At 34.9% G+C, this 128,000-nt stretch overlaps 1 protein-coding gene across 1 annotated transcript; it reads left to right on the forward strand.

Moving 5' to 3' along the window:
* The first annotated feature begins 30,805 nt into the window (after positions 1-30,805).
* On the forward strand, positions 30,806-114,360 carry RTTN (rotatin). The gene is made up of 49 exons (XM_084306721.1): positions 30,806-30,899; positions 31,069-31,256; positions 31,859-32,054; positions 33,352-33,429; positions 35,521-35,599; positions 36,883-36,997; positions 37,523-37,673; positions 38,832-38,997; positions 41,484-41,665; positions 46,606-46,721; positions 50,156-50,326; positions 52,216-52,428; positions 53,556-53,668; positions 54,836-54,962; positions 56,403-56,528; positions 59,052-59,168; positions 62,969-63,108; positions 63,752-63,923; positions 65,246-65,345; positions 67,115-67,203; positions 68,894-69,011; positions 69,288-69,399; positions 70,115-70,165; positions 70,485-70,673; positions 72,020-72,259; positions 74,593-74,737; positions 76,318-76,472; positions 77,594-77,813; positions 78,480-78,608; positions 80,104-80,211; positions 80,857-81,015; positions 81,181-81,252; positions 84,638-84,830; positions 87,381-87,463; positions 93,768-93,879; positions 94,543-94,738; positions 95,787-95,877; positions 96,807-96,960; positions 97,094-97,231; positions 98,082-98,293; positions 101,904-102,009; positions 103,082-103,176; positions 106,273-106,350; positions 107,248-107,374; positions 109,106-109,302; positions 110,840-111,107; positions 112,321-112,424; positions 112,774-112,840; positions 114,259-114,360. The coding sequence occupies exons 1-49, from the start codon at positions 30,869-30,871 to the stop codon at positions 114,339-114,341; spliced, it is 6,672 nt and encodes a 2,223-aa protein (XP_084162847.1). The 5' UTR covers positions 30,806-30,868; the 3' UTR covers positions 114,342-114,360.
* Positions 114,361-128,000: the final 13,640 nt, after the last annotated feature.

Here is a 128,000-nt window from a genome sequence, read left to right on the forward strand (position 1 = left end):
AAGGGAGGAGTCATTTTAATTGTCTATGGACCAAAAGCTGGATGAATTCAGGGTAAATTGGGCCTCACAAATGGATTTCTATTAAAACCAGGGAAATGATATATTGTTTTTCTCTTTCTGAAGACGCACAATAAATCATGAGAGTAGTTGTGCTCACCCACTGGAGAAGCAACATGGAAATTCTCTGTAAGTAGGTCTATATACTGTTAGATTAGCCTATGCATCTTATTCATTGATTGTCCATATTGCCTGTACACCTGCTTGTATACTAGTTCAGGTATGCCATGAATCATGTAGATCTGCAGATAGAGAGAGGAATGCAAACTGGAGAACTGGTCCTGACTCAGGTCTCATCTCATCAAGTACTGTTGACTGAATTTCTTGGCAAAGTGAATTTTAACCTGAATTAGGATGTAGCTAGCAACTACTGTCCTGTGGCCAAATTCATTCTATTTAACTTCTTTGTCATTCTTTACAACACAGATCATGGGCTTAGTTTTGTAGTCCTTACATAAGTATTCACAACCAGCCCAGGAATTACAGAATTCACCACAAGGCAATAATTTTTGAGACCAAGCACTGAAGACAAAAACAAAGCAACTCTAGATGTCACTTTATAATACTTAATCATTCTGAACTTCTGGCTATACGGTTGTCATAGGTCTGGAGGATCAAAATGAAATTTGTGAGATTTGACTGAAATTGCAGCAAGGGAATGTGTTGCTTAATTTTTCCATTTCCTATTTTCCCTATCTGGAGGGTGAAAGTGGTCAAGCAAATGTTGCACTTTGATTGTTTTTTCAGGGTAGAGATCATGACAAATGTGCATCCAAAACTTTTTCTGTCATTTCAGAATAAAGAATTCTACTTTTCAAAAGTCTATTGATCTTAAACAGAAGTGCTTAAAAGGAAAAGCAGCAGTAGTTTATTTTTGCAACCGTAAGGGGGAATAGAGAATGGAATAACAAGTGGAAAGGAGTTAGGAAAGGAGTTTCATTTTCCACATGAATAATTCTCTCTAGAAACTCAAGTGTTAATATTATTTCACACTTTTATTCAGCCAGCTCCTGTCAGAATTATATGAGGTCTAAGCATACCTAGCATGTTTAGAATTCTAGGTACCCAAAATTTTATTAAACTAACTCAAAATAAAAGTTGGTTACACATTAATAATCATACCTAGTTCATTAGACCACATGAAAGAGAGCAAAGTAAAGTATAGGTATCAAACTGGAACATTCACTACAAAGGATTACATTAAATTAAAAAATGTCTTAACAATGTAGCATGTCTTCTTAGAAATTAATGTTGTTCTGCTATCTGTATAATGATGAACTGTTCCTCTTGGCTTTATATGTTGCAGCCATTTCCCTGGTTACGAAAGAGAAAGCTGGATGAGTTCTCTTCAGCCATCTTCTTAAGAATGTAATTTTAAAAGCATTCCTCAAAGCATAAACAATACTTAGTTCATGGGCATAGGGATATTAAAACAAAAAGTCTTTGCCTTTTAAGATGCATGTATAGTTGCAGGAAGCTAGCAGATTTCACAATGTCATCTGAGCAGCTTTCTTATGGCTTTGATTGTCTTTCCCTTCCAGTTCACAGAAAAGACCCACATTTACTTTAATGCTACACCATAACACAGTGCCTCTGATGCCATGAGCAATTTCTCTTGATTTCAGAACTCCCACTGACTGCAACTGGACCCAGGCTTGATCCAGTATTCTCATTTCTCCAGGGCTTATCATTACATGCTGTACTTTCAGCTAGATCAAGAGTTGCTCCAATACTCTTGTTTGTCAAGAGCTCATCATTATAGAGTGTACCTGCAGCTGCTAGTTTCTATAGAACAATAATTTAAACTCCTATTTATTAGACTTATAACATTCAAATTAAAAAACAAAACAAAATAACAACAACAAAAAGTTATTTCAGTAACTTCAGATACCAGTCAAGCAAAATAGTTCACAGCTTTCTGGAATAAAATTCCCTATTGGTGAAGAAACAATATTTAAATCTAAATGGCTTGTGGAGGTACATATTGAAACCTTTCACATTTGGGTCACAAGTTCAAGCATGGTCTTCATTACCTGCAAATTAAAACTATCAATAACTGACATCTGTTACATAGCAAATATAAAAAGAGTTGGTGCTCTCTTTTTTCTGAAGTAGATAGCACAGAGGACATAATTGCTGAACTTTTTTTCTAAATGTGCTTTGAACTTACAGGTTTAAATATGGTTCTTTTCAAAAATAAAACCTCTCTCAAAAAAAAAAAAAAATCAACACTACTGACTTTTACAATTTTCCAGAACACTGTTTTATTAATGTTGTCCCAACAAGTAATAAAATATTGACATTAAAAGCTCTGTTGTACCTGAAACCTACTTTTTCATTGAAAGCAAAGCTTTCAGCTTCAGTTCCTCACATGTATGTTGGTCTCTCAGTGGAGGTACAGCTAGCTGGTAAGGCAGAGTGGAAAAGCCTCTGTTGCTCACACATATTCAATAGGCTTTGGTCTCTAATCACTGTAAGATCCTAAAATGGCTTTGCATTCATGAGAAAATAGTCCACTGTGCCTTTGCATATTATTATCAAAAACTTCCTGGTGACATTTATGAAGACTCCTCTGCAAGTACAGAGACACACTGAAATATAGTCTACATGTAAGTGTGAGGAGGATTTACAATCAATTCATGAAATTTGAGTTGTTTTTCAGAAATAATAGCTTGTCAAATATCTTGAACATTTAAATATATATTTATATCATATAAGGACAAGATTAATTTTCACAGTTTCAGTAGCATAAAAGTGAAAAATCCTCAGATTGTGATTGGTTTTGTAAGTTGCAAAACAGTATGTAAAACAGCCAGAAAATGTTCCATCCGCTTCTCTGGCTGCTTCTTGATGACTGAGGACAGAGTTCCAGCAGTAAGTGAATGATCTTTTGATCCTGCCTTCTTCTTTCACAGATGCTTTGCAGATTCTTTAAACATTTCTCTGCTTTATATTTATGAAAAAGTACATTTTTTCCACTGTGATTATAGAGTACCAAAGGTCTTATTAATCATCCTACCCTGCTCTGGATAGAAATGACTGACGGCATCTTTTGGAAGAAAAAAAAAAAGACTCAAAAGCTAAAGCATGGACAGCTGAAGATCATATCACAGCTCTCACTGATTGCATGCAGGAACTTTGTCAAAGGAAAGAGCAGCACTGAATATGTAATGTGTTCTTCCAAAGCTGGAAATTATTACTGATGCAAAATAACATTGCAGCATCTTCTTTCCACTGTGAATTTGAGCGCTTCTTGATATATCACTAAAATCTTCATCGGTAAAGGCAACACTAAGAATGATATAATGTTAAGCCCCAGGAGAGAGAGCTTTCATCTGAAACTGGCTATTCTTTTAGAAAAAGGAGGTTGATACTTTTGCAAAATGTGCTTACATAGTGAATGCACAACCACAGTCTTTTTTTTTTTTTTTTTTTTTTCCTTGTGGGTAAAAATATGTCTCTAGCTGGATTTCAAATGTTGCTCTAGAAAAGGAAGCACCTACTTTGATTGAAGCAATGTCAGCCATGTGAAAGTGGTATGAATTCAGGGCATTTCAAAGACATGAAGGGCACTTAGATACATCAGTTAGATGTCTCATGGATCTTCATGCCTTTGATGAAATATCCTTCTGTGCTCTGTTAGGATTTTTCTTTTCTTTTTTTTTTTTTTTTAATACAGAATTTCTTTTCCTTTTATGACTCATCTCTATAATTTCTTTGCTGTAAATAAAACATTCTCTTGGTTTTATAAATGTGTTGATAGGCAGCATGGAAAACATTAATCAGTGTAAAGCTGAAGGATACTTGGAAAAAAGTGTAGAGTGTGAATTGAGGAATATTGACTTAAATAGTATTCACAAGCTAGAAAAATGCTTTACAATCTCATTGTGATCGCACCAGAGAGGCTACTTGGTCATACATGAAAATAAATAAAAGCTTTTTTTGTCTGATCTGAAACAAAAATTGAAGCAACGTTATTCAAAAACATATACATATAACCATAATGATACATATAGCTATAACGATAGCCATGTTTGATAAAAAATAATAAAACACTTTAAAAGCTTGTAATATGTAAGTAGTTGCATTATGGGAAAAAAATAATAAAAAAAGAATAATTAAAGGTATGCTTTTTTAATATAATTTTCAATCAACATGTAGTTTTATCTAGCCAGCAGTTCAAAATGAAGTCTTAATCCCATTTAAATTCTTAGCAGAATTGCCATTCACTTCAGGAGGACTGTGGTTTCCTCACTCTTGAGAAAAGCCTGATTAGAATGGCGAATATTATATGTACTACCAAATATAAACCATTCCTGTATTAATCTAAGAAAACCGTCAAAACTAAAGGAATGTAATATTAAAATATTCCTGCTTCTGATTCAGAGGAAGACAAACTACTTTTTAAAAATTTAGTTAAAAACAACACACTTAGCTAAATGGAGCATAAAAACCAAATTAATGCAGACAGAAGTGGCTCTTTTTTGTCGTGTTAGAGGAAGCCATTGCTCTTATAAAAATGTGCTGGTTTACTAATGCTCTAAAATTTTATGAGATATATCTTACTATTATTGATCATTACACCAAATTAGTGCTGACTGTTGCCCATTCTTTGTTGAATTGGTATCAATAAATACCAATTGTTCTGCTATTCAGCTCCTTTGTCCATCTTCTTAAAAGATCTTGCATTTCCCTGTGTTCTGAAGATAAATAAATAAAAGCATTGAACGATAAATGAAAAACTGCACTTCAGTGTAGGATTTCCATGAGAGTTAATCTACACATTATCACGACATTTTCTTTTGATTGTATTAAATATATATATATATATATATTGTTTTCTATTGTTTTCATCTGGTTTATGTAGTGATTCAGATTGCCTCACATATATATTTTTCTCTTCTTTATTTACTACTCCCTTGTCTTTTTGTCATCTGCAGAATTTTCTGTTATTTTTCAGCTCACTGATAATGTGTTGCATTGGGTCAAAGAGGAATCCAGTGAAATTCCATGCGAAACAGACTGTCTGTGGCTGTTCTCTATTTGCTGTTACATCTTCAAATCTATCAATTAGTAGGCTTTTATTTCTTTCAATTAGCGGAGTTTCATTTCTTAATCAAACACTTAGTTGTATGCTCAGTAGGGTAAGACCCAGCCTATTTCTAGTGAGCAATTTGACGTGGAGTCATAGAATAGAACCCTCCAGGCTCTAAGGGCCTTCCAGATCACTAAGGCCAACTCGATGACACAAAAATGTTAGGTTAGTTTGATCAAACCTTTATTTTTATTTATTTATTTTTTTAAATATAAAACTACGATGTCTTGCAAATATTCAGACTTCTCTCCTTTGAGTCCTTCTTACTGAAACCCCTCTCATGCTTGTTATTTTATAGCCTTTTCCCAGTCTCCCTCATCCCTGAAAGAAGCATTGGGACTGAGCACTGTGCAGCGGCATGGCTGTGGGGCCAGTGGGAGGCTTTTCCACTCCCCATGGCAGTGCTTTCAGACTCACTGTCAAGCAGAGGTTTATGTTTTTGGCAGAACTGGCAGCAAGCCGGCATGGGCCCTGCCGCTGCTCTCCTCCAACTGGATCTTGCCTGGCAGTGCCATGAGCTGGGAAGCAGTTACATGCGTTTTGGCAGGTGCTGCCACACTCCAGGAGGTGTAGGCTGCAAACGCCTTCATTTTGTTCCCCACCCAGGGAGCAAAGGGCCCCAGGTTCTCCCCTCTGAACCTGGAACACTGCTGGGCCCATTGCTGCTGTTACTGGTGCTGCTGGGGAGAAGGGGATGAGGGGGCAGCATGTGGAACAATGAAATTCAAACCATGAGCCACAAACTGCAACCTGTCCCTTAAGAACACCACAGTGGGATTTTTCTGCTGTTGAAGTTACAGGTGCTGTGTCTTAAAACAGGTTTTCAATAGTAATGGTTTTCTTCAAAGACTTCTTTCATGTAGAATATATATATATATATATATATATATATATTTACAGAAGAATAAATTAGTGTTGATACTTTTTATCACTTTGTATATCATTTAATAACACACTTAATGAAGTGTAACTTTGTACAGAAGGGAAAAAAATCCCACTTGTTCTGCAAGTCTACAAAGCACGAGTTCCTCCATAAAAAGCACACACATAAAAATAAATGTGGAAATATACTTTAAATGAAACACATTGATGGCAGTTAAGCTACTACATACTCTTTGCATTTTCGGCAAAACAGAACAACATTTTTGACCAATCCAGAAATTTCTGTGAGAATTGCGTTATTACGGTAGGGACAGAACAAATGAGACATGCACTTCATGCCTGTGTAGGTGATGCAAAGAAGCAACTCCATCAGTTCTCAGCATTTCTGTCCTGGTACCTGGCTTCCAGAAGCTCCGAGGTTAAGATCTCACTCTCTTGGGCTTTGAGTGCATGAAATGACAGTCCCTGAAGTTCCTGATTTAAGGACACTGCAGTGTGAATAGGCAAGACAGCTAGAGGATGAGTGGAAGTTGCTGTGTTTTGACCAAGGTTAAACAGCACTTCAGCAGCAACGAGCACACAGCTTTCCAGAGATTTTATTTTTTATTTCAGCTGACTACTGCTGTTCTGGTTCCAGAATTTATCTTCTTTAACAGGTAAGAGCTGTAAAGCATTTAGTGGGAAAAATCCTGGTTTTGCTAAAAAGGCGCCAGAAGGGACACAATTCATAAACATCAGAATAATTTTAACTACTTACTTTATGCCATGGAAGGACTCTTCTGAGAATGAAATTTCAGTTTTTCCAGTCTGCATGTTGATATAAACTAAATGACTGATCTTTGATGAAAACCAATTCATTTCAGTGAAAATACAGTAACTGACATTAGCAGAGAGTCTGGTTTTTAGCCATTTACTAATCAGTCACTGGTGCAGTAGAAAGTAAATGGTAGCCTTGCAGTGAAAACTTTTAGGTTACTGGCACATAAGATAATCACTATGATGACTTTATTTCTCTATAGTAATTTATACTGCTTTTCCTGTCACTACCCTGTAAGTCATTAGATTCATCAGTACCATATTGTGATTATTTATATGCAGGTAGTTCTCACCAGCTCTCTAAGGACGCCCTTCATATCAAAGCTTAATTTGTGTATGATAATTTACTGTTACATTTCTTAGTAAGATTGCCCTAAGCAAATAGGCAATGCATCTGAAAGGGTCATTTTTCTCTAAGAATAAAATTTAATAGAGCATTACTTACACTTTAACATTCATCTACTAATCAAAACTTATTTCATTCATTTTTTTAAAAAGATATCATTAATTCACAGGGAAAACCTAAATGTTTCTCCAGTCTGTAACTCTCTTATACAGATTCAAAAGACAAAAGCTGCATTGTCTGCTTGTAACGAAAAACTGCTGGAGGCACTTCTTTTGTTTTTCTAATGGCCACCATATGAAAACAGGCATAGAACAACTATTTACTTACATGCAGTGGTCTACTATGTTTTCATGCATGGAGTACTCCCTTTGCCATGCCTCAGAACACATGCTAGTGAAATTACATTGGTCAGTCTATGTACAGGGCTTGTGCATATTTTTTTTTCTCCATACAATAATTTACATAGTACCCTGACTGTAATTTTTAATGGTGTTGCTCTGTTAATAGATACTGTAATACATAGTTTACCAGATTTAAACACATCAAAGAGCAATAACATTTAACAGTTTTAAATGTTTCTAAGTCAGCCTTGCTCATTTCCTTATTTCAAAGTTCAGATTTACCGTTCAGTAATACCACCATTTTTGTTACTCCCTGTACTGGAATTTTCTCATTTGCCTGGTTAGGGATGGTTTAGAGAACATGTTGGAAGAAGAATGGATATTCTTACAGACCTTGGATGTGATTTTGGTGATTTCCAGTCTAGCATCTGTACTGGATCCATACCAGTCAGTATATATGTTCCCAAGTCCGTTGGTCATGAAGCAGCACTAGCAATGATGCAGAATATATTAGACGTTGGTCTCTCTCATTCTGCTTTGAAATGGCACCTGGTAGGATGGTGGGATACTGTTAAATGTTTTGCATCACTTTTCATATCTGTGCAGGTATATGCAATGGGTTGTACATAACACTATACAAAACAGCATTTTTGTGCAAACAGAATACAGGTACAGACATATACACACATTTTCACACATTTATTTCTTTGTACAAGTTATTTTCTTCTTTCTGAATTGCTAATTTACTTATAGAAGAAAAAATTATATACTTGTTTTGGTAGTTGTACCATTTTTTCCTTTTCTTTTTTACAATGATGAGTAATTTCTATAAAATTTTCAGCAGGTAAAATAGTTCCCTGTATTAAATCTTATTTAAGAAGTAAGAATGCATTGTCCAGGAGAGACAGGCTGAACAAAAGCAAAAGTACAGAAAATGACTTGCAATTTTCCAGCTTCTGTCAGGAAGTTTCAGAACAACTAACCACCATCAGCTTGACATTACCAAGCTTGCTACTAAAGATATATAGCTTTCATTCAGTGAAGAATGGACTGCAGAAAACTAGCATCAAAAGCCAATGAAGTGAGGCAATGATTTATTTATGTGCACCCCAGTATGAGAAAGTGACTTTCAAAGCTAGGAGGGGTGTTTTGAAAAAATATTGCCTCTGCTTCAAAACAAAACAAGACAAAACTAAGCCCTATGTTTTCTATTGAACACAATATATTAAAGTGAAATAGATAACAAATATATCTGAAAGTGATTGTGGAAATGTTCGGTTCAAAGAGATCTTAGGTCACCAGTAGGATCTGATGTATTCAAGGGATTTTTTCCAATGAAAAGCTTGATAATTAAAAACACAGTACAGGAGAAGCTGCTACAGTTATTTCCACTTCATTATAATTTGAGCTCACTTCTGATAAGTAGAAATAGCGTCTGTTAAATAGAAATAGTAAGATCCACCTAATACTATAGAATAAGAAGCAGTGCTTACATTGTTAGAAGTGCATCAGCAGGAAAAACATTACATGAACGGTTATTTTAAGTCTTGCTTTTCCCTACTTACACCTATTCTGTCTAAAATTGTAACTAATGGTGTGACATCTGGCAACCATACTACCTCAGGCTGTGACCTTGTCAGTTCTTGTAAAACTGTGAGAAAGGTTTAACAGTGTAAGCATCAGGCTTGGATTTTTTTTAACTGTCTAGAAGCACAGAATCAAATATAGATACAAGCTAGTCAGCTCTTTAGTCTCTAAATAACTAAAGCTGCTTTCCTCACAACAGATTCTTTCAAGATCTGCAGTTAAGTCATATGTAGGCTGAGAAACCAAGTGTTTGGGGGCTTTCCGGGGGGGGGGGTTAGTATTCAGAGCTTACAGTAACTCTACTTTAAGTTCCCAATTAATTTATGTCATACATCTTGAATAAATGTACAGCATAAGAAAGCAGATAGTGCAAAACTGTGAAGTATATAATTGCAAAATTTCACAGCCAGAAAACTTTCTGCAAAATCATGCATTTTTGCCATCTATTTGGAAATGATGTTGATTTCATTGCTGAATTTCTGTAGTTAGAAAAGTTAATACTCTTTATTAAGAATTAAGTGCATTGTTATCTTGCTAGGCTCAAGATCACATTTGTAGTTCAACTATCTTGTTGTCAATATAGTAATAAATAGAAGAGAAAGCATCCTCAGCCTGCTTTCTGGCAAAGGTCATATTCTGTTAGATGACACTGTGTCATGGAATAAGTTGCCTTGTTCCTACTCTGGCAAGTTCATCTCGGTGTTTTCTCATTGCATGGCAGTGGTTTTTATTTCACATATTATTTCACATATTTATTCCACAGAGCAGAGGTTTTTATTTCAGAGATGATCATTTTGTATTGAGCATTGTGATGAGTGGCATCTGGAGAAAGTACATCAGAGTAAAATTGAAAGCCAGGAAGAACAATAGCAATACTTCCCACTAGGCATGGAAGTGAATTCAAGCAGTAACACAGAACAGGAAAGAAATCTTGGCTGAGTAGGCATTTCTAGTTACCTGGAGACCATCTCATCAGAAGGCCATTTCATAGCTTTTTTTTATTATTTTTTTTTTCCTTTTTTATCAAAACTTCTCATGGCTTCTTCAAATTGCCACAGAAAATTGTTCTCAACTGAAGTGACATCTTGTCTGACAGTCCAACATTAAAAAAAATGCTGAAGTTCTTTATATGTCTAAAAGCTTTTGCTGTCTTTAAAAAATGGCAGAAATGTTTGCTGTTCTTACATGTTTTCAGAAGTATGAATCATTCTATAGGTTGCTGTATCACCTACTGTAACTTAAGATAGGTGACACACAGCTTGTAAAACGAAACTGTGTCATCACATGGGCAAATCCCATCTTTCACATCTACTAACCTTATCTTCTAAAGGTATAGTGTTTGGTAGGGTAAAAACTATCTGTTACAGTCTGATGTTTGGACACCAGATCAAGATGTACTGATGGCTGAATGCTACCAGAAAGCAGAAGCTTTAGGCTCTTAGATATATATCTACTTTTCTCTGTTATTTGAAAATAATTGAAAGAACTATCTTGCAGCATAAGGATAATAGCTTTCAAAAACTTTCTTAATTTCTTGTTTGTCACACTGATGAAGTGCCTAAGATGTAAACTGACAACAGATCTTTGGAAGAATCCAAAAAGAGGAGCTATAAACTAGGTAGGACAATTCATCTATCTCTGAACAGTTTCAGTATTTGGAATACAGCCCCTTTCTGATGCTCCTCACACTGGTCTCCTGCTCCAGAGTGGGGTCCTTCACAAACTGCTCCAGCATGGTCCTTCATGAGCTGCAGCTTCCTTCAGGACACATCTATGCCACAGGACACCTGTGGCAGCTTGGGGTCCTCTACAGAGACATGGATATTTGCTCCAGCATAGTCCTTTGTGGACTGCAGGGGGAAAATGTGTTTCAACCTGGTACATCTACAAGTAAATGCTTTTAGTAAAACTGAAAACAGAACAACAAAAAAACTGTTCCTGGTGTCAGCTCTACAGATCTCAAAGAAGAAACTAAACTTCTAATTTTGGTCATTACCATTTTCAGATTTAAATGTTTGTGAATTATTCTTGAGAGATCCCCGAGCATCTCCAAACTTAGCCAAAGACAAGAGGTACTTAACACCTGAAAATCAGACCTAGGGAAAGCAAGGATAATCACTCAAACATGTGCTTCTCATCTGAAGGTACTCATAAAAATGCTGCTTTCGGTTATGTATGAAAAAGCAACACAAAGGAGGCTCTAGCCATACCTCCATCTGCCATGGTGCATGTCTGCCAACTTGATGTGACAGAGAAGAAGGCAGGAGGCTGTGCCATCCTCCCATCAAGACTAAGTCTGAGTCTGCTTTTGCCTTTAACCAGCTTGTTTTCCATTGCACGTATGTAAAATAATTCATTCATATCCCTTTCTGTCTCTCAGGACTGTTGTGCAACGTAGTTAGAAATGGCAGCAAATTTATCCCATTCATAATTCCATTCACTGTTATGCACCTGCTTGAGCATCTGTAAGAAACTTTCTCCCAAAGAACCATTATGTATGGTCCAGGTATTATTTTCATTACTAAACAATGATTTATTTAATGTCAATATCAAACTGGCTGCTAGTAGTCAATATCTGCCCAATCAAATTTAACACATTAGATTGAGTTAGGACTTCCATATTATTACCCTCCATACATTTAAATTAAATTTAGAAGCTTTTTGGAGTAATCAGTTTTCACATAAAGTGATCCAAATGCTGGACAGATATGACAGGTTTACTCTCTCTCTACTTGACCAGTCTGTATTCCCTGTAGAAAGTATACGAGGGAAAGGAGTGTCCACACACATTAACGTACATGTATATCATATGAAAAGCTAAGTCACATGTCATGTGACTATGTACTAGTAATGTACAAAATCAATTCTGTCCGTATGAAACAGAGTTCTGCATTTATTAAATTATATCCAAAACCTAATCTATATAAGAACTCAAACAATAGTTCAAATGGTATTTTTCACCAATTAAAAAAAAAAAAAAAAAAAAAAAAAAAGAAGAAAAAGAAAAAAGATGAAATTGACTCTGTTAAAATTTAATGATGTAATTTGACAAGTCTTGATATTCTAAATCAATTTTTTATATCTAGTTATTCCATACTAACAACCAAAATAATAGCCTGTATAATGTTTAGGAGTTGTCAATTGTGATCATTAACAAATATATATATATTAAAAAAAAAAAATCAATTTCAAGATACATCGAAAGAACTGTAACAAAATTAAGCAGCTTAGCTACTCCACAAAATCAAGACTTATGACTTTAAGTTACTGTACCAACAAGTTCACAAATATTTGGAAATCTACATCTTTATTAGTATTATCTTGAATTTTAAGTGACTCAGTAAAGTTTGGTGTTAACTAGCTTATAGTTAGCTTTGGAAAACATTTGAAAATAATTTGTCTTTTCTTCAGTACTAATACAGTTTGGTAATAACAGTTATTTTACTAGCCATAATATTTCTGATGTTCAAATCCACAAGCCTATAATCAACAACTGGTTGGCTCTGGTTTATTTTGAGCCTCAGGCTTGCAAATAATATAAATTCAAACAAACAAAAAAATATTTTCACAAAGCCTGTCTGTAGAAAACAAGACAATTTTATGCAGCTGTACTCTTACCGCTTTTATTAATAATTTAAATGGGCAATCTTTCTTTTGCTCTATTAATGAAACAGTACTAATGAAAGTATTCTCATCTAATGAAACAGTACTGGACTATATACTTTGAAGAAAATGGGTAAAATATAATGCCCTAATAATTTATAAGGGCATTTTATATTTATTTAATTATTCCCCTAATTTTATCTTGGATAAATTACATTTTATATTGTGGACTTCCACCTTCCCGAAAAATAAAAACATAAATAAATAAAAAATAACCAGCTGGAATTTCCTACAAAAACTTTGTCATTTTTTTGTCTCAGCTGATAATGAGCTCCCAAGTTAAAGTAGATCTTGCTTACAATTTGCACCAATGTAACCAAGTTTTGAGAAAATGTCTTACAGAATAAACAAAGAAATAAAGAATCAAGTGTTCTCCATGTAACAGCAGTTTAACAATAGTTTCACTTTATGTGTAGAGCTTTTGTTTCTGGATCTGGGAACAGCACATAGGCAATTCCTCTTACCCTCAAAGGTCAGATTCCATTATATCTGACCTCCACATTACAAATTAACAAACAAAGCCATTTGTGAGCCTTTACTGCTTCTCATTGTTATCTATGCAAATCTCCTGCAACGTGCTATTTAGGACAGTTATTGTTGTAACCCAAGATATATGACAACATATGCAAATAACAAATAGACAAAGATGCAAAGAAAGAAACGAGAAGTTAGCATTAATTTTCCCCAGTTATTCTATATCTGTTGGCATTAATATGAAGAATATCTAAAAATAAGTGAGCCAATCCATTTTGGAGGAATAAGGGTCTCAGAGCCATGGAAAAATGAAGTGGAAAAATGTAGTGAAGGGACAAAAGGTGTGAATCCATCAGAAGGCTCAGAACTGTTAAAATCCTGGGGGTGAGGGAGCAGGAATTTAAATTTTACATTGAAAAGGAAATGTATTTGAATCTGTAAATGTTCTTAGATTCATGTTTAATTTTAACGTAAGGCATATTTTAACAGCATTAAATATGGCTGAATTAACAGCATTGATTGATTTCAGTGTAGCATATCCTGTAGAGTATTTTGGTGCAGGCAATTGCTGTCAATCATAGGATCACAGAATATCCTGAGTTGGATGGGGAGACAAAAGGATCATCAAGTCCAACTCCTGGGTCTGCACAGGACCACCCAGAAAGTCAAGTGTCAGAATCCTCAAAAAGAGAATATGTTATCCCCTGAAGATGCCCCTTTAAGCTATATTATTAACTTGGGAAAAGCAGGGAGGAGGGCACTAGTCATTTCTGGGCTGACCTAAAATAGCAAAACATTTAGCCATGACAGATAATTCAAATGCAAAATGTGTAATACTGGGAACTCAGTATACGTTAATCTCTTTTTCTAATGATAACGAGGTGGACTGTAGTGGTGAGTGTAAAGAACAATCTTGTAACAGCAAAGAGATAGGATGTTTGATCTTATAAATTTGTTGCGTTTATAATTTACATAATTTGTGACTCAACAGTTGTTTACAAAGTACGTTTGCATTATACAGAACTTAATGAACTCTGAGCCAAAATTGTTTGTAGCATATGTCCTGTGGAATTTGACTTTTGATTACAGTCACTTCCATGTAAAAATTATCTATTTTCTGCTGTTAATAATATTGAAAAAAGTCCTAAATTTTATGATTATGATCCCACATACCAATACCATACACATACCAATATGTGTATGTGGGACATGCAAAATTTTGGCATAGCAAATGAGAAATGAAATACATAAAATAACAAAGATAACTTTTTCTGTTTTCCTAGTTCTTCTTGTCCTTATGTTCTATTGTTTTTTCACTGTATGTGCATGGGAAATATTGACATAATATTGTAATAGACAGTTGAGGACAGATAATGTCTCTGATGAAAAACAGATAATCAATGTCCTTCATTACAATACTTTTATCTCCCTTTTTCTTTGGCTTTAAAAGTTTGATTTGAAAATCCCAAGTAACATTTTCCTGTGTCAGTTATATAAATGTAGTTAAATATAGTCATTAGGACTTTCTATTTAAGACCTTCCCATATGTTTAGGATTTCCAACAGAGATTTCACAAGCCATGAAATAATGTGGGATACCACAAAATTGAGTATTCATTCCTTTCAAAAAGAAAGAAGGAAGGAAGGAAGGAAGGAAGGAAGGAAGGAAGGAAGGAAGGAAGGAAGGAAGGAAGGAAGGAAGGAAGGAAGGAAGGAAGGAAGGAAGGAAGGAAGGAAGGAAGGAAGGAAGGAAGGAAGGAAGGAAGGAAGGGAAAAAAAGAGAAAGAAAGAAAAAGAAGAAAATGGGAAGCACAGGTACTGGGATGTTCAGTCTTTCAATAACGTATTCCCAATAATGTAAGAAAGCGTGTAGAGAATGCTTATTTGTATATATACCTCTTCTTCCTGCTTTTTAGCTGTAGTGCCAGGCCAGCCCATCTAGCGTTATGAGATTTAGTCCCATTGATTTCAGAGATGCATGGGGTTAAAACTCTCCATACAATTATGAACCCACCTGAGTGTTTTGGTAAAATATAAATCTGTAAAAAAGATATTATTTTTTTTCCTTGAGTGAAGGTATCAAGGATCTTTACCCCAGCCAAGAATCAGACCTTCTTTTAAAGTTTGACCTACTCCTTTGTATGCAAGTATAGTAGAAATTTCAGTGTAGACATTTTCTATCTGTTGTAGTTATGATTAGATAGCTCATAATTCCTTAAGAAGGTATTTTATTTTTGCTTTCATTATCATATCATTCCAGACAAACAAAAAGTTAGCCCATAGCGATCACTTATCTGGCAATCCAGAGCACCTTATTGTATCTTTCCACATTTCACAAGAGTTGTTTCCATGCCATTTGCCAGGAATAAGCACTAAAGTGAAATGCTGTGAAGTGAAGTTCATTGCAAGTCTTCTGCTCTACTGCTGAGACAAATTATCTCTGATATCAATACCTTTTCTTTCCAAAACTAGTCATATCCGGGCACTTAGGAGTGTTTACTTTAACTGGGCCAGTATCTTCTTTTGAAGTTATGAACAATTTTCTCAAACAAGGAAGTTCTATTAATATAAGTTTACAGACAAGAAGCCCGTGTCTACGTTGTTCTCTGACTCATCTGTTACCAAAAGAATAAGTGTCTTCTTTAGAAACCTCTATTTTACAACTGAAGCCTGAAACTTCAAAAATATTTAGAATCTTTCAAAGTAAAACTTTTGCAATGTTAAGATTTCAGATTAAACAAAGAGTAGCATAGAGAGAAAAACATTAACTTTATTTGTGCCATAGAAAAATACAAATACAGGATTTATCATACCTGATCAACATCTGGATTAACATCCTATCTAGACCTGGTAATCTATCTAAAGCTTTGCGTGGGATGCTTCATCTAAAAAGGAAGTCTGGCTACTCTTTCAAATACCAAAATAATTGTATAATACTGTTGAGAGATTAGAAGATGCAACTGCTTCCTAAATTGTTCAAACAATAAGCTGAGCCCCTAGGCTTCCTTAATTCACAGGACTCTGTGCAAGACCATAATCAGCTTGTTTTGCCTGGATCCTTGGCATCTTTGTGCACTTCCTCCCCCTCAAATGCATGTCTCAGTCTACAGCTGTATTTGAGTCTTCTCAACAAATTTAAACCAATGGGAACTACGGAAACAGTTATTTAAAAAAAGTGAAAAATAGACAGAGACAGTTAAATAAAAAGCCAGACTTGAAACTGGAAGAGAAGGAGAGGGCTGATACTAAAAATGCCAGTGACTGTATGTGTGTGCATGCCCTCATGCCTGTGCATTTTACTGAAATATCCTTTACACACGAGGACAGAGTTTCTGCTAGAAAAGGACATTTTATGGCTGCTGTATGAGGTAGCTTGCTGTGCTAACTATGAAAACTGTCACATCAATAACAAATAAATTCTGATGAAATATTTAAGTAACAGGATCTTTGTGGATTTCTATTGGCATTCTTTTGCAGAGTATTCACACTTTCACAGCTTATGAAGTCAGTGGAATTTCTTCAGTAGTGAATTACTACTCATTTTCTCAGAAGGAATTTTTTAAGTATGTCTATATATTTTACTGTAATATATCATTTTGTCTTAAAAGCAGCCGAATTGTTGGGGTTATCGCAGGGTCACCACGTTAAGCTCTATTTTTTGAAGCTAGCAATTGTCACACAATTTCAGCATGAATGTTTATCATATACGGCCTAAGGTTTGGAAAACATTTAAAAAAATAGTTGTAAAACATTGCTTAAACCATCTCTCGCTTGCTCTGAATAAAATATGGAACAGAAATATTTTGGGACTGAGTAGTGTTGAGACTTGTAGAGACATTTTTCTCCTGCTGTCCTGAATCCTGGTAGTATTTTGATATCAGGATTTGACATTTCTTATTTTTCCAAATGGTCAGCAAAATAGTTAAGAGAGAATCTAAATTCTTAAGAGTAAGGAACTAGGTTGTTTTTGAACAATCCAATATATATGTCTTAGGTTGGTGATGTGACAACAATTTAAAATTACAGTTTGACTTGACTATGCCCTAAGTCAGAGAAAATAATATAGACCAAATTTTTCAAGCTCTGTGTGCAATCAGAAGTGCTGTTGGGGGCTTCCATTTTTATGTACTATAGTTTCTAAATCACATTGATAAAATCTGAAGACAAAATCCTTCATAGAAGGAAAAGCTTGTGGAAACTAATGAATTAAGAAAATTAATAACAATGAATACGCATTAAATTGCATCAAGAAACAAAATTTGAGACAAACAACATGCTACCCATTGATAAATGTACAAAGGGTGTTAGAATCAAAGATGGGAATAAAGAGTCTATTGTCTGTCAGGAATGAAAATGTAAGCATGCAAAACAATACAGAAAAACAAGATTAATATTTAGTCAAATATATATTAAGTAAAAAAAAAAAAAAAAAAAAAAAAGTTCAGAATAATTACATGGAGATAAAGTAAGAAATCATTAGAAACAGTCAATATAGACTAAATCCTTCATCAGTACTGCAGAGATCATTCTTCCATTTAATGCAAAAATGAACTGGAAGACTAAGACTTTCTACACTTTTTTTCTTTGTTCATTTGTAATTTCTAAATGTGGATGTTGCAAAACTGCCTAGCAACAATGAATGCCCAGTTTCCATTACTGTTAATAGGAATGGGGTATCTAGCTCTTTTAGCTGCTCATGAAAACTCTGAGCCCTAATCCATTATTGCATGGTTAAAAGGAGATTTTGTAAATAGTCTACAGTCTTTGAGGAGCTAAAGGATAGTTCTGTCCTCTCTTTTGATAGTGATGCAGGTCACACATTGTTTTCTTTAGTAATTTGTCTTAAGACAGTTACTATACCACCGAAGTCATTTACTTCATTAAATTTTCCCTTAATGTTCCTCAAAGGGACATGCAGGAAATCAGCTTTCCTTCTGACCTACTGACTGTAAGTAAAGTCTGTTGTGCTCTTTACCAGGTGTCCCAGACACTGCTGTCACTTGGGACAGCGATGCCTAGGTGTAGAAAGAGGAATCCAGCAAGCTCCAGAGTACTCATTAAGTATCTGGAAATGCAGTTTTGAAATGTTGCAGGATGAATTCACTATGATTGCTGGCTTAATATATGAGATCTGAAAAATGTCTTTCAGGGACACATACCTAGTGGCCAAATAGAAGTTGATGAATATTCCTCTGCTTCTGGATATCTCCTGGAGTCACTGCTCAATCATGCTTCTATCTGTCATACATATCTCAGAGTTTCCCATTTTCCCAGGTTGTGCTTCTGCTGCACTTCAGTCCTCAGGGTAAGCAAAAAAAAAAAATTGTCTGCATCACCAGTCTCTTGTAAGGTAGCTATACAAAACATATAGAGTGGCTCACGTGTCTTCCATTTTTAGAATGTTTCCTTTAAAATCAGACCACTGTCTGTCATCAAAAAAAATAATAATAAATAAATAAACATTGAATTAACCCCCCTCTTCATTAGTTGCATTAGTTGTTACACATCATAAACAGTATATCAAGCACTGGGTGTCTACAAACACAAAAGAGTGAGGCTGCAGCTGATCTTCATACAGCAACATGCTGCAGTTGAAGAGAGAAGGATCATGGCATTTTAGACCGTACAACCTATCGGGCAGTAATCTGGGGCTAGATTGTAGCTGTGTCCTCAGGCTAGTAGTGAGGAAGATGAACTGTACACTAATAACAGTTTCGAGTGAGGCTCCCTGTTGTGCTGGGAGGGCAGATGAAGCAGCTGCTGCTGCTCCCCTTATGGAGAGATGAGCATGCCTTCTTCTGTACCCATCCTGTTCTGCGGACATCTGTGCATCAACAGCATCATTGCTTGAACAGTGTCAAGGCTACTGCTGGCCACTAATGAGGTTTCTGTCATCACTTTTGACAGGTCCTGATGAAATACATCAACTTCTGAAAAGAGCAAAAAAAGGAAACAGAAGACTATGCTATTCTTTATCCTCATTCCTATGCACACACTTACAGAGAAATGCTATCTAACAGCTTGTCATTTTGCTGAAAGACGTCTATGCAGTGATACAGATTTTGGATGGTTAAATGGGTGGCCTGGAGCTAAAGGAGGCATCTGGGGAGGCACAATCTGGGACTAAATGTCTGATCTTGAAACATCACCAGCTAAATGTTGTTTAATCTGTACATAGTGAGGTGATATGAAACCTCAGTTATTTTTTTACTAAGCTGCGAGACAGCAACAGACCCCTGACTCGAGAGAATGAAAAGATTTAGACCTAACAAAGTGATTTGTGCTTCATATTGGACAAATGATTATCTAGCACTAGCAAGGGAGAATCCACATGCTGCTTTCTGAAAGGGTCACATAGCTCAAATGGATTCTTAATGAAATCAGTTATTTTCTAATTGCAAAGCTAATTAAATTGTAAAGAGAAATGTGCTGGCTCTGGAAACAGTCCTCACATTCTTCTGCTAGAGCCTTCTTATTAAAAGAGCTGTTGAACTGCTTTAGGTTGGCTGGACCTCTTTTATAGCTGTCTAACCCTGGTTTCTTCCCGTATCAGCTGAGAAAATTTGCTTAGTGCAGACCAAGAGACAATTTCAAGGAACATTTCTATAATAAATTGCTTTCTTAGAGACGAGTATATATCTGCTTCCTTTAGGCAGTGAACAGAGCCATAGATAGATACTGGGTTACTCCTTCCTCTGACATTAAGAATTGGAAGGCATATATGGCTAAGCTGGCCTATATTCAACATATAGGATTGAAATTGTAAACGATCTAACAATAACAATAATTTGAAAAATAAAACCTTAAAAAGTACCATTATATTAGGGAATACAGATTTCTGTCCTGTAAACTGAAGAATAGAAGCACTGTCCAACAAACAGCAGTAGCCACCATAATATCACTTATTTTAGAAAGTGTATTTTTCTTCACTAAATATAGATCTTTGGAATGTTTAGATACTAACTGTAAACTAATTGTCTTTCCATGAAAACATGCAAATTAAAACATTGTATAATTTTATCACTGTTAAATCCAAATATGCATATTTTGTATAAAATTTGCTAGTAGGTAGATTAAGACAAATGTGAGAACCAAGATGGTAAGGATTTCAGTACTGAATAAAAATATTTTTAGCCCAGCATGTGTCATATGTCTGGTATCTTTAGGTTGCTATTAATAAAGTTTTCCTATATGAAACTAGAAAAAGACATTGCTGGGCATAGCAAAAATACATATATTTTTGTCATTTATACTTTGAAAACCAGCCACAACTGACTCATTAATAATGGCAGAGTGCTTACCATATTTTAGTGCTTCTCAATACTTCAGATTATTGAGGCAACAGTAGGTGGAAATCAGAGAGAGGTGAAGAGAGACTGTGTGGAAATCTTCTCATGTTACTTACACACACACATATATATATAAACCCACAGTGCTAGAGAAACATAGGTGTTTGGTTTGTTTTACCTTTTTAAGTAGCACTAACATCGAAGCTTCAGTATTCTAACACATGACCAAGTGTGACTGAAGTGTCTGTGTTATATATTTAGTTTGTTAACCAAATGAAATTATGATCAGAAAAAAATTGTGAAATGACAAGTCGGCAGCCATGTGAGGTGGCTCTCCATCAGCATCTCATTTATTCTCCTAGGCGACATGTCAGTAGACGAACGCTATATATTCAGCTACCTGAAAATGGACCATGGCCTTTCTCTTCTGTATGTCATTCATTGCTAATAATGCCTTACAGCTAATTCTGGAGGCAGAATATAACCCATCCTGCTCACTGCTCAGCATCTATCCCAACTTAGCAGGGTGACATTAACAAAAACTTATTTTTGTCTGTTAACTAAGAAAATATGGCTACGTGAAGGCATACATATGGTTACATTTTCAAATTGACTTCTGAAAAATATTCTCAGGATATTTGGAAAAACGCCTGTTTTTAAGGACAGAACTAAAGTTTTGTATGCAAAATTGGTCTCATGCATACACTACAACTCTCACAAGTATTGCAGGTGAATTTGGGTAAGATGCTTTCAAAAAAGTGCTTATGGGATCAAAAAAAAAGTAAGAGTTGACATTCAAAACATGCCAGCTGACACTCCGCAGTTTTTAGCAGTTCAGAGGAAGATAAAAGGCTGAGTGGGAAAATAGGCAAACTATGAGAATCTGCCTTTGTACTGAGGCATATTTTTTTCCTCCTGCTTGGGGAAAGAGGGAATTCAAATGTCTCCAAGAAACCACTGTGGGCAGAGCTCCTTCTGCGCCAGGCCTCAGGCATTGCCAGCCTCTGGCTCATGCCCAGATCTTGGTAAGGGCCCATGAGGAGGTGACCCATCACAACACAGCTGTGAACCTCCTGATTCACAGCATTGACAGTTAGCTTTGTGGAGCCCAAAATACTTTAAGCAATGATGGATCTGAACCTTCTTTCAAAGCCATTTTGTTTTTCATTTTCATTTAATTTGTAATACCAGGGAAACGTTTTTCCAGGACCATTTAAGTGTTTTAACAAGCTCTGAAAGCTTGCCAAAAATTGAGTCTCACATTGTTCACATTACTGCCCAAAAGCATTCAGGCAATTACAGATCTTGCAGATGTCATGATGTCACATTTGTGGGCAATGATGAGCCATGTGGATTTCTGCTGCCTTCACAGACAGCAACTGAGAAATATGCAGTACTAGAATCACTGAGAGTTACTGTGCCTTTATAAAAATGTGCAGTAACAAATCCAATAACAATAGCAGCAGCAGTAGTTGGAGTACAACAAATGATAGCACAGGATACCTGGTTTCCAATATTCTGTTTGAAAGTCTAGGAAGTTTGGGGGAGAAATAAAAGAAATCAGATCTGTATTAAGGACAATCCATATAAAAATCAAGTCTAAACCTGGAATTCATACATATACAATTTTGAAGTTGTGTTCAAATTAGAAATGAAAATACATATATTTTGATAATTTTAAGGATCTTGGCAACAGAAAATGTTCATAATATATTTCTTCCACCTGAGATAAAGAGCATCTAATTCCAGAGTCAAATATTTCAGACATCACTATATTTTCAGCATTTGTTTAAAAGCTAAAAAGGTTAAGAATATAAAATATACAATTCCAACTGCTTCTCAAGTTAAATCACTACTGTGAGAGTATTTCTTTCTCTTTAGAAATAGTACCCTACTTAAGACAGGCTACAATTTGCACTAGAATACTTGCCTCAGTAATTTTCTCCATCATGTCCTTTCTGCCTCAGGTAATTGCGTGAATCTATGTTTGCAAGATGCAAGCCCTGTGTGTTAACAGCAGTCCACCTCCTACCTGTGTGATTAGAACCATAATTTTGAGAAACTTTGTATATTTTCAAATAGACAGAATGGAAACAGACTCACTTTTCCTTTATCTTTGGAATTGTTTTTAGTTATTTATTAATTCTAAGGAAAGGGTAACATTTGAGAAAGGAATTAAATGGGAAGCAGTCAGTCAACTATCTTGTCTTTCCTTCTGTAACCCAGAGACTCTGAAGTAAATGCAATGGTTAGTTAATGGTCAGACCTGTGAATATGACTATGTGGCCTACTTGTGTGTGGGTAATGATGTGAGTCTAGAAAAGTCACTTTCCTAGGCACATGAAGAGTGTAGTACCATTTGCAGATAACATTTTTATTAATTAACAGTAATAATATTCAAAAATTGTTCCAGTTCTATTAATGCAACCCAAAGTGTTTACTAGTGTATAAATTAATATGACATAACATGATTACTCTATGAGTATTTAAGAGGAATTATTTTCTGTTTTGACCTAGACTTGGCAATTTAATTACAGTTACATCATAACAAAAATAAAAATGTCATAATGTTGACTAAAATGGGAGTATCTGCCAAATTCAAGAACTGATTATTGTAATGTTTTTATCCTTTGCAATGACGTGCAGCATTAGTATTATAAAGAAAGGATAACCTACACGACAATTTAATGGTTATCAAAAATTAATGTTTTCAATAATTGTGGACCATCTTGATCAATAAACTGCAGAAAGAGCTCCCTTTAAAATAAACCATTTTTATTAAGCGCGCTAACCACTACGTCAGAATATTGGAAAACAGTAAAGAAGTTCAGTGATACAAATCAAAATGTTCAATGTTTTAATAACATTCAGAGGTTCATCAGAGAAGTTTATTGATTTTAAATGATGCAACTAGAATTTGTTTTTAAAAGGGAAGATATACATGGCAATTATACCTCCAGAGCCGGAAATCATATGTAAGGCACTGAGCCCTCAAATAAAGCAATCCAGTTACATATGTTAGGCAGCACCTTGCCAGCCCTATCAGTGAAGTGGATGAAGATACGACATACAGCAGTTTAATTCAGTATTTTTATTTCGGTAAAAGAAACATGCCAACATTCAATCTAAGTCGGCTTTATGTTTCATATCATAGAATAACATCACAGAATGGTTTGGGTTGGAAGGGACCTTAAAGATCATCCAGTTCCAACACCCCTGCCATGGGCAGGGTTGCCACCCACCACATCAGGTTGCCCAGGGCCTCATCCAACCTGGCCTTGAACACCTCCAGGGATGGGGCATCCACAGCTTCTCTGGACAACCTGTTCCAGTGCCTTACCATGAAGAATTTCCTCCTAACCTCTAATCTAAATCTCTCCTCTTTTAGTTTAAAGCCATTTCTGAGGGAATAAATACTTACTAAAGGTCACTAAAAATCTGCGTACTACATCTCCTATTTGAAGGGTTTGGAATCTGACAAAATGCTGAAAGCTGATGTGGTGTAAGAGGACCTTTTCAGAATTGTAAAGGCTAATCAGTTTATTCATCTGAATTCTCTGTGTTGTGCTCCCTTTCTCTCCTTGGTATGTTTCCTTTGATAGGATCTAAATTCACACATCAGAAGAAAATAAGAGTGCCTTACTGGGGGAGGCTACTCTAGTGCAGTATTCTGTATCTGAGCGACAACCTGAGGCACTGCTTAAGGAAAGCTATTTTCTCTGATCTGTTTATGCCTCATCCTGACCAGAAACCACAGCTATGGACAGGCATGTTCTCCACTGATTCATCTACTTTTTTTTTGAACTTACTTTTACTATTTGCATTGACAACCTTGTGTGCCATGAAATTGCAGAAGTTCATTACCTGCAATGGAAAAAACATACTTTTATATGTTTTTAGCAAACATCATGATAAAGATTTTCTCACTTATGTTTTTGTGTTGTTTTTTTTTTTTTTTTAATTCCTTTTGTTTTGCTCTTTCATGGTAGATATTTATATTTATATTGACTGACTCACCAAATACAATAATCTGTATGAAATTAAATTTTCTAGCTATTATATATACACAAGTAGTTTTTCTGCACCACTCTGTAAGTCAGTTGCATATGTGCATATGCGATTTAGCACAAAAGATCCAGTTAAGGGAAAAACAAAGGAAATTACAAAGTCTCAGTAGGGAAGAAAATATATAATAAACAATAAATTAATAATCTCATAAATGAGCTTCTTCCAAATCTGCACCTGAACTGCTGAAAACACAAACATTTGTAACATGCATTTAGGTTGGGTACTATGTACCTGATTCGGAAGCATAAAAATTCAAGAATCTACAATAAAGCACCTGTTGAGATCTTGTCACAAGCTTTAATATAATGCAGTAATGAAAACCTGGTCCTGGCTGTAAAAAGCACAAAGGAAAGGGTTTTTATATATGCAGCATCACTGATGTTAACAGGAAACCTTTAGAAGTCTGCTATCACCCTACTGATTTTGAATGCTGATTTCAGGAATCTGGTAGTCATTTAAAGTGATAAACACACAGTTCTGCATATGTTGTATTTACAGTATATGTGCAGTAGGTTCAGTATGGACTGCAGATAGGCAACCAATTATTATTATTATATATATATTTTTTTTAATTTTCTATACTGGCATACTCTTTTACCAATAGCAGCTAGCAAATAGAGAAGGATGAGAAATCTGTGGGTGGCAGCAGGCCTCCAGAATAGGAAAGGATTCTTTTAAATTGGCTCTGGAATTAATAGAATCATAGCATGGTTTGGGTTGGAAGGGACTTTAAAGATCACCTAGTTCCAATCCTCCTGCCATGGTGCTGGGACACCTCCCACCAGATCAGGCTGCTCCAAGCCCCAGCCAGCCTGGCCTTGAACACTTCCAGAGATGGGGCATTCACAGTTTCTCTGGGCAGCCTGTGCCAGTGCCTCACCACCCTCTGAGTGAAGAACTTCTTCCTAATATCTAACCTAAATCTACCCTTTTCCATTTTAAGTTAGCCATTACTCCTTGTCCTATCACTACACTCCCTGATAAAGAGTCCCTCCCCAGCTTTTCTGTAGGCTATCTTTAAGTACTGGAAGGCCACTATAAGGTTTCCCTGGAGCCTTCTCTTCTCCAGGTTGAACCCTAGTTCTCTCTGCCTGTCTTCATAGGAGAGATGCTCCAGCCCTTTGATCATCCTCCTCTGGACTCGGTCTAATACTTCCATGTCCTTCTTGTGCTGAAGGCCCCAGAGCTGAATGCAGTACTCCTGGTGGGGTCTCATGAGAGCAGAGTAGAGGGGGAGAATCACCTCCCTTGACCTGCTGGCCACACTTCTTTTGATGCAGCCCATGATATGGCTGGCTTTCTGAGCTGGAAGTGCATCCTGCTGGCTCATGTCAAACTTCCCATCTACCAACACTAACAGGTCCTTCTCATCAGGGCTTCTCTCAATCCATTCTCTGCCCAGCCCATAACCGTGTTTCGGATTGCCCTGATCCACACACAGCACCTTGCCCTTGGCCCTGTTGAACCTCATGAGGTTTGCACAGGCTCATGTCTCAAGCCTGTCAAGATCCCTCTGGATGGCATCCCTTTCTGTCCAGTGTGTCTACTGCACCACACAGCTTGGTGTTACTGGCAAACTTGCTGAGGGTGCAGTAGATATGCAGCAACAGAGGGTGCAATAGAGAGGATGGTTAATATAAAGAGAGAATTTTCTCAGCCGGGGAATTACTCATCTAAATTCTCTTGATCGTTTCTGACTCCTTCCATTCCTACTGTTTTCATTCTCTTTGTTTTCTGTCCTTCCTTTTTACTGTCTTCTTTCAGTCACAAGGTTCATTTTAAATATAGAGGTTAACAAAGCTTGGGCATCACGGTCCGCATCTGGTATTTCATTTGGAGAAGCACCTAGAATTCACGTTTGTTTTTTGTTTGTTTGTTTGTTTGTTTGTTTTTTCTCCCCACATGATCTTATGTTTCTTCACAAGACTGCTGCTCTTCAGTGTATGTGAAAAGTCAGACAGCAAGAAATTCATGGAGAATCATAAACTGCAACACTTATGCTCAGAAGTACAGTAAGAATATTATCAAAAGTGGAATTGAGACTGTCATATACAGTCTTTGATATGGTGATCTTCAGAGCAACTTGAAGAATATAAGAGGACAGAATTCAAAAGGAAATAAATTTTATTTTGAATACACAACTTTGAAAAAAGAATGCAAAGATAATATGACTTCATCCTGCATTGAATAAATCACAGTAATAATAAATAAAAATAAAAGGAGTCCTTCAAAAATACTCAGATTTTTTTTTTTCAAGCTCATCTCTCTCTAAGGCATTTAACTGAAGGGGAATTTCAAAGTTACAGAACATCCTGTAGTGAAATTGCTAAAAGATGGCTTTTGGAACAAAATTAGAGCTTAGGATAAAATGCAACTGATATAGAAGAGATTAGAAGAAAAAGTTATTGGAATTATAGAAACCATGCATGTGAGGATATAGGAGTAGGCAGTTCTTTAAAGTACATCTTATGTAGAGTACAGTAAGAAAGTATCAAGGGACAATGTAAATGAGATTCAGTGACTAATTTCCCCAGTGATGAAACTCCTACACATTTGGACTTCAGATCAATAAGAATATACATGGTAGAACAGATATTCGTGTTAAATAATGCTAGTGGAGATGAAAAAGTCAAACTGGTTTTGGAAGCAGTTATGGGAATCTGCAGGCTAATGGGAAATAGGAGGTAGGAGGAAGTGAAAGCATTAGTGGGAGTCCAAAACAGGAGATACAGACACACAGGGAATCAGTGCTCCTAATAATGATAGACCCTTCTTCTCCTATTTAGATTTTCTCAGAATCCCAGCAATACTTTTTAAATCCATTTACCATTTTCTTTCCTTTCATGTATTCAGTAAAAGTTTTTGTTTGTTTGTTTGTTTGTTTGTCCCCCCCCCTTTTTTTTTTTAGGAGAGAGACACTTTAAGATGTCATTCCTCTACATGTAGCAATGCACATCTGACTACTCTTGATCATCTTGAATACCAGTTTGAGCCATATAGCATAGAATACATTATATCAGCTGATAAAGCGTGCCTCTGGATCACTGTTTTGGGTACACACAACCTTTTTTCTGGTCTACAATAGGAGCAAGAATATTGAAGATGCTGTTCAAGGCTAGGAATATTTTTTCAGTTGAACTTAATTAGGCCTTCAGCTAATAAAATCTGAATGAAATGCCAGCACTTACAGTGCTGAGGAGTATCCTAGCAATGGAGAGTGTACATGTGGCACCTGTGCATTGATAGCAACTATGAATCTTTTCTTTAACTATGAATTCAGACACTGAAGACAGTGTAAGAAAACATTTGTTTTTCACATGCAATATTGATTGACCATATTCAAAGAGTCAAGAAAGGTATCTATTGAACATTCCTATAGATGTCAGTGATGCATGTTTCTTCCTAAAGTAACATTTTTACTTAGTTCTTTTTGGGAAATGACAGCTTCAGCAATTCCTTCTCCTTGCAGGACAAATGAGATACAAATCCACTCCATTATTATAGGTTCTGATACAGGGTCTCATTAAGTTCCCAGCAAACCTACTTGGGGAACTGTTAGCAGCCCTATATCCATCTGGTGAGAGCTCTTCATGCTCCTTCTAAAAGGAACTTTTACCAAGTCAGTGACGTCTCTTTTGTAATTGCTGTAGAAAAACACTGATAGATCCATGTAAATTCAGCCTCTTGTGGAAAAAAATATAGTCGTAGCAAGCATAATATGCTTATAATCAGATTAATCAAGCTCCTTTGTTTTATTGTTCCACAGATACAAATACTCTTGCAAAATGCTCTCTTGCTCAGAGTTGTAATTAAGAATTTACTACAGGCTTGATACTGTCGATGGAGTTAATATATTATATTAATATAAGTTTACTATGAAATAATAGCACAGTGATGGCAACCAGGTTGGAAAAAATATTAGATGGAAACTGAGAGGGCAGCATCATATATCCATTTGGAAATCATTTGCATATACTGTACTACACTTTCCAACGTTTTGTTGGCTGCGATAAAATGTATTTTCTTATGCAATAAACAAACAAACAAACAAACTATGAAGATAACAAGGCCATCTTCATTTTTGCATCTGCAGTTACATACAAAAACTTTTTATGAGCATACACGTGAAACAACATCCACCACTTGTACACCACCTATCATCAATTTATTTTTTCCAATTATGATGGCAAGCACCATCTTTCAAAAATAAGCATCACCCCCCTAATAGGCAATCTATAATGTACTATGCATCCTTACTATGTGTTCAAGACACTCTGCTTTGAGAAATTGCCTTGCATTATAAACAAGGTAGTGTATCCAGAGGGACATGGACAGGCTAGAGGAATGGGCTGACAAGAACCTCAGAAAGTTCAGTAAGGAGAAATTTAAAGTCCTGCACCTGAGAAGCAACAACATGGGCACCAGTACATGCTAAGAGTCACCCACCTGGAAAGCAGCTTGGCAGAAAAAGGACCTAGGAGGAGTCCTGGTGGACATCAAGTTGAAAATGAGGCTCCTGGGCTGCATTAGGCAATGTATTGCCAGCAGTTTGAGGGAGGCGATCTTTTCCTTCTACTCAGCACTGGTGAGATGACACATGGAATACTGTGGCAGGTTCTGGGATCCACAGTACAAGAGAGACATGGGCATGCTGGAGAGTCCAATGAAGGGACATAGAAATGATGAAGAGACTGAAGCTTCTCATATATGGGGAAGGGCTAAGAGAACTAGGACTCTACAGCCTAGAAAAGGCTCAGGGTGGATTTCATCAATGTCTATAAATATCTGAAAGGAGGTTGCAAAGAATATGGAACCAGGCTTTTTTCAGCAGTGCCCAGTGACAGGACAAGAGGCAATGGGCACATATTGAAACACAGGAGGTTTCCTTTGAACGTCAGGGAACACTTTTTTACAGTGAGGGTGATGGAGCACTTGCATAGGTTGCCCAGGAAGGTTGTGGAGTCTTCCTTCTTGAAGATACTCAAAAGCTGCCTGGATTTGCTCTTGGACAAACTGCTCTAGCTGTCCCTGCTTGAGCAGGGCATTGGACCAGACAATTTCCAGAGGTCCTTTCCAATCTCAGCAATTCAGTGATTCTAGAGTCTAGGCTATATTAAAAATAAAATAAAATAAAATAAAATAAAATAAAATAAAATAAAATAAAATAAAATAAAATAAAAATTTTAAAAAAGGCCCTCATGATCCACCTACTAATTCATCCTATTTGCTTTACATGAGTCACCAAGGGCTATTTCCAGAGCTTTGCCAGTTACATCAAAGAAACACTGGCAAGTACTCAGTTATTACTATAAACATAAATCATTCGCTGGCTTCCAACCCAGCTGGGGTCATGAGGGCACTACAGGATGAAAAACAGACCCTCAGACCCTTTCCTGATTAACTCCATATTTGGCTTTAGACCAAAAAAAAAAAAAAAAAAAAAGATGTTGCAAACATGCATCAAAGAATGATACCAGAGCTGAAGATATGAAGAACTGTCATCCTAGAGTTACAGACAAGGCCACAGGCTGTCTTTTTAGACTTATATTCAAGCTACAAGCAGAACAAACACCAATGCGGCAGCTCCTTTCCAGGCAGAGAATGGTGATTATTATTGAAATGCGTGCATTACAGTGCTGCTAGATGGGTAGCTGGTTGGGTTTGTTTTGCGTTTGGGTTGGGTTTGGGCGGGTTTGGGTGGGTTGTTTTGGTTTGGTTTGGTTTGGTTTGGTTTGGTTTGGGCAGACTGACCCGCAGCAGCACCACTGCGCAAACAGGGTGCTGCACGTTGAGCCAGGAGGTAAACACACACTTTTTAATTGCGTAGCTGGGCTTCTGCATTGCACGGGGTACTGACGGGACGGCCTTGCGCTGCCAAGGCACGGGTAACCAACAGCAAACTGGCTGCAGAAATTAAACGAAGAAAAGGATCGCGCCACAGGGCCCAGGCTGGGCGGGGCCATGTCAGAGCTCAGCCCCGGCCGCACCGCCCCTCCCCGCCGGTGAGACCGCCCACGCGCAGAGCCCCATGGGAGTTGTAGTTATTTCCACTCCCGCCGGAGCACTCGGGGCCTTCCCTGTACAAGCGTGCGCGGGGAGCGCCCTGCTCCCAAGGTGCTCCGCGACGGTGCCGGGGCAGTGAAGCGAAGGGGACTACGTTTCCCGAGGTGCCCCGCGGGCGGCGCTGGCCGGGCGCGGCGGGGCGGTTGGCGGAACCGGCGCGGCGGTTGAATTGCGGCGGCAGGAGCGCCATGGAGCTGGCGGCGCTCGTCAGGAAGCTGGGTAACGGCTGGCGGCAGCCTCCTTCCCCCTCCCCTTCCCCCTCCGTCCCGTCGCGTTACCGGGCCGCCGCGCTTCTCGCCCCTCTCCCGTGGCGTTGTTGTTGTCCGAGCGAGGAATTGTCCGGTAATCTTAACTCGGTTTTGTCCCGTTGGGGGCGGGGGGGGGTTAGGTCACGAGCTGGCGGAGATACGAGAACGCTCTCTGAGGAATATCCTGCTGAAACTGGATCACAACTTGATTTCCTACGCCGATCTAGTCCAGGAGAAAGTGCTTTTCCTTAACCTGCTGGAGTGGTTCAATTTTCCGGTAGTGCCAATGAAAGAGGAAGTGCTGAATTTTGTGAGCGGTTTGATCAAGGTACGACTAACTTGCCTTTATCCTTAAACCATCCTTAAACCATCTTTGGGGTGCTAAACAAAACTATACGCTATGTAGTTTTGTAGCTCCTGGTAATGAGATTCTACACTGTCTTTTACAAAGCGGGGAAAAAAGAAACATTCTATCATTCTATGTAAACATAAATGGAAACTGTTTGAGTGGCTTGCTATGCAATTGTTTGGAGGGGTGGCTGGAAAAATGATTATTTACTGTCTTTCTGCTTTAGTTTTTCTTCAGTTTCCCATTTAGTGTTTTAATTTCTTCTTGGACAAGCACTTGCACTGTTCCTGAGAAGTGAAGATTTGAGCAGTGTTACTATTCATTCTTAAAAGGTTGAGAGAATTTTGCTTAAGTTTTACAGATTTCAGCCGATGAGAATGTTTTAATCACTAAACAGCAACTATACAGAAGAAATGAAAAAGCATATCCTTGATACCAGTGAAAGGTCTACAAAACCCCAAAACAAATAAAGGGCAAGCCAAACTTAAGTGTTGTTTATAACTCCTTTTCTTTTTTCCCTTCCTTTCTCAGAAGTCCTTAAGATTCTTCCAAGTAACTGTCAATTATTTGTCCTAATGTAGCATCCAGCTGCTGCCCAGAAGATGATTGGAATTGGTGCTGTGGAGTTCTTCTCTCAGCTTCGTGCTGATGTTGAACCAAACTTGCAAGCTATAATTGATGGGATTGTGGATGGACTGTTCTTACTTCCTGCTGAAATTCCTAGTTATTTATCACGAGATTATCAGGCTCAGTCTCAGTCTTCAGTAGATCAACAAGGTAAACTATATATTTGGGAGCGTGACTTATTTAGAATGAAAAAAAAGTAAATGAACAGCTTCTAGGTTTTGAAAAGTGGGCGTTTTGAGGTGTAGTTGATGAATGTATTCTTGGGAATTGAGTGAAGTCAATGATTATGCCAGAAAAAGTGTGACCTTAGTTTAATCATGTAATGCCTTTAATGGAATTATCTGCACAAGAAAAGCCCTGTTTGTAATCAGACATTCTGTCCAGTTTCACAGTGTGTATTAACTTATAATTTGAAAGAGGCATGACACAGGAGTAACTTCCAAAGATTGCTTTATGGTAGCGAGTGTAGCAACTTTTTGAACAAAACTATAATTAAGCTGGCATGCTTTGCTACATTTTGCATAGCGGACTTTATCTCTGGGAGGAATAAAAAAAAATACAAGCAGTAAGTTACCCTAGTAGAAGTTTTTATTTTAAAACTGCTAAGGCCTTACATAATCCTCCAACATCTGTGGGAAAGCCACAGATGTTATACTGTACAGTAGTAATGGCCACAACTCTGTCACACTGTGCAATCTCAGAGATAAAAGTAGCTTTTCTGTTGTTTTTGCAACCTGTCCAGTGCTCAGAATTTCAATTTGCCAGAACAATCTCATGGCTGTTCATTGATTTATTTTTTTATTATTTTCTCCTCCCTGTGTCCCAATAAAAGTTCACCAAGATTTTCATCTAAAATCCCTGGTGTATGGGGAATAATGCATTCTTAAAATATATTTATTTGGAACTCCGTAATTGAAATATAACACACATTTCCTTCTTATACTGTAAATTACATATATTAGTGATCAAATAAGTTCCAGAGAGATTGCTTTTGGTGTTACATACCTTGTGTAGATTTTGTAACGTAGTTTGCATATTGATTGTATCTATTAAATATTAATATGCATATTATATACAGGGGACACAACATTTCAGCTGACTTGAAAAAGTAGCAGTATGGAGACATTTTTGATTATAAAAGTTGCTTTTATAAATAAATAACTACAAATAGTATCTTAGCTGCTATTTCTCCCTCAGTATGCAAGGTAGTGTAAAAAAAGAAAGGGGGGGAATTGCAAAATGCATTTATAAAATAAGACATGATTACAGTTTTGTTTTCTTTGCTTTCCCAAGTTCATTTTAAATCACTTTCATTAGTAGGACAAAAAGGAGGCAGTTCAGATAAAGCAATAAAGATAAATTAACTTTTGCTCTCTTTTTTTTCCAATTTACTTTTTTTTTTTTTTTTTTTTAATTCACCCTTTATTTGTTGTAGTTCCACCTCAAGAGGAAGTATTCACTGGATATTTTTGTCAAGATAGAAGCAATATGCCACGGTTAGAAATACCTCTCAAAAGAACGCATGGTATGTATATTAATCACAGAAAGTATGTATATAATTGCAGAAAGTCCATAGAGATGTTCTATAGATTGAAATTCAATTTCAAATATTAATATTGGTTATTCTTTTTCCTGTATTTTAGGTGCTTTAGAAATCTTTACCTTATACCTAAATAAAAAAGTGTTACAGTTCTATTTATTGTCAGTAAAATATGAAAATAATATTGACAAACACAGACAAGTATTACTTTGACAAGTCTTTGCCTGCACCAATATGCTAGTGGCAATTCCCATAATTAACATATAATACAGTGCTGAGAAGTAGATTTTAAAACCTGACTTTGTAGTTACTGTATATAAATCACTAGATTACTTTTTAGCAATGCATTATCTATCTTTAGAATTGTGGAATAACTTCTATGAACTTAAAGTACATTAAAAGTTACATAGTGTTATAATTTAGTAACAACTAGAATTTCTTCTGCCTTAAAAGTAAAAGCATGAGGTCAATTTCCCGCTTTTAGAGATTATGCAAGTATTCTTTAGCAGCAGAACAAAATTATAACTTGACTGGAAGCATGATGTGGTCAATCAAGTACTTTCACTAATAATGTGTTTTCCGTTTGCTAAAACCTATTTCAATAATCCTGTGCCATTCTAGTGCTCTAAGTTGTAAACGACCTTAAAGACGATCTAATTCCAAGCCCCCTGCCATGGGCAGGGACACCTCCCACTAGATCAGGTTGCTCCAACCCCCATCCAACTTGGCCTTGAACATGGATGGGGCATCCATGGCTTTTCTGGGTAACCTCTTCCAGTGTTTCACCGTGCTCTGCATGAAGAATTTCCTCCTAACATCTAATCAATCTAATCAAAGTCACACATCTTTTAGTTTAAAAACATTCCCCCTTGTCGTGTCATTGTCTGACTGAGTAAAAAGTCACTCTCCGTCTTTTTTATAAGCTCCCTTTAAGTACTGAAAAGCTGTAATGAGGTCTCCTTGGAGCCTTCTACAGCCTAAACATTCCCAGTCCTTTTCGTAGGAGAGGGGCTCCAGCCCGTCTTTGTGGCCCTCCTCTGGACCCACGCTAACATCCTCACATCCTTCTGGGTGCGGTATTCCAGGTGGGGCCTCTCAAGAGCAGAACAGAGGGGCACAACCTCTTCCCTTGACCTGCTGGCCATCCCTCTGTTGATGCAGCTCAGGATGCAGTTGGCCTTCTGGGCTGCAAGCACACACTGCTGGCTCATGTTGAGCTCTTTGTCCACCAGAACCCCCAAGTTCTTCTCTGCAGTGCTGCTCTAAATGAGTTCTTCTCCCAGGCTGTACTAATGTCTGGGATTGCCCTGAGCCAGATGCAGCACCTTGCACTTGGACTTATGGAACCTCATTAAGTTCTTGTGGGCCCACTTTGCAAGCTTGTCCGGGTCCCTTAGGATGGCATCCCTTCCTTCTGTTGAATCAACTGTACCACTCAGCTTGGTGTCATCTACAAACTTGCTGAGGGTGCACTTGATCCTAACTGTCTGTGTCATTGATGAAATTGTTAAATGGCACTGGTCCCAAGACAGACCACTGAGGGACACCACTTGTCACCAGCCTCCATCTGGACATAGAGCCATTGACCACACCTCTCTGGGTGTGACCTTCAAGCCAAATCCTTATCTACTTAATGGTCCACCCATCAAATCCATATCTCTTCAATTTTGGAGATTAGTGTGTTGTGCAGGACCGTGTCAGAAGCCTTGCAGAAGTCCAGGTAGATGACATTAGTCGGTCTCCCCTTGTCAACTTGATGCAGTCACTGCATCATAGAAGGCCATCAGATTGGTCAGGTACAACTTGCCCTTAATAATCACATTTCATTGTGATTTGGCCTTTATTCTTTGATATTGCTGAAAACTCATCAGTAGTGCTTCATTTTCTTTTTTAAATCTATATTTAGTAAAAGGAATTTTTTTTCAGGTCTCATATAGAATATCATATTTGATAGTTATACTCTAGTATACTCTACTCATATAGAGTATCATATCATATTTGACTGCTATAGAAATATACAGTTTAATATTTCTATAGAATATGCTCTAAAATACCTGCTTTTTTCCTTTTCTTCAGCAAAATGCTTGAAATTTTCCACTTTTCCTTGGCTAACTCTTACTTCAACTGATAGACACATTCTTTCATCAAATGAAAGGTAAAGTAATAGAAGCATTGTTTTTTTGTTTTTGTTTTTAATTGTTTTTGGGGGGTTCTAAACTTCTTTCCTTCTGTCATTAGGCTGTTCCTGTAAATAACCAATGAGTTAATCTTTGATAAATGTTTGTAAATACTACACTGAAGTTTAGCAGAGCAGATAAACAAGGAGTTGTAACAGGGCAGGATTCTTCCTAATGCCTGTATCAATTCTTAGTGTTTAATTCGGAGTACGTTTTTTGTTCATGTTGGTTCAGTTTTCTAAATTTGTCAAGTGAGTCAAATACGTCATTCAGTTAATTTTAGAACATGCTGGAACAAAATCTTTATTTTATCACTGGTTTCCGCGCCCTCTCCCCCCCCCCCCCCCCGCCACTTGATAGAGAAAAACTTTTGTTGCAGTGCCTTATTCAAGCAATAAGGCATTCAGATCTTCTTTCTGCACTGGTATTTTTTTCTTCATATAGAAAACTAATGTCTGAAGTGGCCCAAAGAAGCTTTTTGCAAGGAAAGGTGGGATTCCTTGTGGGATAGATTTGCTGGCATAGCCAGCAATGCATTGTGGTGAACTAGATTATTTAGCAAGTCTGGTTAATTGTAAGATTTCTTGTAACAGATTTTTACTTTTTTTCCTTTCAAAAGATCTCTGAAGTTGGAAAATCTTTTTAACTTTTCATCTGCTTTATGTAGAAAGTGCAGTGTAGGAAAAAAATTAGATCCTTGGAATAGGACATTTGAAATTTTAATGGTGGTTAAAACACTAAAAGTAGAAAAAAGGAAAACCGAAGTAGAACATCCAAAAGGCTCTTTTATTTACTTTTATTTAATACATTTTAGCTAATAGCTACTAAATTTGTTACTTTATATAACTTCCCACATATATAATTTGAGTGTTTCATAGTTCTACATGAACCTTACTAACCGAAGAAGCTTTGTAAGTGTTAGACTGCGTGCTATATACCGCTGAGATAATCACTAGCTTCACAGGGAATTACCAGTCTTTCTTATTTTAATTTCAAATTCAGAATCAATACGGTTATTTCTCTTCTGGGAACTTAGTTTTACATGACAGCTGGAATTGAGTTTTTCCTTTATTGTATACACAATTAGCGTAGCTAAGGAATAACTCAAGTTTAAAAAAAAAAATTGCTAGACAGTAGAATTACAACTATTTTTTTGGTTCTTCAGTGTTGTGATTATAACTTTCTTGTAGAGAGTTGTTCAAGCTAATGATTACTGTTTTCTTGTTTTTAATGTACATTTAAACACAAACTGCATTTTTAGCTCTTTGAGAAGTAGCAACCAAAGTTTAATTTGGAGTACTTGTGAGCTTCTTCAGGATGTGATTATGCAAGATTTTCCTGCTGAGATCTTCCTTCAAAGACCAAAGATTGTTCAGGCAAGAACTAACATCAAGTTTACTGATTTTTGTTTTGTTATGGAATCAGTTTTGTCAAGTAAGAAATGATGTAAATGCTACAATTTGTTTCTTAGCAGAAGTCCCTTTAAGTCAAACTCTCGATGCACTGAAACATTAGCTCTAAATCATATATGTATTAGATCTAATTATTTTGTTGTAATCATGTATATTATTAATCAGTAATGAAGTGTGTGGTGAAGTAATACTTCATTTCATCTGGGTAAGGCAAAATTGCGTTCCTGGAATACACACACCATCCAAGGGCATCCCATCATAAAAGCAGTAGTTTAATTGGAAATAAAATAATGAGAAACTCAGTTTTTCTTTGAGACTGATAGCCTTGTATTCAGTGAGAAAACAGTACTTAAGTCTATTTATTCGTTGTTATGATTTTTACTTAGAGACATTTTTGAACTGTATTTAGTGCAAGGTTCTTTCTATCCTGACTGCTCATGAAAGTGCAGTAATATTGAGCTACTAGTGTTAATGGTTTTATATTTGCAGAGCCTTTTATCTCTGCTAAACCTGGCTTTTGGAGGAGATGGAAGGCATCGGTTAGCTTTGCAGGCCGTGTCTTGCCTGCAACAGTTGTGCATCTTCTTAAGAAGCAGACTTAACTTTCACAGAGATCCAAGTTTTTTTTCCACTGAGCAAGGTAGGTATTTTTAAATAGTTTAATATTGTGTTTTTCTTAAAGGTAAGAATGTCTAATATTATTAAAAAAAAAAAAAAAAGCACTACTTCATAGTGAACGGAATCTTGTGAAACTGTTTTGCTAAGTGATGATGTTCAGTACTATTTATGTTAGTAAATGTTTCTTGAGTACTTGCATTATTAAAGAATACTTATTTTTCAATATTAAACATTTTCAAATTAAATGTATTATTTGAATAATTTCCTATGATATTCCATGTATCAACTTTTTTTCAGTAGACAACTATTTTTAGGTTAGCAGGAGAGGGGTTTACAAATAAACCTAAACGAAATTTGTAAAATAAAAGTGAGCAGTCTTTGAGTCTCAGAAAAGTTTTTGAGTTATTAGTGCTTAACAGTTTACTTACAAATTACTTGAAACTTGGTAACTTCTTTGTATTCTGATGTCTGAGAATAATTCAATCATTGTTTCAAATTTTACAGTTGTTAGGGCTATTTTTTGTTAGGGCAATGTTTTCAGGGCTTAAATTTTGTAGATTTAATGATGTAGACTAGTTGTAATGATTTTCTTATTTCCATTTTGTCAGCTGGATTTAATCAACAAATGTCAGTCTGGTTCTCTTCATAAAATTGCCAATATACTTCGTCTCTTAATCTTTTAATCTATCAGCTGTTTCTTTACTAATTACATTATAACATCAGTAAATCCAATAGCCTTAGTCAGAGACTGTGTTTGTATTTTGGTCGGTTATGACGTAAATCTTGTTGGCTCTTTTTTTATATGTTTTAGTATCTGTAACTCAGCGTCTTTATGCTTGACTTGAAATACTTGACCACAGCCAGTGCAACATTAATCTGAAGCTTATGTAGCTTAAAAAACATAATTCTCCATTGTGCAGTTCTAAGACTAAAACAATTACCAAAATATGGTATGAAATTATTCCCATGTTTTGATTTTTTTTTAATATTCAAAATTTATTATTAATAAATTAACACTGTAGTTTTCATTGTTTTGATGCTTGCCAGTGTTAGGCCATCCTAGCTTGCCAAACTTGTAGTTTTTCATATGCTACCTTAGTCAAGTAATGGTAAAAGTAATTATATAGTATTGTTAAGAATAATAGATTTCATTAATGGATAATATACAACTTTTATAAAGGCACAGCTTCACAGAATTCATCTATATCTTATTGTCAAGAAGCAAGAGGTCCTCCTCGTTCTCAGAATCCATCACCTGGAAGTAGTAGTCCTCGGCCATCTGTGATTGGAAGAACAGTTCAGCGTCCTAGAGGAGATGGTCAAGATTGGGATGCAGCATCTTCTAGGTGAATAAAATAGGAAATAAGTTATACTTCAATTAGTATTATTAATAGAGGATTATGGCATCAACTCCTTTGCAGTGTGTGGTATTATGTGAGTTTTGTTAACCAGCTAAAATTCAAACCATGTTTATGGAAAGTAATCAAATGGCACAAAAAATCAAACAGTTCTTTAAATAGTGTTGAGAATACTTGAGATCAGTCTTACCTGCCATATTCTGTACCCAACCAACACTTTTAACAAATCTAAATATTATTATTATGCTGTTTGCGTGTGTATTCTTGAAAGACAAATAAATGTTTATTCAGGGTTAAGTCAGGGTTTTTTATTTTTAGTTGGCAGATGACCCCATAGGTTCTTAAAAACTGAATGGCCATCACATAGGTAACAGTGTAAAGTATTGCCAAAAATACTGTGCTGTATAAAGATTTCCAATAAACTCTTTAAATCTTGGTGCTAAAGCTGACAACAAATTTCAGGTGTACATCTTCTAAAAATGCGGCTTCGATTTGAAATTCCAAATTCACTGCATGTCCTCAACATGTTGAGATTGTTGTTTGTGTGTGGATGTTACTTATCTTGATATAATGTACTTAAAGCTACCAGTCCAGAATCACCATCGTATTTACTGCGTAACATTTGGGAACTTAAAAGGTCTTACAAATCCTTACCATGTGCTCATTTGTAGTTCTTCTGAGTCTTTATGGCGTATTGTCTTAATGATTGAGTAACTCCTAAGAATTCAAATAGTGATTTTACAGATGAGAATAGCTCACAGAGTTATGTGTATATGCATTTTGAGAGTGAGTTGTTATGGTAAAAGGTTGTTTTTACTCACATTACGTCTAGTATATTCAGGTTTTGTTATGTATGTGTCACTATAAATGACTTCCAGGTTTTAGGCATTCTAGGAGCTGGCTATTTTTCTGAGATGAACAGTTAACAGTTCAGTATGTTGGAGCATATTGTGCAAGAGACGGTGATGGCTCTGGCTATGACTGTAGTAAGGAAATTTGCATAAAAGATAATGCCAATGATGAGGCATCTATGAAATAGAGGGTGAGATAGTGATAATTCGTTAAAAGTATAAGGCCATACTGAGAGCTGTTCATGAAGGTACACTTCTCTTCATGCATCCTTTCTGCCCCTGAATCATATTTGTTATGATTTGTTTGGTTGGTTGATTATAATGTAACTCAGAAGTAAGGTAAAGAAAAATGTAGCATTGAATAGAAAATATATTTAAGGAGCCAATGAAACAAATTACTATAATGTTGCTTTGACATTCTTGATTCTAATATGGAAGAGCAATTGTTAATGAATCTTATCCTTTTGAGCAAAATATGTAATATATAAACTATTTGTTTTTTGCAGTTCTATAAATAACTCTTTTTTTCCTTATTCTTGAATCTTGAGACTCTTCAATCTGTCTGTTTGTCTATTTCACATTCTGCCTGGAAACTTAACCTTTCCTCTTCTGAATTGTTTTTGATTGATACCTCTTCTTCCTTACCCTCTGGTAAGTGCAGTCAGAACCACTATGTATTGTTGAACTCTCCTATTTCACTTGCAGTCTTCTATCATCCTCTTAATCTTAGCTTTTAAACTCTTAGTTACTGTTCTTGAGATTTTTTTTTTTTTGTTATGTAGACAAAATAACACAGTAATACCACAATTCAGTTTCTTCAGCTTGTTTAACAACAACAGGGAAAAAAAACAAAACAAAACAAAAAAAACTATAAAAGTCATGCAGGTTGTTAAAGCAATTCAAATGTTGTTTACTATGCTAGTTAGATTAATTCAGAATTACGTTAACGATAATGCAGCCAACAGAATTAAATTTCTTCTGAAAGCACCTGGAAAGTGAAGCTACGAACTATATATTTTTATGTAGTTAAAAGCTTTATATACATACATGTCTTATTTTAATATATACTTGGTTGCACTTTTTGGGGAAGGTAATATTTTCTGTTTAACGGTGGACAGAGAAAGCCCTACAGTCTGTAATAAAGTCTGTAACATTTTCTTCCTAAGGGTTCTGTGGCTAGCTGCATAGAATGGTTTTAATTTAGTTGGTATAATTTGAGTTGAAATTTGATTTAATGTGGCCTTGCTTCAAGCATCTGTTAGACTTTCTTCATAAAAAAAAAATTCAAATCAACTGATTTTTCTCTTGCAATATTGTATCTCTTCATTGCATGTGATTTTTTTTGAGTATACACTTTTAAGTGTGAAAATGCCTGCTAAAACAATAGGCATTCACTTGTGATCCTACTAGTTATGTTTTAAAAAATTATATAAATCATACAACAAAATCCTCAGCTTCCTGCAGCACTAGTGAGTATCAGAAAAGATTGGGAAGGAGGGGGATGTATTATAGAAAGAAGACGTCAAAATACTTCTTGTCATCTTTTACATATACGGATTTTCTTTGCAAGACTTAACATATCTCTGTTTATCTTTTGTTTGTTTTTTTCTTTATTGTTTTAAGTGGAAACAGTACTCAAGCAAATGCAAACTCAAGAATCTCTCTGCATTCTCCACTTGACATACAACATATTGGCCTGCCAAATACTGAGAATGAAGACACTTTAGAATTGCAGATGAAGCAGCTTAGCCTTCCTCAGTTCTGTGTTTCAGTCTTGGAAAACGCTATACCTCTTTTAAGAACAGGTGAGAAAATTCTGAATGAAATACTTCACTGGAGATTTTTGTTTAGATCATAAAGCTTCAATCTTCTGTTTGATTTACGGACTTGTGGAAGTTTTAGGTGCTTTAGGGACAGTGAGGAGTGGTAGGATTAAGTGTGTGTGAGGGGAAAAATGGCATGGTGAAATAGAACATCACTCAGGAAGAAGGAAAAAAAAAATGCTTACCAAAATATGTGTCCCAATCTCTTTGAGCATGTATTTTTTCTCATGTTCAAGAATTAATAAACAGATTCGGAAAAAATGTTTGTTTTAATTATGTATGAAGTAAGAAACACAAGTAAAGATGGTCTAATTGCAACTAATGATTTTTATTTCACCTTAATTCTAAATTGCAAAATCTTTTGTTAGTGTTTTTGTTCTTAGGCTGTCTAAAATGGTATTTATTTGTAAAACAATTCAAAATAGATATTGGTAGAAGAGGTAAGGTTTTCAAATATAGGAGCTGGAAATGTTTCCAGCTATTTCCATATTGATTTGTGATTGATTAGAATACTAAGTGTTTTTTGTTTTTTTTTTTTTTTTGGTAGTACGTCTGTCACAGCTGGAATATGAGGATTTAATTAAAAAAATAAAAAATAAAATATGTATGAATCTTATACTTTTATTCAGTGTTCTTTTTTTATTCATTATAACTTTTTATGACTTCCTCTTTTATCACAAAATACTCTTTTACTTAGTGTATTTGATAGTAACATCAGCATTCATCTATGTCACTAAGAAAGTTTATTCAATCCATTTTTTTGGTAATAAAGCAAACTCACATTAATAAGAGCTTTGCTTTTTCCTTTTAGGATAGTGATATTACATAAAAATACGCTTCAGAAGCACATTCTTGACTTCTGGCATCATCATTTATTATGTAGAAAATTTTATTTCCCATCTTTTCCATTTCTGACATGTCACTTCAAATCTATGGAGTTAAAATATAGTGAGTTTTTTCCATCGTTGAGGAGTGTCTGTTTAAAGTTTCTTTGCAGCTTATCATAGAACTAAAATTCATTTTCAGATGAATTTGGCCATTTCTCTTGCTCTTTTTTCTAAACTTCTACTTAGTCTAATAGATCATATTTCTTCCTTCTTCCACTGTGCTATAATGAGACAGAGATAAGAAAACCAATATTTTTATCTAGTTCCCATTGATCTGAAACCCTGTGATGTGAGTGCACACTGTGACATTGTAAGACAGTCACTGTCTTACAGCGCTGTAACGCACTGTTCCTTATATAATGGTGTTTTCTGAATTGCTTTTTCAGTAAAATGAACAGGAACCTTTACTAGCATTATTATCACTTTAAAATAAATATCCTTTTTCTTCCAACTAGTTAAGTTACTAGGTACGGGAAAATCAATAACTCTACTGTAAAATTCACTTATTTGTATTTTACAATGTAACATATCTTTTGGTTAAGCTCAAATTCTGTTCCTTGTAGAGATGCTCTCTGGAACTTCTACTTTGTGCTGACCTGGTTTGTTATGTAAAGTTGTTTCAGAAATCAATAGTTGTGTTTTTTCTTTTTGGTTGTTTTTGTGGTTTTTTGTTTTTTTTTTTTGGTTTGGGTTTTGTTTGTGTTTTTTTTGTTACCATTTTGTCTGAAGTTCAGTGGCTTAAAGTCAGTGCTAATACAGAATGTCTTAATGACAATTATTTAAATCTGAACATATCCGTCTTACTCTGTGTTTTATAATAACGAACTCTTATGATTCCCCCAGGTGTTGAGAAATGAGTATCTTGCAAATGTACTCATGTAAGAGTATGGTGCAATGGTCTTAGAATCATAGAATATCCCGAATTGGAAGGGACCCATAGGGATCATCAAGTCCAACTCCTGGCACCGCACAGGTCTACCCAAAAGTTTTTAGACCATGTGACTAAGTGGACAGATATGTTTAAAAAGTAAAACAAACAGATATTCGAACACCTTATTGCTTCCTTATTCAGCTAGTTTGGCTTGTAAGATCAAACTCTTTAAAGTGATTTTGGTCCAGCTCTGTAGGTGCAAATGTGCTCTTACAAGCCAAGTTTAGACACAAAACTATGTGTTTCAGAGTTGGGTTTGGAGAATACCTGTTACTTAATTTCAAATTCCTGTCCTTTGCCAATATTGTAGCAATTTAAAGGTTCTCATATTGCTTCCCAGTTTCACTGATATATAACATAAGGTGATGGAGATAATTCTATTTTAGATGGAGGTAATTTAGATGGAGATAGTTCTATTTTAGAACTACATTCCTCTCCTTGACTGAAGTCGCATCCTGTGGATCTGCTACTATCACGTCAGCTGTCTTGTCATACTAACCTCATACATAGGCAAAGATTGAGAGAGTTTAGTCTCTTCGCATAGACTTGTGTTTGTCATTTGTCTGCCTGTAATTAAAATGAGTAACAGCAATAGTGATGATCTGTATGAAGAATTGTAATGTAGACCGTTCAAAACAACTGGATGTGATAGTTGTGCATGTATGTCAATTCATGCTGCTGGCCCACTTTGACATCTGAGTACCTGTGCTATCTGCAGTTCCTGTGGGCTTGCCTCCATGTAATACATCTTTCCTTGTGATAGTTTCTAAACAGCGTTGCAGAGAGAGTTAATAGTACTTTAGTTTACATTTCATTTAATATTTGTGAATTTTGTAGATCTGAAGGTAACAATTTGCTAAACTAGTCAGCTTGTGTAGCGGTAAAAAGTTATTTTAACTTTTTTTTTTGCTGTCAGGTTAATTATATATTCTTTAGTGTAGTCTTCAGCAGAAATACTAATATTTCTGTATTAAAATACTAATAATACAAGGAGAATGGAAGCTACGTTTGATGTGATTAGCTATTGTATTATTTGCTTTTGAAATCAGATTCATAACTGTGTTGTATATGGATAAGGAGATTATACCAATATAGTCAGGTTATCTCAGCAATCTGCCTAGCGGGAAGGCCATAGTCAGCTGAATTAACAATTCAGGATCTTTGTATGTGTATGAATATATTTGTCATATTCTTCTGGAGGTAGAGTTTCTTATATTAAAGTGTTCCAAAAATATTAATCATGCTAAATGATTCTGAAAAAACAGAATACTGACTTTGTCCTATTCATTGGTTCTGCCAACTCATTCTTATGGCAGTCCTGAGTTTGTACTAGCCTATGAAGTAGGAACAGTAGAACAGCATTTTTGTTAATTAAGATATTTCTGTTACTGCTTATGAAGTATTTTCCTTATCAGGTGTCACTGCAATCTGGTGTGAACCAGTCAGTACTTGATTGGGAAAACTGCTTTAACTTTATTTGCTATCAAGATAATTATATATTCTTCAATGTAGTCTTCGAGGGTGGTATCCAGCTACAGAATAGATTTTTTGCGTGGAAGTTATTTCCTGCACTATTGCAAGTGTAATGTTTAGCTTTTAACTTCAAAATTTTCTGAAACTACAGCTCAAATTAAAAGCACCCTTATTTAATACTTGCATTAGAATAGTATTCTTTTATTTTTCCTAGTGATTTATGAAGTCACCTTTCAACTGCTTTTGACACAAGAAATTTGATTAAGAATTTGCAAAATAATGAAGAGAGGACGAAAGTTATCAGGCATATACTTCTCAAATTGGTAATATTTGCTTAAAATGAATGGAATACAGTACTTCTGTTAGATTGGAAAAAGCAAGCCTTCAAAAAAGGCCCTGTGCCCTTCCTGCCATATGCTCGCTCAAAGCAGAACACTTCAGCTGCAAATTGCATGAGCTTTCATCATTTTCCCTACATTACTGACGCACACATTTCCCCCCCACCCCCCTTCAAGTATACCAACAAGGCTTCTGCAGTGTGTAAAATCTACAAAAGGTAGATATACTATTTTGTTCTCTCTTTTATACACACTGTATCAAGCTATGGAGCTTGCTTTTTAATTTTTAAAACAGATCTTGAGGGATGCTAAGTCTTTATCGTAGTTCAAAAATGAATTGGAAAATTCAGCGGTGTGTAGAATTCATCCATGCTTTTAAATAGAAACACACCATCAAGAAGTAACTAAGCCAACAGTTGAGGTAAATCAAGTATTTGGGGGAAACTGTCACAGTATGGTTCTCTAGGATGCCAAACATCCTTGGCATCCTCTGTTATCTGAGGTTGAAAATACTTGGTTGAACTCCAGATATTCTGCCTTGTTCTTTGTGAAACATCCTAGTCTTTCACTGCTTCTCCTCTAACATCTCATTATTTGTGGATCTTAGGGAGGGGTTGTATTTGTAGTTGTAAATATTTAAGCTTAGGTCAGGTTTCTTTGTAGTCTGATGTCCAAGCATAAAGCTGTACAAAGTATCAAAGTCACTAATAGACAGCTCAGAGTAACCTTGTTATTAAGAGATTCTGAGTCAGAAGGAGCAACAAAATATTAGGGAAAGGGGAGAAAATGTTACGGAGAAAAGTACAAGCAGATAAAGTGGTTATTCATCTGCCTTTCAAAAGAAGACCTCAAACAAAATAGTCTAGGAGGAAAGCCATTCTGCTATACTGAAAATGCAGATTATCAGGCAACATATATTGAATATCTGTAACCCAGTTCTCGATGGATGTGGTGGTGGAAGTGACTATTCTGAACTTCATCAAAATCCAGTAACTGGATTTACAGCTGTAATAAAACATAAATTGTATTGCAGGATATAAGCAAATGCAGTGTGTTTTTTCATGGATATGATTGCTTTAATGTCTTCTATTGTGGTTTTGCCTAGTTGTTGTCTTCCATGTTCTTAGAGCTGTTGCTGGTTGAGGGTAGTCAGCATTAGCGTAACGGAAGTGTACAGGAAAACTAACATTTCGAAATTTCAGGTTAAGAATAATCTCTTGTTCAGCTTGCTGTTGTCTCAATGTCATGTTATTTTGCTTATATTTTAATTTATCCTCTCATTTGTATTCCTAGGCAGTAGGAGAGTGACAATGGAAGTTCTTGAGTTGCTTGTTGAAAACATGTACCTTATTGGTGATGCTATTTCTGAGAATGTTTGGGAAGATGAAAGCCTTTTTGGATTGGAACTGGTAAGACTTTTTTAGGCTTCAGTCAAACATATTTAATAGTCTGCTTTTGTAAGCTTTTGACGTTTTCTGACATGATTAATATACATATCTAATGTTCTGCTGAGCTATCGTTTTGAAAAATCTTAAATAGTTTATTACTGGTTTTATCACTGGCACATTTTTTTATTTTAAATGTAAGTTCTTTTACCAGAAGATACTGAAGTTTCACCTCAAGAAAATAAATCACGAGTTTTGTCTTGTAGTGAAAAGCTGTTAAGTAGCCTTTGAAACACGTGTAAGAAATGATCTAAGGGAAAAGTACTGACTGAAAATGTTGAAGAGCATTTTGATTTAAATGACAGGTTTCGCTTTATTTACACCTTATAAACTATGTGTTTAAAAGTAGGGAGATAACTGTTTAGGTCCAAAACTGGAATTGTAAAGTACATGGTGTCCACTTCTCACACAGGACTTACAGATCTCTGCACAGATTTCAGCTATTCTAACTCTGTTGCTTTGCTGGAAAGAAAGGAGAAAGCTGTTTGGCCCAAGGGAGATTCTAAGCATTATGGTGCTGATGGCTGAGCAATTTAAATTGCTGGAAAGACATACCTGAGCATAGTTGAGAATCATTATAGAGATGAAATATTAATGGTATTCCAATAATTATTAAAATATTACTGGAGACTTACCTACTTGCTACTGTACAAATGATTATATATTAGCTATAGAACCTATCCAAGAATGAGAACTTTTTTCTTTGAATTAGTATATTGGTCTGTCAAAAATCTATTGTCATTGATTAACACCATGTCAATATTGAAGATTTCTTGCACTAATCTAAGAAGTTTTGCTTGGGAAAGTCTGTAAAAGAACTGTGGTGGTTTCACACTGATGGCTAGCTAAATTCCACCTCACCAGTCTCTCCTTCCCCTTCCTCAGAACAGAGAGAAAATATGAGGAAAAAAGGCTCATGGGTTGAGATGAGGAGTGGTTTAATTAAAGGAAGCAAAAGGAGAAAATTATTCTCTACTTCCTGTCAGCAAGTGATATTCAGCAAGATGTCTGTCACATCTAGGGAAGTAAGGCCTTAATATGCATAGGGATTGCTCAGGAAGACAGATGCTTTCATAATGAGCATCCCCAGCACAGTGTGACAAGCTGTAACTCTGGCATTGCCAGGATCAGGGTGTGCTTCTTTCAGACATTCTATCGTTTTTTTGGGGGTTCCACAGTTGTTTAGTAGTAAGGTTTAAAACCACTGGAGGAGGCAGGTGACAGGTACTTGCCCATATCTTCACACGCCACTACCACACTGCCCGTGCGGCATTGTTAATTGTTTAACTTTAGAAAAAAGCATCCTGAAGACTACTGTTGGTTACCCAAGGACATTCAAAATACTCAAAAGCTATTGTAGCTATCCCACAAGGAGAGGAGGAGGAGGTACCATTCCTTATATCCTCCACCAAATGGGTCCCAGAGGAGAAAAGGGAGAAAGTGTAGTTGTTAATATTCTCCAGGAGATAGCTCCCGAAGTACACAGGTGATAGCAGAGATAATCTAAAAGCTTAATATAATCTTTGTCTAGTTGTTACATGACACGAATTAGTATATTCAGTTGCATACAAATCTGTCAAAGTATAGTAGAAATGATGAGCGTCATCTCACATATGCTATATTGATTGCTGTTAGATGCCTGGAAACAAAAGTTGTTCTACTAACAAGCAAAAATCTGCAAATAAGCTTGGTAATTGTATGCAGTTATACCTATTTAAAACAAAACAAAAATATTTGGTGTTATATGGTGGTATAAGTTGATACCAAAGTTCTTCCACAGGTAGAGCTTTGAGGTTTATTAGTAAAGTATTAGTTTGTTTAAACTTAACCTCAAAGAGGTGTAGTATCTACATTTATGATGCAGAACTGAATTGTGCAGTGCCATTCAAAAAAGCTAAATTTGATAGAACAATTTGATTAAAAAAAAAAACAAAAAAAAAAAAACAAAAAAAAAAGCTCTTTATCTTTCGTAGTGTTTAAGTAGAAGATGAGCAACTGTGTGAAACAACTGTTAAGTTTACCTATGTGTTACTTAATAATATATCGAATAAGATATCTTTTACCAGAAATAGTGTTTATAGAATTGTTAGTTTTCAGTGCTTAGAAAACATTCTTTCTCTTTGTTTTGTATTAGCTCTAAGGGGAGGAGGTCATGTGTCTCACTTCCAGGAAGCTTGAAAGCATTTCTTGCTGATTCTTGATGTTCCTTTGTTTATCCGGTTTTAAAACTCTGCAATTGATTATATTTGTGAAAATTATTTATTTTGGAAATCCCAATCAAAAATACTTACATTTGAATATCTATGCATTTCATGCATGTTTTTCTGCTTCCATCCTCCCAAATGAAGTTTGTTTTTTTTTTTTTTTTTATGGTTTTGTCATGTGTTCTTAAGTATGGTTTGATTCTGCCATGTCAAAAAGTTTTGTTATTGTAGCCTCCAGTTTTTTGGATCACAAGCTTTGAAAACAGTCCTTGCTGTCTCAAGGAGGAATAAAGTCTTTGATTCTACTGCTGACTTGAGATTCCATGGTCTTGCAGCAGAGGCTCTACTTCTTGTGAACTGTAGCAGCACAGAGAGAAACTTATTTTTTTTGTACTCTATAAGAAGAGTACAAATCCTTTTCTTCTCACTGTGCAATAAGTTTTGATGATAATTTATTTAAAGACTTGATTTAGTCAATTGCTTTTTGTCATTTTCTTCAATTTTATCTAGAGTTGGATGTATTAACTGTTTAACAGTGATGAATAGAATTAATAAGTCAAATCTCACATTTGGTATTGCCTTCTTAATTGTTACTCTGAAAACTGGCATTCTAAATCTGGCATTCCAACTACAAAACCTGTTTTTTTCAAGTTCTAGAGAAAAAAAAATTCCCCTTCTTGTGTCAGTGAGTTGGATCCCTCCAAATGGTAGTGATTTTATATAATTTGAGAAATGTGCTGATGTTTCCTTTGAGGATGAATGGGCATATAAAACATTTGATCTCAAATATTTTCTTTAATTTCTTTTACATTTTTGAATTAGTTTCATTAGTGAGTTCAAACTAGATCCTAATATTTCTATACTGAAAAAGATGTTCAAAATATACTCTAATGCTAGAAGTTCCAAAATGGAGTATGAGCAAGAATTAAGAAATGAAAGAGCGAGTTATTAATGGGTAACAAAGTATTCAGAACTGCAAATGAAGGTGTAAAGTGAAGTCTAGTACTTAGACAAAGTTCTATTTGGAAGCCGAATGAAATACTAATTTACAAATGGAAAAATGGTACAACACATACAGTATCTAGCATCTTCAAAATAACTATACATCTTTACAGCATTTATACAGTAATTATAACGTGTCAGTTACTTCTAATGATTGTGTGCTTTATTTATTTTTTAATTTTATCTTTTCAGAGAGACAAATTGCTTCTGGTCTTGGGTTTGCTTGGAGAAACTATATTATATCACAAAACCAATATAAGTGCAGAGCAGCCTGAGGTGATGATGGTGCATCACAGAATGGCATTTACTAGCATTTCTCTTTTCACTATTAGATTGCTGCAAACACTTCTCCCCATAGAAAAGGTAGGCCATCACTAATTTGAAAAGTGATTGTGTTTGGGTTTTGCATTTTAAGAGAGAATAAAGGGATGTTTTACTTAATGCTGGGAGAACAGCAACTAGACAGAGAAATTCATCTGACTTATATCGGCTGTTATATGGTTGAAGAAGGGAACTTTGTTCTTCAGGTATTGGTGCATTCTGCAGAATCTGCTGCAGAATACAAGTCTAAAAAAAACCTTTTAATACAGTGTTTTTCATGAGGCTTTCAAAATGTAATGTTTTTTTCTTCCTGTAACTTTTTTTTTCCTGGTATTATTCATGATTTGCAAAGCTATGCTGCCCCCTGCTTGTTTATTGTTAACATGGTATGACTAGTACTGTGTAAAATCATCACTCTTAATTTGATGGAATGTAGTGAGCAAATATGCTTTACACTTTCTACTGATTTAAAATGTTTGTTTTTAATGCTCTTTAAACAAGTTCTTGGGTTGTTTCTTCTGAATTTATTTCTAATAGGGTTCTTGTAGTTGGAAGTTGTTGTAGGATGCAAAGTAGTAAAAAAAAAAAAAAAAAAATCCTCTTTAAAAGTCTGTTTACATTTTTTGTCAGTTTAAATTGCATTATAGTTCTTTCTAGACATTGCTTAATTTGAATAGCAGATTGTGGTGGTTTTACTCGGGTGGGCAGCTGAGCTCCACCACAACTGCTCTGTCACTCCTGCTCTCCTCAAAGAGGAAGGGGGAGAAAATATAACACAGAGAACTCGAGGTTTGAGATTTAATTAAAGGGAAAGGGAATGGGGAGAAAAAGAAACAATAAGTCCACACGGAAGCACGGGGGGGGGGGTGGAGGGGAAATTATTCTCTGCTTCCCATCAACGAGCGATGTTCGGCCACGTCCTGGGAAGCAGGGCCTCAAAAATGCGTAGTGGTTGTTCAGGAGGAACAGCCCCCTCCCCCATGAGAGCCCCCCCTTTTATTGCTGAGTGTGACATCAGGTGTCATGGAATATCCCTTTGTTTGGTTTAGGTCAGCTGCCCTGGCAATGTCCCCTCCCCATCACTTGCTCACCCCCAGCCTGCTGGCTCTTGGGGGCTTGGAAGGAGTCCTGATGCTGTGCCAGGACTATGCAGCAATAGACACAACATTGGAGTGATATCAGTGCTGTTCCAGCTACGAGTGCAGAGCACAGCACTCTGGGCTGCTGCAGGGAAAAGGTGACTCCATCCCAGACAGACCCAACACACAGATTCACTTCTCAGTTACGTTTTTTTTTGCCATGAACATTAAATCTTTTACTAATGAAGTTGTTTCTTGTCCCTGAAAATAAGTGCAGACATATTAATCTAATGATTTTTTAATTTTTATGCTTTCATGTATTTAATATAAAATTTTAAATTTGCATATAGCAGGAGTTGAAAATAGTTACTGCATTTGAGGTCAAAATTTAAGTTGAATGAAGACTTGCAGTAAGGAAGACAAACAAAACCAAACAAAATGTAACCAACAGAAATCACAGTTCTTAGTATGTGATATTACTATATACAATTGTACACCTTTTCTTATTAGTAGGAGAGAAATAATTGTGGTCTGTATATTCTCTGCCATCTAGTGGTTGGACAGTAGACTGACCTGGCAAATCCATGAAGTTTTTAGTGCTGTGGCTGGATTGTATGCATCTCATATTTTGTGACTAGTTGCAGGTTTAATGTTAGAACTGGAATTTACTGGACTCCTACAATTTAATCAAAAAATAAATTCTTCATATAGAACTCATTTGATTTTTTGTTTCTTCTAAATTTTAAGCAGTAGCAATAATGATGATAGTTATTAGAAGACTGCAAATGCTGTTGTTGGTTTTACTGTATTTTCAGGCTGTGTTATTCTGACGCTTGTTTTTTTTTTCTGAAGGCGAGTAAAGTTTCACAAAAGAGTTTGCTGAATGCTTTATTTCTTCTCTCTATGGATGTACCCTTTTCCTTGGAATATCCAAGCATTCATGAAGCTGTTGCAGCCTACCTGGAGCAGATGAGTTCCGAGAACTACAGTATTTATAAAAAAGCTTCAAAAGCTGCTTATTCCATTGAATGCACTTGTAGCTTTATGACTGAAGTTCATAAGAAGGTGTGGAATTACATTATACAAAGCATTTTCTGTAGGCAAACTTATTTCCTGTGCTTGTTTTTTCCCCTTGTAAAAACTGTTCTGGCAGTGTGAAAGAAAACTAACAGATGTATTTTATACTCATGAGGGGGAAAAAACAAAGAAAAAAGATTGTAAGTGGGTTTATAATCTAATTATAGGCGAAGTAGTAGGAAAAAAACAAGTACTATATTTAAATATATAATGTGTATATGTATGCATGTGTGTATATGTTGTTGCCTAGTATTTAAATATTTTAGATAATTTAATTCCAAACTATCTGGTAATAGTATTTCTAATACACTACTACTTCTAGACTGTGTGAAATTTGGGTGGTTCACTTACGAGGACAACTGTTACATTATGTTTTATTAGTTTAGAGAGATTCCAGCATGGTGCTCAAATATTCTCCATTATTTGAATGGACTAGTAATTATTGCTGGTGCAAAATGCTTATTCTGTTGTCACCAAAATAAATATAAATGAATGAAATACAGCAATTGATATGTCCTGCTATCTTAAATTGGAGTTGATTCATCCTTTACATAAGCATGTCCTGAACTTAATCAGCAATTTACTCAAAATATTATTCATAATGAAGTTGTAATCTTCTTCAATTTTAAGTGGCTCATGCTTAATGTATTTGTCAAACAGGAGTATGAACACATAGGAAGATTAAAAAGATAAATAAATAAAAATTAAGTGTTAAAATAGTGTTAATAGTGTTAAAAGTTAATAGCTTAACAGCTAAATCTTTTATCATACTATATTCTTGGATACTTCAGAAAGTTTTTTGAGTAGTGTTAGTAGCATGCTAGTTCATATTGTGAAAAGTTAGATACTCTTTATTCCCAGTGAGTTTAATTGATCTTTATCTGGATTCAGCAGACGAAGAGTTGTCAGCTCACAGGAGTAGGTACTAAAATGTATTTGTCTGAAATCCAATGAGTTTGTTCGTTGGGTTAACTATAAGCTTCTCTGTGAAGGGCTGAATGAAACCATGTGTAGTAAAAACAGTGATGAATTATACAGTGAAGATTATACAGTAACATTTTATATTTTTATATTACAAAATTTGTTAGTTTCTTTCTCTTTATTTTACTTTCCAGGGGGAGAAGAACTTTCCTGAATTATTAGAATTGGCAGATCAAGCCTTAAGTAGCCTACCCTACCATCAACATTTGCCCTTGCTTCAGGAATGCATTCACATGTGCTCAAATCTGTAAGTACCTATAAAACTTAAGAAAATATCAATTAAAAAAAATAAATTATAATGCTTTCTCAGGTAGAATCTCAACTTGTTTGAAATATTTTTGCCCTTGTATTTAAACTTTTTTTTTTTTTTTAGCCATTGGAAGATCTCTGGTAAATAATTTGTACCATCCTGTGGTAAATTTATTTTTTTTTAAATGAGTGTCAGGTGCTAAAACCCCATGCTTTATTCTTTTCTCAATGTAAGCTTTTATGATTTTGCCTTCAAAGAAGCAGTCTCAAAACATTTTGACCTGTCTTTTGAACCTTTTTTAAAGTTCTTTTGTTCCTGGTGTATTTGTGTTCCTTTCCTTCAGAACTCATGAAGGACCTATTTTATTGCATATTGCAATAAATAAGATGCATATTGCATATTGAATCTTGTTTATTAAACAGCCTGTTTTAATTTTTAATGTTAAAGAACTTAAGGTACTCTATGGTGCCTGGAAACATTTTGTATCAAACTCTTAAGTAGAAATACCAAATCTGAATTTTATGCCCTTTCAGAACTTGAGTGCAGGTATTTTTTCAAAGGAAACTACTTTTAAGAGCTTTCTAATACTAGTAGCTTTTAATCCTGAAGTGTTCTAATCCTTGTAGAATTATTGTTTGCTTACAATTTCAGAAAACAGGAGTTCACTTAAACTGATTATTGTCTTTTGACTAATGTCAATTTTCTTTGTGACAATAAGATGGACTGCTATGTCTACATGTAAAAACAAAGATAACAAAACAAATCTGAAAGCACTTTTTTTTTTTAATAATTATATGCCATGTTTTAAAGACTATTGAAAGTCAGTAGAATTTGATATTTTCAGATAAATGTAAATGTTTATCAGGTTCCTAATTTTCACGAGAGTTTTGAAAAATGATGGTCTTTATTTTACATATAAGTATGGAAAGAAGGTATTTTTACAAATGTGATTGTTACGATTTTGCTAAAACATAATAATGATATTGAACTTCTGTCAATCAAGTGATTTTTCTTTTCAGGAAGTATTTTTGAGGGGTTATCTTGAAGCTTAACAAGAAAATGTTTTTTAGGCATCTTTAATTCCTGTAAAATAAACATAGTCACTACATGGAAGTTACTCATAGTCAATTTTATAATGTAAATTTAACTATTTTTCATTTTAAGTTGGAAGTCTGGCCAGGCAAACCCATTGCTTCAGACTGAGGGTCAGAATGTGCTTCTCCATCTATTGGCTCATCCTTTGCTGAATATAAAAACTGAAGCTTATCGCTGCTGTCTTGAAGTGGTTAAGGTTAGAACTAAAGCTTTCTTAACACTGTTGGTGTTGTGCTAAATAACGTATATTGTGTGATTCCCTCATCAAGAGCATTGTTACTGCCAAATTCTGCTTACCACATTATATGCTTTAAGATCTGTATAGACACAGACTTGCAGTATGCTATTCTATATCTGGGATTTAAAACTAGTTCGTTAGATTTTACTTCAGGTACTTCCTTTCAGAATGTCTCTAAAGTGAGGGGAAAACCAGTGATTGACAATTTTGCTTTTTTAAAATGATTCTTAGTAATACTGGTCACTGTTTGTTGTTTTTTTTGGTTGGTTGGTTTGTTTTTGCTGCTGCTCTGCAGAAATGTTTCAATTTCAATTTTTTTTTTTAAATTGAAGTGTTCATTTTTACTTGTCTGCTGAAATGAGATTGCCCAGTTTGTATTTTCCTTGTGGAGGTTTTTCACTTTTCTTTTGTTGTGCTTTTTTTTTTTTTTCCTTTCTGAGCAAAAATCATTTTTAGTTGGCTGCTTTTCAGGTTTTTGCAAGAATGTTTACTTAAGGGAAATAGAATAATGTAATACTGACACTTCCACAATATATATATATATATATATATATATATATATACACACACACACACACCCCTACAGTCTGCTCAGTTGCTTAGACTTTGAAAAAAAAATTAAAACAATAAATTAAAAAAAATTCCATGCATAAAAACATGGGGAGCATTTAAAAATATTTAAGTAGCATTATGTACAGATCTTTAACAAATTTAATTTGTGGTTTTTTTTTTGTTTGGCTGTTTTGATTTTGATTATTTTTTATTTTTTAATAAAGATCATTCAAGGCATAAAGAGTGCAAGCTTCCCAAAAATGTATGGTTGTATTCTGTATTAATAATGGTAGTGTCTTATTCATCAGATCATTTCAGGTATTTATAATTGGCTTATATCAGTGAAAATAAAAACCACCATTCTATTTTGATATCATAATACTTGGGCATAATTATATTTTCTATTATGGGTGTTAACGGGCTAAACGTCATACTGATATAGCACCATTCAATTAAATACAAAGATATGGGAGCAAGTTTTTCACAAGGCGAACAAAAAAACCACTGCCTCCACTGTAATAACATTTGTAGCTTTTTGTGAGATTTTTACCTGACTGTTAAAGGTTTTGCTTATTTTAATATCATGCTGAACAATGTAAAAAATTTGATCTAAAATAATAGTTTAAAAAAAAGTAATGCAAAATCATTATGTTATGTAGGAGTTTTTAGTCAGTGATCAACAAAGAAGGTGTTTCTACCAGGACCATAAAGTTAAACTTTTAGTGTTCCTAGCTGCAAAAAGAAAGCCTTTTACTGGAGCACAACTTAAGGCAGTCTATAAAACAAGATTCAGTAATGGGAGACTGTCTTCAATTTTAAAACTAACCATCTTTATTTTTACTGAAGGACTGTCTAGGTGTTCATAATATTGCTAAACCTGTTTCTTCAGTCTGCCATGGAGTACACTTTCTTCTTCATCCAAAAGTTTTATATGAAATCTCTACGTTTGGCCTTCAGGAAGATAAAAATGAGGTACTGTGTTTAGGAACTGTTTATAAGCTGATGTGTGGTGTTTTGAGGCTTACGTGAAGTTTTGATTTCATATGGTTTCTTGTATAGAGAAAAACTATGCAAAGAGTGAAGTTATATTAAATTGAAGGTTTTCTTCATCACAAATTCAGAGACAAAATAATGTTCTATATAGAAGATGTTATTCCATATGATACAGACCAATGAAAAAATTAAATAAGCTATGTTTTTTAGTCATCTTCTGTGCAGTATTCAACACTATAAAATGTGCATATGACAAAATAGCATGTATGACACTTTACATTTATAGTAGACATGAAGTCTCAAGTCTTTGTAAAGGTGGGATGACTTCTGAAATGCATGTATCAGCTGAGGAGCAAAAATACATCTTAAGTCTGCAGGGTTTGTTATAAAAATATATTTCATTGCTTCAGATGCATCTGTGTATAAATACATGAGCATTGTATTACAGAAGAGAATGAAATTGCTGTTGAGTTCAATTGTATGCACAAATTGCTTAATGCCAAATACTTAATGCACAAATGCATTAATATGCTTCAACTTTTGGTTAGCTCTGAAGTGGTCAGGCAGTTGCACTAGATGATCTTTGAAGGTGCCTTCCAACTGAACTACTCTATTCTTTTAATTTCTTAGCTTACATATGAAGCTAAGAAAGGAGTTCTGAGAGGGAAGAAAAATGACTCAGGTTCTTTCTAACCACTTTGTAGCTGATCTGTAAGGTTGCTACAGTCGGAGGGGAAAGAAGAGTAATTAACCAAGGATTCTTGGTTATATTTGTTGGTTTTTTTTTTGCTGGTGATGTGAAGAATTGTTTTGATTGAATTTTGCTTCTGAGGATAATTGAAGTGTTTGATTTTTGCCAGTCTGCTGAAATAAGGTAGTGATTTTTTTTAACACAACACTACATATTTCCATTTAAAAATGTTTTTTAGAGGTTACCATTTTAAAATGAGAAGTGTGTTTGATAATGTACTTTGTATTTATAGTTTGTATATATTTTCCTTTTTTCCAAGGAAAGCATTTATTTTGTTTGTCTAGTCACTTGGATGCCTTATATTAAAAAGTCTGACTGGTCAAGCATATCAAATGAATTGATATTCAATTGATACTGAATTTAAGGAGATTGCTAAGAGAACAATAAGAATGCATTATTAGGAAAGAACAAAATTAAATGATTTTGTAAGCATGCATTCTGTGTCTCAACAAAGTATGTTATTCAGATCATACCAAGGCCTATTCTTTTTCCTTCTTGGATGTTTAAATTCTGTTTAAATTCTGTTTAAATTCTCATAAAGCATCGGTTTAACCTTTCAGACATGTGATGATATGAAGACACAGAAGAACCTTGTATCCCAAGGTTGGGCTTAAGATTTGATATGGATTTCTACAAATCCAGTTGCTTAAAGATAGGACAGGATTTATAAAAGATAAAAGATTTTAAAAAGACAGAGATTGTTCTTGTTACCTGGAGGGAGAGTATTTTTATTACTGGTGTGAAATGCAATTTTTTAGCTGCTAAAGGTAGGCATTTATTTAAAGAAGAATGAATTCTGAGCTGTTTTTTTTCTCCTCTATTCCCATTATAGCAATAATAATAGGTTGTATATGGTGTACATCAATACAGTATTTATATTGCATCATATACCTTTTTTCTTTTAATGATTAAAAAAACAAAAAACAAATTTATTCATGTACAATTGGAAAGTTTTGATGATCTTAGTTTGATTGTTTTCTTCAATAAAGTGAAATGGCCGTATAAGAGGTTTTAAGTCCTTCTAAATCCTCTACAGAAGCATATCATAAAGACTGGAAATTCTGGGAATTACCTCAGAAATGTAGAGTGTGGTGGTTAACATTCCAGCCAGACCCAGTACAAGAGTCAAAAAAATAAACTTCTTTTTACCAGGAGGATAGAGGGGCCGATAGATGTATAAGTTGAACTAATGGTTTATTTTATTTCAGAAAGATTCATTAATACTTATAGAAAAGCCAAAACAAAGTTCTGAGGGGAAAATGATTGGATAAAAAGTCATGAAGTCATTTTAGACATGTTAGATCTAAAACAAACAAAAATAAAATTCAGGCTTATTCTTACATGAGAGACTCCAACAGTGGTCATGGTGTATTACAATTTTAACTTGGAAGATAACATTTTGGCATTGGCACATCGTATGCTTAGACTCTAGTACGTAGGCAATCCAGAGAGGAATTATGTTCTCTATAGTTGTCTCTCTGCCTGAATAATATTTTTAATTTCAAGACTTCTTGTTTGTACTATTTAGGTAGAACTGTTTGATTTCTGTGTTCTGAGAGGCTTTTTTAACAGTCTGATGTTTAGTGTGACAGACAACTTAGAAGTTGTCATTCAGTGATAGTATTTCTTCTGTAGATCCTTTCTCTTTGAGTTTTTTTTTTTTTTTTATATTACGTTTTTTCTTACAACATTGACAAACTGATCTAGACACATCAGCTCTGGTATTAGTTTCTTTTTTTGTTGTTTAACAGGTACATTCCGCAGCCAAGGCCATTCTGATGCATCTGTTGCAGGGCCAATTAGTAATGGCAGTATTGACTTGGAACAAGTTTATTGAAGCTCTCTATCCCATCATTCCTGTTTTACAGGTACTTCTATGTGCTATTATCTGAATTTGATGTATTAAATCATGTAAACAGCAGCACTGTCCTCTTAAACCACAGCAAGAAGTTGTAAGTACCACCTGGAGAGTAGGTCAACAGTAATATACCCACAGACTTATCAAAAGTCAAATAACGAATGTTATATGGGTTTAGATGCCAGCCAGCCAGAGTTACTACTTTTAATTTTGTAGACAGATTTTAGCCTGTTATTGCTAGAATGTGAAACTCTGAAATGTAGTAGAAATTAACAGTTACTGACTATGACTTAATTACAGCTTAAAACATTGAATGCTTTTTCATGCTTATTTAAGTCCATCCCACATCTTCAAGGTTGAATGTTCAGAGATCTTCTGTGATTGTACAGTTTTCTGATCAAGTACATTTAAGCTGTGTTTTCTTTGTTTCCTTTTTTGTTATTATTTGATTATAATTATCAACAGTCAGTATTATCCTTAACATCGGTCTTCATATCTGTAATACTGCACCCATTTTATATTCCGTACCTTCACTCTTGGTTCAATCTAATAGTTACTTTTGCAGCCTTCAGTCTGATTTTCAGCCTAGTTTCTCCATCAAAGTTTTTTAGCACTAAAGAAAAAAAGATAGAGATTTCCTTTCTATGATCTACCTATAGATCATAGATTCCAAATTAAGGCTAAACATGTATTGAGAGATTCTTGTTCAAATTCATTTTTGAGTAGAATTTTTCTCTGTGCTACACCTTGTCATGGCTACATAAAACAAATATTTGACCAGAGACTACTGAAGGCCTATATTTACCCAATGTATATAAAATGCCTTATATTTTCATAGAATCACAGAATGACTTGAGTTAGAAGGGCCCTTAAAGATCATCCAGTTCCAATACCACCGCCATGGGCAGGGATGCCACCCACTAGGTCAGGTTGTCCAGGGCCTTGTTAAGCTTGGTCTTCAGGGATAAGGCATCCACAGCTTCACTGGGCAACCTGTTCCAGTGCCTCACCGCCCTCTGAGTGAAGAATTTCCTCCTGTCCTCTAATCCAACCCATCCACATCCTTCTTGTTCTGGGGGCCCCAGGCCTGGATGCAGGACTCCAAGTGGGGCTTCACAAAGGCGAAGTAAAGGGGCATGTCATGGTTCCGCTCGAGTGGGCAGCTGAGCTCCACCACAGCCGCTCTCTTGCTCCCCCTCCTCAAAGAGAGAATGGAGAGAAAATACAATGAAAAGGGCTTCAAGATTGAGATAAGGACAAGATCGTGCAGTAATTATTGTAACGGGCAAAACAGACTCGGCATAGGGGGATAGTAAGATTTATTGGTTGTTACTAACAAGCTAGAGAAGTGAGAAACAAAGGAAAGAAACCAAAAGCACCTTTCCCCCCCCCCCATCCACCCTCTTCCACCTCCTCCCCCCGAGCGGTGCAGGGGAGCAGGGGAATGGGGGTTATGGTCAGTCTACAGCACTTCTCTGCTGCTCCTTCTCGGTCACTCTCATCCCTGTGCTTTGGGGTCCCACCCACAGGATGCAGTCCTTGATGAACTGATCCGGTGTGGGCTTCCCACAGGCAGCAGCTCTTCCAGAACTGCTCCAGATATGGGTCCGTACCATGGGGTCCATCCCTCAGGAGAAAACTGCTCCAACCTGGCTCCCCTACGGGCAGCAGCTCCTGCCAGGTCACCTGCTCCTGCATGGTCTCCTCTCCACGGGCTACAGGTCCAGCCCGGAATCTGCTCTGGCAGGGGTCTTCCACAGGCGGCAGCCTCCATCGGTGCAGGGCCACCTGCTCCACCATGGTCTCCTCCACGGGCTGCAGCGTGGAACCCTGCTCCACCGTGGTACTCCATGGGCTGCAGGGGGACATCCTGCTTCACCATGGTCCTTACCACAGACCACAGGGGACTTCTGCTCTGGCACCTGGAGCACCTCTCCCCCTCCTTCTTCACTGACCTTGGCACCTGCAAGGCTGTTCCTCACTCCTCTCACTCTCCCAGCCGCTGTATGGCGCAGCGTTTTTTTCCCTGTCTTAAATATGCTCTCACAGAGGTGCAAAACAACATCGCTTATTGGCTCAGCTCTGGGCAGCAGTGGGGCCCTTACCAAACATGGGGCAGCTTCTAGATCCTTCTCACAGAAACCACCCCTATGGCCCTCTGCTACCAAAACCTTGCCACATAAACCCACTACAGGGCATGATCCCTTCCCTCAACCTGCTGGCCACTCCTCTGTTGATGCAGCCCAGAAGGTCAACTACATCCTGGGCTGCAAAGTGTGTACTGCTGGTTCATGTTGAGCTTTTTGTCCACCAGAACCCTCAAGTTCTGCAGAGCTGCTCTAAATGAGTTCTTCTCCCAGGCTGTACTTGTGTCTGGGATTGCCCTCCCCAAGGCACATCACTTTGCTCTTGGCCTTGTTGAACCTCATTAGGTTCCTATGGACCTACTTCTCAAGCTGCTCCACGTCCCTTTTGATGGCATCCGTTCCTTCTGTTGTATCAACTGCACCACTCAGCTTGGTATCATCTACAAACTTGCTGAGGGTGCACCCAATCCCACTGCCTATGTCATTGATAAAGATCACAGAATCACAGAACTGTAGTGGTTGGAAGGGACCTTGAAACCATTGGGTCCAACTGCCCTGCCAAAGCAGGTTCCTCAGAGCAGGCTGCCCAGGTAGGCATCCAGACAGGCCTTGAATATCTCCAGAGAAGGAGACTCTACAACCTCCCTAGGCAGCCTGTTCCAATGCTCCGTCACCCTCACTGTGAAGTTCTTTCGCATGTTAGTGAGGAACTTCCTGTGTTCCTCAAAAAAAAAATATATTAAACAGTACTGGCCTCAGGACAGACCACTGAGGGATACCACTTGTCATTGGCCTCCACCTGGACATAGAGCCATTGACCACACTTCTCTGGGTGTGACCTTCAAGCCAACTCCTTATCCACTGAATGGTCCACCCTTCAAATCCATCTCTCTTCAATTTTGAAGATCAGTATGTCATGTGGGACCATGTCAGAAGCCTTGCAGAAGTCCAGGTAGATGACATTAGTCGGTCTTCCCTTGTCAACTTGATGCAGTCATTCCATCATAGAAGGCCACCAGATTGGTCAGGCACAACTTGCCCTTAGTGAAGCTGTGCTGGCTGTCTTGGATCACTTTGTCTTGCATGTGCCTTGATGTTGCTTCCAGGAGCATCTTTTCCATGATCTTTCTGGGCACAGAGGTGAGGCGCACTGGCCTGTAGTTTACCAGTTCCTCCTTTCTACCCTTTTTTTAATAGAAGTGATGTAACCCTTTTTCCAGTCAGAGGGGACTTTACCTGACTGCCAGGAGTTTTCAAATACCGTGGAGAGGCTTGTCAACTACATAAGCCTGTTCCCTCAGAACCCAATTTTTCTCTGCTGTTTAAACAGTTGCAGTATGCAATTGATTCTGGTTTGTTTTGGTTGAGTGTGAAAGAGGTAAATACCTGAAAATAGGTAGGACTTAATGTTTTGAAGTTGTTTTCATATAGTGACTGAGTACTACTTATTAAAAAGGAAATTGACCTTACAGAACAGCATCATGTTAACATATTAAAGGTCAAAGGTTCCAGGTCAAAGTACCTCTGGGCCATATAAAAATCTCTATTTAGTTTTGTATACGGGATCACTTTATTTTATTTTTATTTTTTCAGCAGAGAAATTATATTCTCCATAAATTATTATTTTTTTTTGAGTTGTGGGTTTTATGCTTTTGTTCCTTCTTCCACCTCCTGTTTAGCTTACTAAATTTATAAGCTGTTTTTTTTTTTTTGTATGTTTTAGGGTTACGCTGACACAAAAGATAAGCTAGGTAACTGCATCCTCACTTTGAGTGAAACGTCTTCTGACAAAGGAGAGGGTATTCTCCCTAGAACTACTAGACTACGAGCTGCTCTGCGTCTTCTTTTCTCAAAAAAGCAGTTGTGAGTAATGCCTTGTAGGATTTCAGCATGTCTTTAATGTTTGACAAAAATGTCTACTCAAAAAAGGAAACAAAACAATAGACTTATCTACAGTGAAAAGTAGATTGAGTAAATTGTTCCCACCCACCCTCCACATTATTAATTTTATAAACTAATGTTTAACTGTAGAGCTAAAGTTTTCTAATGAGGACTTTATATAGAATCATAGAATATCCTGAGTTGGAAGGGACCCATAAGGATCATCAAGTCTAACTCATGGCACCGCACAGGTCTGCCCAAAAGTTTAGACCATGTGACTAAGTGCACAGTCCAATCGCTTCTTAAATTCAGACAGGCTTGGTGCAGTGACTGCGTCCCAGGGGAGCCTGTTCCAGTGCGCAACTACCCTCTCAGTGAAGAACCTCTTCCTGATGTCCAGCCTAAATTTCCCCTGCCTCGGCTTAACACCATTCCCACGTGTCCTATCATTGGTGTTTACAGAGAATAGGTCATCTGCCTCTCCACTCCCTCTTGTGAGGAAGTTGTAGACCGTGATGAGGTCCCCCCTCAGCCTCCTCCAGGATGAACAGGCCCAGTAACCTCAGCCACTCCTCGTACGTCTTCCCCTCCATATTGTTTCCCTTCTAATTGTTTGTTTCTTTAGGGTTCGATCTATAGCACTTAAACATCTAGTATTCCATCTTTTGAATGAAGAAGGAGCAAGCCTGAAACGCCCAAACCTGCATGGCGGTGTGTTTTCCGGCATTTCAAACTTATTTATTATAGAAAAAGTTATTGAGCTGAAATTGGATGATAAAATGGAATCAATATTTAAGGTGAGTAAGCTCTGTCTAAATACTAATTGCTCCTCTCTTCTTCTTTCCTGGTCACTGAAGTTAACATTTTTTTGAAGTTTGTAGTATTTCATACAAATAGGTTTACTTCAGGTTTACACTATCAGTTGCAACTGCAAATAAGAGAAGTAATCATTCATTTTTTTCATTGCAGATAAATTAACAGCACGACTTAAGTACAAAGGTTGAAGCTGTGCCCTGCTTACAGTAATTTAATTGTGCATGAGTAGAGTCTGATTTTTGTCAGATTTTTTTTCCACAAAATCCATTTTTTTTTTTGTGGTTGGAAAAAGCAAATATTTTTTCCAGTATGAGATATTTAAAAACATTGTGAAATGCTGTCTGTTCTTTTAGCATTGCTACTTTTTCAAAATGAAAAACAAATCACAAGTACTTGACCTGTGTGGAAAATTTTTCTCCCTGCATTCAATCAGTTAAGCTTTTTTTTAACCACTTCCTTTCCATATTCTCTTCCTTCTTTACCCTCAGCATTTTCAGATTAACAATAATATGTCAAACAAGATCCTTCCCCTCTGATTAGAAATTATTCTAATTCTAATCACTCATTGTATACTTGATTTATACTCTTTCCCTAACCCCCCCCAAAAAATGTAATCTGAAATCTGCATATCTGGGTTTCTGGGATGATTTTAATTCCTCTACCCTTATTGAAGGGGACTGATGGCAGAGACTTAAAAACATATTCTAGCATTTCTGTGTAGTTTTGAGCTTTCTGTAGCCCTGCATAAACTGAATGTTATTTATTAGACATCCACTTCTATTGTTCATTAGGAACTACTGTATATATTTTAGGAATTAAAGTTTTGTTGCAAAAAGATTAAAGCCTATTCCTTTACATGCGTGCAGAATCTCATCAAATGCTTTCTAACAAAAAATATAAATCTTTATTTTGGTGGAGCCAGCCTCTTTGCAGTGGTGCCCAGTGAGATGGCAAGAGGCACTGGGCACAAATGAAAATATGAAACACAGGAGGTTCTGTTTGAACATCAGGAAACATTTTTTCACTGTGTGGTTGATGAAGCACTGGCACAGGCTTCCTAGAGAGGTTGTGGAGACTCCTTCCTTGGCTGTCTTCAGAAGCCTTCTGGACACAGTCCTGAGAAACCTGCTGTAGGTTTTGAAACAGCTCAGTTGTTTCAGCAGGGGAGTTGGACCAGATGACCTTCAGAGGACCCTTCCAACCTCAACCATTCTGTGATTTTCTACTTTGTTAGGAAAAGTGTCTAGTTGCCTTGTTTTACGATAGCATACTGCATATGAATCTAATACAGTTTTACTTTTAGGTAGAAACTGTTGAAAAGCTTCATGACATCTTGACTTCTGATGCTGTTGACCTAGTTTTACGAAAGTCTGCAGCTGAGCAGCTAGCCATCATTTTACAAGGTAAGTTTTCAAAAAAAATGTATTTATGTGTTGACCATCATGTAAACTTGTTTTTCTAAATTTTGTGTACATTTCTGCTGAGGACGCTTCTTGTAGGTTTTATATGTGTGTATATATATATATGTGTGTGTGTGTGTATATACACACATGTATTTTTTATATATATATATAATCTTAGATACTGTCTTTTGTACTCTGTCTTTTGTTTGGGGTGATGATCGCTATAAAATACAAACATATCTTTAGTGTTGTTGCATTTTAATTGGGAAGGTCAATCCTTAGATTACATAGGCTAATCAAAGGTATTTTACATGTAATGAAGATTTTTTTCAGCATCTTAAATGTCTTCCTCTATTTTGAGGTGATCTAAGTAACTAAAATGGATTGAAATGTCATTTGTGTAAATGTTGTTCAGTAAACTCTAAGCTTCCATGTTTTTACCCTCAATCAATATCATGATGCAGACTCCCTGTGGCATTTAATCTAGTATGTTTGCAGGAGAAGCAATCCTATTATACTTTCTCTCTATGACTTCATTTAAGTGACTGATCATAAATTTGCATTGCGTTTTTGTTTTTCTTTTATAATCGTGTTGCTCACATGGGGGAAAAATGATGAAATCTGGTAAAGAAGATCTGATTAAATTTAAAAAAAAAAAAAAAAAAAAGTAAACCATCTTGAGTAGAGCATTATTTGGCTCAATGCAAGATCATAACCTGGGAGTTTGCTCTCTATGTGTTTTGTTTTTTTCTCAGTCTGGTGCAACCATAGGTTTTGTTCAAGGAACAAAAATCCTAATGATAGAAAATAGTTCTTTTCACCACGGAGACATGAGGTCTTAGACAATATTAAAATTGATTTTTTTTTTTTTCTTGTCAGAAAAAATTATTACACAACTGAGGAAATGTCTCCTTTGAATAGTAAAAATATATCCAGTACAGCTGGCAAAGTTTTCAGATATTGAGAGAGTATGAAAAGGAGCATAAGATAAAATTATAAAGGAGAAAATGTATCTGTCTTACAACAAACTTTATATGAAAGATCACTTTATTTAAAAGAAAAAAAAAAAAAACAATCAACCCAAGTAACATGGCTTTCTTGTTGCTGTTGAATGTTCTTAAAACAAATATTCTGAACACTGAGGTAGGTGGAAAATACTTTTAGGATGAATGAGATTTTGTAAATACCCTTTTTAGTTCGATATTAAATTGTTGAAAACTATCCAAATACTACAAATGAAATCCTTATAGGAAATTGAGTTGCACTTGGGATCATTTTAATTGTGGGGCATAAATATCCTAAGTATTTTCCCATAAAAACTTTGAGACAACCATCCAAGAAGCTACTATAGTCAAATCATTGCAAATGAAGTGCAGGTTTTATTTTATTTATTTTTGCCTTGGAGAGTATTATCTAAAATTTGTGCTGTGATGACTGTTTAGTAATGTGCTCTTTTTCACTTGTTATGTAGACACCTGTATCTAAAAATAACTGCACAGTTTTGCACAGTTATTGTCAAGTTTTTTAGAAGGACTGGTTAATATTTATGCATTTTAGCGTTCTTTGGGATGACTAAGCCAAAGAAAGATTGGTGACAAGACAACAGTTTGGGCAGGCTTGCCTTATTAGCTGGATTTGTACTTACTAATTAACAGAAGAATTTTAGAAACTTGTTTTCAACAGCAACAACTTATAATGATGCAGAAAGCAGTTCAGGGTTAAATTGATGTAGAAGCAGTGGTTCTTAATTATATTTTGTTTTTCTACAGATACCAAAATGCATGGCATTGTGAAAAAGCTGGGTGTGGTAGAAAAGATTCTGGCTTACCTTAACGAATGTGTACATGTGGATGGCAAGGTAAAACTACTGGTTCTTCTGCAAACGTTGCACAATGTGACAGTAGTAATACTTGCTTTTTTGTGCTTAAAACTCTTAACTTTCTTTGTACTTGTATTCTACACAGAAGACAAATATTTAGTAACATTTGGAATTGCAATACATATTTAATTTATTAAATTTTTGATAGAGGCAAGATTCTCTGAATGAGAGAAGTATTGTTTTGTCAACCAATGATAATAGTTGGCCAGACTGTGTTGGGTGATGTAATTCTGAAATGCATAAAAACTTCTGTGAGGTTTCTAAGTAGCGACCAAAAAATATTTTTTAATGAACTTAAGTCTTGTCCATAATAATAATAGTCTCTGAATTTAAGATCTGAAGTACATTATAATTAAAAATTAGAATCATAGAATGGTTTGGATTGGAATGGTTGGGAGCTTAAAGATCATCTAGTTCCAACCCCCTGCCATGGGTACCACTAGACCAGGTTGCTCAAAGCCCCATCCATCCTGACTTCGAACACTTCCATGGATGGGGCATCCACAGCTTCTCCAGGCAAGCTGTTTCACTGCCTTACCACACTCTGACTAAAGAATTTCTTCCTAATATCTAATTAAAATCTACTCTTTCTAGTTTAAAAAGTTATGTTCATAGCAAGTGAAAATATATGTCAGGCTACATTTGGGGAGTAAGTAACTTTCTGACCAATAGATCATGTAACCAGTATAGTTCTGGTAGATAAGATCGTATTTATAGTTGAGTGTATATTTGTTGTAGATGAGCGAGCTTTCCAATGTTGTAATGCATAACATCGTAATACATAATCTGGTGCCTGAATTTTCCTGAAATTCATTATTTTTGATCACTTCATGTAAGTTTATTTAAGCTATAAGCTGCCTAGCTTATTATAATTATTATGGAATTCCTCTTACAAACAAAACAAAATCAAAAAAACTTGTGTTATCTTAGAGAAGTGGCTACAAGAAAGGGATGCAGTATTTAGTAGAGGGAAAAAGCTCAATTTAAATAAAGCTTTGTGTACAGCTGTGCAATTTTTTTTCTTATATTTAACAAGCAGGGCTTTTAACTGTTGCATGTTAAACAAAACTACATTTGGTGATGGAGTTTACGAAACAAAATTTAAAGGTAGAGTCTCAGACAAGCAAAGTAATGTCCTGTGAAGGACATGCTGTCTTCTCATTCTTTACCAGAAATTACTTTGGTCTATTTTTGGCTATTCACCAATAATTTGACTTCTAGAAAGTTGTATTCTCTTCTTGGATTCCCTGATATGAAATATCAGGGAATCAATCTGATGCAGTAAACTATTTGCATTAAAAAACAAAACAACAAAAAAATAAGCTTATGAGTAAGTAGTTTTTTGAAATCCTTTAGCTCATATATGTACTTCTTAAAAATACATACTTTGGAAGCAAATGTTACAGCTGTGTTACAAGACCAGAAACCAGAAAAATTACCCTCTTACCAAACAAACCAAGAAAATAAAACTAGAAATTAAGTATTTTCTAATGATTTTCTAATGAATACGCAGTTACCACCCAGATAAAATTTCCTTGTCTAAGCACATTCTTTGTTTCTCTGGTACAAATAGTAGAATGTATTGGTTCATAGCATGACAATTTGTATAGAGCATTCTGTAACAGATCATCCTAATCGATATTTAATTTTTTTGTTGTTGTTTTTGCAGGTAATGGAATCCATAGTGTTACCCTGTCTGACACTCTTACGGAAACTTGTGTATGCTGATCCAGTTGTTCGTTTGTCTCTAGCACAGCAATCATCTTTGTTGCTTTTGCTCTTCAGAGGTAAGGATTCTATTTTAAGTTTAATACATAGGTTGATAGAAAATATGTGATATACGATTAGATGTTTAACCAAAAGCCTTCTTAAGAACTGTGGCTAGTTTCCAAGTCCCTAATATTTTAAAGGAATCACTGTTTGCTAGTGTTAGTCATGTTGTGGCATCTGTTGAAGATGTTAGCAAAACGGTTGTGGAAAAAAGTTGGTTTTAGCTGCTGTCCTTTGATGTATTATTAAATGTCAGTATTTTCCTAACAAATTTTTTTCTTTGTTTCATTCAGTTTCCCTGATATTCCAAAATGATCAAGCTGTTTTAATGGAAACTACAGTATTGCTTTGTCTTCTGTTGTTTGACGAAGTAGCAAGAACAGACACGTGGTATGAAACAACAATTATTTATTTGCATCATCTCTAAACAAGTTTTTCCTGAAAATCAGTTATATATGTATATATTCAAATTAATTATCCCCCGAACTTTAATACATCCCAAATTGATGTGTTGCCTATTTGTAGGTCAAGAAAATTGTTTGTATTTGTAGTTCAAACAAATAGTTTGGGTTGCCTGTTATGTAGATCTACCTGGCATGTTTTTGTTGCTTAAGTACATTGTACTTCTGTACTTACATTTATTTTCTTTTTCAGAAACACCTTATAGTTCTCTAATCCATGTTTTCCAAAAATGAAAGCTATACTAATCAAATAGTTAGCTATAGTTGTGGTGTTTTTGTTAACTTAATTAGATTTGTATTTATTTTTGCTTGGTAGTGGTTGTCCTTAAACCAGAAGACTTCAGCTTACAATGTTTTATTATTTGAAATGTGTGTGTACTTCAGGAATAAAAATGTTCTTAGAATTCACACGTGAAATATACTGAAAAGAACTCTCATGCAGATTTTTGTGTGTGAACTAAGAACTGTCTTAATACTGCATAATCATGAAGAAACAATGTTTGTTAATACAAATGTATTCCGTGATGAGTTCTTTGCTACTTGTAGGAAAAAGCAGCTATATCTGAATAATAAATAAGTGCAGCATTAGTAGTAAATCAAAGTTAAAAATCAAGAGGAATAGCTTAATCTCTTTCTTGCAGGGCTAATGGCATAACCAGTAATGGTACTGGTCTACCTGCCTTCAGTTTGCCTGTTGCTGTTGTTAGACGGTATGTGTTGGCTGTTTCTTTTGCATTGTTTTACTTTTTTTGTGTGTGGATTTTTTGTTTTGTTTCTTTACAGCCAACTTCAGTCCTTTCTGTTTTGCTGTCCTCCCTAAAGGATAGAGATGGGAGAGCAAAGGGAAACATTAAATGTTAAATCCAAAGTTGTCTGCACTTTTGTGTTAAATGTGGAGTTTTTCTCCCAGCCTTTTATTCTCTAACAAAGTTTTAAGAACTTTTATTTATAAAATTTAAAAGCTTGCTTAAATAGAGCATTTAGTAGTTGTTTGTATGTTTAATTGTTTATTTACTCATTTATTTTAAGATATCATCTCCCAGTCAAAATCACTGCTCATCATGCAGTTAGCCCTAATTCTGTTGTGGTGCCGTTGTCTTCTGAGTGCTTGGCTATGAAACCTGTGTCAGATATGCTAAAGATGGCTTGGAATCTGTCGTGGTACCATGGGGTTGAGAACCTATTGCAACTGACAAACTATGAGAAGCAAGCAGAAACGTGAGCTATTCTATCTTGATTCTAAATCCTAATATATTTCAATTATCTTACTGTTCCTTCAAGTTTAAATGAATTTCCAAATTGAAACAGCAGTTCAAGCTGCTTATGCTTTGAGAATGTTATCTTCTAAATGTAAATGATCACATCCCAGGAGGTTGTAGATGTTGTCATAGCTAATGTTTTACCTAATTTGTATTTAAGCAAGAAATCTAGAGCTTTATCCAACTTTTACTGGGGGTTGGACTCCTTTCACACAATTTTAAACAATAAGACACTTAAATTTTGCACCAACATGTGAAAGAACTTACTCACAGTGACGGTAACAGAGCACTGGAACAGGCTGCCCAGGGAGGATGTGGAGTCTCCTTCTCTGGAGATATTCAAGGCCCATCTGAATGCCTACCTGGGCATCCCTGCTTTAAGGAACCTGCTTTGGCAGGGGTTAGGACCTGTTGATCTCTCAAGGTCCCTTCCAACCCCTACAATTCCATGATTCTGTGAAATTCTTCTGTTTTTTCATTATGCTTTTTTTGTTTGTTTTTAAGGAGCTGTCTTTTATCCCCCTCTCCCCCTTCCTCACCGCATGACCTGTATTTTCTTCTCTCTTTCTTGACAAATTTAAATTTTAAATAATTATTCCTTTTAATGGTAATAATACCTGAGAATCATCATAGATAGTCAAGAAAACTCTTTACATCCTTTAGTTAGCTCTTGGTTAGCATGGTTTCTCTTTGAGAGTGTTTCATACACAGTCTTAAAATGTGATTAATTTAATAGGACTGAAATGCATGTTTCTATGTTTCTGTGCATCTTGACAATATTTCATTTTTTGCTTCTGTCCTTTAAGGGGTCCTACAATTTTTATGAGTAAATAGAATGGTTCTGAGCCAGAGGTAACTTTGCAGTCATTGGTTTGATAAACTATTTTTATTTTAAATTGCCTTAGTCAAAACCATAGCAATTTCTTAAAAAGAAGATGGTATAGTCCAAAAAGCCAATATCTACAATACCGTGGAGGAAGAGTTCATTACAAACCTTGTGAATAGCACTTTTCAAATAACTTTTTGAGAGGTGCCCTCTTACCAAAGAACCTAAAGAACTGAGGAATCGAATGTAGTGGGGTGGTTTGTTGTTGATAATTTGTGGTTGTGGGTTAACTTCCTTTTTTTTTTTTTCTTTTTTAGGGCAAAAAAGAAAGGGGAAGGGATTGGTTAACAAAAATACATTTTTAAGGCATTTGAGAGTTTTGTCTTCTCATCGGAACTGGAAAGTGAAGGAGTCAGCACTCACTGAAATAATTTATAAAGATACTAGCTGTTAATTATTTTTCTCTTATGCCTTTTCAGATTTTTAGACATGCTAAAACTCTCCTCAGAAGACCTTCTTTTACTGAAAATAACTCACACAACCTATGGACTGCAGGACTGTCTTAATTCAATCATTCAGGCAGTATCCCACAGAGATGTTAGGGCTGCACTCACTAGGCTGAGTTTTTATGTTCTGAATGACAGACTTGCTTTAAAATGCATCTCTGGGTCTTGTCGAAACACTTTGAAGCGCTTTGTTTGGCAAAAAGCAATAAATAGGTAAGCATACTGACTACAAAAATGAATTAAGGGTATGATTTTTAAACTGTAAATTTCATAGTTTTCATATCTTCAACTTAATGGAATTTATTTTTTTTATTCTGATTGTGCATGTAGTCAATCAGAATGGTCTCATGGAAAAATATTGTGTGATCCTATAATTGAATTCAGTTTCTTTGTACTTCCAAAAGCTGATAGAAGGGACTAAGCACAGATTAAACAGGTAATAATGTTGACTTAGGTTGTATGTTATTTTAATTATTTTTTTTAATTTCTGATTTTCTGAGTGTTTGGTTTGTGCATGGCTTTTCTTTGTTTTAGGAGTAAAGTAAAACTACTCGTAAAATGCATTATCTATGTGTTTGCAAATAGATCTTTAACAGCACAGAAAGAGAGATTTGAAAGCAAGCATGACTTTGTTCTGGCTGCACCAAACATATCTGGAAGGCATGTGAGTGTCATGCTGAATCTGAACATAATCTGCATCTCGGCAAGGGTTATTCATTGCACTGCATTTTCCACTAGTTCTCACTCTGCAACTCAGGTTAGAGCTCTTGTGATTCAAAGCATAGGTCCACTTAGTTCTAATTGGCATTAGGAAGAGTTGCCTGGACTACAGCACAAATTCTGTTTACTGTTCTGTGGGGCTTTTTGAAAATGACTGGATTGGTATATGAGAGGAAAGCAGTGGAGATGTTCTGCCTTGATTTCAGTAGACTTTCTGACACCATTTCCAATAAGATTCTCATAGACAAGCTGATGAGGTATTGGTTGGATGGATAAAACTGATTGAAAACTGGCTGAACAGTTTTCTGGGATCACCACCCTCCATGAAGTGTAGTTGGAGGCCTGTAATTGGTAGTGAATTTCAGTAGTCAATAATGGGTCCAGTCCTGTTCAATATATTCATTAATCATCTGAAGGATGGGGCAGAGCGTATCTTCAGCTTTTTTTTAATGTTGTAAAACTGGGAGGAGTGGCTGGTATGCCAGAGGGGTCATGCTGCCATCTAGGAGGACCTCGACAGGCTGGAGAAATAAGCTGACAGGAACCTTGTGAAGGAGATTTGCAAAGTCTTCCACCCAGGGAGGAACAAACCCATGCACTTGTACGTGCTGGGTGCTTACAAGCTGGGAAGCAGCTCTGCAGAAAACGCTCTTGGGAGTCCTGGTGGACACTAAGTTGAACATGAGCCAAGAGCGCTCCCTAGTGGCAAAGAAAGCTAGTTGTATCCTGGACTGCATTAGAGTGAGTGTTGCCGGTCAAGGTAGGTGATTCTTCCCTACCTTACTTGTAGGGAACTTGATGAAACCTTATTTGTAGTACTGTGTCTGCTTCTGGGCTCCCCAGGACAAGAGAGACATAGGTATACTAGAAGGAGCCCAATGAAGGGGCAATAAGGTGAAAAAGGGAATGGAGAATCTCTTGTGAAGAAATGCTCAGAGAGCTGGGACTGTTTAGCCTAGAGAAGAGGGGAGTATGGGAAGGATCTCATCGATGTATATAAATACTTAAAGGAGGTTGCAAAAAAGATGCAGCCAGCCTCTTTTCAGTGTTGCCCAGTGAGAGGACAAGAGGAAATGCTCATAAATTGAAACACAGGAGGTTCTGTTTAAACATAAGGAAACACTTTTTCACTGTGTGGGTGATGGAGCACTTGCACAGGTTGTTCAGGGAGGTTGTGGAATCTCCTTTCTTGGCTGTCTTCAAAAGCTGCCTTAACAGGTCGCCCAGGACCATGTACTTGCTGTCTACACTTGAGCCAGATGTCTTGGTGTCTACACTTGAGTCACTTGGACCAGATGACCTCCAGAGGCCCCTTCCAATCCTTAGCAGTTCTGTGATTTTTGTAATTTATGTATGCAAAAATAGCAAAACATAAGAACAGTATTTATAATAAGGATACTTTTTTTCTCCTTCCTTTGACTCTGTTCAGATTTTTCTTTGTTTTCCTATATGTAATTCTATGTCTACATACGTTCGTGTTGACATTTAGCAGTAGTAATTGTCTATAATAATACCTAATATATGTATATATACTATATGATGTACTGCATATTATATGTAGCATATAATCATATGTGAGTATGATTTGTTAAATATATTTGACGTTTTTTGTGAGACGTATATATAGTACAGGCGCTTTAAAATAACTGATAGAAATCCATATTTACTATATGTAAATATGTCATATTTATATTTACTGTAGGTAGTTCCACATTTGTTATAGCCAACTGCATATTTCCAAGTTAACCCAGCCCTGTTAGGCTGAGATATTAAACTGTCTTAATTCCCTACAAGTACAAAGGTATATATTTTGGTTTTCATTGCAGGTTTCTGCAAGTGCTTCCAGCTTCTGCTGAGGATGAGAAGCTTTTGGTAGATGTCCTAAGATTTTTAAACAAATTGTGTAGAGAGCAGAGAGCAAGCTTGGAAGTAGACCATCTAAAGTGGATCATGAAGTCATTGCTTAAAAATGTAAGAAGATACCTAGAGTAAATTCAGCTGTAGACTGTACAAGATGATATAACTCTGGACTGGTTGGTTGGTGTGCTTGTGGTGAGCTGCTCAAGGAAAAAAACTTTTCTCAACAAAGCCAAGAAATAGCCAGATCTTGTAGTATTACTGTGCTACTTTATCTGTCCTACATTTTTAAGTGTTTGGAAAAGTTGACTTTGAGCAATAGTAAATTCCTTCTCTCCTTTACTTGTTATATGATTTTCTTTCTTTAAATTCTAATATTATATTTGCCAGATGTAAACAACATTTATGTTTGTGTTTGTCTTGCTCTGGTGTAGGTAACTGTAGTAAAATATTTAGAGCCTTATAAATGTTAATATATATGTGAAATGTTAATAACAGTTATCTATCGATAGCTTTATGCATAGCTCTTTATGTACATATGTGTACTTATATACATTTATATCGTTAGTTAAGTATTTGTACGTATATACATGTACATACCCATATGGTTGAACGTGTATAACTGTGGTATAGTTAACTACATTAACTGTGTGTATGTATTATCTATATAACTTAAAGGATGAGGTTCCATATTAGAACCTTCTGCATGACAAAGATATAAATAAACATTATCTGTCATGAATTAAGAACAAGAATTGAAATTTAAGACAGGAGTTTTTGTTTTCAGAGTCTGTCAATTTAGTTTTGATTTTAAATGGTTGTGATATGTTTAAGTAAAATATTTTTATAATCCTGAGGAAGTTCAAGTTATTTTTATATTTATATTATATAGGGTAGTGTATATATATAAAGGCAAGTATAATATTGAAATAATGTAATTTTTTTTCCTTTCAGGTTTTTGACTTGTGTGCTTTAGATTTGAGATCTGTCTAATGTTGTTCTTTTAAGATATATAAAACTGAAAAGTATAAAATAGGACATTAAGATTACAAAAGCAATATAAAACAATTTTTATTATATTTGTCAAAACATAATTCAATCTTGCTGTATAAAAACAATAGGTAGATGCCAAGGATAAAAGTAATGACTGCAGTTGTTTAAGTTTTTGTTGTGAAGAACAGTATTTCACAAAGCAAGGGCATAGTGTCCTCAAAGTGAGATCACTCAAAGTGAGATCACATGGTCTTACATATCACATGTTAAGAAAAGTACTGTCTCTGTACTTCTGCCTTTTCTCCTTTTAAAATACTGTCTAAACATTAAGAACAAAATACTAGTAATCCTCTTTTCATTATGTATAGAATTGATGTACTTTAATGTATATGATTAACTGGGAAACCTATAAAATTTACCAAATCTGGCTAATTAATACCAGGAGATTTTAAAGGCTTTAACCGTGGATTATTTTATGATATTTAGTAGATTCAAATAACTGGTTATTATAGGAAAACTTTACTTTTTTCTTTCTTTTTTTTTTTTTTAAACAGAAATAATTCTTATTAAAATGATTGTGAAATTTGTGATTTATAATATGTGTGATTTAAAAGCACTGAATAAAAAATGGCTTGTGTGTGTGTGTTAAAATAGAATTTAAACAACGCATTATGTGACTGTATTTTATTATTTTCTTTTAGAAGCCAAATTCCCTTTTGGGCCTTCTTGTGCGACCAGAATCCCAAGTGCAGGATGAAATAGATGAAATACAGACTGCTGTCAGGCAGCAACTTGATAAAGAACTCATTCGTCTTTTTAACTCATTGTTATTTTGTTCAATGTCGGTGACTGACAGGTAGAATTTAATTCTGTTTAATTCTGGCTGGGAATCATAATGCGTAGTGCTACTGTATCTCAGTGAGAGTTGGAATGTAATTATACCATGGTACAGTCATGGTAAATCTGAAAAAATGGAGTAGTATACTCCTCTTGAAGTAAAGATCAGCATTAGCTAGGCGCTTTCACATTAAAATTAGGTAATTAAGAAACTTGGTAGGCTATGCACTAGTGTACTAGGGTATGCAGTTTTTCAACAAATAATAAATTGATGGTATTGAGAAGATGAGCTGTTTCTCTTTCACTACTAGAAATTTGCACAAGCTAATGATAATTTGGTTGATTTTGTAGTAGTTATTAATAGGAAAGTAAAACACTGGAATATTAACAAATATTTATTTTCACCCAACTCATTTTTGCCCTAGAGTATATCACAGAGTATATCAGATCACATTAGTCAGCTTCTCCCAGCATGAAGTTCCAACCTTTTTCTGTTAGTCAAACAAAGACAGAAATTAATTTATATTACTTTATCTCTGAGTTTATAAAGTATTTCCCACAGTAAACCTCTCTATCCAAGTGCATGCGAGGAGATGCTAAAATTGCAACATAATATTTGTTTAGCTAAGTACCACAAAATAGCTGTTTGTAAAGATACTTTTAGGATGTTATCTTTTTCATTCTTCCCAGTTACTCTTAAAAGAAAAAATAATATATATACATAAAATAATTGGCAGCTGGAAAAATGATTATAGAAATCCCTTCCAGTTTTGTCTCATACTTGCAGGAAATATTTCAAGATTTGTCTCTTGAACCAGAATGAGCATAGCTATTAAGCTTTGTGACTTTGCTGAGAGACTCTTTTGAAAAACTCTTGCTCTTTTGTACGTTCATTAGTAATTAGAGTTCTATTTCACTTGTCCTTTTTTTTGTTAAGCTGTCCTGTTATAAGCAGTTACAATATTAATTTAAGTCCATGTTATTTTCCTCATTAGCCAGTAGTAACTAACTGAGATGCTGAGACTCACAGACTAACAGCAATTAGAATGATGCATCAGCCTCGTGTAAAAACAATTCATTATAATAGCTTCATGCTGACAGTTGATACTTTTTTTTTTTTTCTTTTTACAATTAATCCAGAGAGGGCTTGGAACTTGCTGGCTCTTTCAGAACTGAGCTGGCTCTGAAGCTGCTACAATGCTTACGGCTAACAGATGCACCACATTTTTATGGACTTCCCTTACTGGAGAGAACATTACAAGGAATGGTTCATGTTACTGCACTGCCAGACTGGAGCACATATTCTGCTACAGTTGAACCTGTCACAATTTGTAAGAAATATTTAACAGGTCTTCTTGAGGTAAGTAGGTTATGTTATAATCTAACTTTTTATCTGAGTGCTTGTAAAACATTGTGTAACTAATTACATTATAATTTTTATACGGTACTTCTAGTGAATATCATTGTTCTGAAAGGTACTTTTCTTTCTCATAAGTAAATAGCTAAAAAATGTAGATCATGTTGAGCAATGCGTACTTTAAAAATAAATAAATAGAAATTGTTATCTTACAATGGTTAGTTATATTCCTTGTGCCTTCATCTCCTGTTTAAGAATTAGTGACAAGAAAGCTCAAATGGGTGTTGTTTTTTTTTTTTTTTTTTAACTAAAACACTAAGAGTGAAATCCAAGATAATGTTCCCACAAGCAAAATCCATGCGTGAAAGGGCATGAAGGGTAACAGTAGTAGTTCTTTAGCTACTTTGTTTTATGTTTTTATTTATATATTTTTTTGCTATATAGCTTGGTTTTTAGTTGCCGCTTCAATAAGCTTCAGATGTTTAACCATATAAGAAATCAATGTATGACTAAATGATTTAAATACATTTTTAAAATCTAGCTGAAAGCATATATTTGATAATGTTTGCCATCTTTCCATAAGTTTCTGTTTTAGTTTTGTATGAGTTTGTACTCTACCTGTATGCTGTTTACAGTAAAGCTACCATGAACTTTATCTCATACTACCAGGTCATCTCATCGTTTTATGTTGAATGGGGAGGAAATGCTATGTCCTTTATGGGAAAAGGTGTTACAAAAAGCACAGTTCTTTGCTTGCTTCACTTATCTCATGAAATGATGGCTCAAGCCAAGGATATGGTGAGTAGTGGTGCACAGATATGGTGCAAGGATATGGTGTGGCTATGCACAGATATATTGTAAGAAAGTACTAAGTACATTGCAGAAAGACTGCTACCTCTGACGAATTAAATCATAAGTGCATGGATGAAAGACTGGATGTGATCCTTTATTTATTCATTTATTTCTGTCATACATAAAATAATATGTATAGTAACATAATGAACAGTGACATTTTTGTGGCTATAAGTCATAATCTGTGTCTACAACAGTGTTAATGTCTATACTGCTGATAATTTCTGTTCTTAAAAAAGTTTTAAATCCTATCCATGGGTTGCAATCATGTGATTTAGTGTCAGATCTTATGGAGAAAGGTATACAAAGTTAGCTGCCTTCCTTTATGCAATCAGTGTTATACAAGAAACATCCTGGATAACTGTGATTTTTTTTAAGTTTTTAATACCAACTTAAAACGTACAGTGTAGTGACTTGAAATAAAAAGTAGTCAAAATCCAGTTGTTTTTCAAATTTTATTTTGCTCACTAATGGCATTATGAACCATTGTGGTCCTTCGTTATTTACAGAACTACCTTGTAAAGTTGGGCGTAAGATCCTTTAGTTCATACTGATGGACAGAAATGACTACCAGGTGTTTGTAGAAGTACTGAGAAATAGACCATGTACTTAGTATGCAATATTTTGTTTCCTTATTTGCTTTGTTACTGCTTTATGATCATACTTTGCTGACCTGACCTCTGTTTTGTATTTCATTTTGTATTTTAATGCCCCACCCCTTCCAAATTCAGATATTGTAAGAGACTATGCTTACTGTTATTAATACTGTATGTATTGAAGATCCTTGTAAAATACACTGCTCCAAGAGAAGTATACAATGCTGTCATCTACTGTATAAAAATATACAGGTCTGAGATGGCAAGATACATCTATAAAATTTTAGGTATCGTGGTTCATTATGAACTTAATTGTGCAGTTTTATGGCTAAACAAAGCACTTTGCTGGTATGGATTTTCTGACCTGAAGTAAGAACTGAGTTTGCAAAGTCAAGTATGATTTCATGGAATCTGCAGCTAGGTAATACATGTACATGGTAGTCTGCGTAACTTTACTTAACTATATGGCAAGTGCTCAAAGGAAAAGAATAAATTATGATCAAAGAAATAATTGCATGTTCTTATTTGGCAATTTCCTGGACACCTATGATAACAAAAATAAAAAATGTAAGGAGTAACACATGTAAAATTCAAGTGAAATATTTATTCTGTCTTTAACACTGCTATCTTAATCCTATGAAGAAGTAGGATTTAATTTTATTCAGTAGGTGAAGTCAACAAGTTAAATGCATGTTTATAGAGGCAGAATCAAAATCTTTTTCCTGGAATATCAGTGTTGTGTGCATTTAAAGTGGTTTAGTATGCAGTTGATAACTTAGGCTCAGACTGGCATAGCATTGAAAGATCTATAAAATAATTCCATACTTTCTCTGTTTTCTGATCAGGACTGGGTATCCCTTTGGTCTTTGCCTTATGATAACAGTGAAGACCAACTTCCTTCTCACCTAGGTCTGGCATGGCTGGTTCCTTTATGGGTAGATAGAGACCCTGAGGTTAGTTAATGTAATGTTGATATCTTATTTTGACACCTAAGTATTTACAACTTTTTTGGTTGATTAATTTATTCAATATTGAAAGTACTGTTTTGTATGATTTTAAATGTTACTAGCTATATTCTAAATAACAATAGCAATAGAGGCAATATTTTCATATGAACATTTTCTGTGAAATCCTTTGCTTTATCTTCAGTCTTCTGTCCTCTCATTAAGTCACTCGTGATAGTGATTCATAAGCAGTTTTCGTCAATGTTGCTTATGTTTAGCTCCAAAGCAGAAGCAGGTATCTGTACTACAAGTTTAGAGCAATTGTATTTGATGCAAATCTGCTAATTATGATTTTTTTAATCAGAACTACTATTAAATGGTTTAATGTTAAGATTATTGAATATTTATTTTTGGATACGTTTGACTATTCAGAAATAAATTCTATTAGTTTTATCATTTGTATGTACATGTAGTTGTGATTATGAGTATAGGGCAAGATCAATACAGGACAATAATTCATTACTTTTTAGACAATTGCTTCTAAGCTACAGATTCAGTTGATACAATAATAATTTAAAAGACGTGTTTAAGTGTTTTAAGAATACGTGTTTACTGTAAGAAATGTCACTTTTATATTTTACTTATATGTACTAGGTCAGATTCACAGCACTTGGAATAGGATCAGCTGTTACATCTCTTGAAGCAGGATGTATTGCTTTAGCAGAAAGTTGCCAGAACATTTCAGGAGGTCTATGGGGAACAGTGATAAACATCCTTCTGGACCAATCTGAATGTAGCATGGTACGCAGGGAGGTATGTTTCTTCTGTCTTAATTTTTTCCAACATGAACATGGAAAATTTTTGTTCTCATATATGTTTAAAATGATGGAATAATATAGAGACTGTGCTGTTCAATCTGACGTGTTTTATTGAACTCTGATGACTAGACTGCAGTATTGATGATTTAATTTCTTTTAGGCTGCTTTTATTCTACAAAATCTTCTTGTGATTCCAATTCCTACCGAAGAAGTGAAAGATTGTGTTTGGCAAGTGAGTAACTACTGATGAGAAAGTTCATACTTTCACAGAGATGAATTATTTGTCATAAAAAGTTAATGCACTATATCTGTGTTTAATGTCTGAGGTGACATTTTGGAAAGAAATACATGAGTAGACAAACTTCTTCAACTTCCAGCAAGTTCAAGAAAGTTAGATTGTTTAGTATCTTAGATCATGTATGTACCATATCTTATATAATGTCTTTAATCTCCTAGGAAACTTACTTGCTTACATAATGTCATTAATGTTTTAAAATAGAAATTGGTCTTTTTTTTCTGCCCACACTCAGAATGCAACATGATTTGAGGTGTGTGAAGAAGAAATTCTGAAAATGTAGTGTTTATAAAATATTTTGAAAGAAATATGAGTGGCAAGAAACAATGTCCTAAAGAAAGATGAAGTAGCGAGCAGCTTGCTGTAATTTAATCTAAGAACATACTCCCTTGCTGAAAGTAGGATGAGCTACAGCAGATTGCTCAGGGCTGTGTCCAGTAGGGTTGCAAATATTTTTGAACACTCGATGATCCTTGTGGGTCCCTTCCAGCTCGGTATACTCTGATAGAATTCATATGGAAAGAAATCATAGAATTCATAATCAATTCATAGTTGGAAGGGACCCACAAGGATCATCAAGGCCAAGGTCCTGCCTTCACACAGGACCACCCAAAGGTCAAACCAGATGTCTGAGAGTGTTGTCCAAATGCTTCTTGAACTCCAGCAATCATGTTGCTATGACCACTTCACTGGGGATCCTGTTCCAATGCCCAACCACCCTTTGAGCAAACAGTCTTTTCCTAATATCTGACATGGACCTCTGCTTCATGACCTATTCAGGTCCTATTGCTGACCACCAATAGAAGAGATCAGAAAGCTGTAGGTTGCCATTTAAGCCCCCCCTCAGTCTCCTCTTTCCCAGGCTGAACAGTGATCCTCCTCATCTTCCCCTCTATTCCCCTCATCTTCACCATCTTTGTAGCCTTCCTCCGGACACCTCTGTAATAGGTCCTAATAGTTCTTATAGTCTAACAGCCCTTGTTGTATTGTGCTGTCCAAAACTACGCAGTACTCGAGGTGAGGCTGCACCAGCACAGATCAGAGTAGTGATGATCACTTCCCTGAACTGGCTAGCAATGCTGTGCTTGATGCACCCCCAGGATATGGTTGGCCTTTTGGCTGCCAGGGCACACGTGACTTACATTCAACTTGCTGTCAGCCAGAACTCCCAGATTAATTTTCGTGGGGCTGCTCTCCAGCTTCTTGTTCCCCAGCCATCTTTTCTTTACATCTGATTATAAAGTAATAATGTTCAAGTAGCCTGTAATCTCTGGCTTGTTTCAGTCTTTGGTAACTTAAAAATTAATATTGTACCAATATAAATAATAATTTTTTAGTAGCAGGGGATTTGCAAGGTGCAGCTATTATAACTGGTCAATATAAACTGAATTAAGAGATGCTTTTTATTCTTTTTTAATATTTCAATGACTATGGTGAGGTGACAGAAATTGAATCCAGTTGCAGAACTCTGGATGAATGCCAGTGCAATTAATGTGAGTGAGTCAATTCTTGTTAAGTGCAGTTTAATGGAAATTGCTCATCTCTTAATAAGTGTTCATGCTGAAAGATATTATCAAACAACACTTTATGGTAACTGGTAAATTAAAAGTGTTGAAAATATAAACAGCGATTAAAGTGGTAAGATGCCACCAAGATCAAATTCCGTAGTTCAGTTGCTTTTTTTTTTTTGTCACACTGGATAAGATAATTTGCCTGTAGACCTTAATGCCTGTAGACCTTAAAGTTCAAAGGAGACCAATTAAGTGGATCTGGGTCAATAGTAGCTATAACGTACCATAGCCCAAGTAGAACATTATTATTAAGGGATTTTCATCCCTTAGTCAAATAGTGTTGGAAAAGGAAAGGCTGCTGCTGGAGCTTGTAGGCCAGTATCTTCACATGAATGTCTATAGTGTTGCTGTTACTTGGTTGTTTTGTTTTGTAATAGTTTATTTTGCTATGTTACTATAAAGAGTGGCCACAGGAGACAATTTGTAATGAGTGAAGTCAACCTGTATAAAGTATTCTAAGACTGCAATGTACTACATTTTCTGAAGATTGTTTAAGTCAGACCACATTGTGAAAGTAACTGATGACACTTTCAGTATACCCATAGTGCAATAAAGTGAACGGTATAGGTTTTTAAACTGGTAAAAACAGTTATGGCTAGTAAGATTTTGACTAAATTTAACAGAATTTCCAAAGAATGCATTTGTCATTTTTGATACAGTCCAACAGTCCAAGTATATTGCTGATAGTGAATGACTACAGTTTTATAATTCGTTTCGAGCAATTTGCATGGAATAACACATTCTTCTTCAAACTATTTGTCATATATAATTCTTCTATAATTAGCATAAAAGGCAAATAGTGAAATAGTCTGTTTATATAGAATCAGAGAAAAGAATTAGTAGTAACCATTCAGAGCTCTGGCTATAACTTACCCTGTTCAGTGGAAATGGAGGGATTGAGGGTAAATAGTCTCTTTCAAATGACTTATTTGTTGTTTATGTACCTCTGCTATCTGCTGACTACAAAGGAAAGTTTCTAACTAGCATTGGCCACTTATTTTTCTGATAATTTTAACAAGCTTCTTAATTGAAGTTCCACAAGATCCCTTCTAAAACTTGCAGACTGTACTTTTTTTTTCTCACTTTGAGTTGTTTTGCCAATTAACATTTCTAATTTTATGGTCATTCTAAAACAGGTGATAGCTTAATAGGGATTTTTTGTTTTCTTCTATTACCGTAGAAAACACTGGAAAAATACTGTAATATACACAGGCAAATGAAACTGTTGATGTGGAAAACAAACAGCTAAGGTATTTATTTCTAGGTATAAACTCAGTTCTCTACAATGTTTTCCCTTGAGTCAATATTTAAAAATGTCTGAAAAACATTCTTCAAAGAGAATTTCTTTCTTTTTTAAAAAATGTTCTAAATAAATCTTTTATCATAGTAGATTGACATGGGTAGATATTAAAAGGCAATATACCTATAAGTAGAATTAAATGAGAAATTAGAGTCATAAAGTCTTAAATCCCACGTGTTACAGCTTTCCATGGCTTTCTACTTAGATGTTACAAATTTTTCAGGAGTTAAATAACTTCCATTTTACTAAATCATTACTGTTTTTGTAAAACTTTGATTTAGTCTTAATAAAATCTAAATCTGACTTCTAGAATCTTAGTCTGTAAAACAGCTATGTATATACACACATAAACAGTATTAGCCTTAGAGTTGTGTTTTGTTCGTTTTTGACAGTTTTCTTTAAAGGAATCTTTTACATAAAATAATTATCTTTTTGAATTTCATGTCTTCAGGGCCCCTGTGTACATGATGAAGAATCTGGCCTCTCCCAGACAGGAAAACCTGCACTTAATGCTCTTTTGTATCACTGTCAATTTTACGAACATCTGAATCAGATGGTGAAACACTGTTACCTAGGTTGTTATATGTTTGATTTAAATTCTTCCAGGGAGGACAACCACATTATTGAAAAAAGTGGTGTAACTGGTAAGTTATGCTAATATAATTTTGTATTTTTAACCTACTGAAGTAACGTGTAGTTTAGAGTAACTTACCTCAAGTAAATCTTATTAAAAATGAAGCTCAAATTGAATATGTAAGCCATGAATTTAAATGTTTTCAAGTTCAGTGTGGCTCTAAATATCTAAGAGTAAATAAGTCGGCATATCTCAGAAAAAGCTCTGAACTGTTACATCTTCAAAAAATTATAAATGGAAAAGGTGTAATTGTTTCTACAGCAGCTTCTCTTGTGAAATGTTGGGGTTAATATACTTTTTACACTTGTGACTTTAACAGACGAGTATGATGAAAATTTAGGAAAAATAAATGCATACAGTTTTAGAAACAGTCATCTCCTACTTCTGTGTCTTAATGTGTGTATTTTTTAAAGCTTCAAAGATGCATGACTAGGAGTGGCTTCCAAAATGCTGAAGTTATCAGTGTTCTAAGACATTCAGATATAATTTAGTTCAGAGATTGATAAAATATTCAGATTGGTTGGTTAGATTTTTTTTTTAACCTGCATACCTTTGAAATACCAGAGATCTGGTCTTATATTGACTAATCATTTTCTAAGTCTCTTTCTATGATGCGTGGTGGAACCCACACTCTTGTCCAGATATGTATTATTATCTTAAGTTTAGAAAGTTAGGAAATTATTCAGAAAGCTCAGCTAGTGAAAACTGTTTGAAGGGTGGAAAATTAATAGGATCATTATTTTGTTTTTTCTTTTTTGTGTATCCAAGATTCTGTTTGCATCTTTTAAGGCTACAATTTGAGCAATTCTTGTAGGTTTTGCATCTTTGCAGCTTACGTTACATAAGCACGAACAGAAGAGGAATGCTGTTTTCCCTACCTACTAAGTTACAACTTCATGACAGACACACAGAAAGGAAATAGAATTTCTATGCTTGTGGTTAACCTACTCAGTTACCAGAGACGTACCTCAGCAATATACAGAATTCTAGGCATAAAAGCACTTCATTTTTTAATTTCCTCTGTGGCTTTCTTTGTCTCTGTGCTTCACCCCCCTCCCTGTGGCTCTCTCTCACTCTTTGTCTCTTCCCCTGTTTTTCTTTTTCTCTTCCCTTGTGCTGCGCTCTCCCTTCTTTCTTTCTTTCCCTGTGGCATTTTCTTCCCCACTCCATGTCTCCCCCACCTCATGTCTCTCTCTCTCTCCTTCCTTCCTGTCCCTCTTTTTCTTTTTTTCCTGTGTTGTTTTTCTCCTTTTTCTCTTGTTTGAGGGGGAAGGCCTCTTATGCCCCAGGAGGACATCCCTCTTGGAGGGAAGGGGACAGTCATAAATGTCCTTTGCTTTTTTTCTTCTGTCCAATACATTGTAGTCCTCCATTGTTCCAATCGTTTGGGCCAATTGCTTTTTCCATCAATTAACTGATGCAATATCATATCTAAGATCAACTCATTCTCCAGGACTGTAGACCATTTCAGTGAGCATTTGAGATTTTTTGTGGTTTTTGAAGAGTAAAGCCAACAGAATGCTGTTCTGGTAGCTTTGAAGTAGGGAGGAATAATCTCCTATCTTTTATCTATGAGATTTCAGGAACAGGGAACATAAGCTTTATTTGAAAAGAAAGGGAGGACAGGACAATGTTTGCTCTGTCTCTAAAATAATAGAGCTTGAAAGGGTTGTAAGTCCTCCATTCATACCTGCACAATTATGTTCATCTACAATGACCTGCTGCTGCTTTATATTAGGTCCCCTGTCATTTTTAATAGAAGATCTCCCTTTGGTTTATCTTGCTGAAACTGTTTTTGTAGGTCATCTTCCTGATGTATTTCCTTCACATTATTCAGCAACTTAAAAAAAAAAAAAAAAAACAACTCATCAATAAAGTTAAAATAATTATCTCAGCTTAGTAATTGGATAAGATATTTATAGGACTTCCACTTTTATGATTTGGGGATTGGGAATCTGTGTAGTCTAGTGCCATACTTTTTGACTTATTTTTTCTACATATGAAAAACTGAAAGCCTATTATTAACAGATTTGAGCTCTAAAGGTTTCATCACTTTTTGTTCTGAAACACATTTACAGGTTAACTCTGCCTTCGCTATATTTATGGATATAGGTTCTCCTGAAACTGCTTTTCAAGTTATAAACTTGAAGCTAAACTTGAAGAGGAAGGCATCAGTTCATTTTATTTGTATCGTGAGACCACAATACTAGTACTTTTATCCTATTATGTTTTAAATAAAACTAAATCTGAACTATTTCCAATTATTAAAGGTTATGTAGCTGCAATTTGAGCTAAGTATAGTTTTTTCCATGCTATTTTGTGTCATAGCTGAATATTCTATTTAATTGCCGTTTATTCAAGTGTAATAGTTGAGTGGTACAATGTATGCTAACCTATTAAATATTTTGAGACTTTCAAAAGTATAACTGTCTACTTCTTTGTTTCATGACACGTAGCTTTGAAAAGCTTGTTTTGCTCTCCTGGTAATAGAGTCAAACAGTTTTTTTTTTTTTTTTTTTGATAATTGTCTTTTTTCCCCCCCCCTGTTTTTCCCATACAGATTTGGATGATTCTCTTAATCTTTGGAAGGTTCCAGCCAGTCAAAGCCATTCTTCACATTCTCAGTCAACATCAGAAACCATGGTAACGTCCAGAGTAATCACTTTATTTTTAACGAGTTGTTAATGAGATGCTGTGGAGAAAATAAGCACTAAGTGCTCAAAAAAAAAAAAAAAAAGCTTAAAGTAAACTGAAAAAAAAAAATATTCAAATTTACTGTGAATTAGCTGAGTATGCTGAGTAAAACTTTAAAATGGCTTGTCTAGCTAAATGCATAGGACAGTGCTAAAATTCTATAGCTTCTCCCACTAAGATATACTCTGTAGAGATTACTTACTCTGTAATTGGCTTTATTGACAAAATGCAATCATTGCTGTCTGTTGCCACTTCTGCTTATATCCAAACTGTTCTTTCAGAACGAACCTATATTTACATCATACAAATATAGGACTGGATCAATCAAAACAACAGAGGTGTATTGTGCTAAAATTATATTCAATATTATAATGAACACTGGATTCTGAAAATGTGTTTATAAAACTTGAAAGTGCCACAAGTGTTCAGAAGACTCAAGATAGAAAAGAACAATATTAGAAAACAGGTTTCTGTTTGAAAAGTTTGTTTCTGGCTAGGATGACTTCTGCAGTGAAATACTGTAAACATATATGTATGCTATTTTCAAAATGGCAAATGCAAAAGGAGAAAATTAAATAGATTCTTTCAGTTCCAGAATCAATTAACAATACTAGGTGAGGCTGTGGGGGAAGTTTCTATAACATTCATTAATTACCTAATAAAAATAATATATTTTCAAAGACTGTAGCATAACTCCAAGAAATTTTTGACATATTTATATATTTATGTTTGTTTATATTTCTATATTTTTGTTGAAATTTTCTGATACATGAACAACCATTATTTCATAATGTAATATGAAAGCCATAATGTTACATCTATCAAAGCTGTCACAGCTAAGTGTAGGTTTCTTTTAAAGTCATTTGGAAAAAAAAAAAAAAAAAACAACAAACCATAAAACACAATGTAGGACAATTACTAATGCAATAACAATAGCATTATCTCTAGTTTTGTTTTCCACTAATTCCTTGTATGAAAGAAAATGTTTACATCAAGAGCATTATAGGTCATATTCATGTTCACTGCTTCATATTTCAGTTAACATGGTCCTGATTTATTAAATGGTACTGCTGAAACTCAGCAGTTAAGGCACCTATATTGTTTCTGTTTTGCTATATTCATAGCTGCTTATTTTGGATATAACCAGTTTCATATACATAGTTTTAGCATAGTTTTCATTTGATTGTGCTTTTTTTTTTTTTTTCTTTTCTTAACAGTGTATTACTAGGCTAGGGCACTTGCAAGTTTCCCACTTAAAGAATGTTATGGCTGTGTCTTTACTTTGACAATAGTTACTTTTGAACTAGTAGCCCAGAAGTTTATTTTCTGTTAAGCAAATGTACAGATATAACAAATACTTATAAAACACACCAGGATACTGTATTATTGACTCAAATTACTATGCCTAATTTTACTGTGGAAGGGGATCAAAACAAAACAAAACAAAAAAAAAAGAACAGGAAAGCCAGTACTGGAACTTTTTGTCTCAAAATGTTTCATAATTAACATTTTTCCGTCTTGTTTGACTCTTATAATTGATTTATGAAGAGCACTTCTACTATATTTTTAATACTTAGGAAAAATATACCCGTGTGTTAAGCTAAATCATCTCTTTTGGATTTAGAAACTTTATTAGTGAACCTGCTTTTCATTTGTCTTATAAAAAAAAAAAAAACACAATAACAATAATAATAAAACAACAACAACTAAAACACAAATACCTTTGTATCATTCTAAACACAAATATTCAAAGTTGAGTGTTTGAAACTAAAATAAATGAAGTTCCATGTAAATCAGGACATATATGCTTCTTCATCTTAGATGAATGCTACTTAAAGGAAAAAAACATTTTAATAGGAATCTTATGCTATTTACAAACACTTACTTCCCTTTTTAACGAATAGGGTGTTACTTTCTTATTAAAGCTGAACAAATTTAAGTTTTTGTTCATTTGTTTGTACTTGAGGTGAAAGTTAAATTTCAGAAGTTCTTCCTAATATTTGATCTACTTGAAGTTGTGCTTGAGTGCTCATGAAGAGTTAATCCATTGCAACAAACTAGTGCAGCTTCTGTGGCTTTAAAAAAAAAAAAAAAAGAAAATACATTGGAATCTACTAGGTCAAATTAATGTAGTTTAATTTATATGTGTAAGGTAGTATCATAGGTTAAGGTAAAGGCTTTGCTCTGTAGTTCCAATTAATTATATAAATCTGAAGGCATATTGAGGTATAGTAATTTGTATCAGTCTCCAGGTGTTGTAGGATTACTTATCAGTCCTCCATTCAGTAGGATTACTTGACTGTCAAGATGGAAAGTGATTTTATTTCCATTTGTCCTACACATTAATACTGTCAGTTTTTTAAGAGCTGTAAACTCGTTTGTATAGACTGTTTCTTTCTTGCCTAAAAAAAAAAAAAAAGAAAAGTGTTTATGTGCTGGATAGATAAAAGTTGCAGAGGTCTCGTATTTCAATGCCAGCTGAAGAGACGGGTAAGACAGAGGAAGGGAACTGAGGCTAAATATAAACTGTATTTCAGAGCGCAGTTAATGACTATGAAGTGTCTGTCTAGTAAAGTTTGGAAATAGTTTTTAAAATAACATGATTTGAAATAAGGCACTTGCAGTTTATTTCTTACACTTCTGATTTTACCTTCCTACAGATTAGCCTAAAGCTTCCCATTTTGATAAGTGAAGAAAAAAAAACATATTTACGAAGTCATTACCAAAAGTTTAAAGAAGTTTCTTCTATTGATGTTACCAGGAGCACATAATCATTCCAAGCCCACTAGATGGCAAGCTTTCCCTATCGTAGTTGAAAGGGAGTCTTCAGGTTCTATTGCAGGGAAAAGTGTTTGTGTATTATACAGATTTGGTGACAACAGCCACAAGTAATTGAGAGTTACCAGCTATCAAAACAAGTAAAAATATTTATTTTGGAAGATCTTTTCTGATATTTAATAAGTTTTAAAGAAAAAATATTTTAATTATGTATATACCTATTCATTGCATAAATGCTAGTCTAGGAAGATAAAACTGTTTTTTTGCTTCAATAAGCCACATACAGGAGATTTTTATGGAAGCCAGTGTGCTTGAATTCTATGAACACAAAAGGGCTATTATTATTCTATAAATTCTATGAAAAGAAAAGGATTATTATTGTTTTTTAATATATTTTAAAACGGTTCTGACATAAACAAAAAGACAGTATTAGTTTTCTGTTCTCAGATTTAATGTAATCTAAGCTATCCACTACCAAAGCCTGACTTGACACAGTGTTCACATGACCCTAAGTCAAAATAGTATCTGAATCTTTTTTTTGGACTCATTGTTTTTCCTTATCCCTGATGCTTTTCCCAAAATCTGCAAAAATTAAAAATGTGAAAATTAAAAATCAAATACACTAAATAACAGAAATTATTATTATTATTTTACTTTAGTCTATAAAATAGTCTGTCAAAGGTCTTGCAGAGGCTATAAGTACAATTTTGCACATTTTATAGAGTGAAGAATGGCAGTGTGGGAATGAAATCAATGATTCAAGGTCACATGAAAGACAGCAAGAGTTGCTTGTACTTTGATACATGCTGTATTTAGTGTCTTTAAGGTCTTGGTGAATTACAGTGAATTTTGTCGAATTTATTTTTCTGTAAACTGTACTGTGGATGTTGTAAGCAGTCTGATTCTGATAAAATAATACATCTTTGACTTCTATAAAATTTATAATCTAAACATTAATTTAAGTTGTTATTACAGAAAATTTGCTTTAATTATTTAAATTATTGTTTTATATTTAGTATGTATGATTGGTTGAGAACACCAGTCAGCATGGATATACCAACGTATTTCACACTAGGAATGTCTTTTGGCCAGAGCTGCTTTGCAGAATGAACAGTTACTGAAAAACTTGAACAGTGGTGCAGGTACAAACATTTCCCAGATAGCCAAGTTACGGCCAATCTTTTTTTATTAAATTTTCCTATTTTATAAAAAATGTGTACTTTATTGTCTGAATTTGTGGTTACCAGAGAGCTGTATAGTTAAGTGATTTAAAGCTTTGAAAAGATAATTAGTCACTACATGCTTTCAAAAGCAGAGCCAGAAGGATTTGTATTCTAGAAGTTAAAAAAGTTTGCTGAAAGTGTTCAGACAATTTTGCAAGATGCAAAAAGAATTTATTGTGCAATGTAGGTGATGTTATTTATTAACATGTGAAGGCCTTTATGAATTCATAACAATATCTTTAAGATGACTCAATATAGTAGTAACTTCTTCCAGGGTTTTACATGTTGCAGAAATGGACTAGTAGAGATTGCATTTGTACTTTTCAAGAAAGATTTGTCATTTATTAGAATACTTGCAATTGCAGTGCTAAATGCATGCAGAATTTGTCACAAGTCAAGTGGATTGATTTAATAATCATTTTCAAGAATGATTTAAATCTGAAGTTATGAAGCTTTAATTCATTTCAAATGGCAAATAGTGTTCTTCAGTTGTATATCTAAACAAAGTTTGAATTTGAATTGTTTGGTGCAATTTGGTACTGCTTTTTGCTAACAAGAAAAATACTATCCCAGGCAAGTCCTAGTCCCCCGAAAATATGTAAATCATGGTTTTCAGACATGCATCACAAATCTTACTGTAGTTTATCTTCAGCGTTACAGTATTACATTGGGAAATACTTGAGACTGTAGGATGGACTATATTAGGACAGGTTAAAATGGGGGAGAGAACAGAGCTATAACATGGAGGTAGCTACCTTTCGCTCAGACAGGGACTTGGGGTCTCAAGTAAAAAAAATGTGCTGATAGAATTACAGAATGTTTTGGATTGGAAGGGACCTTAAGAGTCATCTAGTTACACCCCTCTCTGCCAAGAGCAGTTTGCTCAAAGTCCTGACAACATTTGGCAGTGGTGGTGCATGGGGCGGTGGGGTTAAACCTTCCAAAGGATGAGAAAATACTATAGAGAGAGTACCTGTAGCTCAACGTGCTTCTAGAAAATCAAAGCCAAACCTGGAAAGAAGTAACCTAGCTGCAAGAATACAATGGGTAGGAAGAATAATTTCTGATTTCCTTTTCCCCACGCTTTTCTTTGTGTTTTCTTCATTAAGTTGCTTCTGACTTTTCCATAGGTAAAAAAAAAAAAAAAAATATCCCAACTGATACTTTAATAAAACTTTGAAGTACCTCAAAAGTTTTATTTGTAGTCTTCCTTAGAAAGCTCACAGTGAAGAAAAGTCTTAATAAGATATTTCAAGATGCTGTGACTGTCCAGGTATTTCATCGCAGTCCCCAAAGCCCTGTGTTTTTTACAATGCACATTGATATTTTTTTTTGGGGGGGGGGAATAGATATAGATGACTTCTTCAGATAAGAATCAAAATTAACAAGTGGAAAAATTACCCAATGTGGGCGATACTTATGTACTTTAAGACAGGTCAGAGGTTTTGTCATGTCACAAAACTGCTAAGCTGTGAGTTCTAGTTCTTCTGATTTCAGGCTTATGGTTTTAAACAATAACAAAAGTATCAAGAATCCCTTTTGAAATCATGCAGAACTAATAATATGATGACTCCTGTAGTTGCTCAGTGGGTAGAAGAAACATGGTAGTATGGTGAAAGTTATACAATGTCATGTAAGTATCTAGTATTTTCAATCTGTAATAAACCTAAGATTCACAGGAGGAAGATTAAGGCAAGTACTCTGCATCAGAAAGGCTCCGGAACTTCCACTTACCCATTTTATCTGTGTGTGTCTTGGTACAAATGGATAAGTGCTGATGCGTTCTGTAGAGAAAATAGTCTATGAGAAATTTGAGTTTAAATGCTTCAGTAGCACCTCTCCTCCTCCTCCTCTCAATTTATTTTTTTTAATTTGAAAATAGATTGAATCAATTATATGGATGGGGAAAAAAGAAAAAGATGAAGAAATTTCCACTACCATGGACATTGATCAGCTTTTAGCTGTAGTGTTTCAGGCTGTTTGTATTGCTTATCTTATCAATAGTTTATCTTATTGCTTATCAATAAGTTTCAATCAATAGTTTCAATCATTGGATGCATATAAATATATATATATATTGTTGTATATTAATACATTTATTTATATATACATATATACGAAAAACTGTAATCAAATAAATTTTGACTGTGATCAATTTTTACAACTTTTGTTTGTTTGTATAAGCAAAATGTAAATGGAAGTCTGCTCTATCAAAGCTGGAATCAACTACTTTTCTTTTTATGGCTTTCTAGATTCTATCTGCATCACAATCACTGGAAAGTGTTACTGAGCTTCGGTCAACGGTCCCAACAAATTCAAACAATTTCATTCCAGAAACTGCAGTTAGTCGGCTTACAGCACAAGGTAAGTCAAACTTCGAGTTTTAATACATAATGATTGCTGCTTAGCCTACCGATATTCTAGTATTTGTACATAAGTATAATGCTTGTGTATTACTGGAACACACACCATTGATGTTTCTAATGGTTATATTAGAAGACAAGCATGAAATACCATCTTTAAAAGAAAATAGGGTGACTTAGATTTGACAGAAGTGAAGTAGACTGTCTTACAGTCACCCTTTTAAAACATTTGATTTTGATAAAGCTGCCATATACATAACATGCACGTGTGTACACACAGAAAAAGCTTTGGGTGTGTTTAAATATAGTTGTAAAGTGATAAAATGTATATAACGTAAATAAGCTTATATATATAATGAGATATATATACAGATAGAATTTTTAAAACATTGTTAAGGAAAGAATTGAAAACAAAATTTGTATAATTCCAAATTTAGCATTTATCTTTTACAATTATTGCTGTTCTGTAGAAAGAACGTTTTGTTTCAGAGCTATTTTAAATAACACTTTCCTGTATTTGATGGTTTTTCTGCTCCAGAATATACTGTTTTAAGTATAAAACAAACCTGGATATTTTCTGAAAAATAGAAATCAAGTTATTTTCTGTAACTACTCTACATCTTTTTGTATTTTTTTTTGTTGTTGTTGTTTAAACACTTTTTAGGTCAAAGTGATACTACCACAGCAGCATCTCCAAGTCAACATGATTCTGCCACATCTGCTATGTCTAAACAATGTGCTGTAGTCACACCTGCACTTCTGTCAGCTGTTTGCAGCCTTCTGCACAATCTGATGATTGTTACACCAAAAGATACTGGAATTGCTCTTCAACAAGTACATTTGCTAACAGCTCTCAGCAGGTATGAGATCAATAACTGCTGAACTACAGACAAAGTGTAGTAATGTAATAGCAGTAAAAAGTTTGAAATGAGATCTATGGGTATGGCAAAATTGTTAAAGTTATTGATCAATTCTTGCTTCTGGAGTGTTTTTTAATTTTTTTGACATACAACCAATAAAAGAATTAGATTTTTTTTTTTTCATAGGAGAGGTAGTCACATTGGTGATACCATTTGTGGTGTGCAGTTTCTACAGGACTACTGTGTGCTGGTCATGTGATGTTTGGTCTAGATGACCATTTAGTCACCCTTTTTTCTTTTTAATGCAGTGGTATTTGATGTAGTCAGTGGGTATTGAACATTAATCTGACAGAATTGCAGATCATTTTGATTAATTTTATGATTTTCTAGTTTTAACTAAATTAAACTGTATTTTAAGAGTGAGCCAAGGCCTGTTGCACTAAATGAGAGTAAGCAATGCTTGACAGCTTTGGGAAAGATCAGAGACTGTAGTGTTTTTTTGTTGTTGTTCGCTTGTTCTATTTTTATTTTTGTTTCTACTTTTTTAAATAAGGAACATCTGCAAAAATAGTCTTCAGATTGTATTCCATGTTTTTACTTGCATCATAATAAATTCTTTCACCTGCAGACAGTGCTTGGAAATCCTGAAGTGAAGCATATTTTTTTTTTTAATTCTTTAAAGAGCTTTTGTAGTTAATCTTCATATAGCAATTAAGGAAAAATCTTGTTTGAATACAGTTTATACTACTACAGAACTGTTTATTGTTGCACAAGAAAGAAAATAAGTAATCCAATGTGAAGAATTTTAACCAGTGAAATAATAGCCATAGGAATTTATTCTAGCTGTTCTGGACCAGTTTAATGCCACAATGGTTGCTATTGCACTAGATATATTCGAAAAAAATAAAAAGAAAAATACTATTGTAAGGAAATACATCATAATTTACTTTTGCTCTGTTTAAAATGTTCTCAGATGTAGAGTGTTAAGTTAGTAGGATGTTTAATTATTTAAATATATTTCTAACCAATTTACTTGATTTTATTTTAGTCTTGTAAGTGCTAATCTGGTTGAGAGATATATCTTGGAATTGAAAGCTCCACTGGGTCATCCATGTCATACAGAACATGTAAAAGCTCAGGTTAGAAATGTACTTGTTACTATTCTTTTAATTATGAAATTAGTTATGTTTGTTATCTGTATTTCTTAACTTATGCCAGACATATTGCCATTGGCTATATTCATTTGCATCTGTGTTTTTGAAAGGTTTACAAGAAAATAAACAGTATTATGTTCAACATAGAAAAAATAATTTCTGGATTACAACAATACCTAGAACCATCAAACAACTGAAAACCAATTTTGTATTTTTAAAACACATTGAATTGAGCACTTATAATAAACGTGTAATAGAATTTCTTCATACAGAATTGAAGCGTGAGACAGATGCAGTTACTGACAGTTATTTTCCATGACAAATCTGGCAGCTTTGCTTTGTCTCCAGTGCTGCAGACACTTGCATAGTTCTCAACTAATTCTGATGTATGCAAAATGTATAAGGGCTGTTGCTAACAGAATCACTTTTGTCTCAAATTTAACTTCGCAAAATATTTAATTCAAAGGCAGACACCCATGTCATTAAGAAAAAGTGTTCCTGCAGATATAGTGAAAAGTGTTCCTGCAAAAAATACTACTTTAAGTTTCAAACTGTGTTTGTTTTCAGGAAATATACATATATTTGTCAATATTATTGACCAGTCTAATGTTTTTGTTTATGAGCTTCAAGAGAATATCATGCTGTACGCATAATGAAAGTCATGACTTTCTCACAGCGAAGTTTATTCTTTGTCCCTAGAAAGTTGATTACACACGTGTTTCAAGAATAAGAATGTTGTTTCATCTACTACAGTACATATTAGGAGAACAATTTTTAGTTTGCATCCTTTTTTTTCTTTCAAGTGGTATATATTCATTCAAAATGTTATAAATCAGTTGAGTTAATGCGTTAAAAAATATGGAAGGTGCAAATGTATGGCTTTTATTTCATATATTTTAAAAAATATTTAACAGGTACTATTGCTACTCCAATACCTATCATCTGTGTCCAGGCTTCTGAAATCATGTTTACTAGTGGACTCTCAGCTTGTAATCCAGGATGAACTGTTGAAACCTCTCTTGGGAAATACCTTCACTATTCTCTCCATTCGCTGTAAAGATGGGCTAGGTAAATAACTTTGTTTCCAGTATAGCCAAACAGCAGCAGGTCTTTATTCAAGTATCATTTAAAGTTCTGACTTTAGCTATCCAGACTTGTATGCATGTGTAAATAATTTGATTTTTCTATATTATCTTTACAGATACTGAGTTAACATCTGTACTTCGTGAAACCTGGGTAGACCTCTTCAACCTTCTAACTACATTATTGTGGAAGAATAGCCAAATATCTTTTCCATTTGTGACAGCAGCTCTTGCAAATCACTATACAGCCGTAATCGGTAATAACCATTTCTGTACGAGTTTTAACCTGATAACTAATAAATTAAATAAATAGAAGAGGTATACCTCTTTAGATGCTACTAAATGATTGTCAATGGTATATCCAAAATTATAAACATAAATGTACCCAGAAAATTTGAGTGACTTGTTTCAAACGAACTTTTTTTTTTATTTCTTCCTTATACCATCAGGTTAATTTTTGAACTGCAATATAAATTCACAAATCATGTTTTCATATGTGAGGTAGTGATTCTAGCTGTAAATCTTAACCAAATACAGCAAATAGAGCCTGAAATGATCCATTAGCACTTTTTTACCCTGTGTGTATATTTTTGTTTTATCTTACTTTTTGCTTGCCTTTTGTGTTTTGCAATAATATAAGGGATACAGCAATTCAAGATTATTATACAGGTAGTTTGTGGGTGGGTATTTTTCTTTTTTAAAATTATTCCTCTGTTAATTACTTGCCTAGTGAGGGTTCCAAGGTCACCAAGGTTCTCTAATATTTTTAGAGAAACCAAAGTATGAGCATCGTTCAAGCTTGTGATTTCTGACAGGTATATGTTAAATGGTGGGGGTAAATTCAAATCCAATTGCACGTAAAGCATCTGATGAGTACTGTCAGTACTATAACATAAGCTTTTGAATAAAATGAGGAGAGTTCAGAAAATTGTAAAACAAATGACTTAGCAAATGGCAATCTTAGTGTCAAAGTACGTAGAATTCCTTATGTAGTACACTAATGTAGCAGTTTTTTGACTAGTACTTTCTTTGATAAGTTTCTGAGTTCTGAAGCATTTAAGTGTTACTTAGAATGAAATATAAAAATCTTTTTATTTAACCTTTCAGATACCATTTGTGATTGTGTTCATCTGTCAACCACATATCCTACTTTATTTATGGCTAGTTTACAGTTCCTCTCTGTCCTTTTGAGTGAGGAAGGAAGACGACAGCTCCAAGATAAACAGAGTATATGTCAGAACTCAACTGTTAGCTTTCTTTTAGATCACGTTGAAGGAAGTCAAACATCAGTAATTCAACTTACTGAATTAATTATTCAGGTATTTATAGTTTAATAATGTGATTGTGGGATATATTTTTGCTTTTTTGTATTTTGTTAAAGGAATGTTGTTGTCTAATGAAAAATCAGTTGATTCCAGTTACGAACGGAGACATCTTTCATCTGAGACATCTATTACGTTCATTTTTGAAATTCATGTAATAAGTTAGAGAAATTGCGAAGAAGACACTCCTAGGAAGTTCTTTGGCCATTACTTTTGTGCAACAGCAGTGTGGCATGAAGTCTTATGTAGGGAAGATATTTCTTATATAGAATATATCTGTTCAAATACTGATATGGCGTTCTATCTTCCTGTTCTTCCAAACGCTAAATGAAATTTTAAGGTTCAAGCTGTAATTATCCCCATTGTAAATCACAGCATCATTGTATTGTTCTTTACAAACTCTTAGTAAAAAAAAAAAAAAAAAAAAAAAAAAAAAAAAAAAGTAAATGAAAATGAACCAGTAAGACCTTCAGTTCATTCCCACATAATGGAAGGGCAGTATTGCTTAAATGCACTTAATATTACTATATTTTTCCAAACTAGTTTTAAATCATCTGTGTAGCGTATTTTCATCAAGTCTCTCAGAAACTTGTTGCCTAGCATAATATATATTGGTGACAAGATGTTTTCTAAGATAATTATTCTGAATATTCTCTTTCCTACAGTAATCTCATTATTTTTATTTATACTTTTTTGTACTGCCCAACAGTCTGTAAATAAATGGAGGTAAAAATTAAAATCTTCCATTACTTAGCAATAACACAAGTTGTATATGAAATTTGTCTATCTTCCCTTACATACATTATCCATTCTGTCTCTGTACTCATTGTCCTTTAAAATATGTGCAGTTTGTCACTGTAACAATAATATTGATCCATGAGTAAAGATACTAAAACGTTTGGTAAATGGAAGTGTTTCAGTTTCAACAATGCTTTTTATTTTATTTTTTTTTATTTAGTTCAGTAGTGTTTGACTACAAGACACAAGTTTCATAAAACCTAAAGTAACTCTCAATTTCTAGTGTTCTGGAGTCACTTAACTTTTTTTTATATTATCACATTTAGACCTATTTTGCTATGTTAAATATTGTGTGTTGAATATATATCAGTTGATACATATTTATATGTAGTGTGACTACAATAATGCTGTCTTAGTATCATCTCATCTGCTCTCTTCCTATGGTTGCTGAATCCTTGTAGAATAACCTAAAAGAAGAACTGAAAAGATAACCTGTTCTTATATTACATGAAAGGGTATATATCTGCTATGATTCTCAAAAATAATAGCACTAGAAAAGAAGCAGTTTCAGTTTTCTGAAAGCAGAGAATATACATTTAGTTACATCTACTCATTAATTTATTTTTTACATGGTGCCCATTGAGAAACAGTTGGAATATATGGCTATATATGGCTATAGTATGTAAAGTAAGCTATTAATATAATCGATGATGGTAAATATGGTCAAAGAGAAGCACTCAAGCAAATAATTGACTAACTTAAAGAACGATGGGAATTTTTAAGCAATCAGTTATCTCCATTAAACATCCTAACTACCTAAAATCTACAAAATGGATTATACACAATGGCAAATGGTCACTTACGTCTGCAAGTGTGACCAGGTACTAAATATGCTTTACTAAATTGGTTGTATGCAATAAACATACCTACTGACTTTGAAAGGCCTAGGTACTTCTGTGTATATAAACTTTAACCTTTATATATGCGTTTTCAAGATAAGAAATAAAAGTAATAAAAACATAATGTATATGCAAAATCTCAAGTTTAGATCCTACTCTTTTTCTGGATATAAAACTTGTAATATTTTGTAAAGTATGTAATCTCCCCTTTAACTAACTTAGTGGGTGCAGACTAACATAGCTAGATCTGCTGAAGATTTAAAGGACATCTTAAACTTATTAATCATAATCTACAAAAAGAATTGAAGGTGTCCATTCTCTTTTTAATGCCATAATATTAATAAGCTAAAACCACAGGATCTGCTATTTGAAGGTGTTATGAGTTTACATATAGCTATTTTTTCCACTCATCTAGTAGGCAGTCATCAATTAATTATTATGTGTTCCCTATGATTGACATAAATTATCCTTTTTATTATAATCTGCAAATCTTTATTGCAGAATAAGGAAAAATACAAAGAAAAGAATATGCTTCAAAAAAGGATGGACTTTTTGGTAGATTTTAGGGTGAAATTTAGAAAATAGACAAAATGAAAGCTTAAAAAAATATATAAACGTATGTGTATATATATGTATATATATACAAATGTAGTACAACCAAGCGTAGTTATTTAATCAGTTCTAACTGACCATGTAGTATTTTAATCAAAGGAAAACACCCAAGAGACTGATGGGGAAATACATTTTGTTGTTTGATTTTTTTGTTTCATTTTTACTTAATGATTATAATATTTAAAAATATATATAAACAAGTAGCAATTTAACAGGCTGAAAGGTTCTGAATGACTAAATCACAGAAGTCCCAGGTTCATGCTTTCTTGATTTATTTTCTGTCAGTTGTCTATATTGAATTGTCTTCTTTTTAAGTCATTAACATACTAGTCCTTATCTCTTGATGTTTTTAGTTCTGGTAGCACTGAACAAATCAGTGATAACCCTAGGACAAACACAGGTATTTTATTGCATATTAAAATTTGAAAGATATGTTAGACAATTACTAGTTAGAGGACAGAGGGAAATAAGAGGCTGAATATGTGATGTATGTGTAGCAGTGAAAAAGTTAGGTAGTCCTTGTCTAGGTACTTACAAGATTTTTGGCTGAAGTAAGCTTTTATTTAAATGCTGCATTTTAGGCTAACTTCAAAATATATTTTTCCTTTGCCATAATCCAGCATCAGTTCCAACTTTACTATATTCTTCTGATTACATTATATACAATTTTCATTTTACATGGGAAACGTACTTTGGGGGAAAATTGCTAGACAGACAAAATTCCCCAGTAGATAATATATAAAGCATAGACAATTCTCAGTCGTTTAAGTCTCTTGTTAAATGACTCCAAATACATTCCTTTGAAAGTATAGAGTTTATATTTACATTATTAGAAATGCGAGGTAATAACAAGGACAAAGATAAGGGGTACAGAAATACGCTGCCATTTTTATCCTGTTGGAAGAGTATTTTAAAATTGTCTGGGTCAATGATATTTTTACTCTAAATAATTTCACTGATATGTAATGTTCCTTCTCATTCTGTTGAAGGGAAGTCAAATTGCACTGAAGTATGTCAGTAAGTTGTCTGTAATAGTATTCCTGAATATTAGAAATGGTCTGTGGAATCCCAGTATTGAGGCTTTAGGAAAGTAGCATGTTAAGAAAAGAATAAAAGGAGTGGGCTCAGAAATATTTTCCCTTTCCATCACTCTCATATCTCTTTTACTTAGAGAAAATAATAAAACACTTCAGTGTAAATAAACTATAAACATGAATTTAAAGAGGGAGAATTCCAGATAGGAAAATAGTGATGAATCATCAGAATGAGCATATAGACTCTGGTAACATTTACAATATGAATGCTACTTTTAATATGATCACTTTTTCATTATGGTGATGAAATTGCTTTATTTGTAGGTCTGTGAAAGGAAATCTTCAAAAGATGTGCTGAAGGAAGTTGCTGTAAGTGCATTGCTGTCTCTGTTGGCTGTCAGTAAAAGCGCCCAGAAATGTGCTTTAGAAGGTGAGCATTTAAAAATGTACGTTAAATGCTTTATAAATCAAATTTCACAGTTTTTAAATTATGTCCTATGTCAAAATAAAAGACCTAGTTTTCAGAGGCATTTTTTGCAGATTTTAATGGAGAAATTTAAAATAATAATAAATATTATAATAATAAATAATAAAATAATAATTTGAAAATAATTAAAACTTTTTCAGCTACAGATACTTTGTTTTGTCCAGTCCAAAACTTCATGGTTAAATTGTTATATGTTAAAATGAGAAGTGCTGTGAGCTTTTACAGCTAGCAGCATATTCATTCATTCAAAACTGGAGGTCTCTTCACACTAGGAGTGTCTTAGGGAACTGAACATCTGCTTTTCTTTGTCTCACCTTCTCACCTTGCATGTAGCAAATCTACTGTGGTGGGGAAGTACTTAAGTGAGATAAATGCATGCCCTAACCTTTTGAAGTTTTAGTCTTCTCTGCAGCATTGTTGAAGATAAGCTGAAGAATTATCATTTGTTTTCCTCTTCTTCCCAATTCATTTTCATATGCTAGCCTAACAGTCATCTTTGACAACTGTCTGTCTTGTTTCAGCGACTTGTAACTAATACAGAGCTAGGAGTATTTTGAAAAAGATCATAAAAAGAATTAATCAAAAATTATTTTCCACCTTCCATCTTATAAGTCCCTCCTTTGGACATTATATTTTTGGTTCTTAAGATTGTTCTACTAGACACAATCCATCTCAGGAACTGTAGTAGTAATTTTCTGATATAAAGAAATATTATAAGTTACAGAATTTGTAGAATTGAATCTTTAAATTTCAGTTCAGGAGGGTAACAGCAATCAAGATCATTGCAAGCAAGATATTTTATGTTCCATAATGGCCATTGTTGTATTGCCAGAAGATGTTAGTAACCCATCTTCTTATTTTTTTTTTGTTTTCTTTTCAGTAGTTTTGAAATTTCATAAAAGGGTATTTTGAAGGGTATTTTGAATTCCTTTTTTAGGAATTAAAATTAATTATGAATTATCTTCTATCTTAATTTTGAATTATCTTCTAAATATTAATGATTTTTGTCTTCCAGTTGACCTGATAGACAATTGTGTAGAACAGATGAAACATATTCATGCACAGCTGAATTTGGATTCTCTAAAGCCTGGGAAAGCACAGAGAAAAAAGGTAACACAAAAACAAACAAACAAAAACAACTAGCCAAACAAACAAAAACAACTAGCCAAACAAACAAAACCCACCTTGATATAATATGGCACTTCTCAGCCCTCTTTTTCATTGACATGGATACTGTTGGTAGCTGTCACAGGTGAGTCAGAGTAAATGACAGCTTGTGGTGCTTCTGGATAATAGGGCTTCTTTAAGAGTCCCTGATTACGGAGCTTTTGCGAACTTGATTATTTCATCAACTTGCTCTCACACCCAGAGTTATGTTCATTAGTTCTCAATTTCCCATTAGGGCAATGCTGCTGAACACTGCTGGTTCAGGAAGGTCTGGCAGAAAGTTCATTGGTTCATGCTGTGCAGCTGTTCAGGTACCAGTCCTGGGTGTTCACAGCCAAAGCCTTCCTCCCTCTCCCCCCACTTTGTTTTCCCCAGAGACGGACAGCTTTTTTTTTGCAGAACTTTAAGCCCCCATTTTCTTTAATCTAAGTAATTTGTGTGTGAAGTACAATGCATGATCAGCCTCTGAATTGGTGTTTCTGTCTCATGTCCCTTTATTAACTGTGGGATTCAGGACTTCCCACTTCTATCTGAACTAGCAGCCAGTCCATTCTGGTTGAAGCCAGGAACAAACGAGCTTTTATTTGAGACTTCAGGAGTTCAGTTCCAAATATTCACACACGTTTATCTGTTTTCCACCTGTCAGTGTTTGCAATTTATGATTTTTTTTAGCTTACAACAATGTCTAATAGTCCTGTATTATCTGTATTATTTTTCAATCATAGCTGGACTTTCATCCTTTACAGTCATGGTCCTGCCCAATCCAACTAATTTTTCTGACATTTTTCTATTTCTCAGGTTTTCTTTCTGTGTCTTTCAGTTGGTGCTAACCATTTTCTGTCTTTTCCTGTTTCAGTCAATCTCCTTGCCACTCCACAGGTAGTTGCATTCTACTTGTGCATCCAAGTTATGTTTCTATATTCTTTAAGTTCTCATACTATCTGGCTTCCAGTTCTGGAAGGTCTGTAGGTCTTTCTGTCCTACATCCTTGGACTGGGTGCCTCAATCTCTTATTGACTCAAATTACCCTGTCATTAGTTTCTTTTCAGTGCTCTTTTACTTGTGCTTATTCCACTACCCGTACTCCCACATTCTCACTGTTCCCAAGTCTTTTTGTTTAGCTTTTATTTAACTTACAATCATTCCAGATTCTACATGTACTATGACCCAGCTCTTCCTTACCATATCTAGACATAGACTATTTACTATCATGCAACAGTTTGATGGGATTATTGTTGCAATCTGCCTATTTTCTACCATTTTCATTTAAGAGTATTATTAAAATACAAGCAATGACTTCTGATGTCAAATTTGATATCTCATCCAATTCCAGATGATGCAGCAATTGTAGTAAATATCTTTCTGCAGGATAGGTCTGCATTGTTTAAGCTGGATAGAATTTTTCTCTTTGGCATTGGCACAAACAGACATTAGCCTTCATTTGTGAGGGTATGGAAGTGTGTTTTGTAACAATGACCTCTTAAAAGAATTTGAGTTTGACCCTGAGACTTGAAGGTCACAATTTTTCTTGAAATCTCCTAAACACCTTTATTATCCCTTGATGGAGGGATAATAGGCTGAAAGTTTTCTTGTTTTGGGTATGCCCGTTGAGGTTGGAGTCAGCTTGTTTTTTTATATTTATTGGGCTGAGAAGGGGAAGCTGCAGACATTTGAATCTTGTTAAATGTGGAAGGAATTTAAAATCTGAAAGAAAATGAAGAAAAAAATCCTCTGAGAAAGGTGACCTTAAACAGCCAGAAGGATTTTTTTTTTATGTTCTATGAAGAATTCTCTGGAAAAAATTTGCAGAAGACAACAGACATCTCCATTGAGCTGGGACTGTAGGTTGGTGCATCATGTGTAAGTGTGCTGTTGTTCATTTGTGGTGGTGAAGGAAACAGGAGGATTGTAGTGAAAAATGAAGATATCCTAAATAAATAAATAAATAAATAAACAGTGCCATCAGTACCATCTAATTTTTAAACAGCTAGCAGCTTACATCTGAAGTATTAATTGTAACCTGTGACATTTTGTAGGATTTATTGCTGTTTATTTAAATAAAATAATCCATCAAGAAATTCTTGAAGGAACTTTGTGAATAGCATTTTGTTTAGTTAAAAATGAGACATACCAGTTATATGTTTGTAATGCATTCCTTTTGTTTTGACTGTCGGCAAGTTTACGTGGTGTGATTTATAAGTAAGCATTTTTTCTTCACATTATTGGGGGCTAAGCATGAATCCTACTTTACCTCTTTTTTCCTTTATACTTGATAAAACAGAAATAGTCTTCTGGATTGAAGAAGCTTACTGGAATTAGATCCACTTTCAGAATTGGTTTTATGTATCAACCTTGTTAGAGGTCAGCCATCATTAGTCTTTTACTGTCAGAACACTACCATAAGGATAGGTATTTTGTTCACTTGAATGTCTGTATAGTACCTCACTGTTCAAAGGGCTGTATTTATCTTTGTACTATTCTTACCAGGTTGGAAACTTTCCTGTATTAAGGATAGGGAGCTAAGACACAGGGAATATAAGGATGTATTGGTCTGACCAAATACAGAGATCGGCAAGATAGAGTTAGTTTATCCTTGTTTTTATCCTTGTTTTATCTTGTTTAGGGAAGAAAAATTGGTTCTGTTATGAAGTGATTCATCTGACTTTTTAGATGTCTTCTTTAGGATGGAACAAATCAAACACAGAAAGCATTCCCTCCAATTCTACATTAGTGGTAAGAGAAATGGAGCTCTGCATTACAGATCTCTGCATTTGGCCAGGTCAGTTCCCTTAGAATTAATGTGAGTTAGAAAGAGACAGGAGGAGGCGTTCAAGTAACTTGCTGTAAATGGCTTTAGTATAAATGTTTTAAGATAGCTGAGATTAATCTGACCTGAAATCAGAAGGAAACTCTGTGGAAGATATCTGACGTGAACATTGGTATCTTAGATTTGCACAGCTCCACTGAAATATGTTTCCTTCATTGCACAAAATGAATTCTGTTTGTGTTGATGATCTTCAAGTATTTTTCTCTAAATAGGAGGATAGCCTTAACAAGCAATTAAGATGTGCTATGCAGCTCCTTAGAAACTGCCTCTTTCGGAACGAAGAATGCAAAGTAAGTAATTCCTTCCAGAGGTGCCCCTCTTGAAGGCATGTATTAGTCCCCTTTTTGTATACAGAACACCATGTAAATTACAGGCCTACATTAGCAATTTGTTTATCCCTAAGGTTCCCATATACCAGTGCTTCGGCTACACTGATGCAACTTGTCCTTTCTAGAATCAAGAACTTTACCTTTACACAAAGGAAAAAAAAAAAAAAATAGATGAGGTTATTGAGCATTTTTCCTGTTTTCATCAAGGATCTGCAGAGACATTTTCTTGAAGGACAGAAGGATGTTGTTGTTGATAATTGAATTATTCTATTATTTGCTCTGTAGAACTGCATTCTTCTATTTCCATGGTTTTTAAGTTCCAATTAGTTTAACTGGAGTAGAATAAAGCTGTAGAATGGGTAGCTCTTCAACAATCACAGCTGGAGTGAATAAATCTTTACTTTTATCTGCATGTCTCTCAGTAATTAAAACATTTCAGAGTGGTTCTAAACAAGTTTGGCTTACTGACATAATTCTCCAGAGCATTAAATTTAATAGCTAGCAAATAATATTCAGTAACCATATATTATGAAGCTGACCTGAAACAAAAATACTTGCTGCCAAAATATTTTAATACTAAGGTTTGTATGGTTTATAAAGTGTAGGCATATATATTACTAAAAAGAATTTCAAGATACTCACTGAAGAAGTTAAAATACGAACAACTGAACAATGGCTATAAATGTCTTGTTGGAATCATGGATCTTTCATTAATGTTGTTGGGTTTTGCTTCTCTCTATACAGTCCTTTAAACCAAACTAATGGGACACAACAAGATAAAAAGTATGCTTTTCTCACTTCGTTTATACTTCAACGTATTTAATAAAATAGTTTTCATTCTTCCTTATGTTCTCATAGATGGCAGCACTCAAAGTTCATCTTGTTCCTGTTCTGAATTTGTTATGGCCATGGTTTTTAATAGATGACTCCTCAATGGAAATTGCTCTGCATTTGCTTTGTGTCTACACGGCAAACTATCCTCCAGGTATGAGAGTCACTCTGTGATGTAATACATCAACATATTTTAAAAGAATTAGGATAGCATTAAAAAAAAAAAAAGCATAAAAGGAAAAGAATGTCAATTTCTACCGTAAGAGCAGAGTATAAAAGCACTGGTCTGGTCCATCAAAGTACATCAACAGCTTTGATTTTAATACATTCAAGACTTTTTTTTCACTCTATTGGTTTTAACAAGAATACAGGTGTGTTAAAGGATTAAATAAGACTTAATTCAAACCATATTTGAGGGTTACTCTGAAAGCCCTACCAAACTGAGTAGTATACTATAGACATACAACTTTGGGAATTGTATCACTGAGAACAGTATATCAGTATTTTATACGCTTTGTATTTAAGCCCTTATTGAGAAGATTCTGGTTTTGAATTATTCAATATTATAATTTAATTCCAGGTTATATTTCTTCTATTTATATATTGGGCTTAGTTAACTTGTGTTTGATGAAAGTATATTTTGTGTAAAGATTTTTTTTTAATTGAAGAAATTCTCAGAGTAATTATCCCTGCTAATAGAAGCCTCATTCCATAACCTGGTTTATTGACTGAGATAACAATTTGCTAGTGGCTTGAAGAGTGCCATATAAGTATGTTGTTTTCTCCCTATCAATACACCTTTAAGAAGTAGCTTAGTTAAAATATACTAACAGAACATAATTGAACATTTTTACATTCTTTTTAAGTTAATGTCTCCAGACCTCAAATCAGTTTGCAATGTACTTTTTCATAATGAGGTATTGTTGTTTTTTGTTTTTAATACGGACTTAAGAAATGCATGCATAAATTAGCCACACACAGGATATAAATTTAAAAGCAGGGAATATAAGGCTTTGTGATATACCGGAAATCAAGCTTAAAGTTCTGATGGTCTTTCCTGTTCCTCTGCCTCCAGGCTATATTTGTATTTTTCTTGCTAATAAGGTTTTGGATAAATGTTTTTCTCTTTATGTTCATTGTTGTTGATTTTTGAGGTGACTCAAACTTATCTACTTTAAGCTGATTAACCGCTTTCCCTTAGTGCAATCAAATAAATGATGCAGATGTTTGTAATGGTTAAAGACTATTTTGTTTTTATTTACTCTTGCCATGTAAATAATTAACCACAGTTGCAGTTGGCAAATACCACTAAATTAAAATGTATATGTCCACATTCATGCATAAACATTGTATTGGCAACTTACTTGTTCCCTGCTGCTGTGCTAATTTGAGCTTGTAGTCCTGTAGCATAGTATTTTGCTTGGTACTGTGGTACAAAGTAATGATAGCTCCAGACAACACTCGTTTCTTAGAAAAGTACTTTAAGAAAATAAAAGTTTCAGAGTACAGACAAGATTTGCGAACCAGTTTCAGAGGGTCACTTTGGATTCTCATGACACACAATTTTATAATGCCTTGGATATAATGTACCAGGATACATTCCGAGACAGAACAATGACTTTTTTTAACAGCAGAATAAACTCTTAGATTCTAGAAAAGTAGACTGCTATTCCTGTAAAGTGCTCCATTTGAGTCAGTTTTCTATTCAAAGCACATCCCATTTACTTCACTGTGGTTCAAAGGAATTAAATACAAAACAAAACAAAAAAATCCTTTTAAAAGTCCCAGCTTGACCTTTGAACTGTTAAGCCTCTCTTTAGATAGATTTTTATTTTTTTAATGAATATGTACGTTCCTCATCTGATAAATGTTTAATTTCCTTAAGGTTGTACTTCACTTTGTTGGGTCAGCGGTGGACAGCCATCACTTTCTGTACGAAGTGCAGCTGGCAATTCATTAATGCATAACATCTTGAAATTGGCTTCTCAAGTATCAAATGATAACAGCTCACTTCAGCAGGTGGTCTTCAATCTTCTTTCTAACCTTGCTTTGTCTCATGACTGTAAAGGCATTATTCAGAAGGTAAATAATATTTACTGATTTTTCACAATGTCATATATGCACTTTCCTCTTCATATTGAAGTATGAGGTTTTATTAAGGAGTATCTTGTGATTAAAGTTAAACTGTCCCATCTCCTTCAGCCTTTCCCCATATATGACATGCTCTAGTCCCTTAATCATCTTTGTGGCCCTTTGTTGGACTCTCCAGTATGCTCATGTCTCTCATGTGCTGGGTGAGGTGCAGAATTGGCCAAAGTAATCCAGCCTCACGATTACTGAGTAGAGTGAAAGTATCATCTCTCCACCTGCTGGGAATATGTAGCCCAGTATACCTTTAACCTTCTTTGTGGTAAGGTCACATTGCTGACTCATAGGATCATAGAATTGTTAAGGTTGGAAAAGACCTCCAAGGTCATCTGGTCAAACCATCCCCTACCACTAATATTGCCCACTAAACCATGTCCCTAAGCATCACATCCAACCTTTCCTTAAACACCCTCGGGGACAGTGATTCCACCATCTCCCTGGGCAACCCATTCCAATGCCTAACCACTCTTACTGAGAAGAAATTTCTCCTGATTTCCAACCTGAACCTCCCCTGGCACAACTTTGAATCCATTCTGTCGAATCCATTCTGTCTAGTCCTATCTCTAGTAATCTGCAAGAGGCCAATCCCCAGCTCCCCACAACTGCCTTTCAGGTAACTGTAGAGAGTGATAAGGTCTTCCGAGCCTTTTCTTCTCCGGACTAAACAAGCCCAGTTCCCTCAGCTGCTTCTCATAGGACATGTGTTCCATGCCCTTCACCAGCTTCATAGCCCTTCTCTGGACACGCTCCAAAGCCTCGATGTCTTTCATGTTCAACTTGGTGTCCACCAGGACTCCCAGGTCCTTTTCTGCAAAGCTGCTTTTCAGCTGGATGGCCCCCAGCATGTACTGGGTTTGTTCCTCCCTACATTCTTCTCCTTGTTGAACTTTGAGATACTTGTCAGCCCATTTCTTCAGCTTGTTGAGGTTCCCCTGGATGTTGATATGACCCCCTGACATATCAAACATTCCTCCCAATGCCCCCTCATTATCTGTGAAGGGGAGGATACTATACATCTAACACTTGTTTGTATAAGTAAGTAATCAAGAACACAGTATACTGTATACACAGTAATACTGCATTGATTCAGTTATATTGTTTCTATCTCATTTGGGGACAAAAACACTAAGCACAAAGTAAAACGCTTATGTAGTGTTAGAAATTGTACTTCAAATAAATGTATTGTGTTGGTCCAATTTTTAAGTGTCTACTACATAAATGATTACATATACCATATTAACTTTTTAACCAAGATACAGATTCTTTAAAGTTATATATAAACCAATATATAACACAAATGTTTATATATATTAAAATGTTTATATATTTATATTTAAATAAAACGTTAGTATATAAATAAAAACATCAGTACTAGGTTTTGATCAAGCATACAGATTGAAAGGTCAAACATTAGCGGAGAAAATATGGACTACTATATATATCCTAACATCTTTTTTCTTCCTTCTGACAGAGTAACTTCCTGCAGAACTTTTTGTCCCTTTCATTACCAAAAGGAAGTCATAAAAATCCTAGTAACATATGTATTCTTTGGCTAAAGCTGCTACTGAACATATCTTTTGGAGAAGATGGACAGCAAATGATTATGAAGATAGATGGTTTTATAGAACAGATCGTGGAAATGTGTAAAAATAGGCACAAGAATAGCCAATATATAGCACTACTTATTCTACATAACATTTGTTTTAGTCCACCAAATAAACCCAAAATTTTAGCTAATGGTAAGTGCCTAAATGGTATTTAAGCTATTAGAAAATATTATATCTTCAAAAATGCCATGTTTTCATTGTAATTTGGGTTCCTGACCAAGAACTTTATAGAAGTGCCTATCTAAGTAATACTAAAATGATTTTCATTGAAGTTTTTATAGAACTAATATTTTGTCAGAAATGGTCTTAAAAATAAGAATTTGTAACAAAAAGAAAAGCAAAACATTTAAAAAATATCATGAGACTGATCATTTGAATATAGTAATTCAACATGAATTAAAGTATTTTTACAGTTTTCTCAAACAGCTAATTTTTTAGAGGGAGATCCGAAGAATTCCATGTGTTGTTGTCTGAAACAATCTAATTTAGAATTATTGAATATTTGGGTTTTCATAACTTTGGACAAAACCTTATTAGTTCCTGCGAATCAAAGTTGTTGACGCAAATTTTTATGTTTTGGCATGTGCTGAAACTGTTTATAATAACAGTGAAGTTATGATCATGACATATGTGTTTAATATAACAACATGGACAGAACTTTTCTCAGTTGCTTGTAAAGGGCATGTTTCTTTCTCCCACTTAATTGCAGAGAGAATGCTCCTGCTTTCCTTATAAGAGACTCAGCAGGTCTCTTATAGTGTCCATCCTTGTCATTTTTTCCCCTGCAATACTGATTTGCTGCCTTAATTATAAGTGTACATTATCTGTGCATTTTGTGAAGTGAACAATCTGACTTGAAGAGACTTAAAGGTTTCAGAGTCAGAGTAGAAAATTAAACTAGAAAATTAAGGTGCCTACGGCAGGGTTAAAATATTTCTCATCAGTTAAAAATAACCTATGTAGTAATTACTATGGAAAATAGAAACATCTTAATTTCTATCCTGATATGATAGGCTCAAGTTGTGGATACTGGGAGTTATAAAAACCTTTTATGGCTTCCTCAGTTCCAGTGCATATCTGATGGCTGTGCATAACATGTGCATGTTTTGTTACCAATTTCTTATTTTTCAGCATTATTTTTGTTTTTTCTGTGTTTTTAAACACTAATTTCAATTTTGTGAGCATATTTAAATTTAATCAATCTGATAATATAACTTTGGTAATTCTTCTTCCATACCAATACTTGTCATAGAAATAAGTGCGCTCCAAGGATAAAAATAGAGACGTATATATTTGATGATATTTTTAGATGAGGGTGGTTTTTGTTTTGTTTTTGTCTCATTAGATACGGCTGTTGCAGTGCTGTCTACCTGTTTGGAAAGTGATAGTGAAGCAGTTCAGAGGATAGGAGCAGCTTCACTTTGGGCTTTGCTTCACAACTATCAGAAGGTTAGTATTTGCAAAATACTTGAAAAAATGTAATGTTACTGTTATACATGGCAATCTTTTAAGTAAACAAAAAATAAAGCTTATACCAGCAATTCCATTTTCTTATGTTAATAACGTAGGTGATCAGGCTGGGGGGATTGAACAACATAGTAAGTAACTTGCCCTGTGTGATTTCAGACTGCTTATATAAATGCATTCTGGATGATGACAAAGTCATTTGCTAAAATTCCATTTCATATTCCTAATTATTGTCATTTTCTAGTTTAAAACTAAGGAGTTAACTTTGCTGTTAAAGTATTAACATGGGGGGAAAAATCAAGTGATTTTATTTTGTTTGTGTGTGCTTCAGGCAAAAGTGATTCTGAAGAATCCATCAATAAGGAGAAAAATAGATGAGGCTTATTCTGTAGTGAAGAGTAAGTTTAAATGTCATCTAATGTCAATTATGTATTTTTCCATCAAGTAGCTCACTAATGCATTTTAATTTATATCTTCACGATATTTTTTTTTGCTTTCCTATAAGATTTTGAGGGGATATTTTCATCTCTAAAATCATGAGTACAGATATGATTTTTAGCTAGGCATCTTTTGAGTACTTCAAGTATCTTTCATAGTATTATGGTTAACAAATTTTTAAATTTTAAATCTCAGGTTAGTTTGTAAGAACAGGTCAGATTTGGTTTGCAGCAAAATGCTTTCTTTGCTACATGCTATGCTTTTGTGTTAATTCTTAAACTTAGTGGAAAGAAAGCCTTCATCTAGCATCTACTGTGCTTAACAGTTCTCAGATTGACTTGATTCAGCTACATAGATTAGGGATCATAACAGAACATTGTACCAGTCTGTACCATGAGTTAATTGAAACCTTGAGTATTTTCCTCAAGTAACTGAAGATAACTATAGGTTAAATAGCTTTTATATGATAGGTTGCTATCTTCAGCTCAAGAGAAAATCATTTTGAAATGATTTTCAAACATTGGTGTGGAGTTGCAGCTTTAGTAGGTAACAGTGGATTTGTAGTTAGTCACATCAGACTCTGATCTTAGAAACACATGCAAAAGTGTAATTTTGAGCCAATGTTCTGCTGCTGATTTCATTTGCTCTATACTTGTAATCAAATAGGTTCATTGGTGCAGAGGCTTGTTCCCACAGTATTTTGCAAGACAGAATTTCTGTCACAAAATTTCTGCTTACATCGAGCACTACTTGACAGTATCATAGGTAGGAGATACTAGAACGGATCATGATAGTTCATCCTGTGCAATTGTAATCCATTGATTTCATCGTTGTGCCGTTTCAAATTCATCCTTCACAAAGTCAACCATCAATATATATATGCATTATATATAATATGCAATATCAATAATATGATGCAATGTTACATTATAACAAAATGGTTTAAAATGGTATAAAAATGGCTAAAATGGTAGATTGTTCTAAGTACAAATGGATACATTTTTCAACATGCCTCTTGTTCTTTTTCGTTTCATACTTTGCCTTTCCCAAGGACGAGTTTTAAGAAAAACAAGGGATTACCTTATTGTAACACAGAAGAATCACAAGGCATTTTTCACCTTTTTTTTTTTTTTTTTTGTTACAACTGAATGGGGTCTTGGAAATGTGGTTAATTACAGCCTTTTAAAAGCAAACAACAACAATAAACAGACTTTGCAACATATACTTTATGTTCTAAATTTTCTACTCATAACATAGTGGATATACTTATAAAATAGGATGAATTCTAGCAAGGTGTTTGGTATGATCTTTGATAAAAATATTCATTTTTTATTCAGAATCAGCGAGAAGTTCACATCTTGTTTTTTCTTCCTTTTAGCTACTCCACAGCCAGAAGGGAATGAGCTAAATGCCTACTACATAAGATGCTTAGAGAATATTGTGCAGCTTCTTGATTGTTAATGATTATCAGATGAATTCTTATCTTGGAATTGGACAGATTACTCAATGGGAGCCTGAAACTTAAAGAAAGGACTTCTAATTCATGGATTTATGAAAGTAGCATGCATGCTATAGAAGAAATTTATGAAGCCTTTGAAGAAGGAGTTGATCACTTTGAACCAAAGAAGTTGCACTAGTTGTGGCTCAGACTGTACTCTAATCCCAACTGGGAAGTTATAATGATGCTGCTATGTAAAGTATGTACACAGGAGAATGAATGTACAGAGGAAAAGGATGTGAAAAATCAGTAATCTTCTTAAATTATGCATTGAAATTGTTACTGTAAATTATTAGAGTTGTGGTTTCAGTTTGGTCTTAATAAAATTTTGTTTGCTTTTTAATTCACATCAGCGTATGTTGTCTGTGGATCATAACTTATAATGTTGCAGATAAGAACAGTGGAAATATACTTAGATTTAAGAACTTGTAGTGTTGCCACTCATGTTGTGTTATGCCTGTTAGGTATAGAACAGCAGCATGTGAGTTTTAGTTTTGAAGGAGCTTTCAGTTAAAACTGCTGCATTTTTTTAAATGCTAACAATTAAAAAAAAAACCCCTCTCACTTAGTGATATTACAAGTGACAGATATGCTGATAATCAGTTTATTCAGGTTGAGGTATGTGCATCAGTTTTAGTTACAACATCATAGAAAATAGAAAATACTGAAACAAAATCTTTTACTTTCTATTTCATAAACACTCCAAAAGCTTTTCCTTTAGGAAAAAATAAAAACAAACACCAAGATGTTATCCAGGCCTGTGCTTTCTTTGATCTGCTACTATGTAACTATGGTCATATGCTTTTCAGTATTACATACTAAATGATTTTGAGGGAAGTATACGTTAATGCCTGAACACAAGACAGTTTTGTAGAACATGCTTCTTAAATATTTGCAGAGTGTTTAAAGTTTCCCCCAACACATACAATTTTATGTTAAATCAGGGAGAGATAGAAGCGAGCAAATAGCAAAACTTTGGTAATGTCTCTAAAACAGTTGTAGCAATGCCATATTTATCTGTCACTAGCATTTTCTACCTAACCAAGTGATAAAAGATGTTTTCCACTGACAAAACAGAGGGGATTTTTGTTTGTTTCAGCAGTGCCCAAAGAACTTTGGGTGCTCCCACCCTGGAAGTGCTGAAGACCAGGTTGGATGGGGCTTTGAGCACCCATGGCAGGGTGGGAGATGGTCTTTAATGTCCTTTCCAACTCAAGCCATTCTGTGTCTTTATGACGTAGAATGTGTGATTTGGTATTACTCATTTGACAAAACCATGATGCTTATAACAGCTGTATTAAATAATTACTAGATATATAATTATCAGCTAACCTTCCTCTCCCTAACAAAACAAAAAGCAAAGAGGCCATCAAAGCCTGACTCTTTTCCACTTTATGCATTGAATAATTATTGTTACTTGAAAAATGGTTATTAAAAGCTGTCATTCTCATTTCATACTATTGCAGGATGTCCCCTTCAAATTAGCAAGATTATTTCAAAGATTTTCAAAAAGTTATTTCAGTGTTTCAGCATACTCAACCCTGATGATGTCTCTCAAGTCGAGATGTAAGTCACAATGCAGATTGTGACTTTGCTTTGTGACACAATGCATTTTGATTTTTCAGAGACAAAAGAAAAATGAGCACTCAATGCCAAATTATGTTCAGTTTAAGTAACCTAAAATTTAGCAAGGATTGTTAGAGCTCTTTCAAAGTGCAGAAATACTCAGGGTGAGATGAAGTAGAACTGCATTTTTAAAGCTTATTCAACCTTTTTTTTTTCCAGTCTGATTATTAAAATGTCTTTAGAGATCCACAATGCTGGAAGTCACTAGCCTTGTAAAGAAAGCAGTATGTTCTCGAAGTGGAACTGCAAGTTGAGATGTTTGAAGATTGCAAACCAAGAGATGTTTGAAGTCTTGTAGTTTTGGTAGCTAACTGATTCTCACATCTGAATTATTTAAGTCTGCACAGAGAAAAAACTGTTTAGTTAAGGTAACGTTCCTTCACATGATGGTGGATATTGATTTCTGTTTTTTTTAAATATCTATAAGCTAGCTATAGTTGAATGATTTCATTAAATACATACCCAATGTAATAAGAACATAAAATAAATAGGATGCCTGACTACTGTTAAACATTTCTATTTTACTGAGCTGTAGAAATTCTTGAAGAAATTATTCATGTTAAAAAATCTAGACAAATTGCTAGTACATTTGTTGTTACAGTAAGCTTGAGTGTTGTGTTTATCTGAAAATTCAGCAGAGACAGATAACCTCTATTTTCTCTGTATTTTGTAATGTTTTTACAATTATGGGAGGCAATTAACAAAGGCATCAGTACATACTGGTGGTTGGTATTGTTCCTCAGGAAAATCAAAAAAAAAAAAAAAAAAAAAAGCCTCTTGAGAGTTCATGCATCAAATCTCTATACTTACTTTGAGTACAAAGTCTTCAGAGAAGACTTTAAACTAAAAGGTAATTTTCATCATTCATCTAACTCCTCTAATGTAACTTCCTAATCTAACTTCTCTCATGAATGGCATGGCCATGCAAGCTTGTTTTTTCCTTTTTAAATCCTTATCCAAAAGAACACTATTACCATTTGCATTAACTCTTACTTAGTTGCCTTCTCTTTTTAGAAGTTTGTAATCAAGTAGGAATTTATTTTAAATTTGAAAGAGATATATACATAAAATCCACTCCAAATGAGGCTTTCACATTTATCAAAGACTGTGTCATCTATTGCATGTTAAAAGCTTTCAAGGAACTCATTTCCACTTGAGTGGTAAAAAAAAAATTGCAGATTAAACAAATCATATTTGGCTTTGGTATGGGGCATGTTCATGCGAATATATACATTGTCATGATTTACCAGTGAAGTTTTCAAACTTCTGAGTAATAGATTTTCAAGCCCACGTGAAAATTCTCAGATTTCAATTATGAGAAAGTCATTACCCCCTCCCCCCTCCCCCCTGAGATTTGCAACTATTAGTTTCCTGGTAAATCAGACAGTATCACTCAGTCGTAGCAACTATATGACCCCTGGTAGAGTTTTTCATCACTCAATATCAAACTTGCAAATTGCAGAACTTCTTTTACTTAAGATGTGTAAAGGCTTTTGGCTTCAGGGGGTTGATTGAGCTGTCCATGCCAGACCGTAAAGGGGAAAAATTCTATACTGAGACTTTGACCCAGCTTTATGTAAGGATTTCCCTTCACAGTTAAGTGAGACAGCTTCTCAAATTTGATTGTCCTTCAAGGAAGTTTTTTACTGTCCTTTTGGGGAAAAAAATTAAAAATGGTTAGCAAAGATCTGAAGAATGCTGTCTAGGGGGACTACAGTTCAGGCTTCCTCTGATTGTTAACAAATAAAAATAAAAACATCCCTTCAAATCTTTCCCACGGATGGCCTCCTAGAGTTATTTTACAGCTGCACCACTGTCATAGCAGTTATACTACCCTTGCTTGAGTTGTGATAAGTATAATTTCACAATACCTTAATCCTTTTAACTCATATTTTTGCTCCTGGGCCACGCTGTAGAAGATGTGCATTCTTCATTTATCATCTGCTCTGTATTTTTTTTTAATTACTTGACCTCATTCAGTAACTGCAATAAATTAATTGAAGATACTTAACTCATCAGTATTAATGCAGCTTAAATAGTAACAGGAACCAGTGCTCATCACAGGAAAGATGATTGCCTGGAATGTTTAACAGTTTTAAACAAGTATGGCAGAGTTCTGGGGTGTGCAAACTAGTATTGTCCCCAGTTTAATGACAATATTTGACAATATTCCCAATAGCTGCTTAGTCTCCCCTTTGGTAACCTGGAAGGGTTTGGCTCTGTAGATGAGGGTCATTCTATGCTGTCTGGTCTCAGTGCCAGCTGCTCATAGGCGCATCTTACTTATTTTTATTCGTGGTGTTTTAGGTGCTTAAAATTAACAATCGTGACTTTACAAGTCAGTTTGGTATTCTGCTGTGTGTTCTACCTGCCAGCCCTAACTCAGCTACCATGACCTTTCCAAGTGTGGGAGGGAAGTATGAAAACTGGTCCAATTTTCACTGGAAGAGGAGATTCTTACAATACCACTCTCTTCCATTCCAAATGGGGAGTGGCAATCTGCACTGGGTTTACATCAAACAAATGGGCTCGGGTTCACAAACATACTAATTCTTTGTAAACTCATGAATCAATATTGAATAATCAATTTGAGTGTTTTGTTATCATTTGAGCTTCTTCATTATTTACACACAGGTATACGAAAGCTTGTACTTTTGAGATTCTGGTCCTTAGATATTTGGCATGTGTCCACAGATCGTTGTAGATCAGGAATGTAATTTTAAGAGATCAGTACTGCATGTGATTTTTGCGTATGATTCTGTAATTTTATTCAAAATGAACAAGTTGTAAGCCAGTTGGAGTTTGGAAACAGATTCTGTTTTGTTCCATTAATTTTTTACTTTTCCTTTCAGCTTCAGCTGAAAGTAAGAATAATCTGTTCTATAAAGAAATCTCAAGAGGCTAGGAAAAGAAATTTTATTGTTTCATATTACATTTTATGGTTAGATTTTTATACTTTATTCAGAGAATGCTTTTGAATTTTGAGTAACTTCAGCATTAGTATTTTTCTGTTTTTATTGTCTTTTGTTGTTTTTGACACACCTTTGATGTACCTTTATCTACCTTTTAGATATAACAATGCATTATCAAGAGCCTAAAAATATACATTTTTCTGGTCAGCGATTCTATCCAATACATGAATCTTAAATTTAATTTGGCATTTCTAATCCTTAGTATGCAAAATTATGCCATTTAAATTGTCAGCCATTATTATCACACTAGTCTGAAATATAATGTTGAGTTTTTAAACTCAACCATAGAACCATGTTTTAATACTGTTTATTGTTCTTTTGAAAAATATACAATTTTGTGTTGCTCTTTATTTTTTACTAAGCAAAATTCATTTCTTCTCCTTCATAAGGCCAGCATTCACATGATTTCATCAAAATATCAGAGGTTAACAGTAAGTCTCGCTGCCAAATGAAACCGATGATTTTCAGAAAGCTGACGGGTGCCTGTTGATCTGTGGTTTTACAAAGCAGGGGTGGTGCATGCAAAGCCCCTTCTGGTATTTTCAAACCTGTCAGAGATGCACCCTACGACTTGCAGAGCATGCTTTTATCTGCAAAAGACTGAAAACTCTGCTAAACTTGCTGCCTTCCCTTTCAAACACAGTGCAAGAACTTATCACAGTAAATAGCCATGACAGATAATCATCACAATCAAAAATGCTTTATTCACTCTAAATTGCACCTATTCACAGAGTGCGATGAACTAAGTATTTTATCCAAACATAACTTGTATCATTGCAGAGATGTTGTGAGATTTGAAGGCATACAGTGGGAAGAAACCATATAACCTTTCAGAATTGAAATAAACAATATCTTCAGAACTCAGCAGCTATTTCACAGTAAAATCATGCTAGAAGAGAATTAGCCCAAAGCTTGCCTGGCTGAGAGCTGTCTTTAGAATCCACGAGGACAGGGTGTCTCACCTAAGCGGTGAGAGAACAGACTGCACTCACCCACATTTCCTAGAAGGACACAGTGGTCAAAGACTACTGATCCTTCTTAATTAGAGCAGGAAAGTTCTGGCTGAATGTGCTTTCTAACTTTAGTAGCAATAAGGAAAAAATGCAGCCAAGTTCCAATTTGCTTACTTCTTTCTGAAAAAGAAGGAAAACCTGTTTTAGGTGTGCTTTAGATATTCTTGGTCTGGGTATACAGAAGCTAATCGTTTTTCTCACTCATTTGTGAGTCATTGTAGTGGAATGCTGGTTCAGTTGCACAACATTTTTGAAAACGAAAAAAGAGGACCAAGCAAATCTGCTGTATATTCTTTCACAATTAATGCTGGCCAGGTCACATCTGCTTTCAGAAGAATCACTCAATAATGGGATTTCTGACCATTTGTATCAAAGCTGAGAAAGTTTTGTTAAGCCTGTGGTCAAGAGCCCAAGAATCATGCATACGATTGCTTCCTATAAAATAATTTATAGCAAACTTACTGTTTAAAAGTAGAAATTTAGCATTGTCTTTGACATAACATTTGCCAAAAGCAGCACAAAAGAACACAGAAATAAAAAATATTTTCTAAAATAGAAAAGGCTCAAAATAAACTTTGTGGAAAAAAGTCTTCTCTGTGTGTGTGTGTGAAATATCTCAATCAACTAGGCAAGCTTGGCACAGGTTACAGCAGGTTCTTATGACTAATGAAAAGTAGATCTGACCTTTCAAGCAATACATATCCATGTGTACTTTCTGGAAGAGCTAATTTTTGCTTCTTACCGGCAGGTAAAACTGTATGTTTCCTTTTCTTTCTTGTTCTATATGAGAAGTGTTTCTAAAACCAACAAAAAGTATAGAGTAGCATTCAACAAATAACAGTGCTAGCAAGTTGAACGTTTGAGATGTTTGAAGCCATCAGAATGCAGTTTGGCAATTCTCAGTGCTTCATGTAGATAATACAAGATGTGTTCACTAGCATGAGTAACTTTCATACCTTGCAGTCTTTCGCAGGTGTTGTTTATATAAAAAGGCAGCTTTAGAAATGTTTCATAATTAATGAAAATTTTCAGAAACCTCACCTGATATTGAAATACATGACATCGTCAACAGCAAGGCATGTCTCTTAAAGCCAAGTATTCTCAGTTCTCACTTCTTCCATAACATTAAATGCAAAGCTTCATGGAGAGAGAGCAGATGTCCTCGCTGCCTGGGATTTGGTGTTTTACAGGTACAGGGAACTGAAAGCTAACCTCTGTCCTTGTTTCTGATCCATGAATGGTAAATGTGTGTTATGAAAAACTTGCCAGCCAATTTAGTTGAGGTCTAAACTTCATCAAAACCATCATTAGATGATGTTAAACTTTTAACATGAAGGTCATATCTCCTCAATTTAATTTCCCATGTGAGGTCTGCATCACAGGTCGCTACTTACTTCAGAGATCAGCTAGAGTGTCTTGGTGCCAATCATTGAACCAAATGATGAACCAAAACCTGAACACCAAAGAATTCCAAACAAAAACAAACAAAAACTCCTCAAAAGCTCTTCTCACAGAAGAAAATACAGTGCTCAAAATTTAGTTGGATTGGGAAAAATGTATTCTTGACTGAGGCAGCAACCACTATGTTAATATCAGAATAGCAGTACTCATCACATAAATCCAAATGTAGGGTATTTTAGAAAAGCTCAAAGTGCTTCCACTTCAGAAGTGAATTTAACAAAATCAAGGAGAAAATTTTCTTTCCTATCAGTCTTCATTCTATGATTCTAGTGCTCTCGTAATTGATGATTTGCACAGGGAGCCATTTCCCATTGCCATGGCAACTAGGTTATGGCTCACTCTCTGTCACCCAGGTTTCTTGCCCATTGGGAGATTTTTCCAGAAAGATGTATTCCAGACACAATAATAGTGCCCAAATAAAAGCTTTAAGTTACATCCAATTAAATCGACTTTATCTGAATTTCAGAGCCTTTCCCAACCTGGAATTTCCTGAATCCTGAGACTATGCACATGCTTCAGTGCCTTGAAGATCAGATTCTCTGTGGTTTGAAAGCTTTTTATAAATGCTTTTCAAGAGCTAATGTAAAACTTCTGCAGGTAGAAGCCGTGTTATTGGAATTCACAACTTTTCTGAAACTTTTGGTGTAATTTCGAATCCATTTGTGTAATTTAAGACATCTACTGCTCATTAATCCAGAAATTATTTCTGGAAAACAATTTCTTAAACCCTTTGTAGTGGTTGCTTTGCACTTGCAAAATGTACTATTTCCAGCATTAAAAATTAGTTTCAAAAAAAAAGGAATGTCAAATTCCCCTGCCTACTGGTTAATGACCTAATATAAAAGCTACACTTGAGTAAGAACGCTTCTGCTGTCAGAAGTTACTGAGCATAATGAACTGTGTATGAAAAATCTCTATGGATGGGCCCGCTATTATGTGAGTAGGTGCAGAGCCACCAGTGGGGAGGACTCTGGGTTTTGGGGCACCATGCTACTTGCAGCTGCCTCTGTGGGGTGGGGTTCTCCCTCTCTGCAGCCAGTGGTGGGGTATCCACAGCAAACAGCCAGAGAACAGCTTGGAAGGCAATGGTGGTGTCTAGCATAATGCTAATGGTGGCTTCTGAATGCCTTTCTGTACTATTTTTACATTTGTTAGAGGAAAATGACTTTTGCTCACTTTGGGTGTTTGTTGATAGTAATCTGCTTCTGCTTTGTTTCCATTTATTGGGTTTATCATTACAGCAACAGAGGGAAAGAAATTAAACAAAGCTGCTATTTTAAGTCACAAAGGGACTGAGGCCAGAGTCAGAAAAATGTATTCGAATGTTAGTTTTTAAAGTTGAATTTCTTAATGACAATGTTATGCTAGCATCCTGTAAGAATAGAAACAAACAAACAAACAAAAGTATTCTATATGCTTTAAAAAACTTTTCATGGCAAAACAATTAGCATCTAACATGGATGAAAAATCACCATGCATGTAGTAATAACTGACTTTAAGAAGCCAAAAATAAAAAGAAAGATTTAACTTCACATGATGTTGAACTAGATCCAAGCAGAGGAAATATTATTCTATAGACAAATTCACTATAGGGTGTAGCAGGAATTGAGGTCAAAATGTAATCACCCAGAACGCAGCTCTTCAGGGCAGAATGTTTTATTCTCCCATTGACCTGAAACATCTATTGATGGTAATAAATCTTATCCTGTGCTGGGAATGTATTCGCAATGATGTGTCAGAAGAAAGTTCTTTAACAGCCTACACACTTTTTCATATGACTCTTTAAAATATTCTGTGTTTTCTCTCCAATGCGCTGGTATAATTTATTTTCAGTTAGAGTGAAAATGCCTTACTGAAAACAGTGGTAGGTGACAAGTGCTAAAACAAGGGTCTGAAATCCAACAGTCTATGCACAGAGAGAGAGAGAGACCGTAAAAAGTAAAATAGCTGATGAAGTAAATAAGTTCAAAGGCACAACTATAAACACCTGTGAAAACACTAACTACCTGCACTACCGTACTTTGTAAGGATTTTGAGCTTTATTTTCTTCTTATTTTGATGTGCATATCAATGTCCTCCTTAAAGTGCTTTCCATTTCTTCAGTTCTAGAAACATTTGTTGAACTTTCCTCTTTGAATTGCAGTCAGTGCTCTTAACATCAGTTAGCAGACTTTTGTGCCAACCACTTAACTGTTAGATCCCTTTATACTATCATAGGTACAGTAAGTTTTGTTGTTTTTCATACCAGTGTAACAATATTATTGGTGCCTCTCTTACAAGCATACTACATAAACATGAGTATCGTGTGTTATATTTCTCTTCTCATCTGTGAATGAAACCATAAGTAATGAATAAACAAAATTTTGTAATTGTATAAATGTGTCTGTCCAAGAGCAAAGGTATTACTCTAACCATAGTGGCAGAAAGGTACAAGTTTCATGCACAGCAAAGCCTTCATCTTTTCCAAGGAAAATAAAGAGAATATAAAATGATCTACTTTGGCAGTTCTATATTTTTTTCTGCTTAAAATGTCCTTATTCTGCCATTCTCCCGAACTCCTATAGTTGTCCTTTCTTAGCTTTAGTTAGAATCTTTTCATCTGATTTCACAGAAACTAGTACAGTCTATTTGAGAATTACTGATAATCTGCTGCTGATCAGCAGAGTGAAATGAGGCACAAACCCACCACAAGCTTCTCTCCCTGATAGACCACAAGCAGCTCACCCATCTATAACATCAGGCTAGCAGCATCACAGGACACTAGGGAACTCCACTCGTGTTTGCAGTGTCCTTTTTCCTGGATAAAATGAGAAGAGTCACACTTCTTTCTGTCTTGCAGTCAGTGCATTTTATTGCTGCTACATTTAAAAGGAGTTAATCTCTGCATAGTCTTTCTCAGAAGTCCCCTCACAGAAGTAATATCAATGTTCTGTAGTAGTCATTGGAAATGTTTTACTTGGTACCCAAGAGTTTTGTTTTGTTTTGCGTGTGTATTTCTTTTTTTTTTTCCCTTTACCACTACCCCTCACCTCTCACCCACTTCATTGGATGTATCAGTAAAACAAATGACAGCCTTTTTCAGATGCAGTAGAAGGTCATATAGGGAAAAAATGAATTCAGAGCATCAGAAATTTCTCTTTGTAGAAGTAATTAACATTGTCAAAATCTTTCAAGAAAAGCAGAATGAGAACTGTTTAAGATGCTTTAGATACCACCTGTCTTATACAAAGAATGTCTAATATCAGAATGACATGAAATCTGTATCTTTGTTCTCAGAAGATTTTATTCACAATTTGATGAATTAATTGAGCTGCCATATTCCGTATATTATTATATATGTGTTTTTTGAAGTAATAGATTTTCTGTTCAAATAGAAGGGGTGCACATATATATTCATCTTAGGTTTAATAGGAAATACCATTATTTTGGCTCTGAAAAAAAAAAAAAAAAAAAAAAAAAAGCCCATTGAGACTAAAACAACATGCAGGAAATACCATTTACCATCATCTACAACAGCAATAAAAAGCAGCACACACTGCTCTCAGTCAAGCCAGGAATTTTGAGACAAAAATCAGCTATAATGATATACTGTATCACTTATTTTACGTTTTGAAAAATTTGTTTTGTTGTTTTGAAAAACAACAAAAAAAATACTAATGTTATATATCCAGGTTTCTCATTGCAAAATACATACATACTCGTAAAGGATACAAACAGTACTGCAAGGAAGTTGATGAATCCAATTCTGTCCTTGATTTTGATCTTGATCAAAGTACTAGCCTGAATAACCTGAAACCTACAGTTGTATGTAGGACAGTCCAGTGTGTGCATGAAGACCACTCTTCAGTTAGAGCTATACGAATGAACTGCCTGCAAAAACAAGGTCTCTGATCATTTCTGATCAACCTAAATTCAGTCAACAAAGTCTTTAAAATTATCCTAGCAAGGTTTACCTCGGATTATCTATTTATATTCCTTCCTGTCTAATGCATCAGATTATTCTGCTAAGCCTTTGAGCACTTGCACATCATAAACACAGATCTTTACATTTTTAAAAAATCTCTTTCATGGTAACAAAAGTGAAATAAAATTTAAATTAAAATAGAAAGAAAAAATAAATATCTGCAACTTTTAACTTTGGATGGTTCAAAATAGGTTAGGTTTCAAACTGGTAGGGGTTTCAGACAAAATTTCAAGTAAGGGGAATTGAACCAAATTGTACAAATAAAAGCACAATATTTTTAATTAATAGCAATATCAATATACCATGATAATTATGTTATGATGTTTGATAAGCCATCTTTGAGCAGGTATGCTACTTTACAGACATGTTATGTTACAGTTCACATACATAATTAAAAAAAAAAAAAGGGTCCAGTTCTCTTTGTTATGAGGAAATTAATGAAATAAAAAACTATGCAGTCACCATAATTAAATTTAAAAAAAAATCCTCATTAAATAATTTGTGATGATTCTGTAATGGTTGCTCTGAAACCATACTGATGTAATATAATTAAACTTTCAGGATCTTAGAAATCAACGATCACAGTTGCAAGCTAAATTTAGGAAAATAAAGACAACCTATTATATTCCTTCTCAAACTGAAGAGACTAATTGAGAATATGACTCACCACTGCTTTATGTCTGCATAAATATCACTGATTTCTTTGCATCTCCATTAGCATAAAACAGATGTAATATGTTGTAGTGAATCAGGCAGGAGGTTATGGTACAATTATGCTATTTCTACTAAAACAAATGATTATAACAGATATTCCTTAGTTCCACTAATTTACAGTTTACTGCGAGACCTTTCTTGAAAAGTCTCTACTGTTGTGTTGGGCCTTCCCTGAGCAAATGAACTATAAAACAGCATAGTTATCAAGAAACATCTATTCTTGATTTTAGTAAAGATGGGATTTTTGCTTGAAGAATTGCAATGTATCAGTATATGAGAGTGTAATGGTAAAAACAAAATCCAAAACCAACAGAGCGTAATTAATTGCAATAAAACAGAAATTTTGTCTTCAGATGTTTTTTGTTTGTCTGTTTGCTTGTTTGTATCTTCCATTTCATTGCATATTAGAAGTTTTGTTAGGAAGTAGTTGTTGGTTTTCCATTTTTTATTTTATTTTTTTTTAATTAATTAACTTATTTATTTATTATTCTCTCTCCCCAGGATCATTGTCCTCTGTAGAGTGGGGGAATATAGAGCCTTGTTTGTTCAAAAGTATGCTAGCAAATATTTTTAGTTTTCTATTCTGAATACCGTTAGCAGTATACCTGTAGGGAGAGAGGTTGCTTGTTTGTTCTGAAGTATGCTGCTTTCAAGGGGCAGTTTGAATGGGTTGGTATCTCCTGCAGCATTAAAAACCAGTCAAAGAACAAAAAGAGGAAAAGAAAAGCTACCATGGATTTGTGCCAAGTTAGCTCTCTGGAAATCTGAATACAACCCTCTCTGTAACAATTAGTGGATCACTCACTAAGTTAACAAGACCTTGGGCACTACCACTAACTTAGGCACTACCACTGCCTTCCATGAAACCACTGTACCAAGTGCCTAGGTGCCCTTGGTAATGAACCAGAACAAGGTACCTCTAAGATCTCAAACCTGCTGAGTGTGACTCATTAAATAAAAGAGTCTGAAAATAAATTTTCCCCCAAACCCTGTGTCCTCCTGGGAGCTGATCTCTCTCCAGTTCTGCTGCAAAACCTCTCCATGCCACCTGGGTGAAGGGCTTCACAAGGCCACTACCTTGGTGGCATCGGGTCTTGTCTGCCTCCTGCTTCAGGGTCTTTTCTCATTTGCATCTGGGCTCTTGCTGCAGGCACATGGCTTCCTGCCCCACCTCAATGTCTGGCCGAAACTGTCCTTTCTCAGCCATGGGCCAACAGTAACTTCCATCTCTGTTGCCCAGTGACACCCTGCTCCCTCCTTTTTTATTTTTAATCAGAAAAAGAAATATGCAAAAGTCTTCAAACTAGACATAGTTAACAAAGCAAACAGTTACCTGATTTTCTGTTTTTACACATCACCACTGCTAACTTGAGATATTGGAGTTTGGTGGGGAGGGGGACCCTTTAGTTGTGTTTGTGTAGGGGGAGAAGCTTTTAGATAGTATTGGGAGCTTGATTTGATTTTGTTGGAAAGAGATGAGCAATATCAAAAAATAAATTCTGCCACTTTGCTCTTTATCATTTTTTTTTTCTCAGAAAAGGGGCACAAAAAGGGCTTAAGAAAATAAGATACTTGAGATTTATTCATTCATTTATTTATTTATTTATTTATTCTAGAAAGGTAGGCTGTATCAGGTCCTGAATGCATCAACAAAAAAAGGTGAAGATGCTGTATAAATAAAAGATGCAGTCTTTTCTCTCTTTAGCTTTCTCCCTGGATTTTGAAAGCCATTTTTAAAACTATAAGCTTCTTCGCCATCTATCAGTTCCAGATCTTCCTTGTCTTGTCCATGTCTGAACTGACAACGCCATATAATTCAGGGTAACCTCAACCTTAACTGAATTGCCTCTGCAGGAAGGTTTCACATCCTGG

Source organism: Netta rufina, assembly GCF_964035555.1.
Source record: "Netta rufina genome assembly, chromosome: 2".
Lineage (NCBI taxonomy): Eukaryota > Metazoa > Chordata > Aves > Anseriformes > Anatidae > Netta > Netta rufina.

What these genes read in the sequence shown, in the direction of transcription:
- RTTN (XM_084306721.1), top strand. Translation starts at nt 30,869, where the DNA reads ATGGAGCTGGCGGCGCTCGTCAGGAAGCTGG. An exon ending in GGCGCTCGTCAGGAAGCTGG is followed by an intron (nt 30,900 to 31,068) that starts GTAACGGCTGGC and finishes GGGGGGGGTTAG; the next exon opens with GTCACGAGCTGGCGGAGATA. An exon ending in GTAGCATGGTACGCAGGGAG is followed by an intron (nt 81,016 to 81,180) that starts GTATGTTTCTTC and finishes AATTTCTTTTAG; the next exon opens with GCTGCTTTTATTCTACAAAA.